The 121896-nt window shown below is 38.3% G+C and overlaps 12 protein-coding genes, 1 long non-coding RNA gene and 1 other non-coding gene across 19 annotated transcripts; 10 read left to right on the top strand and 4 right to left on the bottom strand.

Moving 5' to 3' along the window:
* The first annotated feature begins 573 nt into the window (after nucleotides 1-573).
* Nucleotides 574-23323, top strand: LOC135628974 (uncharacterized). 6 transcript variants are annotated; one of them, XR_010493119.1, is made up of 20 exons: nucleotides 574-714; nucleotides 912-1046; nucleotides 1134-1215; nucleotides 12317-12467; nucleotides 12575-12713; nucleotides 13105-13552; nucleotides 14359-14539; nucleotides 15384-15485; nucleotides 15563-15895; nucleotides 16187-16270; nucleotides 16355-16513; nucleotides 16926-17009; nucleotides 17147-17284; nucleotides 18431-18543; nucleotides 19060-19201; nucleotides 19287-19371; nucleotides 20818-20923; nucleotides 22493-22522; nucleotides 23044-23071; nucleotides 23194-23323. XR_010493119.1 is itself a non-coding variant. In XM_065136023.1 (19 exons), the coding sequence occupies exons 2-18, from the start codon at nucleotides 1013-1015 to the stop codon at nucleotides 22494-22496; spliced, it is 2385 nt and encodes a 794-aa protein (XP_064992095.1). In that variant the 5' UTR covers nucleotides 574-714; nucleotides 912-1012; the 3' UTR covers nucleotides 22497-22522; nucleotides 23044-23161. The 6 variants fall into 6 exon arrangements, 4 of the variants coding, with proteins under 4 accessions (XP_064992095.1, XP_064992094.1, XP_064992096.1 ...); XM_065136023.1 differs by lacking the exon at nucleotides 23194-23323 and having other exon boundaries at nucleotides 23044-23161; XM_065136022.1 differs by lacking the exon at nucleotides 23194-23323 and having other exon boundaries at nucleotides 22493-23055.
* A 572-nt stretch (nucleotides 23324-23895) lies between these two features.
* Nucleotides 23896-23967, bottom strand: TRNAQ-CUG (transfer RNA glutamine (anticodon CUG)). The gene has a single exon. It is a non-coding gene; the product is annotated as a tRNA-Gln (tRNA).
* A 364-nt stretch (nucleotides 23968-24331) lies between these two features.
* LOC103989198 (11 kDa late embryogenesis abundant protein-like) lies at nucleotides 24332-25003 on the top strand. The gene is made up of 2 exons (XM_009407993.3): nucleotides 24332-24449; nucleotides 24533-25003. Exons 1-2 carry the CDS (start codon nucleotides 24342-24344, stop codon nucleotides 24779-24781), a joined length of 357 nt encoding a protein of 118 aa, XP_009406268.2. The 5' UTR covers nucleotides 24332-24341; the 3' UTR covers nucleotides 24782-25003.
* A 2007-nt stretch (nucleotides 25004-27010) lies between these two features.
* On the bottom strand, nucleotides 27011-29512 carry LOC103983992 (FT-interacting protein 1). Its single transcript, XM_009401380.3, has one exon. It carries the CDS (start codon nucleotides 29510-29512, stop codon nucleotides 27125-27127), a length of 2388 nt encoding a protein of 795 aa, XP_009399655.2. The 3' UTR covers nucleotides 27011-27124.
* A 3354-nt stretch (nucleotides 29513-32866) lies between these two features.
* On the bottom strand, nucleotides 32867-36428 carry LOC135629128 (ras-related protein RGP1-like). The gene is made up of 2 exons (XM_065136305.1): nucleotides 35927-36428; nucleotides 32867-33641 (listed from the first exon to the last, which is right to left on the bottom strand). The coding sequence occupies exons 1-2, from the start codon at nucleotides 36163-36165 to the stop codon at nucleotides 33194-33196; spliced, it is 687 nt and encodes a 228-aa protein (XP_064992377.1). The 5' UTR covers nucleotides 36166-36428; the 3' UTR covers nucleotides 32867-33193.
* A 677-nt stretch (nucleotides 36429-37105) lies between these two features.
* On the top strand, nucleotides 37106-41316 carry LOC135629129 (uncharacterized). The gene is made up of 3 exons (XR_010493174.1): nucleotides 37106-40146; nucleotides 40272-40430; nucleotides 40512-41316. It is a non-coding gene; the product is annotated as an uncharacterized LOC135629129 (long non-coding RNA).
* Nucleotides 41317-41777: 461 nt separating this feature from the next.
* LOC135628571 (zinc finger protein WIP2-like) lies at nucleotides 41778-43237 on the top strand. Its single transcript, XM_065135318.1, has 2 exons — nucleotides 41778-42363; nucleotides 42550-43237. The coding sequence occupies exons 1-2, from the start codon at nucleotides 41830-41832 to the stop codon at nucleotides 43006-43008; spliced, it is 993 nt and encodes a 330-aa protein (XP_064991390.1). The 5' UTR covers nucleotides 41778-41829; the 3' UTR covers nucleotides 43009-43237.
* A 3999-nt stretch (nucleotides 43238-47236) lies between these two features.
* LOC135628631 (glycerophosphodiester phosphodiesterase GDPDL3-like) lies at nucleotides 47237-57796 on the bottom strand. Its single transcript, XM_065135421.1, has 10 exons — nucleotides 57555-57796; nucleotides 57309-57478; nucleotides 56168-56461; nucleotides 55729-55844; nucleotides 55134-55635; nucleotides 52863-52901; nucleotides 52496-52783; nucleotides 51120-51259; nucleotides 48993-49476; nucleotides 47237-47729 (listed from the first exon to the last, which is right to left on the bottom strand). Exons 2-10 carry the CDS (start codon nucleotides 57466-57468, stop codon nucleotides 47434-47436), a joined length of 2319 nt encoding a protein of 772 aa, XP_064991493.1. The 5' UTR covers nucleotides 57469-57478; nucleotides 57555-57796; the 3' UTR covers nucleotides 47237-47433.
* Nucleotides 57797-59377: 1581 nt separating this feature from the next.
* On the top strand, nucleotides 59378-60092 carry LOC103989214 (exopolygalacturonase-like). Its single transcript, XM_009408018.2, has 2 exons — nucleotides 59378-59779; nucleotides 59859-60092. The coding sequence occupies exons 1-2, from the start codon at nucleotides 59378-59380 to the stop codon at nucleotides 60090-60092; spliced, it is 636 nt and encodes a 211-aa protein (XP_009406293.2).
* A 13705-nt stretch (nucleotides 60093-73797) lies between these two features.
* Nucleotides 73798-75297, top strand: LOC135628369 (polygalacturonase-like). The gene is made up of 4 exons (XM_065134994.1): nucleotides 73798-73866; nucleotides 74279-74364; nucleotides 74480-74984; nucleotides 75064-75297. Exons 1-4 carry the CDS (start codon nucleotides 73798-73800, stop codon nucleotides 75295-75297), a joined length of 894 nt encoding a protein of 297 aa, XP_064991066.1.
* Nucleotides 75298-85162: 9865 nt separating this feature from the next.
* Nucleotides 85163-86662, top strand: LOC135628368 (polygalacturonase-like). The gene is made up of 4 exons (XM_065134993.1): nucleotides 85163-85231; nucleotides 85644-85729; nucleotides 85845-86349; nucleotides 86429-86662. The coding sequence occupies exons 1-4, from the start codon at nucleotides 85163-85165 to the stop codon at nucleotides 86660-86662; spliced, it is 894 nt and encodes a 297-aa protein (XP_064991065.1).
* Nucleotides 86663-96539: 9877 nt separating this feature from the next.
* On the top strand, nucleotides 96540-98039 carry LOC135628366 (polygalacturonase-like). Its single transcript, XM_065134988.1, has 4 exons — nucleotides 96540-96608; nucleotides 97021-97106; nucleotides 97222-97726; nucleotides 97806-98039. Exons 1-4 carry the CDS (start codon nucleotides 96540-96542, stop codon nucleotides 98037-98039), a joined length of 894 nt encoding a protein of 297 aa, XP_064991060.1.
* A 7746-nt stretch (nucleotides 98040-105785) lies between these two features.
* LOC135628365 (polygalacturonase-like) lies at nucleotides 105786-107285 on the top strand. Its single transcript, XM_065134987.1, has 4 exons — nucleotides 105786-105854; nucleotides 106267-106352; nucleotides 106468-106972; nucleotides 107052-107285. Exons 1-4 carry the CDS (start codon nucleotides 105786-105788, stop codon nucleotides 107283-107285), a joined length of 894 nt encoding a protein of 297 aa, XP_064991059.1.
* A 9886-nt stretch (nucleotides 107286-117171) lies between these two features.
* On the top strand, nucleotides 117172-118671 carry LOC135628363 (polygalacturonase-like). Its single transcript, XM_065134986.1, has 4 exons — nucleotides 117172-117240; nucleotides 117653-117738; nucleotides 117854-118358; nucleotides 118438-118671. The coding sequence occupies exons 1-4, from the start codon at nucleotides 117172-117174 to the stop codon at nucleotides 118669-118671; spliced, it is 894 nt and encodes a 297-aa protein (XP_064991058.1).
* Nucleotides 118672-121896: the final 3225 nt, after the last annotated feature.

The following is a 121896-nucleotide window of genomic DNA, read 5'->3' as shown; positions in this document are numbered from 1 at the left end:
CTTTTGCGTCCAAAATAAGAAGGGGTATATGTCAGTGTCAAAATTCTGTATCAGCTCTGCGTACTCTGTGGGTATCACGTACTTCTCACCTTCTTTTCAGTCTACGTTCCAGTAATACACTGCACCGGGATTTGAGCTCCATATTCCTTTCGTTGTATTTACTCCATTATCAGTACCAAAGTTGTATGGTAATAAATTAGATTTCCTTTTTATCATATTACTTAATTAGAATATAAATCGGATTCGATCTCACACGATTTGGTCATACCAAACTCACAGATACGGCTCGGCTCAATTTGACGTATTTTGTTACGGATGGACTTGTATCCACCGTATCGGACCCAATTTGGTCAACGCGACGTGACTCCTCCCACGCAACACGGGTGATGCTTCTCTTCCTCGATACGCCTCCGTTAAGGCCCTCGCCCATTGACGTCCGATCTCATCCGCCCAACGACGTGGGCCCACCGAGCCCTACGTCGTTTGGGCTGCGCGCACAAGCGACAAAGAATTGGAGGACGCCTTTAAATTTGAAACCATTTTCCACTCCCGACATCCCCACCGCCTCTCTTCGACTTCCCCCGTCTTCTCTTTTCTCTCCCTTTTCTCCTGCTTCCCCGTCTCCGGCGAAAAGAAGGGTTTCCCCCGCCTCCCTCCCTCTCTCGTCCTCTCGATATTTAGCTCCTACGGAGAAGCGTGTTCTCGGCCGGGAAGGTATCTTCGTGTGCGGTCTTCTCTTCGAAATTCCGGTTTTTACCCCTTCTTACTAGCTCATCTCTTCGGCGCTCTACACTTGGATTTTAGGGTTCAACTTTGTTGGACGAGACAATGTAGAAGGACCTAAGATTTAGTTCGAGTTTCGCTGCCGTTTCGAGTTACTTGCTAAGTTTTCTTTCCCCTTCCCGTTGCAGAATACTGTGTGGCTTCTTCGGTGGTCTTGTAGGGTTATTCCGTGGATTGCGCTTTCAGTACGTGACACTTGGTGGGGGACAGGGTAGCATCGGCGAAGCGGATGTTGAACTTGAACGAGCTACCTGGCAATGACGGTGAGTGGGTTTGTTATGATCCTACCCTAGTTTTTCTGATGGCATCTTAATTTGTTAAAGGTTAGTTTTCTTTTGTGATTCAAATAGAGGGGCCTATTCAGTACGTGATGCTGACAAAGGATAATAAGCCTATTTGCCGCACCAAATCTTCCAATCTTCCATTTGATACGTAAGTTTTGTTTTTTTTTCCTTGTCTGACTTCTAGTTGCCTGTTTGGTGTTCATATTCTTTTTTTGAAGGAAAATTAAGAACCGAGTCTTTAAATAATTACTTACAAAAAAATTAAAAATAGTCATTGTGTTATCAAGATCGTTAGAAGAGAAAAGGAGAAAAGTTTATAGTTTTATTGATCTAATTCTGGGTACATCATAACCCTATTTATAAGGCAAGAGAAAATCTAATCTATCTCATAAACTGAGAAATCAAGAGATGTCAAATCCCTTTTATTTGATAGGAATTAAGGAAAATATATGACGATCATATCAAGGGATATGAGATCCCTTTTAAATGGTAACTTTAACACGCCCCTGCAAACTTAAAGATGGTTTAGTAGAAACCAACTTAAGATTGGAAACTAAGAAGCTAAATTTGTCGTGAGTCGATTAGGCAAGATTTTGATTGTGCTCAGCAATGGAGGACTGTGCTTAACGACGGAGATAAAAGGCTGTACTTCCCGCTTCTTGGATGGAGATGTTATGATTCTATCCTAGTTTTTCTGATGTCACCTTAATTTGTTGAAAGTTAGTTTTCTTTTGCGATTCAAATAGAGGGGCCTATACAGTACGTGATGCTGACAAAGGATAATAAGCCTATTTGTCGCACCAATGTTCCAATCTTCCATTTGATACTTGAGTTTTTTTTTTTTCTTTCCTTGTCTCACTTCTAAGTTGCCTGCATGGTATTCATAATTCTTTTTTTGAAGGAAAATTAAGAACCGAGTCTTTAAATAATTACTTGAAAAAAAATAAAAAATAGTTATATAGTATTATCAAGATCATTAGAAGAAAAAAGGAGAAAAGTTTATAGTTTTATTGATCTAATTCTGGGTGCATCATAACCTATTCATAAGGTGAAAGAAAGTTTAATCAATCTCATAAACAAAGAAATCAAGGGATGTCAAATCCCTTTTATTTGATAGGAATTAGGGGAAATATATGATGATCATATTAAGGGATATGAGATCCCTTTTATATATTAACTTTAACATGCCCTTGCAAACATAAGATGGTTTAGTAGAAACTAACTTAAGATTGGAAAATAAGAAGCTAAATTTGTCGTGAGTTGATTAGGTAAGATTTTGATTATCCTCAGCGATGGAGGACTTGCCAAAGATAAAAGTCTATGCTTCTGCTTCTTGGATGGAGATGTTGTGATCAAGAGGAAACTAAGAGGAAGATACATGATCTGTAGTAGATGAGGCACGCTGTGTGAGGGAGGAACATCATGCAGGGCAGATTAGTGATGAGCGAAGGAAGATCGTGGGCCCATGGGAGAGGGTCTTAGGTGACGACACGCTTGAAGAGGGCCACGTGAGGAAGATTGTCCTGAGTTAGAGAGAGGACCTTCTGTCACGAACGATCGTCGTGCATCCGCAACAACTTCATTCAACGAACCGTTCGTCGCTTTTGCATGCTTGTACAGAGACATGTCAGCATGTTTTGCCTTGGTTTTGTGTGTTTTTGCTTGGAAAATATAAGCAACAAAAGTTCGTAGCGCTGCAATACGACCCCTCGTCGCGTCAGGCCAAACTGCTCCAAAATGGCTCCGTTTTCGCGTGCCACAATCTGTTTTCTGCAAACCGTAATTGTACGCAAAACGTCAGCCATATTAGCACCCTGGAACCCCCCGGGTGGCATAGGGCTCGATGAGGCTTCGGTATAGTGTTGGGCGTTGAACAATCTTCATAAGTTCGCACGTTAATTTGATGGGAACTGCCTTCGCGCCTGGCACCCGGTGAGCAGTTGTTTGTGGACTTGCAATCGTTCGTTCTACCTTCGAAAGTCCCTGATTTCTCCTTTCTCTCTCTTGCTCTCTTGCACTCAAGGTGCTCGTTGAATTGCTTGTAAAGCTTCCCTCTTCGCGAGACGTTGGGACTTGTCCGTCGCTCGTTTTCAATCCAATCAACTTTCTGTTCGTAGGTCCTTCGGGACCTGTACGAGGTTGTAATTAGGTTGACCTTTTGCGAACGCATATGTCACAAGGGCGCCTCATGACTTAGGCAATTCCAGCTAAGTCCGAGGAGTTGGCGTAATGGTGCTTCACGACTACTCCAGCTAAGTCCGTGACTTTGTAGCAAGGGTGCCTCATGACTTAGGCGATTTCAGCTAAGTCCATGACATTGTGGTATCAGAGCGGGCAAGCAATTTGAGCAAGCAGCGAAGAAACTTCGCAAACTCGCCATGGCAAAGCATCGCGGTGAATCGAGCAAGACGAAGCAAGCCGGACCTTTGCCCCAAGCAACCGCAAGCGGGCTGCAAGTGTAAACTCGCTCTCATGTTGGTGGAGCCGTTCTGGAGGATCGTGGCAGCGAACATGATGAGCGAGAAGTTGGCTATTCTCTGCAAGCGGAGGAGGCACAATCTGGAGCGCTAACCGGGAAAAAGAGCCATAAGGAGAGACTCATAACGGTGGAAACCCGCCTAGATGTTCTTGAAGCGAGCTTAGAGGAACTCTACCAAGGCCAACAAAGGCTTCTTAGTGTAGAGAGCTCACAAGAAGAAGCTGTTTCCCGAATCGATAAGGTTGAGGTCCTAGTCGATCGATTGACGGACGATACTAAAGACTCCGTGCAATATTTGCACAAAGTCATGGTAGAATTCACTTCCAGAGTGACAACGCTCATAAGGGCACTAAATGCGGGAGGGAGCAACACACGCGTTGCGTTGCCACAAAACTTGAGGGCACCTGAGCCTCATTGCTATGGTGGTGCTAGGGACGCAAAGGAGCTTGAGAATTTTTTGTTTGACATAGAACAATACTTTCGAGCTACAAGGCTCAATTCTGAAGATACCAAAGTTTCAATAGCAACCATATATTTGAATGAGGATGCAAAACTTTGGTGACGAACCTGTTGGGAGGAGATCCAACAAGGTTGATGTCGAGTGGACACATGGGAGGACTTGAAGCGGGAGTTGAGAACTCAGTTTTGTTAGAACCCTCCCTTGGAGATTCTAAACTGGGGGTTGATCTCTTTAGGGGATCAACCTCCTTGGAACTCTATAGGGGTTCCTCTCTCCAAATTGCTGCTTAAAGGCTGTAAAAAAGATTCATCTATTGCTTATCAAAAGAGGATGAATACATGACTATTTATAGGGTTTTTAAACTCTAACTCCTAATAGGACTCATACTCAAGACTCCTACTCAATTAAGACTCCTACTCAAGACTCTAGTAGGACTCCTACTCAAGACTCCTATTCCTTTACAACTCCTAATTCTTCTCTAAGAAATAACCTCCAAATCCTAGTTGGCCTCTTCACCTCTTTAATAGGGGTCGATTTAGGTAGGTTTTGTATGAATGCCCCTCTCACTTAGGACTCTCCTAGCTAGAGTCCTAACAGACCCGCCCTCTTCAAATCAGCTTTGTCCTCGAGGTTGACAATTCATGAATTCTGGGAATTTGATCTTCAAGTCGTCATAGTTCTCCCAAGTGGCACCTTCTGCTGGTAAGTTCGCCCACTGTATTAGCATTTCAGTAGTGGGTCGTCGTCATCGAGTCACGATCCGTCGATCAATAATGACACTCGACTGGGTATGGAGTTCTTCTTGGGTAGTCATATTTGGTGGGTGACTTTGGGCTGTCTCCAAGCACCTGTTTACCACTTCCGTTTGGCCGTCGGTTTGCGGGTTATACGTCGTACTCCTTTTCAATTTACTGCCCTTATGGCGTAATTCTTTCGAGTCCCAATTGTAATGAGCCACGGAGCTTGGTGCTTCTTCAATTTTTTATTTTTATTTTTTATGATCTTACTGGTCTCCGGATCTTCCTGTCATTCCCTCTTAATATTCTCAGGGATGTTGCTAGTCGAAAGTGAAATGATCGAAAATTCAGCTTGCTTGGGTAGCCGTGAAAGCACATCTGCAACAATATTTTCTTTCCCCTTTTTGTAACTTATTTCATAATCATATCCAAGAAGCTTTGTTACCCAGTTTTGCTGCTCGGGGGAAGATATCTTCTGCTCCAAGAAATATTTTAGGCTTTTATGGTCGGTCTTGATTTGAAAGCGATGCCCGATCAAGTACGATCTCTATTTGGCCATCGCATGCACAATCGTGAGCATCTCCTTGTCATAAATAGTCATTTTGAGATGGGAAGGAGATAATGCCTTACTGGTATAAGCGAGGGGGCGGCCATCTTGCATTAGTACAACACCAATTCCGACTCTGGTGGCATCGACTTTAATAACGAAAGTATTGCCGAAGTTGAGTAGCGCTAGTACAGGCGTTGTCGTCATTGCGGCTTTAAGTTTGTCGAAGGCGGTGGTGGCTTTGTCTAACCATTGGAAAGCATCTTTTTTCAGCAAGGAAATAAGTGGTGCACTGATCTTTCCATCATTTTTTACGAACTTGCGGTAGTAGCCTATTAAACCGAGAAAGCCACATAGCAATTTTATATTCCTCGAGGTCGGTCAGTTCTGCATTGCTCCGATTTTTTAGGGGTCTACTGTCACACCTTCCTCTGATATGATATGCCCAAGATATTCCACCTTTTGTTAAAGAAAGCAAAAATTCGTAGTGGTCGTTGTGTGTTCAAAAGGTGGTTTTCGATATGTCTTCTTCGCACACTTGTATTTGATGATACCCGGATCAAAGGTCCAGCTTTGTGAAGATTTGTGCTCCCTTTCATCTAGCAATTCATCTACTACTAGAATAGGGTATTTGTCCTTGACGGTTATGCCGTTGAGAGCTCGATAATCAACGCACAATCGCCATGTTCCGTCCTTCATTCGTACGAGGAGCACCGGTGAAGAGTAGGGGCTGCAACTTGGCCGAATAACTCTTGTTTCGAGCATCTCTTTTACAATCCTTTCTATTTCATCCTTCTGGAGATGTAGATACTGATATGACTGAGTATTTGCTGGAGATTTGCTTGGAAGAATCGTTATACAATAATCATGCCGACGGGTAAGAGGTAGGTTGTGCGGTTCGTCAAATATATCTGAAATTTTAGCAAGCAAAGGAAGTAGATTAGGATCTTCAAATTCTGTTGGCTCTCCCTTAGTTTGCTGCTCAAGTTGTACCAAAAAGCTGCTGCATGCTTTATGCAAAACCTTCTCCATTTGTTGTGTGCAAATCGTCGTTACATCGCCCTTACGTTTCCCGTGCAGTATCACCTGTTTCTCCTTAATGTAAAATTTCATAATTAGTTTCATAAAATTCCAAGAAACATCACCTAATGTCGTCAACCATTTAATTCTGAGCATGGCCTCATGATCATCAAGAAGGAGGAAGAAATATGCAATTATCTCTTGGTCCTGCAGCAACAATTTTGCTCGCGGGCATCTTTGGTCGCACTTTAGGGTTCTGCCGTTGGCGACCTTTACATCGGACTTGCTGTAACCTTCGATGTGGAGTGTCATCCGAGCTGCAACCTTACTATTTAGGAAGTTATTAGTGCTGCCCGTGTTGATGAGAACAGTGATCAGTTGTTGTTTGAGAAGGTCTCCAACTTTCATCGTTTGCGGGTTTGAGTAGCCAGCTAGTGCGTGTATTGTAACGTCGGTCGGTTGTGGCTCTTCTTCCGCATCTTCTTCTTCATGTTCAAGGCTCTCTTCTTCATGTTCAATGACCTCTTCTTCTACTGGTTCAATCATAAGAAGTCTCCCTTTACTACAACAATGCTCACGGCTCCTCGCAGTGCCAACATAACCCCTTCGCATATCGCTCCCGAAGCTCTTCTCTTGTCAACCTTTTTGGTGCAGGGACTCGGTCGATAGTAGGGGGGCTGAGGGCTTCAGTATTGCTGGTCAAGGAGCGACCCTAGTCCTCCGGGCTTCATGGTTCAATTGCTCCTCTTGAAATCGTGCGAAAGAGATGACTGTCATAAGCATGTACGATTGTCGCACATTAACTTCTCCCCGGATCTCCGGCTTCAAGCCCTCAATGAAGATCCCCAATAGCTGTTTTTCAGACCAATCGTGAGTTTGATTAGATAACCTTTCAAACCGGTGGAAGTTTGTCGGATCTTTGCTAGTTGTCCGTCAGTGTTCTCGTAATCGATTGGTCCGAAGCGGATTAGCAGTCATTTTTTGAATTATTGCCATGAGAGGACTCCATAAGTGTGTTCAAACTAGTCAAACCACTGTATGACATCCCCTTCAAGATGTATTGCCGCAATTTCCACCATAGATGCGTCTGCGGTTTTGTGGTACCGAAAATATCGCTCTGCGCGCGAGATCCAACCACTCAGGTCTTTTTCTTTCCATCTAGGGAAGTCCACCCTCATGCGTGGATAGTTGGGATCGATCATAGAACCTCCCCTCTCTTGGAAATCATCTCTTCGGGCTTGGTACGATTGGTTAGAGCTCTCCCCTTGATGTGATTTCTTCGGACTTGGTGGTCGGCCCAAACTGAGTTCGGTAAAGAGAGTCCGAATCTTATCTTCCATTCGCGCCTCGAAGGCTTCGAATTTAACATTGATTGCCTCCTTAGATGCCATAGTATATGCCTCCAAATTTGTGTTGTTAAGATCTCTCTTTTGTTGTCGGGTTAAAGGCATGTATAGGTTGAGAGAAGTGATGGTCGAAAGGGTTGGTGGATGTAGGCTGCGGTTTAGGCTTGTTTTGTGGCTGTTTTGGGTACAGTTTGAGGGTGTGGTTTGGTGGAGTTTTAGGGTTGTGGATGAAAGTTTTAGATCTGTGGTAGATGACAGTAAAGGTTTGATAGAAATCAATGGAAGTTGCTGCAGGTATGTGTTGTCTTATAAGAGCATAATTGTCGTCGAAAAGACATCGGTTTCTCGATGAAATTTCCACAAAAAACTTGAAAAATTTGAGGAGGGAATTGACAGCAAAATCTCAGTTTATATAACAGCAAGGATGTCTAATTTAATCAAGAAAATTTCGGCAGTATAACAACAAGGAAATTGGTGCAAGTTGCGATAGCAGAATTCTCGTCGAAAAATTTCAGCGGTTTATGACGAAAATTTGCAGCAACACAAAATCGTTTTTAGAGATGAATTCCTCAATAGATCAATCTTAGATGGAAGTTAAGATGATCTATGAAGTGTATAAGAAATTTCATTCAAAAAAGATTGCAAGTAGATGGGTTAAGGCACCAATATGCGATTGAAATTTTCTGCAGCACAGATTTTCAAGTGTAACAGATTGGACGTAAAAGATCAGTGGTTTATATTGATAATTTTTCGACGAAACCAAAGGAAAATCCACTATTAGGAAGTGTCAAAGCTATCATAAAAATTTCATAGAGATTTGGACAGAAAAAATGTAGTAGCAAGATCAAACAAATTGTGCTACACGGTTGGAATTTTACAGTGCAGATTTTCAAGTATACCAGTTTAGACGTAAAAGATCAATGGTTTATATTGAGAATTTTTTGACAAAACCAAAGGGAGGTTTGCTATTAGGAAGTGTTAAAACTGTCATAAAATTTCGTAGAGATTTGGATAGAAAAAACGTAGTAGCAAGATCGAACAAACTGTGCTATGCGGCTGGAATTTTACAGTGCAGATTTTCAAGTATAGCAGTTTAGACGTAAAAGATCAATGGCTTATATTAAGAATTTTTTGACAAAACCAAAGGGAAATTTGCTGTTATAAATTGTTAAAGCTGTCATAAAAATTTCGTAGAGATTTGGATAGAAAAAACGTAGTAGCAAGATCAAACAGACTGTGCTATGCGGTTGGAATTCTGCAATGTATCTTTCGTCGTAGAGATGAAAACTTTGCGACGAAAAGTTTATGCAGCAATATAGGAATAATTTTTTTTTGGATTTTCGAATAAGGATAACTAAATTGCAGCAGAGGTAGGAAACCAGAACCTGTTGCAATTCACGGGGAGATCAAAAGATGATCCGCGATAGTGGAGATGATGGTGGAATTTGGCGACGATCTTTTAAGCATTGTGGGAATTGCTTTGGGCGGCTGTGGAGGGCTGATGGATGACTGTGGAAGGGCAGCGAGATGCCAAGAACGTTGCTCTGATACCAGATGTTAGAACCCTCCCTTGGAGATTCTAAACTTAGGGTTGATCTCTTTAGGGGATCAACCTCCTTGGAACTCTATAGGGGTTCCTCACTCTAAGTTGCTGCTCAAAGGCTACAGAAAAGATTCATCTATTGCTTATCAAAAGAGGATGAATACATGGCTATTTATAGGGTTTCTAAACCCTAACTCCTAATAGGACTCCTACTCAAGACTCCTAATAGGACTCCTACTTAAGACTCCTTATTTCCTTTACAAATCCTAATTCTTCTCTAAGAAATAACCTCCAAACCCTAGCCGGCCTCTTCATCTCTTTAATAGGGGTCGGCTTAGGTAGGTTTTACATGAATGCCCCTCTCAATTAGGACTCTCATAGCTAGAGTCCTAACAAGTTCCTACCCGAGAACACAAAGTTCATCGCGAGGAGGAAGTTGAGACAACTCCGCCAAAGTGCTTTCATTCGAGACTACGCGAAGTAATTTTCTGCACTGATGTTGGACATACAGGACATGTCCGAGAAGAATAAACTGTTCAGCTTCCTTGATGGCCTGAAGCCACGAGCTCAATAGGAACTGTATCGAAGGAATGTCACCGATGTGATCGGGGCAATTACGGTCGCAGAAAGGCTCACCGATTTTGTTTCCTCGGAGGACTCGGGGAAAAGAAAACAATCTTCAGGAAATCGCCCACTAAAATATTCTTGAGGGAAGGAGCCCGGGGGCAAGCAAAAGAAGAAGAGTTCCTACAAAGGGCCAAGCTCAAAAGGAAAGGCCCCAAAAACTGGCGGATGCTTCTTGTGTGGAGGGCCGCACATGGTGAGAGAGTGCCCATAGAAACGAGCACTCAATGCCTTAACAATTTCAATCCATCCCCCCAAATCAGACAAGGGCAAGATCGTCGCCCTCAGTTCAAGTAGTTCGGAATCCAGTAACGACGATGTGGAGTCGTAAGGTCCCCGGATGGGAGCAATACGTTCGTTAAATGCATTGTGGGGTCAAGTGGGGGAGAACACGAAGACAAAGCCACATAAAGCAGGGAGTAGTGAGTTGATATACGTGGACATCAAGCTCAATAGCCAAACAACTCGTGCAATGGTGGACACGGGCGGTACCCACAACTTTATTGTCGATCGAGAAGCAAAGCGACTTGGGCTGATCTTGGAGAAGAATCCAAGTCGAATGAAGGCGGTAAACTCGGAGGCCAAGCGGATCTCCGGACTGGCAAAGGGAGTCCCCATCAAATTCGGAACATGGAGCTGGAGCACAAACATGATGGCGGTGCCACTGGACGACTTCCAAGTGATTATCAGAATGGAGTTGATGCACGTGGCGAAATTGGTGCCAATGCCATTCTTGAACTCTATGTCTAATGGGAGGCGACGACCCCTGTGTGGTTCCCGTCTCTCGGAGTGGAATCAAGGACCCCCAACAAATATTGGCATTACAATTGAAGAAAGGGGTACGAAAAGGAGAGTTATCCTTCGTGGTTGCTGTGAAGCTAGAGCCACTCGACGGGGAGGCTATTCCTGAACCTGCTGTGGTGGCGAATGTTCTGAAGGAGTTCACATAAGTTGTGCCACCTGAGTTGCCGAAAACTCTGCTACCTCGTAGAGGCGTGGATCATTATATTGAGTTAGAGCCGGGAGTGAAGCCTCCAGCGAGACCATTATATTGCATGTCCTCTCCAGAGTTGGCAGAGCTTAGAAGGCAGTTAGACGAACTGCTAAACAGTGGTCTCATCCGTTATTCCAAAACACCATTCGGAGCTCCAGTTCTCTTCCAAAAGAAACAAGATGGGAGCCTCCGACTATGCATCGATTATTGAGCCCTCTGACTATGCGTCGACAGCACAGGAGCCGGTGGTTGAGGATCCACCGTCATTAACAAGACAAGCTGAGCGGAAGGAAAGGAACGAGGGCTGGTCGAGGGCAGTGGTGAGGTTGGTGGCCACACGGATGTGGATGGGCAGAATCAATGATTGTTGCAGGCAGAGTTGCGATGGAGGGAAGGATCTGATCGCTGATTCATCGGACAGTGATGGGCACGCTTAGATATGGGGATCAGACGGAATCAGATTGTTGATATGTAAGGAAACGATTTAGTGGTGCTGCTTGATGATGAAATCAACGAAATAGGAACATGCGACATCGATTCAAAACTACAGGGGAGATGGAAGGATTCAAAGATTCGACTTATGAAAGAGTGTCGCATGAGGAAGACTGCGAATCGATTGTATCCTGGTAGTAGCTTCCTCACTGGCTAAAGAATATCAGAATAGAAGCTTTGATACCATGTTAGAATAGAAAAAGGAGAATAGTTTATAACTTTAGTGATCTAATTGTGGGTATATCAGAACCCTATTTATAAGATGATAGAGAATCTAATCAATCTCATAAACTTAGAAATCAAGAGATGTCAAATCCCTCTTATTTAATAGGAATTGGGGGAAATATATGACTATCATATCAAGGGATATGAGATCCCTTTTATATAGTAATTTTAACAAAGATGTCAGAGTGCAGAATGTGCAATAAAAAAAATGACCAAAAATCCATTGGGCCAATATCCGTGTTTCCTTCTTAAAATTGGTTGCAATTGGGAATCGTATCTTCGTATTCCTATCACCTCACTAAATATACCTTCGATCCACTTTGGTGGAGCAAAAAATGCTCGAACCAATCTTGTTGTGCAAAGACGCCTGTCCACTGTTCATTACTTGATATCCAAGTGGAATCATGAGTCTGATACCACTTATTGGGAAGTGCTCCTTAAAGAAAGCACATAACAGGCAACTGATTTAGTAAGTGAACAGTGTCACAATAAAGAAACTTAAACTACCAGGCTATTGATTAAAACTAATGTACTAAGATAATTTTTATTTTCTTATTTATGTGGTATAATCAATCTTATACATCACCAACTGAGGTGTTGGAGCTTGTGTTGATTGCTTGACCAAGGATTTAGCACCATTTTCAATTCTTGTTTACTAGAATATATTTTGTTTTTTTAATGGTGAGAGGACAGCAAATTGTTAAGCTACTTCTTTTATATTCTTCTTTCAGCTCCTTGTTTTAGGAGCATGAGCAATTTATTTTCTTTTATGCATTTGACAGGCCTAACCTATGGCCAATTACCAAGTTTAGACCAAGCAAACCATTTCGGCAGTCGGAAATGCCTCGATGTAGATTGTACCCAGAACCAGAAGATTCTCACCAGAGCAGAGAATGGAAAACCTTCTTGCAATTTCTTTGGAAGAATGAGAAGGTAAGTTTTTTGTCATTTGGAATGAAAATAATGTTGTTTTGTAAATCTACTTATGTTAGTTATTGTATAAATTAGTATCCAGTATTCACTAATTAATTCCTATGAAGGTTGCAGTTGTGAATAGTGAGTGTTGCGATTTTTATCTACTTCCTTCAGATGACTGGCCAGAATCTACACATGCTGTTGTTCCATACCAGATGCGAATTTCACGTCCAGCATGTTATGAACAAGAAATTGCAACATCAGGTAAGAGAACTTGACAATATCTGTTACCTCTTTGATGATAAGATTCTGTCATCTTACGCAAGTGCATACTTAAAACTGTTCTATGCTGGACCTGACTTAGCCCTGTTGACATTTTTACACTGCCTCCAGGTGCTCAAGATTTTGGACTTGTTTACTTTGTCAGTTCATTTTGCTAATTCTTTTTTATTAATTCTCTTCTTTTTATATGCTTTTCTGCATAGCATGCAATGCTGAAATGTTTTAAACTAATATTTGTTTTTTTAGTTATTGACTTAGTATTGACTGAGATATGCTGACCTCTGTATGGGCATCTGATTATCGATCTTTTATAAAAAGCAGTAGTTTGATCTTGGGCTTTACACAAGCAAATATTTTGGTTCTTCATATTCAGATAAAATCCATCCTGGAACCAACAGTACCATGAGAAATGTGGCTGAGAAATTCTGCAAAAGAGGATTTCTCGAGCAAGTACATCGAGTTCCGAAAATGCCTTCTTCTCCTGCAGAGAGAGTTGTGCACTCTGAAGAATTCAGTGATCATCTTGGAGAAGAGATAGCTGACAATGCATGTTCGAGTGTGAATGCAATTAATACTCTGCACCAAGAGAAGAGCTCTTTTCACATGAGTGATGATACTCACATAGCAAAGCTTCAAAGAGTGTCTGTTGAGCATGCTTTTACCAATTCACCAATGCCAAAAGTGCAAGATAATGCCGTTGCTAAAAATTTTGTGAGGACAGATCCAAGTTACTTGAGAACTCTTAGTCAGACTCATGCAGGATGGATTTTTGGAGCTATCGCTGAGCTTGTTGACAACTCTAGGGATGCCAAAGCGAGTAGGTAATTGGCTGCCCTTTTCTCAAAGCAATGGCAACTGCCGATTTTCATAATTCTTTATTACTTCTGTGGCTAAATGTATGCAAGCTACAGCTGTTAGATCTCAAATCACAAATTTGTTTTACTCTCTAGCATGGTTTGTCGGAAGGATTGGTACATAGCTATCAGGTATTTCGTGGTATGGACAATGACTGTTAACCATACATATAACTCAGTACCCCTTGGAGTTCTTTTTTTTAAATCATTTTTCAGTGATATCGAACACACATGTTGTAGCTTGTGTCTCTGTTCCTTACTTTTAGATATTAAAACTGGTTTTTAACTGATGTTTGATTCAACCTTGAATACTTTTCCATGGTCACTTTTAGCATTCTGATAACTAATCGAAGTATTATTTACATATATATTTGTACCCTGAATTTTAATAAGAATGCTTATTTAACATTTTGCTTCTTCCTTTTCTGACTATGGAGAAGTTTGCTACCATTGTCTGCCATTTTGCATTTGTTGTAATTTTGACAAAGTCTTCTATTAGCTTTGGGTCTAGTGTGACATTGTGGTGATTACCTAAACTTTGTTTTTAAAAATCTATAGAGCATGAGCTTTAATTTATATTTTTAAGAAAATTGACCTTAGATCTGGTGTGCATCTTATTTTTTATTAGTCTTGCCATATCAAATTTGTTCTTCCTTATGTTCATTTTTATGTGGAGTTCTTCCTTATGTTCATCCAGAACTATAATTGATTCTTCAGATTTTTTTTGAGATGTACCTTTTAGTTGGTAGATTAAGTTCTTTGAATTTCTACAGGTTGGACATATTCGTAGAGTATCTGTATTTTAAAAAATCAGGGGACAAAATTCCTGTTCTGTCAATTGTTGATGATGGACATGGTATGTCTCATACTGAAATAATGAGAATGCTTTCCTTTGGCCATAAACAGCCAGAAGAAGATCCAGATCAGATTGGCAGATTTGGCATTGGATTTAAGGTAGGTTATACTTTGTCAACTGCTTATTCCGTGAACTTCTTTACATAGTTTTCAAATTCGTCTACCCTGTCCACAGGTATTTTTCAGCTGCTATAGTTTGTCTTGATGGATAATGGGTTAGAACTTAGAAAGTATTCCAATAATTAGTAACCTAAGTTTGGGAATAAGCTCCGATTACCCTCATGGTCATGGTCATTTGTTATTTTCAAGTTTATGGAAACTTTTCTTATGGTTGGTTGATTGACTTGATTCATCTCCTTAAACCATATCTACAGGGCCGTAAGATGTTTGCATAAAACCTGCTGCAAACTGTTGTTTTATTCTTTAACTGGTAGAAGATTGTTGTTCTAGCTTTTTATAGCTGTTGATCATACTAATGTTGAATGTTATCAGAACAGAGATATAGAAGTCTCGACAAATATTTTTCCGATGATGCATGGAGAGAAAGTAAAACCATAATCTGTACTTTTTATGTTGTTTATTTCAAATTTCAACATGCTTCTTTTATAGAATAGCTCCATAAGTGGTACGATATGCTTGTTGCAACTTTGACATTTGTGCACCCTTTTTCCTGAGACTCTGCCTCCTAAGAATAAATATGTCTGCTTGTTTGTAATGGATCTGATGCTGCCTGGGAACTAGTAACTTGTTTATATCCTGAAGAAGGTGATGCACTCTCTTGTAGTCTCACCACTGCAATGAGACACCTAATTTTTTAATTCTGTGGGTTTGTTTTGGGGAAATGTAGAATTTCTTTGAGGGCTTTGCTTATGTTCCAATTTTAGTGATGCATCTGTTTTTCATATTTGACTTTACTTTTTTTTTTAATTTTATCACTATGCAGACTGGATCTATGAAACTTGGTAGAGATGTCCTTGTTCTCACGCAAACGTCCTCCTCCAGATCTGTCGCTTTGTTATCTCAATGTTACAATGAAAACAAAGAAGTAAGTTATTTTGATTGCTCTTCTGTGATTGTGATGGTCTCTTCATTATTTCAATTATTCATATGTGTTTTTTGTAGATCCTTGAGATTCCAATCATCACATATTCAAAACAAGGGCGCTATATGGAAGTTGATTTATGTATCCAGTCAGAAGAATGTGCAGCCTCCAACTTGAATGCTGTAAAGGAATTTTCTCCTTTTAATGAGTATTTTATTGGTGAGAAATTTGGTCCATTTGGTGAAACTGGGACAGGAACACAGATTTACATATGGAATTTAGATGAATGGGGTTCTAACTACATTTTGGAGTGGGATAATGCAAATAGTTCTGGTAATACACAGCAGAGCCGAGGGGATATATTAATTCGGTCTCGGAGAGTAAGATCACGTCCAGGACAAATTAGCCAGAAGGTTGTTCATTATACTCCTTAATATGCCATTGTTCTTTAACTAAGTTGATTTGTGTTATATATTTTAAACTGATTAATGTGAAGATTTAGGATTCTAGATATATATATTTTGTAATGTTTTATTTTACAAGTGCATATAGATAAGATTGCAGGGTGTTCCATTCGATTATATATGATCTTGCAGTGATGCACCTGCAAAAATTGTTTATGTATTGCTGGTAGTTTCTCTGTTCAATGAACATATTCTTTTGACTTATTCTCTTTCTTTACTGTTTATATTTTGGTTATATAGGTGCCATTGGATTATTCACTACAAGCTTATTTGGAGGTTATATTTTTTAATCCTCGAATGAAGATTTACGTCCAAGGCTCTCTGGTAATTGTTTGCATTGCTTGGTTTCTAGTGGTTTTATGCATACTTATCTATGGGCTATAGACCTTTTATTTTTTACTCTGCCAGGTTAAAAGCCAGCCATTGGCGAAATGCCTAAATAAGACTGTTCAGGTACTTGGCCAAATCATGGACAGAGAAGTTCTACTGACACTAGGTAGGAGTAAGGTAGAATGGGAAAGAATGAACTGTGGAATGTTTTTGTATTGGCATGGCAGACTAATTGAGGTTATCTCTAGCTCCTGCTTTATTCATTTTATCTTTATTTATTATGAAGGCTACTTTTCACTTTATATTTATTATGAAGCACGAAAAAACATTGTAGAAGCAAATTTTAGTACTCAAGTTGTGGAAAGAGATAGTGACAAAGTTCTTGATGTTAAAATTGCAATTAGGTTTTTTATAATAAACTGATTTTAGACCCTTGACTTAGAAATGATCTTTGTAGAGGTGGCAAGAAAAAGTTGCAGCACAAGATCTGAAGTTTTAGGCTATTATTTATCATTTCTTGTCCAATATTACCTGTGACTCTAGTTTCATAATGTCTTGTTGTTTCAAGGGATGTATGATATATAGCTTTGTGTCAATGTTATTATGTTTATGGTCATTGAATATGAATGCTTTTCATTTTCTGATCCAGGCTTATAAGCGAGTTGGTGGGCAAGTACATAATGCGGACATGGGGCGTGGTGTTATAGGAGTAATAGATGTTACAAATCTAATGGTATGATTCCTATGTGGAATACTTTCTCTGAATATTTCTATGAGAATTAGACAAGATGCTATTATATTCATTCATGCTACTTGGTGTTTATAATCTTATGAATATCTTGCATGTCGATCTCTGTGTGTGTTGTGCAGGATGGTGGTAATGGAGGTGCCTTAGTACTTAATAACAAACAAGGGTTTCAAGATTCTGAAGTATATGCTAAATTGGAGGAATGGCTGGGAGTAAAAGCAGATGAATATTGGGATAAGAATTTTGACATACTTGATGTGGTATTTTTTTTTTCAGAATTATGTTCCTCAATCCCTGAGTTTCTGGTAGTAGTACTTGTTCATATCAATTTCTAATTTCTGAACTGCTTGAGAAAATGATAAATATTCTTTTTCGAGGTTGTATGTTGTATGCACTCAAATGTGCTTTTTCAATAATTTTTTATGTTCACTTAAAAAATCTGTTGTTAGTTTTTCACTATAATTTATCAAGATATTCTTTTAGTGGAAATTAAGGCAGATATGAGAAATCAATCAATATGTCTATAATAGAGTGATACTGAGTTGGTCCCCATCTCAGGAATTCCATATTTAATTTGTGGGTTAATGGCTTCAGTGATACAGCGGATCCCAGGAACCAGGTCATGCTGCTGCAATTTTAGTTGATTTAAATGCAATTTAGGTTTGGAGTCATCTAGTATTCTAGAGCTTAATTCAACTCATGCGGGTTTTTTTTATTAGTTTCTTTAATGTAACAGTTGATCTTGTTATTCTTTTTTTGGTTTATTTTAAATAATCCTAGAAGTGACAGGTTCATTTCCTTTATTCAATTAGAAAGATTTTTTGTCATGTTGTGGAACAAGTTTTGTTAGTTTTAAACTTTTAATTACCTTCGAGATATATGCTGAGTAGTTTTTCAATAGTGTCCAGCAATGACTTCAAAGGCATTCTCTATTCGGGGTAATTTTAGGAGTAAAATTGTTAAACTTCAAGGTAAACTACTGTTTTGCAGTGAAGTTTAATTGTGTAAATTGGGAGTCAATGGGGTGCCGACCAACTTATGATTAACTATTGATAACATATGGATAGAATATTCTCTTGTATGGTGGGTCACATGCTACAAGCCTTTTGTTTCATTTTCTGCCATTAGGTGGATTCTGTAGGTCTTATTTTTTTGGTACCTTTTTTTTCCCTGTTTTGACTTCTATTTTTTACTCTCATACTTTCTATTATGTTTAAAAATTTATAGTTACATGTAACAGGGACATCATAATTTCATCTGTTATTTTTTTATTTGAATCAATAATTGAACTTTTATTTTTTTTTACGGGAATCTAGAAGAGAAAACCACAAGAGCATTAATGTTAATCTAAATTAAACAACTTCTTTCTTTCTTTCCTTTCTTCTGAAGAAGTTTTATTGCTCCAGAGAAAAGTGGATGAACGCTATAAGCCTGATCATGATTGGGTTCAATGCAACAAATGCCGCAAATGGAGGATTTTGAGCACTGACTTCGATTGTGAGAGCTTGCCCCCTGAGTGGTTTGTGTCTTGTTCCTTTTTCACCTTTTGTATTACGTGAGGATGATATTGTTCTGTGCAAAATGGTTATGCAATTATAAATAGTCATTACGAAGTATAAGTGAAAAAGGGCAGGCCCAGTGTGCTACGCTCCTGCCAATGTAGCGTTGGGTGAGAATTGATTTATGCAGCCGTGTCATATCTTTGCAAACAGAAAGATTATTTTCATGACTTGAACCCTGGTCACTCAAGTCATAAAGGAGCCTTGACACTGTAAAGGCTCACCCTGACTATAAAGTATAAGCGGATTTCCTGAAATCAATTTAGGGTGAATAGATTGTGCTTAGTATTTGTGTGCACATTATCATGATCAAGCTTCAAAAATGCCTTCTAGATGGACGATTGTGATGCCTTGCAATAAGGTGCAATTGTCATTTTCTTGTGATGCCTTTTATTATTTCGTGCATGGATGTCTCTGGCTCCTGACATGTTTCATTTTATGTGTTATATTTTATTAATAATCTTCTTTTCAAAAAGGTTCTGCTATATGCCACCATTCAATGGAAAATGTGAAATTCCTGAACAACAAGTTTCACGAGGAGTAATCACAATAGCTGCCAAGCGATCTCATCATGAAGTCAAGCAAAATGTCAAACAACATGAAGGAGAAACACCAAAGGTAAAAAAATAATATGAAGCAAATATATAAATTTTGGATGCTTCTCTCAGCTTTTTTTTTTCCCTCTGATAACAACATTATTCAGAAGAACAAAAATTCCTCTTTTACCAAAAATAACTCAAAGCAACACCCAGATGGTACTGCACTCAAGGTTAAGAGATCTTCTGAAGGTATGTATCTTCCTTCAGAATATAACAAATGCTGTATTTGTAAGCTTTCATTTTCTAACTAATTGTTCGTGCTTGAGTGAATTTGTGCTTCGGTACAAGCTGTAAGTTTCTAACTATTTGGTGTTAACTACATGAGTTTTTTCTCATAATTAGTCTTTGTTGAGGGCAATATTGCTAGTCAAACTAAGAACTATATTCTTCCTTTAATATAGAATTTTAGGTTTTTCTGTATTATTCTTGCATTGTAAATTATAATTGACTAATGCCATTTAACTGGTGCATCTGTTGGTCTCTTTTGAACAAGTTCGTGCCACCTTAATTGATTTTGCCCATTTCAGATCAATCAAAATGGCTAATTGTTCATGAATGTACATTTTTTTATAATTTACAGCAGGTGGTCTGATTTATATTTGAATAGTTGCTGATCTTTTGTCATGATTTTTATATGTTTCAGTCCAAAGTTCTTTTTCCTTTATTTAGTAAATATATTAAAGTTCGTCTGCACATGGTAGGTTGCATAAGCATGGCAATGCTGATCTCCTTTTGGGTATCCGCACTTTCCTGACTTGTTTATGCCAGCTTAAATTAAGGTGCTCATTGGTCTTGCATGGGTATAGGTAAGAAAATAGGTATTTGAGTTGGGTTTAAGAATGAGTAGGATGAAATTCACAAGTACCCATCTGTTTCCATTCTTAGATTTGATTAATCTACATTAGTGGACTTGTTAGTCAGGTTTGGAATGGGTATGAGTAGGAGAATATGTATCAAAGTCTAGTTTGGGTACTTGGTTGGATCTGAGAGTCAGTAGGGTGAAATTTGTATATACACTATTTGTTATTATCTCAACGCATGTGGCATTTTCCATGCAAGTGATGGAATGCCTTCCTAACAATAATTATTAATGTTCTCTGCTCTGGTTGCATATCTGTTCCCTCTTTAATTTTCTAAAATATATGCTAGATACTACTTTAATATAGTCGTACTGAATGCTGCTTCCTTTTAAGTGTAAAATTACAATGTCAGAACCTATTTGTTTTTCATTTTCCATTATCCTGTTAGACATGAAAATGGAACTTGATGTTGGGATTCACTTCATATATCTTAAGTTCTTATCTTTTCTTGCATGTCTAAGAGTCTAAAATGTGTGGTCACATTTGGTTATTTGTCATTTGGCAAGATGTGCAAGGCAGAGAGAATATTGAGGCAACACACTAAATTTCCCTACATACTATCAGGAGGCTTCTGCCCTATACACTAAGATATGATCTCCTACATTAGCAGTCAATTATTGGGTTGCTTCCATATTGAATAAGACATTTTCATAATTAGGGTTCATTTCAGATCTTCTACCATTAATAAGAGGCATTAAGATCTTTTATATGTTTTCGCTTTATTAATCTTGGTTAGTATGTTTCTTGTGAATATAATGCTAAATGTGATCTGCAGATGGCAGCGAATATTATTCTTCGCAAACTGAGGATGACGTGCCTCGACATAATTTGAAAAGATTACGAAGGGGTCCATCGAGGAGTAAGCGTCGTAACATATCTGGGTAAGGAGTTTTAACTTTCTTTAAGTAACAGAGTTCTCTTTTTACTCTTTCTTGTAAACTGAGATTTCCTTTTCTTGTAATTCGCTTTGTTTTCTTTTGCTGAGATTTTAATATAGTTAACTCAAAAATATTTGACTCCCAGTAGTTGAAAATTAGGACCTTATGATTGTTTTATTTAGTTTTTCTGCTGATGCCCGTCTTAATCTTTGCAAAAAGAATATTACTGTATCTGTTTTCATATATATGCTTATCTTTTTGGCTTTTTTTTTTCTTCTAATCAAGTCAGATTTTTTTACACTATTTTCTTCCTGTTTTCATTTTCATAAATATTTATTTGTTTTATGCAGCCTCCACATCAGTGGTGCCTCAGATCTTTAGAAAATAAAGATTTACCTATTTTGTTTCTGCAAATGGTTAATATAAGATGGTTTGTTGGTAAAAATGGAACAAATATTTGGAAATCCATGTTAGGGTACATTTTTAATTATTAAATAGACTAAATTTTTGGCTATTTTTTAAAAAAATCTCAGTTGGGCATTGTCAAAATCAAAACCAGCCACTTTCAATTGTTTGTTTTTTATTGCATTATTTGTCACTTCATCCCTAAATTATGAAAAGCTCTGCAACAATGACATTTGCTTGGCAATCCTTTCTAGTTTGGCCATGTCAGGTAATTCCTTGTTAGATGCTAAAGGACAGAAATGATTATCATATTGTGTTAAATGTTTTGCCTCATCATTTCACCCACCTTATTTTTTGATCCATCATTGATGAGTTGTTATCGTTGGTGGGCCATGGGGTGGGTGAATTTTTGAGTTTGGGTTTCATTTTTGTTTTCTCTTCTTGTGGGTTTTTACAACTTTTGATGGAAGTTATTCTCTTGTTTTATTAGGTTATATTCTGTTAATTTTTTTAATTAGTTTTCTTACATTTTATGTGCCTGCTCTCAGTATGGTTTTTGTGGTGTATTATTGGATTATCTTCTTCGTAATCTTTTGTTTCTTAGTCGGTGTTTCCCTGTTTTCTTCCCTTGCATGTTTACTCTTTCGTTTTGATCTGTAGTGAGTTTCTTTATTTTTTTAATGGGGTGTTCTCTTGATGGATTCCTATTATGGTGTTTTACTTTGTGGAATTACTTTTGGATTTTTTAGTATTAAGTTTGGCTGATGATGGATGAAGTATTATATGGAGATGGATGGAATGGTATTTTGGCCATAATAATTTAAAATAACTTAATATACTTGAAACCTTCCACATCCATCAAGGTCTGTTGATGAAGCATGCGTACATTTCCATTCTCTTGAGATTGGGATGCATCAAAATGCAAGTACTTATCTTGTAGGGGGTTTTCATAATTTACAGGAAGGCAAGGAAAAACATTACATTTGTCAACATTCTACTGAAAAATTCTGGGATTGTAATTTGTTGCTTCCAATTCCGATCAATCTCTTTTTCTGCTGATCAAATCCATTTATTTTCTTTTTCAATTTAAAATATTTATATTTTCATCAGTAAGACATGTTTCAAACTTTCAGGATCTTATCAATTATAGCTAATCTTTGTCTGCAGATGATGCTACTGCTGTTTGGACTAATGAAGGTAAATACTTGAGTCTGTACATGACTCGTCCAATTTCTGATTCCGAGATTTTTGTCAAGTCCCCTATGGTGAGACTGGAAAGTCTTCCTTTTTGAGAGCACCCAATCCTTCCTAAGGATGTCTTAGTTCACTGGTCTTGAGATCTCATATGGATTCTGGAGGGAAAAGTTTAGCTTGTTGGATAGCAGATAGCAGAATCATGACTCAAGGAATGTTGATCAAACAGCTAGATGGTCCTCATAGTGGACTCTGCTATTGAGAAATTAGTGTATTCTGGTTGGGTATTGGTGAATACTATGTTGGTCTATCGAGGCACATCTGATAGCTGGACAAGGCATGGGATGGCAAGATGGTTTGATCCTTGTGTATATGCTTTCTCTTTTTCTCCTTGGCGACATGGCATGCATGATGTTGTAGGAGTGTGGTAACATCTTTTATGGTTAGATATTGCTAGGTTATACTTTTCTTTATTTTGTGGAACTGCATTTACATCTCTTCTGATTTTTACTGATCGTTAGCAGGTTAAGCGGAATTGTGAAGGACCAAAAGGTGTCGTTACTCTATCGAGTCATTAGTTGTTTTTTTGTTTTCTATGTAACTATATGCTTGTTTGTATGCTTGCATGCAATGTGACATGTGTCTCTATTTATCTGCATGTACTACTTTCGAAGATTTAGAAGAATGATCACAATGCAAAAAGTAACAAGCTGCTGTTTCGGCCTCTTGTACAATCCTTTCATCGCTTCTGACTTCCTACAGTGGCTCATGCTTGCTGTGCATGTTTATTCTCTCCTTGCTGAAAGGAGTATAATGTGTATATGAAAAAATAAAGAAAATGTTGTTAGGTTGATATTGAAAGTGCAGACGGAATGGGTTTGACCGAGTGTTTCATCCAAGAATTTCTTATTATTCTATGAAATGATTTATAGTTTTCATTCTTTCCACAACAGTCTCGTCTCCATGTTTCCATTAATGTTGTATCAAAACTTGCAGTCTCCTACGGGGATGGAATGTCAATTGAGGCTTTTGGAGCTTTTAAAGTTCACTGCAATTACTTGGTTCTCTTCTCGTTGATCTGATTGATGGATGGATGGATAGATCATGTCGGCGAGTATAATCAAGACAAGGGTACCAGTCCTATTGCTTCATTTGAAGCTCCAGTCCATTAATGCATTCAACTAAGATTATTCCTTCAAGAAAAACAGATGCAAGACAAAGTACAGAATATGGAAGAACATACCGTTTATATAGATTAGAATATATTTATTGAACTGAATAATAGAATTATTTGATTTAATAATACAAGGGAGAAAAAAAAACCCACGACATTAAAAGTTCATCTAGACAACATAAAATGCAAAGAGAGAATAAAAAGGTCCCACCGAGATTTGAACTCGGGTTACTGGATTCAGAGTCCAATGTCCTAACCACTAGACCATGGGACCAACGTGTTATATAAGAAAGGCAAAATCATATCAAACTATTTCTCAGCCGAACCGACGTACCATTACAATTCCAGTTGCCTGTTCCTTGCAGATGACCAACGACCGAAGGTGCAGGTTTTCTCACAGAGAGAGAGAGAGAGAGTTTATTGCGCTTCCGCTTGGGGAAAAGCCGACACGACGGTGGCATGTCTCAGCTGAAGAGGTAGAAGATGAATCTGACGCTTTCTTCCCTTGGGCACCCGGCACGTCAAGAGCCCCCTGCGTCGCCATGCGTCCTCTGCTTCCCGTGCACCGCACGTAACCCCTTCCCCGCCTTTATATACGCCGGTCCTCCTCTTCCTCCTCGAGTAGCAGCAGCTGATCTGATCGCGACAATGCAAGCCGGGAAGAATGCCATGGCGTCCGTGAAGGAGACCGCCGAAAACGTCGCTGCCTCGGCCAAGGCTGGCATGGACAAGACCAAAGCCACCGTCCAGGAGAAGGTTGCCGCACGTCCCCGTCCCATCTCTTTAACTTTTCTAAAGGAATCCGTACCGCATCGCCATCGTTTCGCTGTCTGCCGCAGGTGGAAAAGATGACGGCACGCACGCCGGCGCAGAAGGAGATGGCGGAGGAGCGCAAGCAAGAGAAGATCCGGGAAGCCGAGGTCAACAAGCAGGAGACGATGCAGTCCAACGCGGTCGAGAACCAGCAGACCCTCGCCGGCGGCCAGGTCGCCGATCCGGGATTCTACCCTGTCGAGGGAGCGGCAAGCGGCGGGACCGGGGCGGCGAGGCCGTCCGCGGCCCACGACCCCTTCCTCGGCCCCCGGTAGGCGGCCGGGGAGATCGCACACCACGACCAACTTCGTTGTCTCTGTTTCAAGTTGTGGAAGTGTTTGCGCCTTGTCGAGTCCTACTTCACGTCTTCATCGTGCAAGTGTGCGTCGCGTGAAGCAAGTCCTTGAATTCGACATTTGCTTGCTTCGTGGTGTCGATGGGATGATGAGCTAGCTCGTCATTTGGATTAAGCACCGCCGTGTGTCGCGGCTTAACGACGACGACACCTTCGGGTGCCCTTATCGTGCTCTAATCGCTGTGTCCTCCGACCAAAAACGCAACCCTCGCTGTTGGATTCCGATCCATTAATGGCGATCGATGATGATTTAGATGGTGACTTAATCTATTTTTTTTTATAAAAATAAAAATTTTATCGGTGACTTAATACATGAGTACCGAATTCTTTGAGTTAGCAATTCCCCTCACCACTGTGAGCTTTGCACAACTTTTTCGATCGCTGAATAACTCATTCCACCTTGCATGGTCTCATTCTTTATCAAGCGCCTCGTTTGCCCTGAGCACCATCAAGTATAGTTGTCAACATTGAGCCGTAGCTTAAACTCAATCATCCCAACCTTTGTGCATTTCGCATTCTTCCAAGTTTGTCTGTTCTCGTGGTGCCTCTTGCGCGAAGGGTTGGCCATTCCTCTGAATGCCAACGTCAGATGCCCGCTCCTCCGAGCGACTCCTTTTCTATATATCTCCATGCTTGTTTTCCCCCAAACGATCGCACGTGTGATGATTGCTCTCAACGTAGCCCCGCTAGGTGCCCCACGTTTGCATGCTAAGTGTTTCTATGAGTGCTTGTTCTGCTCTGATACCATATATCATGGACTTAGCTGGTTTTGCCTAAGACATGCGGTACCATTACGTGTCCGTCCGCAAAGGTCAGTCTCTCTGAAGCCTCCCATTGTCCCTTAGGACCAACAAAAAAGAGAACGGGTTAGAGAGAATGCCTCAATTAGGATCCACAAACAAACATCTCCGAAAACACTTCATAGATAATGCAAATTATAAACAGACTTTACAAGCTCTGAACAATTGCACAACAAAGGGTAAAATGGTCCATTATAGACCAAAAATCTCTCACACGCGTCCACATGACATAACCTTTATTTACAAGCCTAAAGCGATCACCAACTTAACTAAAATAGAACTATTAAGCCTTCGGTCGTCTCTCTACATGATGTACAAAGCATGAACATATCAAAAGACACAGACATACATAAACATTACATCAAACATCCTGTTTCGAAGTTTGTCCGTGACAGTGTGTCGTGGCTTAACGACGACGACACCTTCGAGTGCCCTTATCGTGCTCTGTCCTCTGACCAAAAACGCAACCCTCGCTGTTGGATTCCGATCCATTAATGGTGATCGATGATGATTTAGATGGTAACTTAATCTTTTTTGTTTTGTAAAAATAAAAATTTTATCCGTGAAATCGAGCGTCTTTCATCAGTACAATAAATAGGCATTAGGAAAAAAAGAGATAAATTATCTTAATTTTATAATGATAGACAAATCCAATATAATGTTAATTAAGTTTATATTTACAATAAATTATTTGTCCTGTTATATATACAAATACATATACATAATTAGCCCCGTTATATATACAGAGAAATAAATTTATGTCCGCCGATGATTCATTTGTCCGATCTGTCGCTCGGCTGACCATCCCGAACCCCTTCGACGGGAAAAAGAAGGCGAATCTTACGGTTCTTCTTCCTCGGCCTCTTCCGTCGATCTTTCTCGCCATGGCTCCTCCGGGTCTGCTTCCCGTCACCGGTAAGCCATTTTTATTCAAGCTTTCTACATCAGTTATATCGCTCATGTTATTTGAATGTCTGGTGGTGGATTTTTGTGGCTAGGGCCTTCGAGTTTCGCCTTTCTCCTGTTCTTGGATTCGCACCCTTTGTGTTCCGCTTGGATACTCGAATTGTCTCTTCTTTCCTGGATCCTCGTAGGCGACAATCGGTAGACACGGTAATCGTTGTCATGGCGAAATGCCTTCTTGAGAGACAGATCGGGATGATCGGGTTGCAATCACGTATATCTAGGCAGTTTGAAGCGAAAGAGTAGGGTTACATGGAAATCAACAGAACAAGTTAAAATCTTTAGCAAGGGTATTAGCGAAGGCCACACCATGATGCTCATCGGTTGACAAATTAGGAGAAGGTTGGTAACCTTTTTTATTTCTGGTTTACAACGTGGAAATGAGATTGAAGATAAAAGGCATCGTCTTACTGAAATCAAGTGGACGTAATGCAACACAACATGTTACGAAAATTCAAATCACAAATCACAAATTGGTGAGCTCCAGATACCATACCCTCTTAGAGCATACTGTCAATCCGAGATGGCAATCTCCTGAAGAAGTTGATGGGCACTGAGGGCAGTTTGCTGCGGAATCTGGGATGGCGGAGCATGTAGAGGCCAGCAACGAGAGCCACCAACCTGAAGGGCGCAATGTACAGCGCCACAGCTGCGCATAGACAGAACACCACAAACATGCAAGTAGCTCTTGGATCCCTCCAGCTCAACAGTGACTGGAGTCTCTCCCCTTGTGTTGCCATGTCTCCTGCCACAGTTTGTATCCTCCCAGCCACACTGCGTAACCGGTCATACCTCATGTGGACTACGTCGTGGGGCTTCGATGTTGGGAAGGTGTCGAATTCCTCATCGAGCTCATCCGGATGCACAGCCTCCGCCCATGATAGCTTGGTGTCCATATGAGGTGGGTGCCTTGGCCTGAATCTATAGTTCCAAAGCCCGATCATGAACATGTACAGAAATATAGTTGGTAGAATCAGCTCCGGGTACCAGACCAGTATCAGGAGTAGCACATGAACTAGCACGGTTGTGATTGGGTTCTTCCAGTGGCGCACATCGCCGAACCACTTGAACATGCTGATCAGACCTGAGAGCAGCGACATGATCCTGAAGAAGTTGGCCTTGCTCCTCCTCATGCTCCACATGTGAGACTCCACATCCAGCATATACTCCACCACCTCTTTCCGCAGTGGTGGCTCTGCCCTTCCGAGCCTCGCAGCGACAATGTTCATTGACTGGTACCTGAGGCTGTCCAGTTGGTTCACTGTGAACGGGTGCAGGTAATGCATCTTGGGAAGCACTGGATGGCCATAGAGATAAATCATGTTGGCAAGTGACAGGCAGGTGAAGCGTATGGCCAGCTGAAGCTCTCCCATTTTCTTCACTCCTGAAGATTGGAGGACGATCAGGGGGTATGTATGTCTATACAGTCTGTCGGTTTCAAGTGTTGAGAGTCTGATTCTGACCTTCCCTATCTTTGAATCTCTTGGAGCAGGTCCACCTCCACCGTGCCGGTCACTGCTACCAAGGTGGCAATTGTCAAAGACACCAATGGTGATCACTGTGCTTGGGTCGAACACCTCCCAGGTGTACTGCTCATTCCAGGTTGGAGCGAATGTGCCGACCATGGTTCTTGTCCGGATCCACTTCTGCCCATACTTTGCAACACAGTAAGCATCAGTGGCTCCTCTGCCTTCCCTCATCTTCATTGGAAGCAGCTCATTTGCACCCAAGATTCCAACCTCCAAGATGCCGACCGGTGGCTTCCAGAGCTGGCGAGCTGTGGGTTGTTGATCACTAATGTACATTGTTGATTCATCCATCACATGATAAGCTCCCTCGAGGCAAACTCGGAGGTGGATCCTGCTGGAGAATCTGAGCTCTCTTCTTGTTTCACCTTCCAAGATTCCTATTCCGAACTTCTCCAGGTCAAACCACCGTGAATGAACCACCGGACGGTGATCCAACCTCTTCTCAAACAGTGTCAATGGCAGTGATGCCCTTCCCAGCACATCGTCCTTTCTTGGGCTCACACGGTCTTCGACGGTGAGGGCTAGTTGTTCTTCAAATGGCTCTGCCGCCACAAATATGAGATCTTCATTCCAAAGTGGATTAAGTGTCGCCGTTTGGCATATCTTCGTTTTGAGCATCTGGTTACCAACTTGGGCCTTCACAAAGACCTCAGGTGCCCGGCCCCTGACATTTGGTTGAACATCTTGGGCTTCAATGACATTAACTCTGAGGTACCAGAGTTTAGGGGAGACATAGACCTTTGAGCGGATGTTGACTACTCCTTCCCCATGGACGGAAGCTGCATCAGAGTGCCATGCCTCTGGGAAGGCTTCATCTGCCTGTGTCCCAACCCAAACTGCGAGCATGACCTCCCCCCTAACCTTCCCTTCCCCTCTGCGATCCTCCAGCCGATACCACTGGGGGGCTAAGGGACTGTCAGGGGGAACTCTGGTGGGCACTTCATTGAGATCAAACACCACCTTCCCCAGGTAGTCATCTCTTCCAACCATCTCCTTATCCTTTACAAAGATTTCCAGTAGTGATGATTGGATGCGCTCCTTGGAGAATGCAAACACCTGGTTCCACTCTGGGTTGGTCTTCTTATCAAAGTGCCTGGTGGTGCCTCTGTAGTTGCCCAGCTTCACCTCAATGTAAGGATCACAATTCATGGTGATGGGGTTGCTTAGAAGGTCTTTGGCTTTGACGACTCGCACATAGAGGTAGTACATCTGCTCCACCAAATCGTAAGTGCTTGTGAGCTTGTCGGTGCTGCCGCTGAGCCAACCAGGGACTCCACTGCGGGTGGTCCCTCCGGTTGGCCATCGGTCGCCAAGCAATGGATTGGTGTTCTTCAGTTCATTGTGCTGGCGGTGGCTCATTGTTGTTGTTGCCGTTGCTGCTGAGTTCTTTGCCCTTTTCCTGCTTCCTAGTGCTTGTTTTTTTGGCAGAGGAAAGAGCTGGAATGTAAGTAGAAAATAGAAAAAACTATGTTTCTGGTGAAGATCTCTGGAGAATTCTGTCTACGTACAACTACATTGGAATCATATGAGTCTTACCTTATAGAAGATGTTGGAATCAGTGGACAATCTCTCGTTTTGCTAAAATGCTTCTGAGGCAAATTGGTAGCATCAGATTCAAATGTAGTGGTTTCGGGTTGCTGAAGTTGAACTCGATGGAAGTGGGTCGATTTCTGTCTCTGTCTTCGAGTATAAGTATTTTTGGCATCCAGTACTACCACATGTTGGCTTCATGTTTTCAACTTTCAGGCCACTAAATTCTGATTGAACTTTGCCTTCAGTGGCTGCAAGGAAGCAACTCATTGCAAGCAATTGTAACCCTGATTCTGAAGCAAAGTTGTTCCTGATAGCATTCCTGGGTAGCCTGATATGAAGGAAGGAATAGAAACTATCCTGGATACCTTTCCTGATGTCTTTCTGGAAGGAAGCTTTGCCTATAGGCAAGTCACTTCTTTCACAGAGAAGCAAGGGTTGTTTTTTCTGGGGCTGTGGCTCTAGTAGGGTTCATCGATAGATCTCATGTTACTCTTGGAATATATTGAAGGAAGAAGAATGAGTTATTGAATCGTGGGCTTTCTATTCATCTTGCCTTTTCCCGTAATCAGATGAGTTGCTGGAAGACTTCCAGGCTGGTTATGGCAATTTGAACATGCCTTGCTATCTGTCATAAACTTTCTAGACTAACTCTGAGACAGCCCTAAGATGGGTATAAAGGGGTACCCATGTTCTTCTAACCAACATCCTTCACTGGACTGCAAAAGCAAAACAGTCTACCAGAAATAAAAAGAGTAAGTAGATATAAATATTGAAAGAAAAATAGAAAGATTTTTGCAGCTTTTCTCTCATGTTGACCTTGGTATTGCATGATTGTGTATCAGGCTTGTTCATTATAACCTTGATGGTAAATCTTGTAGTTTCAATCAGTTTTTCATTATCAAGTTATTACTTTCTTCAGCTTCCCACTGGCTTTCTTTGCTCATGCAACTAGCTATTTCTTACCATGACTTTGTGTGCGTCACTTAAAATTTCAGCACAATGTACTGTTTTATTCTAAAATCACAATGTGATTGATTGGAGCTTCTCTTGCAAGCCTTTTTTTGTTGCTTTTTCTTTTTGCAGTATGACATTTGGTGATTCCCTGTCTTTCTCGCTTTTAGTGAACATTCTGTCAGGTTAAACTCAAGGAGCTTTCAATCCCATAACAGTAGGCATCAGATAATGATTTTCATTATTCCATCTAAAGCATCTCCAAATAATGAATGGTTTACCATACTCATGCATTATGTCAAATCTTGGATCTTATGATATTCAAATAACAATTGAAACATACCTTATTATTGTTTTGTGTGTTTGAGACAGTGAAGGTGTTTCTTTTGTGATTTTGCTTGGGAAACCTCCATGGTCAAGCATTTTACTGGTTCTTTTCTTCTTGTTTGTGGTTTCGTACTCATTAGAACGGTCATATGGTTATGGTTTAGAATTTTCTGATACCTTTGTTGTTACCCTCCTGATGACAAAAGGAGTTATCAGACATATCATGTTGTACTTGATTGTGTTTATGGTTACCTTTATTCCTTGAAGTAGGATCACTCGTGCTAAGCCTTTTTCTTCTTGTTCCCTCTTGATGACTGCGGGAATGATCTGATGTAATACTTGGCCAATCCACTGACTTTGTTGCCTTTATTCCTTGCTGCAGGAATATATTCTTCTGAGGACCACTACAAACTCTAGAAAAAGGTCTCAGTTTCCATCCGTTGTCAGATGTGATCTTAGCCATGATACTTTCTGAGATACTGAGGGCATAGTTGATGAGGAACGAATGCATGCCAAGAACAGTGATTTTTGGAGAGGCAAATGGGTGATTAAAACAACTATATCGCTATCTAAATTTGTTGGTCTACCAGTATCTGTTGTCGGTGATACGGCCGTCTGTTGTTGGTTGCCCAATTGTTGATAGTCTTAATTTGATTGCACAATTGAACAAAATTTACTCATAGTGGAAACCGAGAAGCAGGGATTAGACGATGTATTTTGATCATTTCTAAATCATGCCGTGGGAGTTTTGTGCGTTGAGCCACCCTTTAATAAGAGTTTTATTGTTTAGTCAGATCTAATCTAATGATCCTTTTCATGGAATCCCAAACTTACACTTGAATTGGAAGATGTATGGTAATTTGATATTTGATGTTGTGCTATAAAATTTTGAAATCTAGGAAGGTAATGGTAGTGAAATTGCTTTTGCCAGCGAGCTTAGAATTTCTGTGGCCCATCAGACTAATTTGACCGTGTAAAGAAAGCCATAAAATATCATAGGTGGTAGTTTTGGTAAACAAATTTCTGATCCATATGCCTTGTTCATTTGGAAGTTTTTTTTTTTTTTATATGTTCTTGAGAATATCAATTGTCTCTGTCAAATCCAAATTGGGTAATTTAATTGGCCTATTAATTTATTTGATCTAAGCCAATCGTTTAAAATGATTAAGTTTAAGTTAATAATATTATACTCATGGAGGTTTTATAAATTAATTTTAAATTTTTTTTTTATCAACTTGGGATGTAATGAAAGTGTCACAATCCTCCCGGACTTGGTATATTATCAAGAATTAATATAATCTAAAATAAAAAAAATCTATTGTACCGATAGCTCTACACTATGACATGCATATGCTCTCTTAAGTTGATGATAATACATTCATCAAATTCTGTTCTTACAAAGTAATTCAAATATTTATTAGTTTCTAAGATGAGATTAAATGAGCGTGTTGCCGTTTTCTTTGATAAAAGGAAAGTAGGATTTAGATAGGTGAATATAATGATCGAATAAAATATAAAAAGCAGCTTCAGTGCATCAAATAATTATTTGTGTGGAATATCTGCAAGGGGAAGTAAGAAGGGTAATCTAATCCGACTCTGTCAACAGGTCATTCTAGCTCAGTTATCTAGTTTAATCTACTTTTAAGCCGGTTAAGATAACCAAAGTCAAAATCTAAAGAACACCAAGCAAGAGGAACTAAAAATAGCTAGAGTTCAAAGCTACCTTTGGTTTGTCAAATTTACAATTACTGCTGCTGCTAGATGATCCAATATGATCTTAGAGCAAAATAGAAGGACTTCATGCAAGAAAAGTTTCAATCGAGTCATAGTTCAGATTGACCACTGCACGACAGAATAGAGCTGTGAAACTGAGGGAGAATCTATTGCTACTCAAACCACAGAGGTCAATCCATGATAAAACTCTGGCGCTGAGACTCGTGAGACCGCAAAACGACACAAATTAACAGAGAATTAAAACAATTTCGTTTCAAGAATCTTGAAATTAATAAGGAGAATCAAAAAAATCCAAAGCTTCATGCTCTATAAAATCTTTTGCCGTGTCTACAAAAAAAAAACTAGAGAGGCAAAAAAAATCAAAATCAAAATCTTTTTATCATTGCAAGAACATGAACTTTAAAGACAGTAGTAGAGAGGAGAACATGAAGCACCTACCCAGAATCCAATCGACAAGCAAATAACAAAAGATGCACAAACATGCAAGTAGACGATTCAGGAGGAGGAACAGCATGTGGCTTTGTTGGCACTTGGAGGATCCTGCCCGGGGACTACTATACTGGTTCCCTTGAGCAGGCTGGAGTTGCCAGCAGACTGTGCCTCATCATTGGCAGCGAGGGACTTCTTGCTGACGATCCGATGGATCTCAGTGAGCACGGTCTGGAAAGCACTCTCCACGTTGGTGGATTCAAGAGCGGAGGTCTCCATGAAGAAGAGACTCTCACGCTGGGCGAACTCCTTGGCGTCCTCGGTGGGGACTGCGCGAAGGCTTCCCAGGTCGGACTTGTTTCCGATGAGCATTATTACGATGTTCCTGTCGGCATGGCCACGCAGTTCCTCCAGCCACCTCGCCACATGATCGAACGACTGGCGTTTAGTGATGTCGTACACCAGCATTGCGCCCACTGCACCTCTGTAGTATGCACTTGTTACCGCTCGGTACCTGATGCAGATCACCATCCCACATTCCTAGCGTTAGAACCCAGGAGAGTATAACCATAAGCAAAGACAACCCAGTTTGTCAGTGGAGATGCAATAACAACAAAGTCACAGTTACATGGATTTTTTTACTGTCAATGAGTTCCATAAAAATCATATTTAAATCCTTATTTATAATTTCTGATAAAATCCTTTTAGTCCTTTCTTCTTTTATCTCTCCGATTATCACTAATATTAATTGTTTCATATCTCTTACCTAAATATAGATCTTGGCAAACATGATACTCAAGACAAATGTCAAGAATCTATTTTGTTTGAGCATCCATTAAATCAGTATAAATTTGTTATACAAAGTATCAAAATCTAGCATGGATATATATATATAATGCGATTGCAAAATGGCAGAATTGAAGAGAAATAAGCCCCATAAAGATCAAGCACAGAAAACCAGTACATTTCATCAATATGAAGAACGTAAACTTCACTACACCTCCTGCAAAAACAGTAAAGAATGTGATATTCTGGTTTTGACGATTTGATAGAAGACAGGTTGATCCTGCTATTATCCAACCATTTTATAGATGGTCTTAACTGCCACTAATGTTATATATTAAGAAAAACAAGGTCAGAAGCAAATGCTCAGATTTTGACAGATAATATCAGGAAAGCATGTCATTGTCTCCCTTCTACTATTTGATACACAAGTTTAAACTTTACCATTTCATAAAAGCATGAAACAATTTAAGACCAAAAAAAAGAACTAGGGTCATCTGCAAATCTTATGGAACCATCTTGGGATCTTGATTTCCAGTAGATCTTTGTGTCATTTGAGCCATAATTGAGGTGATATCTCAAGACAAGGACAAGACTCGTATACACCACAACTTAATCCAGAGAAGTCTTAACATCTACTAAAACACCATTTAGGAGCCTTTTTCACACGGATGATCCTGTGAATTGTTGTATTTGAGTGAAGCATTTTTCATCAAAGATTCACCGCAAAAAAACATTCTTCACTTTCAGATTAACTAAGTAGACAAGCGTGTGATCATTAGAATGTTGACATAGAGTCCGTAAAGCATGAACACCAGCATGGGATGGAGCGTGGAAATGACATGATATGCACATTGAAATGTCAAAACTTGCAGATGTAGGAAATGGCACGGGTGAACACAACAATTAACACATGTATATGACATGATATGCACATAGGAATGCCAAAACTTGCAGGTGTAGGGAATGGCACGGATGAACACAACAATTAACACACAATGTCAAGCTTATTATGCTAAAAGTTCACAAAATACTTATTCTTCTTAATCCTGGAGCTGTCAACTACGTCTTGCATCCAATTAGCACCACTCTTTGCCCTGAATTACCATGGAAAATGATCCAAATTGCAAAAATTGGAGATCCAGTATCATAAACATTATAGGTTATGTAACTAGAAACTAAGTGAAACAAATCCAATCAGACAATTCTGCCTCATGTCATAGAGTTCTAAGCTTTCAGAACCACCATGGTTTTAATTTCAATTGAATTTACGACTTAGCAGCAAGAGCAAAAGGTTCTACCAAATACAACAGCTTTAGTAAGGGGTTCAATTAACGCATACTATAACTCCAAACAATCAAAATAATTCTATTTCCATGTTATTAAACCTAACAAGAAAATAAGCGGTATGCATCTGGATTTATAGATTTCATTGTGGATCCTCAAATGCCCTGTTATGGCTCATTTAGGGTTGACTTTCTTCGGTCTCAAAAAATCTAGATCTCTAGTTTATTCCTTTGTTCCTCTTTACACTGCATTATTCTCGTCAGATCTCATAAAAAACCTACAACATGTAACTATGAGAGGCTGGAACGTCTTCTAGTTTCGATAACCAACAATGGGCCAAGCACCCAAACCAGGGTGACGAAAAAAAGAAAGAGAATTGCATTAGATGCTTGATACATTGTACTAGAAGAACAATGCGAAGGCACAGCATAGCCAAGAAAGATCCAAATGCAGCGTCAGAACCAGATTCGAGGTTGGCACAACATGGCGGAACCAAACATCATCGATCAGCAGTTCGCATCCGACGTAAATCAATGCGTAAAAGATGCCCAACCAAAGGATCGAACAATTATTGATGAATTGATTGGTTGATCAATAATATCGATCAAGAAAACATAGTTGCTGTCATACGATGATCAAATAGCGTCATTTTGATCGATAAAATCAGGGTTGGATGACCCATATAACGAAAAGAAGGGAAGAGAAGGGGAAATTGATTGAAGAGGGCACCTTTCTTGGCCGGCGGTATCCCAGATCTGGGCCTTGATGGTCTTGCTGTCAATGGTGAGGGTACGGGTCTGGAACTCGACGCCGATGGTGGCCTTGGAATCGACGCTGAACTCGTTACGGGAGAAGCGGGCGAGCAGCTGCGACTTGCCCACCGCCGAGTCCCCGATCAGCACCACCTTGAACACGTAGTCGATCTTCTGGTTGAACTCCCCGTAGTAGTTCCGACTCCCCGACGACATCCTCTATCTCTCTGACTCGATCCTACTCGACCGACCGATCGCTCGCTCAGGCGAACGAATCACCACGGCGATTATCGCCACCAGGAATAATAAGAAGAAGAAAATGACGAGATCGATCCGAGGGAAGAAGACGACGATGACGCCTTCGTCGGTCACACGAATGAATCTATGCCGAACTCTATCTCTTTCTCTCTCTCCCTCTCTCTCTCTATATCAGACTTCCTTCGGGCGCCAAAGAAACCAGAGAACAGAATTGGCTGAGGGACAAGAGAGAGATGGAGCGCGTTTAGAGAGAAAGAGAGAGCGTCGTGATTCGCGAATGATGTGATCGCCGCGTGATTGAACGATGATGGAGGAATGCCACGCACGCGACTGCTTTCTTTTTTATGCTATTTACTATTTTATAAAAATAATTTTATCATATGCTAATTTTAATACTATATATACTGTGACAATAGAGTTACATTTGAAAGATTTTGTGCTTTATTTTCTTTATTTGTATTTGATTCTGTTTTATATTTGGTGATCTTATAGTTTAGGTTTCATAAAATGATTTAAAGAAGTAGATTTATAGTTAATCTTAACTATAGATATATATATATCTTAGAAAATATCATAATATTATATTATTTATTATAATGATATTAAAGAGCGATATAAGACTTTTCTCAGCACAAATCTCAAAGCAGCTACATGGGTTAGGCTCCTCTACTCAATCAAACATCGATTAAAACAGTAGTGGGATGGTAATGAAAGCAGATTGCTAACTATCCTTATATTGGGCTCATGGCCCATCAGTGTCGTCTAAGATGAGCTCAACCATCTCATAGATCTTGGGTTCGGACCGGTCCGTCCAAATTAAGGCCTCGACCGGAATCGAATCGCCGGTTTATTTCGGTTCTCCATCTTCGGCCGACCCACCCTTGTCAGGGAATCGGCTCGGAGCTCCGCAACACCCTAACGGTGGCGACGGTCGCAAGGAACGGTGACGTCATATGGATCCGCTCCCTCCCTTCTTCTCCGTCCATCTCTGCGGAGCCTGTGATCGGCTCCGTCGGTTAGTTTCCCTTGTCCCCGGTCGATCGTCATTGCCGTCACATTCGTCCAAGCCTGGGCTTGATGATGTGGGCGAACACATAGTTAAGCAGAACATGGATTTCCTTTGAAAGCAACTACTAGCTTGAAAAAATTTAATGTCGTTATTTTTCTGAATTTTCATGCTAACTCGATTGAAATTAGATAATGCCAGACAACCATGATGGAATTCATTCTGTTGAGACCTATAAGTTAGATGGAATTGCGAAAATATTCGTGTATTATATTCATAGATATCTTTTTCTTTTCCTGTTGTAACTTTGTCGCATATTTATTTTTATTATGTTAATTCTAGTATGAATCATTAAAAATATTTGCTGTTTGTGGACTATGGAAGTGATTCTGGCTCTGGCTCTACTGTGTCTGTTTGCCAAACAAATCTTAAGCCCTTTGTGACGTTTAATCATACTTCTTTAGTAGAAGGACAGGAGTGATTCCTTTATCGACCTTATAAAGTACACCAAGGCTTGTCTAGGTTATTTAGTTAAAAGATCACTAGCAATTTTGATGTTGAATTTAGCCAATGGTTTGTGTTCTTGCTTCGAGTTAGCTTATAAGATCATGTTGTTAAATAAAAAAATTCCCAACATCAGCAATATTTGATGTCATTGGATCGTGTTAGACTGTTGGGTAGTGTTTATGTCAGATTAAGATGCATTTATTAGACCAAAACTTCCACCCAAACTGCTAAACTTGAACCTAACCCACCTAATACATGTGTAACCTAACCTAACCTTTGGGCTTAGATCAAATTATATTATAGATGATAGATTTAAACCAATTTAAATAAAAACCCTTCACTGACAATTTAATCAATCCAGTAGTAGAATTTGACCTATTTATAACCAATAAGCATGATATGATCGACACTCATTTGAAAATGATACATTGATGTGCTTAATCCGATTATTACTGATTCAAGTGGGTTAGTCATGACAGTTTCCTAAATTCATTCAATAAGAGTCTCTCTGCTTGGGACATGCACAAAATGCTAATAGTTTTGATTTTGAAGTTAGTTATCATGACCAACTTGTGATCTGCACTCAGCCATTAGATCTGCCACATTGTGGTTGTTAATTCAGTAACTTAGGTTTGTCAACTTGTTGTAAATTGATCAAGTCATAATAAAATTTATCTTTTCCTTTCTATTTTCTTTTTCTGTATTCAGCTGATGTTATGCGGATAATTTTTAATCATCTCCACCTGACATCATCGGAGAATGAGGCTTCTAACTCTAAGAATTTTGCGTATATAGGGCCATATATTAAAGCTCATAATTGCATTTTTGTTTGATAACTGGAGAGAAGCATATAAGTTTCTACTGCTCTCAAAAAAAATTCCAAACAAACTTTGGTCATATTCGATATAGACTTGGTTGTGTTTGCCATCTCTCTGTTGGATGTTAGGCCTGAAAAGTTGATGATCTATCCAACTGTAGCTGTTAAGATGTACTGGTATACTTGGTACATAAAGTAAGATATGCTTGCTGTCACCCTGTTAGGTGTCGGGCCTGAAAAGGTGATGGTCTAATCCAACTGTGTCCTTTAACAAGTACTGGTATATTTAGTACCCTGAATTTTTCCTTCAGTTGCTTCCCTGTTAATCAACACATTGACTGGTTACCATTCTTGTTGGAAGGAATGATACATCATCCTAAATTTGTATAATGTTTGTACATATGGGGCCTTCATTTTTAAGTTTCAAGTTCCTTTTGTCTTGTTCTATGTGTTATTTGAAGAACAAAAACTTTCAACTCAGGGCAGAAAAGGGTAGTGAATGAGATTCTTGGCAGTAAAATTGTCCAATTGTTTTATAGAGATTAAACAAGTTCTTCCATGTGCAACTATGTATAGCATCATCCAGTTACGGGCCAATCTATTTCGTAACAAGGGACTATTTTTTCGTTTTCCATCTGATGGTCATAATTACTCAAGGAAACAGTAGGTAATGCTTTAGATAATGGTGGAACACTTTTGGAATAATTTTTCTAATGGATTTCAGCCATCTCTTCTTCGTTTTTGATATGTATATGTATATATATTTATTTACATATTCTTTTTCTTGTGATTTACATTAGCCATGAATTTTTACCAGTGTATGTTATGACATATGCCTCGTGGTTGTAATCATCCTTTTTCTGTTATTGTTATTTTATGCACATATGTTTACTTGCCCAACCTCAGTAGCTTTTAGGTTGGGTTGTCGGTGCAATGACTTTCAAGGCATCAGCATATCTGGTATAGATGGCATATTTATCACAGATCACTTTCTGCTTACACTTCAGCTAGGCCTCTACCTATTGCAGCTCAGAGGTATAACAACCTTGCTTGCAACCCAATGCTCTTAGCCGTGTGCTAGGCAGTTTGTTAGACCCCTTGGTGCTTCTCCTTTGGTTTCTGATGATCGTGATGGTTACGCAAATGAAGAAGAATGCTGCGATCTCCAATAATGACTCTTCAGCTTCATGGTCTCTCAAACAGGTGGTTCATTTAATCTGATAGTGAAAGCTCATCCAATTACACATGCTCTTATGAGGCACCATTAAAATACAAGGAGGGCTTATTTGATAATTCATTTTCTTAGTTGTGTTCCCTTGCTTGCTGTCCCTGATTTAATGATAATGGCAGATTATTGATTAACAAGAGAAAATATGTGCCAATCGGAATACGGTGTATTTGATTTTCTGGAGGAATTTATCATAAACTGGCGTCTTGCTTAATACAGCTAAAGTTGACAGTCAAATGAATAGTGTTTGTCAGTCCATCATCGCACAATTTCTCAAGGTTCTCAGTTTGGTGATAGCCCACGTGTGATTCATTGGATGTGTGAATTCAGTCTTCAGATGTATTCCTTTTTCATTCCTCATGTCTTTACATTGTCATTCCAGTAAGTGACTCTTATAATTTGTTTCTCATGTATTTACGTTGTTATTCCAGTAAGTGATTCTTATAATTTGTGGTAACTCCGTAAACTAGCTCTCTTCTTACACCTCCTCTATTATTGAAACCAAGGGACCACTCTGCAACATGGAACCTGTTGGATCTAAGACATGACGTTGGTTGGTGGCTATCATGAAGCAACCGGCTGGTTGCATAATCAAAGCCTCTTACTTTCTAGGTCTTCGGTGCATTCAATTAGCAATATGGAACAAGAAGGGTCTACATATGAATGTAAGTATGAGAACAATTTACTTATCACTTCCGACACCTTGTTGCTGTTTATTCATCCTTTTGTTGCTGCAATTCTTGCAGGGATAACATATTGTGCTCCATGTCAATAATTTCCACCTTTTTTGTTTCAAAACAAAGAACAAAGAATTACATATGGTGGACCTCAGGAACTTGTTGCCTAGACTTGGCCTGTGGGTTGTGTTCAAACGTGTACAGAATGCTTTGAGTTAAAAAAATGCTTCGAGTTAAAAGAATATGAATGTTAATATCATTCATGCCTTTAATTGTGGGCAGATTTCCTGTGGGATTTTTATCTTTTTCCCCTCTAATCCAAATGTCCAACTTCCAGTTTTGGCTGAAGCTCTGTAGTGATCAATGTAGACGTCAGGTTTTTAAGCACTACAAGAAGGTTTTATTCTTCCCCAAGTACCAGAATAAACAAGCAAGCAGGCAGCAATATGATGTTTTAGCTGTTTCTTTACCTTGCTTTTCCAAGACTAATTGAGACTTCATTTAAATTATATTATGCAGGAAGTCAGCTCGTTCCACTCTCAGCTACTCAACAAAAGGGATGATCAAGAATAAGGACCTTGCTTATGAGCAGATTAAAGCTGGATTAGCTAGTACAACAACTGCAGTCATTCAAATGGCCATCCACACTTCAATGGAATTGAAGGAGACGGCATGCCACCTTGCTTCAACACCACTATTCCACCGACATTGGTTTACCTACCCATCGTAGGTCAAAGGTGGCAGCTCTGTGTTCCCTAGTATGTGTTCTTATGACTCCAACCACCCCATGCATTTGCTTTATCTCCTTCATTTACTACTAAGATGTAGGGTACCTTATCATAGCTTTGATCCCCCTCAAGCATCACATGACTCTCTCTCAGCTTTTATTGTAGTGAAACTACTATATGACAAGCTCCCCATCCCTTCTTCACTTCTGGACTAATTTAATGTCGTTGCTGCTTGTTTATACCTCGAACACCAATTGTCGGTTGTGCATGGTGCCCTACAAGTTTAAAATGCTTCTCTGGATCCTGTAGCCCTAGAAAACATTGGAAGTATTTGCATTTATTAGTGGCCGTCTAAAAAAGCACTAGAATCTAGGGCATGTTTGGCAGGCCGCCACTGTTCATGGACCTCTCTAATTCATGGTGAGGGACCTGTTCCTTGTCCACATATGCCTTTGACATGTCACTACTACTACTGCTCGTGCTATAATAATTTGTTGGCATTGGAAGGATGCATGCACATGCATGGATCCATTGCCAGGCAAGTTCATTTTCCTCTTTGCTGTGATGATCTGTTCATTTCATCTCTGTCACTCAGGCCTCGTTCTCTCTTATCCATACCTATCAGGCTTTCAATTGTTTCTCTGTGTGTGTATGTATAAATGCATGTAATTCCTTCACAGGTCCAGGCTCCATCAATGGCAGACGCCTTCAAAGGAAACTCGTTTGCCTTCACCAGCTATACCACTCAGTTCCAATCATCACCACTCACTCCTCTCAGAGAAGCCCTTCCCCTTCTCAGCCTCAGTCCTAAGAAGCACCACCACCACCGCTACCATCTGCAGCAGCAGCAGCAGCCTTCCTGCAGTGCCTTCGAGGAAGGCGATTACAAGAGCAAGCGGTCAAATGGCGGAGAGAATGTGGAGGAAGCTGTGAGTGTGGCACTCCGCATAGGTCTCCCGAGCCTCAGCGAAGCCGATCTCATCTCCAGGGTCTCTTCTACTTCAGTGAGTGAAGACAAGGAGTGCCAAAAAGGAGGTGGTGGTGGTGATGGTAATCCTTTTGCTCTCTCTAGCGTAGGCAAGCTCACCAGAGGCCAGTATTGGATTCCCACCCCCTCTCAGATCCTCATTGGCCCTACCCACTTCTCTTGTCCTGTTTGCTGCAAGACCTTCAACAGATACAACAACATGCAGGTAGAGAGCCTCTCCTCCATCCGTCTTTTCTGCTTCAAACATGCTTCTTCTCGTCGAGTTCCAAGGTTTACTTGTGCCTGCTTCAAACATTGTTGGGATACGGATGCTATTGTGAGGCTGAGTTCAGCAGTACTTCTTATCCTTTGTACCTGTGGTGCATGCTTGCTTGTACGTACGTTCGTGCAGATGCATATGTGGGGGCACGGGTCGCAGTACCGGAAGGGACCGGAGTCGCTGAGGGGGGCGCAGCCCACGGCGATGCTGCGGCTGCCGTGCTACTGCTGCGCGCCGGGGTGCAGGAACAACGTCGACCACCCGCGAGCCAAGCCGCTCAAGGACTTCCGGACTCTACAGACTCACTACAAGCGGAAGCACGGGATCAAGCCATTCGTGTGCCGCATGTGCGGCAAGGCCTTGGCGGTCCGCGGCGACTGGCGCACCCACGAGAAGAACTGTGGCAAGCTGTGGCGCTGCACCTGCGGCTCCGACTTCAAGCACAAGCGATCTCTCAAGGACCATGTCAAGGCGTTCGGGCGCGGGCACGCGGCCCACGGTCTCCACCGCTTAGACGAGGAGGAGGACGAGCCGTCATCTGAGATCGAGCAACATAGTCATCAGGTTCAGCAGCAGCAGCAGCAGCAGTAGGGAAGGAGATGATAAGAGTCCCAAATCCATCCCTTCTTATGTTCTTGTTCTTCTGCAGAGCTGAGATCATAGTCTGATAGTATTAATCCTCAGCTAACTGCATCACGTTCCCATCCTCTGCACTCACTCAGCTTTTTGTTCGGTGGATGTGATGCTTTCGTGCTTTTGCATGGTGGATATGTACGTCGGTTCATGGATGGAACATAAACCATGAATTATTCAGATCGAATGATTAGTTTGCTGTTAGGAAGAGAGAGAGAGATAGAGAGAGAGAGTTATTCTTGACATTGAAGGTCTTCACACAGAGAGAGAGAGAGAGAGAGCGACCAGTCCAAAAGAGGCTTCCTGAGAGAGCATATCAAACACAAAGTATCCATGGAATGTACAGCGGTGCCAGTATGCACCTAAGAAACCCATTAAAAAATGACTTGACGCAAACCTCGCACCCGCTCTTTCTCTTCTTTGTGTCCTCACTTTGATCTCGACAATTAATTAGCCATTATTGCTCCGTACTTCACAGAATAAAGCAAGTTGTGTGACTTTGCTCAGGATGTTATTTCTGTAGCTGTAAAACACTATACTTGGATCAGATAGCTAAGGAAGAATGGTTTATTTTTTTGTTGGAAGATCCCCTTCCCTCGAATCTCTTCAAATATCTAACAAAAACATAAAAGTATACTTTAATTAATTAGTTTGATGAATATATTATTATCAATCTTAATTTAAATATTTTAATCAATAATTTAGACTAAGTAAAACTATGAATATATTATTATCAACCTTAACTTAAATATTTTGATACATAAGTCATCTTATCATATCGTCGATTTTGTATTGAGTATAATGAAAGGACTATAATAGAATAAGATTATTGAGTTAAAAGATCGACCCATAACGACGTGAAGTCATCACTGAATTAAGATTTGATTTTGATTATACTAGATATTGATAACAACATTAAATAAGAAGTGAAAAATTTTATAACATCTCAATTAGTCTGACGAGTGTATTAGTATCAATTAATTTAAATATTTTGATCAATGATTAAGATTAAATAAAAATAATAAATTAATTACCGTATCAAATTGGATCAAGATAAAATCATAATTTATCATCACACCTCTTAAGTCCGTTTTAACCCATAGAATCAAGAGGGAGCTGGAGAGCGCCATGCTCGCATTTCGTTGACCATTCTAGTACACCAAAACGTTGCAATTGATTGAAGTACTCGACGAAGGTGATGATGTATTCTTGTCAATGTGATCTGTCAATTGCCGCAATTATGTAGACTGTGGGGCAGATTGGTACAAGAGATTAAAGTGTTCGTCCTTCTGAGGTAGTAAAGAAGAAGAAAAGAAAAAAAGCTGTCACAAGATCTCCATCCCTCTTGCTTCCTGTACTTTTCCATCAGTATACAAATTTATACCTTACTGGTTAGATTTCTTGAGAAGCGCAGATCAGATCCTTGGGACCAATTTAGAGTTGTCTGGACTGAAGACAAATTGTGAAGGTTAATAGATTATCATGCGATAGTGACGGCTAAAAATCCAGAGAAATTACATCACAACTCAATCTAGTTTCAGCTTCAAAGAAATGGGAAAAGAAAAAGAAACAAGTTTCAGACTTGGTTTAGATCTGAGGATGTATTTTCACTTGTAATTTGACAAAGAAAGACGAGATGCTTTTTGAGAGACTCTTCGTTTGAAGCTATTCTTAAGAGAGAAGACTGGAGGAACACATGCACATATGATCAAAGATAATTATATATACATATATACTTATCTAATTATATATTATTCTCGAAAATAAACTAAACTACACATGTTTACAAGACTTATCTAATTGAGGATTCTGCGATCAAATGTATTTCAATTTAAAATCGAGTATATTTAATGAATTTTGTCTAAAATATTTCAAACTTGTATATCTATACCCACACATGTGATTGTGATACTGATTCATGCATATTTTCCTTTCTTGGATTTTAAAAGAATTATAATGTAAATTTTATAAATATCTTTTGAGGAGAAGGAAGAGGAGATTGAGGGGGAGGAGGATCAGGAGGAAGAGAAGAATAAGGAGGGGGAGGCAAAAGGATAGGAGGAGGAGAAAGTGAGCGAGGAGATGGGGGTGGAAAAGGAGGAAGAAGTAAGGCATTGGAGGTGGAAGAGGAGTAGGGGGAGAAAGGAAGACAGGTTGCGAAGAAGGTAGTAAACAAAACTATCTTTCTAGATTTTAGCTACTATATTTTGGAGTGGACTTGTTGTTTCATTTGCTGGGAAAACTTGCATGTTTTCCTTTTTTTTTTTTTTTCTTATATGGTGTTATACATCGGAAAGTAAGAGAAGGAAAGAGTGAGAAAGAAGAAAGAAGAAAATAATAGAAATTTCTATTCATCATTTTTGCCTCACAATTCAATAACTTACAATCAAATATAGGAGTTGGTTTTCACATTACCATTAGAGCTGCCATGGACATGAATGTTAGTAGACGTCATAGTTTTGTCTTGCTTGTTATTGTCATTGTGCTCTAAGTTCAAATCATTGAGCTCCACGACGTCACATGGCACCGTTTCACTACACATTACCTTCTTAGCTTTAGGCAAGTAGACATCTTAACAAGGGAAAGATCCTATATGTATACGAGAATGAACAAAATTTAAGATTATGAGTCCCCTAAGAATCATCATGATATGTATAACAGTAGTGACAGCAACGATGTATATTTTTAACATAGGAAACATAAGGGTAATAGTTCTGGTCTATGATGATGGGTAGTAGATATTGTTCATGATGATACTCTCGAAGATGAAACTGATGGTCTTCCTTCGAGGAAGACGAAAAAGATTTTCATGTCTTGATCCTTATTACATTTATTGTGCCGATAAAAATGAAGCTTCTCATTGTCAGCTTGAGGACATCTTTCTCTCCATGTTTTTGTAGAGGTTATTGATGCTAATGTCATGGGTGGGATTGTATAACATATTGAAGATGGTCATATTAGTACAATCTAGAATGATGGAGGCACTATCATTGTCGAGGCTAATAACCAAGTTGGTAATATAGATATTAGTCGAATCGATGATGTGGATGCCATTAGTATTGGGGTTGCGAATCAAAGGTAATGTTGTTCTTTGATTACAGACATGCAAGTGGAAGAACTTGCTATACATGGAAAAATGGTTGCATTCATCACAAAATTGAACAACCAATGGTTGTACAATAGTATTTCAGCAATTGTGAGTGCAAAGCAAATTGAGAAAGAATCAATGTTAATTTGTGCGTGGTAGAGCAAGGAAGGAAGACAAGGAAGGGAGGACTTTGTAGTTGCTTTTCATGGGACATTAGTTGCAAGGCCACACAAAAGCTCCTTGTCCGTTGAATCTTCCACCACTTGAGATTACCAATCAGTTCATCAATGTATTAGAAATCAATCCAATTTTGTGTAAGCTTCGAGATGATTGCGAAGGTTACAAGACCAAGGAGGTATGCTCCCTTTGGGATCACTATCATCGTCTTTTCTTTCATTGTGCATGCATTCTACGTCGTTTCGAAGGCCTATCATGTCTATATTAGTTACAACCATATAAGTACGGAGCAATCATGATTACAATCATAAAATATAATAACTGATCATGTCAAACTTTTAACAATTTTTTCCCAAGTTCATGAAGATGTTTACATTGACAGAAAATAAGGAAGACGAGAAAACTATTTGATATTACATTACTAATCCTCCACATTATAAACACCTGCAGCCATGTTTGCACTTGCATGACTTAGATGAAAAACAAAAAACCAATCAAGCATATGCTTGATTCTAAATTTATGATCAATGTCTTCTTAGAATCCATAGCTCGTGCCTGTGCATGTCAATCAATCTTCTGAATTAAGTAGTTATTTATAGTGAGGGCATGCAAAAGGTTAACTTCTAAACATGTTTTACGCAAATTTTAGTTACCAAGTTAACATTCACTTGCTGTGTGCTTGCGGTTAAGAGAGACTTACAATTGTTGGGTTGTCATTATTCTTAGCTACATTCAACATGAAAACAACCTCTAATTAAAATTTTTGTGTTGAGATATATCCCTCAATCTAATTTATCCATACTTTTTTCTTTAATTGATATGCACTGTGCACTTGTTTAATTTCATGTAAATTTTGAATTATATGAACCAGCATTCATTAAAAAAAATATTGACTGATTAACTCAAACACAGATACTTTAGAAAAAAAATCCAACATGATATCAGAATTGGATTAAAGATCACATTGACTGCATCAACTCAAACTCTCCTACCTAATGGTTGCAAAATCCAAATGACTTCCATGTTTTTGGGGGAAATATATACACGCATCGATTTTCAAGAGAAACACCGAGTCTCAGCAGCTAAAATTGTGTGCCCAACAAAAATATGGTGACATATCATACCAGTAGTGATCCACAGAGCATCACCAACGATAGAAAGATCGAGGCAACAAGGTGTCGCCCGTATGAAGGCTGTGAGGGTGGTAGCCCAGATTCTTCTCCAGCGCCAAAGGATGATGGTTTGGGTGAAACAGCAGGGAGTGGTGGCTCCACCACATCCACAGCGTGCAGGGAGGGCATTGGAGCTAAGGTAGGGGGCAGAGCCTGAGGATCCATGATCTGCAATAAGCCACCGACTGGGACAGGACTCATGTAGCTAGGAGCTTGATCACCCAACTTTGAACAAGTATTTCCTGCATAATGTGAAGAACACTAAGATTGTAGCAACATATGGTGAATATTAGATTGAGATGTTGGTTCAATGTTGAGTGGCATTTCTTTTAAATGGCATAATGACCATGAACTTCTACTTGTGCTGGTTAAGAAAAGAGGTACATTACGATCATAAATAAAAGACAACAGCATAATTTGTATTATGATACAGCGGCAAGGTTGCATCTGCGACAAGAATAAACTTGAAGCGTGACACCCAAAAGACAGTGAACTTTTTATCCCTATGACATAACTCCAACGCACTTTGCGGAATGGAGCCATCTATTTAGTGTAAGGTTGCATTTGTAATGAGAATATAACTTTAAGAGCGACATTCAAAAGGCAATGCATTTTTGATCCCTATGAGGTAACTCCAACACACTCACTTTGCACGATGGAGGCATCTATTTACTGTAATAATGCATATATAATAGCAAATCAATGCATGCAAATTACTTACGCTTGCTAACTGTTAGGACCCTTACGTTTAGCTTATGCAAGCACAGAAAGTAGTTTCTTTGGCAGCTACACCTGTTTCAAGTGAACAAATTGCCTCTGGGAGTCATTAGCTACAAACTCAACTCTAAAGAAGGGCTTAGGAAGAACCCCTCATATAATATAGTACATTAACTAGCATATTGCTATGCTTTGCGGCTAAAACCTATGAAATGCCCTGGCAAAAGTAAGCCTGTAATTCAGCAGGTTCTTGGCCACATGAATGATCGGGTGTGAGAAACAATGAGGCTGCCAAAAATTAACATTACCAGCTGATATTCATATTAGTAATATCTTGCAGGTCTGCAAATTTTTTTTTCTTCTTGTTTCGACATATTTTGATCTATTAGAATCTTTACATCACCTATCTTCACTTAAAAAAAAAAAAAGAGATCAAGGCACTCTAGTTAAAATTGTGTGGTATGTGTTCGACCACGCAGGTACAAGAAGGGTCTTATGTCTTACCGCATTAGTTTCTGAAAGGATACAAGTACTCGTATCCATGTCACCGGATTTGACTGTAAAATGAGGACTGGTCTTGACATTCAGAAGACTTGTGACCATTACAATTAAAGAGCAAAATCGAAGCATTTAATCCAAGTATTCTTATATCAAAATATTACTAATAAACTATATAAATGAAAATTGAGCAGATTCTGCATGAATTCACAACTATACTATTATTTTCATAAGCTACATTAACCATGCACAACCGTAAACGTTCCAAGGGAAGAATGGACAGTACTTACTTCTATATGCTGCAGCTGTCCCAGGGTACTCAGTGATGATGCCATCCACAGCAGCTCCTTGGACATACATATTTATCTCCACTGTTGGATCTGACAAGAAATCCCATGGTTGAGAAACAAACTCATTCCTAAACAAATATACATATACAGCAAAACCAGCAGACTGCAACTTCTGGACAAGTTTGGTTTGACCAGTAATGAACTGCTGGCTTACGGGATATACAGATTGTTTGCTAATAGCAATCATATGAGCAAACTGTTTGATATCCATAATTGAGGAATTGACCATGTCACTTATGGATTCATCAACCATGTAAACCAGCTCATACTTAGTTTGTTGCCTAAATTTAATCAAAACAGAGCTATTCTTTGACAGTATCATGACTTCCTGACCAGTCTGGTTGCTGTAACCTGAGTCTTGTAGTGCTCTCATCACACCATCAGTCACACTATATCCCAATTTTTCTGCCAGAAATGCAGCATTCTGTGACAATGAAAAGAAATTAATGCAGATGTTGCTGCATGTGGAGTTCATGAATGAAAACACTTGGTAATTTCAAGATTTTTCATGTAGATAACTATGCTTGGTTCAACACATCAGCTGGAGCTGGAGATGTGTGACAAAAATTGCTTCGGATAGAATGAATGTGAATAATCCATGCATGCAATTATTATTTCAGTCCATGAAACACCAGATGAAAATCAGGTTAAAAAAAAAACTGATCTAGTGACTGGTACTACCTGTTGAAGTTTTCATAACTAGGCAAACTTTGAGAATAAATGAAGTCTGTCACACAATTTTTGGGAAAGAATTAATTAAGTTTGTCACAGAATATTCTTTTGATGATAAGTTCATAGCACATTATGTCTTAGTACATGAAACATGTCAGACAGCCTCCTGGACATCTTATGTTCTCTACGTTTATTATGCCTGACCTAGTATCAACTTCAACATGTGAAATTTTAACTTTTCAAAGAAAGTCAGATCATTTTCACACCAAGACTACAAATTTCAGAGCTATAACGTGTTAACTACATATCTGTATAGGAAAAGGCCTCATACTATTTCTTCCATAACTGATAGCTAGCTACTTCTTCCATCTGTATTAGGTCTAGAACCTAGGATGCTTCCTTTGTGCATGACATATTTGCCAAAATAAAAGCATTTTTTTTGCACATGGACAGGCAGCAGTATGCACTAAGCAATCTTATTTCTGGGTCAAAAGGTATAATGTTACTTCACAGACAGAGCATGAACTTCAATGGTTAGTACTCAGACATCCAGTCAAGTACCTGATTTGCATCTCATTCAGGACACACATGCTTCTAGAGAACCTCAAGTAAGATAAATCATGATTGTTTACACAAAGGAGACACTTTTTCTGTGAGATCAATAAAACAAAGATGCTTTTTATATCCCTCAATACAAATACATCCTTATCCAAAGGTGTGGGCAATCCTGTAGGATGCAGAAACTTACATCCAGTACAAAAAAGCTGCCTGCCACCAGATGATCCGGTGCACCTGATATAACTTTTTTTTTGTCTGGATGAGAAACTAGAGCAAGCTTCGCTTCATAAGTTCCTCAGTTTTATCATGAACTTATACAACAATGACCGCTTATATCTTACATGTACATATTTATGTATATTTTACCTGAGATTTTAATAAACATATGTATACCTTGCATATGAATACAGTGTTGTTGGTGCCTCCGGTGAAATGTAACTATCACATGTATGCCAATGCATCAACTGCATGAGGTTCCCTTTGCAGTGTCACATGTTGCCACAAGGAGAGGATTTCCTAAACATGTATTTGATAAAGACCTATATTCATAATCATTCAAACAAAATTATGATTTAGTACATTTATTTAAAGAATTGTTCTCCTTTCTCCAGGCTCTGGACTGGAGGTAAGGAGGACATTGAATTATGACTTCCATGTTCATAGATGTACAACAAAAGGAGGACATAAAGCTAACTTACACATACAAGATCAGCATTTTCTTTGGTTTTATCATATGAAATACAAGCATAAGCAGTGACATCATTACTGGGCACCACCAGGCATAGTGAACCACCATTCATCATCTCTTTATGTAAAATGTCACTCAATCATACATACCTCAATGCTGATCAGTATGCCAGATAAGTCCTTGTCCCTTCCAAAAGCCAAAAAATCACCTAAACTCATGAAATTTCCATCATTTTTGTATAGAGGATTTCGGTATATATTGTATTGTATCTCAGGATTTGATATTGCCGCTGCAATAGAATGAGAGAAATGTCACCATAAAAGATTCTTATCAAACAGAATTAATAGTTGCTCTGCATGTTAAAATCAATCTCTAAAACAAATTATCATTATAATAGTCAAGTACAAATAAAAAACTTACACAATGAAGAGTTTTACAATCAGAAAATATTAATTAACATAAACAAAAGAAGTTACATACTAGTAGGTGATACATTGAAAGAAAAAGGCTCCAAAGTGATGACAATGTTTGTCGAGTAGTGGTAACTTCCAGATTAAAAGAAGGAACATGATTATAATTTAGATTTATAATAGAGAAGTGAAACAGGCCAACAATTTTAAGTTTCTAATATGAGATTTTTTATTTTTCCTTTTCTGATGCAAAAACACATGATTAGCTTGAAAGTTTAAAATATTACAATACTTATAGCTGAAGTTTCCGAGACACATGTAGCACTCCTGGTGAACAGAAGACTGTGGCCCAACAACTTAATTTTCATATATGACATGTCTGTTTCAAGTGAAACATATTGCTTCAGTGAGAAAATGTTTCACTGAGTGATCCCTTTGGACTATTTTTCTGCAGGCACATTTGTAAGCTGGACTGGTCATAAAAATCACTGAATTGGTCCAGTTCAAACATTAAAAGAACTCCAGCTCAAGTTTTAGTTTTCTGGTTTGCTCTTTGCTGCCTACGTGACTTTTGGCAGAGATCCCTCAAAAGGGAGAATAGTTTCATGTTAGTTTGGATTTCCTTTGGAAATTTTCTTTTTCGAGTTCCTGTCACAGGCCAGAAGTACAGCACACCATAAATAACAAGCTGCCTGATCTCGCCATGGCCTATGGGCATGTTAAGAAATGTCAAAATGTATTATCCATTTTTCTAATCACTAAGTATGGAAATAATTCATATATACTATATAGCATAAAATAACAATTGTGAGTTCAGATACTTCCATCTTTCTAAACTTGCATTTGCAAGAGAACCATTTCACAGAAGGAAGACATAATTTGATATGCCTGAACTTCAATATGTTTATGAGGCACATTCTCATGAATTATTATGTCTTGAACTTGTTAAAAGAAAAAACAACACAGTAAACACAATAGATACATGGAGAAAATAACAGTGCAGCATCGTATACTAGCAAAGAAATTAAAATCTTGGAGATATTGTGATTTAGAATTTTTTATATACTTCATGTTTTCACAAAAATGGCAGTATGCATATGGCTGTGTCAACATACGCTTTAAATTCTTCTGAATTTCTTCCCAGGTTAAGTTAAAAGTAAAAATTCCAGGACCATCATGAATTTCAGGTATAACAGACAAAAGGGAGCTGAAGGGCGAGGTTGTGACTGTAGTAACTTCCATGAGGTTGATGGAACTCATGCATATGAGAATGCCATCTTTTGTTACTTGAACAGGACAGTCAATATAATCAGCACCATCTGTAACAGCTTGCTGATAAGAAAGATCAGTACAGTCAGGATAGACTCCACTAGCTCCATTGTGTGAGATTATTAAAGGTTTTCCTGCAGCAAAAGCATCAAATGATAATATGCACTTTGAAAAATAGGAAACAGACAAGGAAGAAAAGCAATAATTACCCACCATGGTCAGAGTTGCTCATGTTTATATGAGAATAGCAACCTGCAAGAACAATTAAGAATTCAGTAAAACACTCCAGGTGATTCCGAAAAGGCATTTAAGATCTCATTAATCATCATCAACCACGCTTTGCTAAATTTCCAAGAAAAGAATTATTCTGGAACAACTGAGGGTGTAACCTGAGACATGTAAGATCGTTAAGAAAAAGAAAAGTAGCATACAAGAAATGGATGATGAAAGAACATACGAGTGTTACAACCTTCTTTACCAACTTCTATTTTAACAGGATTTGACACGTTGACATCTGAATGCCATGTCACCTCCAACTCGGCACCTATTCAAACACCCTCTTAGGCTGGCACATAGGATGAGTGGCCCATGTGGTCAACAAGATGATGCCATCCGCAATACCTAATGGGTCAACTGACTCTTTATGTCTGAGTCAAGCCTGATAATCCCAACTTAATAATCCCATGAAATCATTCTTGTGGATTAATTCTCACTTAATCCCAATGGTTACCAAGGCCATCTACAAAAGGTCTCAGGTATGCTAAACCCACCCAGATTGCTCAGATTTATGTGAATTCTACATCGTCTTTCTTCCAAATGACTTAGGCATGGGAGGGACTCCTGTCGACCAATGCCATGATGCAGTTTTTTTTTGCAGGTGCTCCGCTGAATCGACTCAATTGCTAAATTCAAAATCAAGAAATCAAGCTAATGATAGGCTCTGACAAAAACCAAGGTTGGCTTTGAAATTCCTGACACCTAGCACCAAGGATTGAAATATCGTACCATACCAGAGTTTCGAGATACGCTCGATATGATACGATATTATATACCGAGCAGTATATTTCGGTATACCGCTCGGTATATATATATATATACCGCCCGGTAGCGAGCGGTCTGTGTACCGATCTACTGGCGGACCGATACGTACCGCCCGTACCGAGCGGTATTATTCGAAATTGAAGACCTTGCCTAGCACCACCTATAACATACAGTTTGTCATAACGTGAAACCATAGAATTGGATATATGGTAGGTTTCCTTCAACATAACTTCACAGCATTTTTTTTCCTTTAATCAATTAACAATGTTTCTCATTGTACTTCCTTTTAGAGATAAAAATGTCCATCAACATGTATTTGGATCTTATGTTCACGACACTTCTATATGCATATACATAAACAATAGCTTTCACTAATTACCCATAGAAGGACCAATCTTTACTAGTACAATCATTATGTTCATAACAAGAGAAACCTTACCAGAATGGAGTGTGATACTAAATAAAAAAGTGAAGATATATATGGGAAATAATTATCTCACTCAATTAAAAAAAAACGAACGGAAATGGAATGCTAATTTAGAAAAGAGGCTTCATCAGCCCTTATTCTTTTCTTTTCTGTTTTTAAGACAACATCTCTTTTATTAGCTTCAAGGTTTGTCGTACCGGACTGTACCGCCCGGTACAGGCGGTACGTACCGATCCGACAGGCTAGCGGTACGCGGACCGCCCTGTACCGGTCCGCCCGTACCGAGCACTGTAGCACTGCTACAGTGCTCGGTACACCTGGGTGTACCGAGCGGTATACCGTACCGTACTGGTACCGAGCCCGGATCGAAACGTCGGTACGGTATGGTACGGCGAACCTTGATTAGCTTAACTATTTCAAATGGGCCCTGAATTAACCAGAACAAAATAGGACAAAACAAAACTCGACCTTATTTTTTAAATGTTCTGTTGGGAAGAAATTGCTAAATATCTTAGTAACTAATGATTTGCATTTGAACTTACAGCACATTGCAACACTATGATCTTATATTATTTTCTCATACACATTTGTTTGATAATTTTAATATATCTCCACCATGTCAATACACTTAATGCACCATTAATTAAGTAGCAACATGCACAACTAGTTGAACAGAGACAAAGTGTGGATTTCATATAACTGTCTACGAATTAAGAACCAAAGAATACATAGCACATACTATTTTGTAGTTATTTATGGCATTTGAGCAGCTCAAGTTAAAACACATGAAGTAGCATACTAAAACTAGAAGAGATCTGACAAAGTGCAAATTTATAGTGAGAGCCACTAGAAAATGATGAAAGCATATGCCCTTGTACCAACCCTCTTGCTGCGTAGTAGCAGCCATCCAGAAGGTCAATAAAGCCCATACAAAGTAAACTAGCCCAATAAACACAATGAAGAGACATTGAACTAAATAAGATAATGCATATCAAGTGTCCATTTTTTAACATCACCTATGGCCTCTGATGCGGTTATGGGGAAGTCCGTCACAACACCATCAACAGAGAAGATTCCATTGTCTATGAAAGAAAGAACTTCAGCTAATGGGTCATAACTATAATTGTAGCTAAACAATGCATCATTAGCAAATTCTGATGCAAAAACTTCCAGTCCTTCCCTATGAGCATCCATGACAACAGAGGTGTAAGATTCTAGATAGCCACTGGATGTTACTGGCCAAATGTAATATTTCGGAATGAGAATTCCAGATGCAAATGTCTTGACAAAAGTGAGATTTTTTAACAATGAGCCATATGTCACATTTGTAGAAGGTTCGATAGTATCTTCTCCAAGAAAACGGAAAATCAGCTTGGTCTTGCTCGTTCTAAATCTTCCCACTATACTGCTGAGGAAACCTACTTCCGGAGATGAAACATAACTTGGAATATCATGTTTCGATAAATAAAGCAAATATCTCCTCATATCCAAATTGAGCTGCCTGTAGAATATATCATGCTGCATCACAGAAAGCAATTGAACAGCAAAATCAGAAGAAACAAAAGAAAGAGTGTCAATGCATGTCCACTACAAAAATACCCATTTCAATACCTGTATATTCAACCAAAGTTTTGCTGGCTTAACTTGTGCCACCAAATCTTCAACAGTAAGGATAGGAAACAAGCTTGCATCGAATTTATTACTTCGAGAAAGAATTGCTTGTGCCACTGCTCAGATTTTTAAGAATTTGTTAGAAGGTTATAGCGTATAAACATCACCTAGTTACCAACAAAGAGATCTGAAAAGCTTACATGTAATGGAAACAATTTGACAGGCAGCAATATTCTAATATTAAAAATGGCAGCTGAATTGCTAGACAGAAGGAAAACTTATAAAAGCTTTAGCAAATTTTTTAAAAATTTTAATCTGCTTCTTCCAGCATGCGTCCAAAAAATGACTACAGTATATTAACTACATAATAAATGTCTACTGTACTGGCATGTCAGATAAGTTAAAAAGAGGAAATATCTCATCAGCAATTTCAACTTACGTGAGACCTGTGACAAATTTTGGATATCATAGTCAACAGAAAACCACCCTGATGTAGGCACCCCATTCACAATATAATTCATCTTTCCTTCAGGATATACCAATTTAATGTTTGTGCAATTATCTAACACAATATCAGGCAGACAGACGCCATTGCCATCTTTTGTCAACCGCACATCACACCATGAAATGGTATCAGGTGAACCAGCCACATATGAAAATTTGTAAGAAAATGAACTGGAATCAGGAAATAACCCTGAAAACCCACCCTTGGCTATAACCAAAGGGGTGCCACCTGAGTAGAAAAAAGATAGTCAGATGGACACTGATAAAAAATTATATGGTGCAAGTACTCAAAAAAGTGAAACTACAAAAATTTGTTTAAGCCTTCTGCAATGCATTAGGGACTGTCAACATTGATTACATTCAGGAATCTGGACACTAGAACTTGTTGATGTGACCAACATACTGGAGCATGGTTGCATGAAGATATATAGCTAGCCTCCATCTTGCATATGATATGTTAATATCCAGTTACTAATAGCAACATCCTTTAATCTATAATCATACATGGCCAAATATTTATCCATTATCTCAAGTGAATTTTTTCTTGGGTGTGTTTTTGCATTCTAACAAATAAATTAACATACTTCCAAAATTTGTACTGCATTGTTTTTTATCAAAGTTATGACATACGAACTAAAGCTTAAGACATGTGACCAACAAATACCTCTGTCATTTGGAGTTGTCATATGTACGAAGCTTTCAGATGTCCCACTAATCAACCAATTTTAAGGTCAGGGAGATTGGCATCTCCAATAAGACATGAGCATGTCAATCAAACACAATAATTTGTGGATGTCAAAATAACTAATGATTCCAGAATCAGGCAAATAACCCTCTGAGTCCGTGGTTGCTCAACCCAAGACACTCTGAAAGCCTACGATTTTGTACATACCCACTGGACACGTTCATCCCTATGTTAAGAAACCCAACCCAAGAATAGCAAACGTTTAAAAACCCTTTCTTCTTCCGTTCATCATGCCTCGGCAAACACTAAAAGATCTACTAAAAGAAAGCACAAACCAAAAGAGGATCTAATTTTGAAGAAAGCTCAAAAAGAAGAAGAGGAAGAGAAGCACCACTCAAGGTTAGCCACGGGGAGGTGGCGGTGAGGTTGGAGTTCTTGAGGCTTTGTGAGGAAACGACACCCGGAAGAACCACCGCAACGTGCAAGAGAAGCAATGCAGCACAAAAGGAGGCGGAGGAGGAGAGCTCCCACCCACCTCTCCTCGTCAGCATAGCGTCACTACTGCAAGCACCAAGATCCGGCCTTCACTGTCGAAACCCAATACCTTGGGCAAAATTTGGGGGATTGAGCAGCTTACCACAAGTAGAGCAAGAAATCAGAGATCTCTGTGCCGTTCCCAGTGACTGCGAGCTCGGATTCAAGAGAATGGAGGGACAGGGGGAAGAAGAGGAACAGGGAGAAAGTGACGAAGCGGGAGGGGGTGGAGGCCTTGGTTTCTAGCTGGCTGGGAATTCGCCCCGACTTCCACAGTAGGTAGTACCACTTTAAGGTGCAGGCTTGGCTGGTCTCCACTGGCGAGGGGAACGGAGGGGAGCGCGGTATTGATGATTACCGCGGAGGACGGAATCCGACAAAAGGGCCTATAAAGAGTGAGATTGACTTGAGACACTAACAAATGGCGAAGTTTCGTATCACTGCCACAGCCACTGCACGCATGTGAAGGTCTCCTGGCATGTTGGCTCTATATGTCTTGGTTTTGCTTGTGGATATATAATCTTATCAATTTTCCTCATCAGTACTTACAAAAAAAAAAACTTTATTAAAAAATATTATAGATAATTTATAAAAAAAAAACCTAGTAATGATGTCCTCATATTTAATTTTTATTTTTATAATATTTTTATAAAATAAAATAAATGTAACGAATATCTATTTGACTTTGGGGTTTTTTAGTCAAACAGATTTATTTGACTTGAACATTCAATAAAAATTAAATTATTTAATTTAATTTATAATCAGTTGATTGTGGTAATTTTCTCTTAATTCATCCTTGCGTCTCACGTACATAAATAATTTGAATGCAATGATATTATACATGATTTATTTTTTCTTTGTATATAGCATAAAAGTTAAAGACTTCAATTCATCAACATTACTCATAAAGTTTACAAATTATGAAGATAACATCTTACGAAAGAAAAAATTATTTTCAATTGAATATAGGCAAAAAAAATAAAACAGTAAAATAGCCGATAAGTAATCATACATATCTTTCTCAACTACAATTACCTTGGTGGTCAACAATTGCTTAATTTAAGCTATTGACATGCACACTAAGTGCTGATTTAGAGAATGCATGGATAGAAGAGAAAACTTTTGATAATGAGTTTAGAATTAAATATTATTATGATTGGCTTGTTGTTTTTTATATGGTTATAAGTGTTTATAATATGAAGGAATGCGGAACAAGAGATGGCCAAACTGATAATACAAAAGTAGCTTTTCATATTTAGTATAGGTTATTACTACAATCAATAGTTTTTATTTTCATTCATATGAATTTAAACATCTTCGTGAAATTGAATTACAAAAGTTTGAGTGAAATAGAGGACAAACATAAGAAACTCAATACTTATAGTTATAATAATTATGGATATAGTAGACATTCAAAGTAGCATAAAGTGTGGCATGCATGGTGGAAGGGAAGGCGACGATAGTGATCTTAAAGGGAGCATACCTGTTCAGTCCAACAAACTCCAAAGGGCCAAAGACATAATGATGATGCAAATGAAAGAGCAACTATTAGCATCCACCCATATCGAAGCTTACAAACAATATTAGCTCCATTTTCAATACATTAATGGATTGGTTATCTCGGGAGGTGAAAGACTTAATGGGCAAGGAGCTTTTACATCCTTATAACTAATGCAAAAAGATATCCAATTGCAAACCCCTACCCATGGTATGGTAGCATTGTCTTCCTTGCTCTAACAATGTAAAAATTAACACTACTTCATTCTCACTTTGAATTGTACAGACAATCGCAACAATACTATTGTTTAGAACTTAGTATTCAATTCCATTGTGAACGCAACCATCAAAAGTATTTCTTCTATCAACATCAAGTTCTTCCACATTCATATCTTTGAATTAAAAAACATTACCTTTGATTCTATCAAGATGAATGCTCCTGGAGATAGCCCCAACATTGATGGCATTTACATCGTCGACTCGACCAATATCCAGGTTGCCAATTCAGTCATCGGCACCGATGATGACTACATCTCCATCGGCCTGAGCTGCACCAATTTGACCATCTTTAATGTGTTATGCGGCCTAGGCCATGGCATTAGCATAGGTAGTCTCGGCAAAAATGCTGGTGAGAAAGATGTAATCGGGCTGAACGTGAGTAATTACAATTTTACCGGTACAACAAATGGATTGAGGATTCAGACATTGCAATCTTCTCCATCTAGGTTGAAGGCCACTAATTTCGTCTTTGAACACATCATCATGAATAATGCCTATAACCTCATCATCACAAATCAGAATTATTGCCCATCTGCTAACTGTCCCAAAAAGGTATGCCTCATTGCTTCTACTACAGCTAAATATATCATCATAATCTTGAAATTTGTGCATCCTTCCTCTCTCCATGTAGGATCATTCTCTAGTTAAGATCAAGAATATCAAGTGCAGAAATATCGTGGGGACCTTTCTCTCGCCAGTAGCTTATAATCTAGTGTGCAGCGAGGTTGCTCCATGTGAGGGCGTGGAGCTCAGTGACATCAGCTTGAAGTACAACGACAACGAAAAGCAACCCAAAAATGCTTCTATTTGTGTTCATGTCTATGGTAGCTCCAATGGCAACGTGAAACCTGACCCGTGCATCTGATTTTGCATTATGGGGTTGTGAGGCAAAAGTGATGAACTATTCCACACAAGAGTTCCTGTTCCTACTTTTTTCTGCTTTCTCTTTGTTACATTGAGTATATGCTTTGTATCAGAAACAAAAAAAGAAATAAAGAAATTGTCCACATGCAAAAGGACATCCCATGTTTATAACATGGATATCTCGTGTTAGTTTCATATTTTTCTGAAAAATATACATTAAATTTTAGTGACATTGTAATTACAAAGTATAGTTATTAATATTACTGAGTTGTTATTCGATTAAGCCCTAGGTCAGGATTCTTTTTCTGAGCTTTTGAATAATGTTTATTGAGTTTGTTTAGTCCAGTTGTTTATTGAGTCGATTTGATTCAGTTAGAGTTAAGTATAGATTTATTTAATATTTATTTATTATTAGAGTTCAAGTCCTGATGGACTCTAGGTGGAACTCTATAAATAGGGATGTAACTATTTCTTTTCAGTAATCTATGAAAAATACTATTTTTGTCTTTTGACAAACCCTAGGAGGTCGATCCCCTCAAAACGATCAAGAGAGTCAATCCCCTCGAAGCGATCAATGAGGCTGTGATCATCCCTTTCACTTCTTCTTTTTTTACGATAAAACTTTAGGGACTTATCAATTGGTATTAGAGCGTCTTATCATTTGGTATTAGAGCGACAATAAAATCTTTAGGGTCTTATCATTTGGTATCAGAGCGGAGATCCTTAACGTTGTAGCTGCCGTAACTATAAAAAAAAAAAAAGAAAGAAAAAAAAGAAAGAAAGAAAGAAAGAAAGAGAGAAAGAGAGAAGAAGAAGCAGCAACCGCAACCACGCACCCCTGCTTCCCCTACTTCCGGCCAGCCCACCCGCCGCCCGTCGCTGCTCTCAGGCCAGCAACCGACTCTGCCCCACTTCCGGCCTGAGTCCACCTCCGCCTCCCACCCGAGCCACCACCGCTGCCAGGAGACGACTCTGCCAGCGTCCCACTCCGCCGCAGCCCTGCTCCTCTTCTCAACCGCCGCTGCAGGGCAACTCCTTCTCCACCGCCGCCGCTGCTGCCCGGCCGATCGATCACCGCCGCCCGCCTCCCAGCCGAAACCCCGTGCCACCCCCTTGGGTCGCAGCCGCAGCCGCCGGTTGCCGCAGCCCCTCGTTGCAACGGTTGCAGAAACAGAGTTCCTCTGTTGCCGCAGCCCCTCGTCGATCGCAGCCGCGCCTCCACCAGCCGCGCCGCCTCCAGCACTCCTCTTCCCTTCCAGCGCCGTCGCCGCCCAGCCGACCCATCACCGCTGCGGGCCACAGTGCGACGACCGCCGCACGCCTCCCAGCAGCCGATCCTCCTTGCTCTGCATCCGTAGTACCAGAAACAGGGCAACTCACCGGTTGCCCTTGTTCCCAACCGTGACACCGCCGACTCCTCCTTCTCCACCGCTGCCGCTGCTTCTCGGCCGCACGATCACCGCCGCACCGCCGTTGCCAGCATCGCCAGCGGCTCCGGCTGTGGTGCGATAGAAACAGAGCACCCTGTTTCCCATCTCCAGCATCGCAACTTCCCGGCCAGCGACGACGCTCGCTGCCTTTTTCTCCACCGCCAACGCTGCGCTCCGGCCAGCGACCACCGCTGCTGCCAGCCACCGCAGCCTTCTCCTCAACCGCTCGTGATCCTTCCGGCCAACTCCTTCGGTGGTGCGACAAAAACAGAGTACGCAGCAACCACCGCGCAGCAACAAAAACAGTGGCACCCTCTGCTGCCGTAGCCGCCGATTGTAACCACCGTCATCGCTCCCGGCCAACGACCAACCCCTCGTTCTGCAGCAGTCGCCCTCCAACAGCAAACGCAGCAACCGCAGCAAGTACTCTGCCTTGCCTCAACCCCAGTTGCAGCCACATCAACGTAGTCGCCTTCCAACCCCGACGCTCTCACCCCACGCAGTGATAGAAACAGGGCAGCTACTCTTCCTCCAACACAGCGACTGCAGCACTGCCCTTGGCGTCCACCTCCTCGGCAACTTTGCATCGACAGTGTTGATGCCCTTAACCGATACCAAAAACAGAAGTTGAGATTACAGATTTGCAGTCTTACGCAATGGCCACTGATAACTCGGTGAAAGCACAAATGGAAGCATTGGAAATCAGAATTGAGAACCGACTGCAAGAAACACTTAATGATTTAAAAAAGAGCATACTAGAGAGCCTTAGCAAATTTTAACAAAATGGGAGCTCAAGTTCTATGTTGTACAGATTTGAAAATACAGAAAAAGGGCCTCAAGATTGTGACACAAATTACTCACACATGAAGATGAAATTTCCAAGATGAAAAGATGGAGATCCGACCAATTGGATCTCTAAGGCAAAATTTTTTTTCCGTTTTCACAGAACCCTAGAAGACTCCAAGGTAGAAGTGGCCTCAATCCAGCTCGAGGGAGATGCACTCCAATGGTATGATTGATATGAAACTTTCCACGGAGTTCCTTCGTGGGAGTAGTTCAAAAGAGGGCTTCTTGTTCGCTTTGGCCCATCCGAATATGAGAATGTTGATTGCCAGCTCGCCAAAATTCATCAAACCTCTACAATGTTAGAATATCAGAGTAGGTTTGAAAGATTGTCAAATCAAGCTAGAGATTGGTCGAACCGACAACTTCTGGATACATTTATTGAAGGGCTTATTCCAGAGATCCGGTATGAAGTTAAGGCTCGTCAACCCCGTACTATGATAGCTGCGATCTCATTTGCAAATCTACATGAGAAAAAAATTAGCAAGGAAAGATCAGCAAGGGGTTTGTATTATGATGAAAAATGGAGTATGGAGCATCGATGTAAACAATGGCAACTTCTGATGATTGAACCAATTGGAGAGGAACCGAAAGCTAAGAATGTTGACTCCAATCATGAAGGTATAAATTCTAATGAAGATGTTGGACCTACCATATATACAATACATGAATTAGCTGACTACTCTAACCCGCAAACTATGGAAGTTGGCGAAACTCTGGAACATTAGCACTAACAATTTTATGGACAGTGAGACTGTTGACCGATTGGCCCACCACATTGAAGACTATGACAGATTCGAAGTAAAAATCATTGATGGACGGATTTTCACTTGTGATAGCAAAGGTTCAAAGATAAAATTGATTATACAGAGCCAGAAGTTTCATGCAACGATTACTACACTAAAAGACCGACCCGTTGCTTACACTATCAAAAAGTGGAGACCATACTTACTTGATCAACGGGTTGTGATGCGTTGCAGATAGTCTATGGCTAGTGTTGAAAGAGAAGCTCCCCAAGATTGATACTCCTCAGCCTCAAGACTAATTTGAAGAGGGAGGAACTATTAGGACCCTTTTTGTGCTTTTGAATAATGTTTATTGGGTTTGTTTAGTCCAGTTATTTATTGAGTCAGTTTGGTTCAGTTAGAGTCAAGTAGAGGTTTATTTAATATTTATTTATTATTAGAGTTCAAGTCCTGATGGACTCTGGGTGGAACTCTATAAATAGGGATGTAACTACTTCTTTTCAGTAATCTATGAAAAATACTATTTTTGTCTTTTAACAAACCCTAGGAGGCCGATCCCCTCGAAGCGATCAAGGAGGGTCGATCCCCTCGAAGCGATCAAGGAGGCCGATCCCCTCGAAATGATCATCCCTTTCTCTTCTTCTTTTTTTACGATAAGACTTTGGGGACTTATCAATTGGTATCAAAGCGACGATAAAACCTTTAGGGTCTTATCAGTCACTAGCTAAAACGTTGTGTCAATAAGTCAGACTTCATGTTTAATTATGAAAATACTTTAAAACAAGTAAATAATTTAAAATTTATTAAAAAAAATTAAAATATCACAATTAATAAAAAATAAAAAACTTTAACAAATAGAAATAAAACTTTAATCACATAAATTTTGATAAAAATGTTGAATCTCGTATTTTGATGATGAAACTACTTGATATATGTTTATGATTTAATCTGCGTTTTGAATGACGCAGGATGCTTCGATCAGGATGAGACAATTAAAGCAGGAACATCATGTTGTGCCGGAGGAACATGTCAGAAGATTGGACGTCGGGCCGGTGGATCGGTCGACGTATCGACAGAAGGCTTCGGGTCATGGACTCGGGCATCGGGCCAAGAAGAGCGGGTATTGTGCCAAGGATATTGGAGTTGCGGAGTCAACTGGCCGATTGGGCAATAGGCTACAGGAAAGGACGATGCGTCGAAGAATCGGACGAAGCGTCGAGGGACCAATGACATGCCGGACAACTTGGTTAATTGCTTAGGATTAATTGTCTTGATCGAAGTTTTTGTTTTACATGTGCAGGATTGACTACGATGAAAGTAAGACATGCAGCAGGAGTTGCGCCGGAGTCATGACAATGATCACGTTGGGAGTTCGAGAGCTCGACGGAAGTTCGGACAATCGTCGGAGGTTCTGCGGGAATAAATCCGAGAAGTCCAGAAGCTTGCCAAAGGAGCTCATCGGAACTTACCAAGTGGATCGTCGCAAGTCCAGGAGTTTGCCGGAAGTCTGCAGGAGCATCACCGAGGGTTCGTCGGATGATCGACGGAAGTTCGCCGGAAACTCGCCGGAAGAAGCGATTGACGCACCGGAGCAAGCTGCAGAATTTGTCTTAGGAAATAATCGTAGTTGGCACATTGATTAAGTTAGAAATGGGAGGTGATCCCATTAGCTTAATCTTGGGGCAATTGGGCCCCTGAAGAACTCAAATTGGGCCGAATGGATCAACCCATTCGGACCCAGGTTGCTGTGGGAGGTGCAATCGCCCAGGCAGGGAGTTAGCACCGCCCAGGCTATGTCTCCCAGCGAGATTGGGCGGTGCAACCACCCCAGCCAAGAGGTGGCACCGCCCCGGGCTTAGTCTCCGAGCGAGACTGGGCGGTGCAACCTCTTCTGTCGAGGGGTAGCACCGCTAGAGCTCAAGTTTCGAGCTCTGCCAGGTGGTGCAACCTCTCCAGTCAGGCGGTGCAACCGCCTGAGCTCGGTCTTCGAGCTCTGGCAGAGAGGTGCAACCGCCCCTGACAGAGGTGGCACTGCCTAGAGGCTCAGTCTTCGAGCTCTGCCAGGCGGTGCAACCGCCCCAGTCAGGAGGTGCAACCGCCTGATCCCGGAATTCCGGGAATTGACAGAATTGAGCTCCAAATTTGAACTGGGTTGGGGCCTATAAATACCCCACCCATTCAGCACTGAAAGCACAGATCACACACACGAAATCTTGCTATCTTTCTGTGATTCTTAGAGCTCAAAACTGTTAGTTCTCCTCTTTCTGTTCTTCAAAGTTTGACTTGTAAAGAGAGGAGAGAAAACTTCTGTAAGGGTTGTCTCCTAAGACCACTAAAAGGAGTGAATCTGTAAGAGGGTGGTTGGCCTTCGCCTATTGAAGGAAGGCCTCTAGTTGACGTCGGTGGAGGAAGCCAAAAGTGGAGTAGGTCAAGATTGACCGAACCACTCTAAATCTCGGTTTGCATTTCCTTTGAGTATTTTACCTTCACTGCAAACTTCTTAATAGCTTACTGCCCTCTGCAATTTTACAAACGAGTTTCAAGGTTTAGACGAAAATCTGCATTTAGACGTAAATCGGCTTTCCTCGTACAATCATCAGATTTCAGTTTACGTTTACGTCTTGATTTCAACTGCATACTGCCTTCTGCGATTTTACAAACGGGTTTCAAAGTTCAGACGTAAATCTGCGTTTAGACGTAAATCTGCGTTTAGACGTAAATCTGCTTTTTGCAGATTACTTTTTGAGCTGTACAATAGCAGCACACTGTCTTTATACTTCTGCTTAAACTGCGTTTTATCTAAACAAGTGATTTACGAATCGACACTTAGACGTAAATCTGTTTCTTCGTACGAACGACGGATTTCAGTTTGCGCCGATATTCTGGTTTTCATCATTGCTGCAAACTGCCTATATAGATTGACTGTAACCTTGCTTAGTATCAACTCTCATACAGAGTTGTCTTTATCGCTCAAACGCAGCTTTCGGTTTTAATCGCAGAAAGTTTTTCGTTGCACTAATTCACCCCCCCCCTCTTAGTGCTCTCGATCCTAACAATTGGTATCAGAGCGGGGTATTTCTCATTTCGGATTTACACCCGAGAGAAATGACTCTTCAAGAGGGCTTTTCGGTCTTTCGTCCACCGTTCTTTAACGGATTGGACTACACTTATTGGAAATCTCGAATGAGAGTTTTCTTGATTTCTCTAAATCTGGATTTATAGAATATCGTTGAAAACGGTTTTCAACTTCCCTCTAAACCGATGAACGAATGGTCGGATTTAGAGAAGAAGTATTTTTCTTTAAACGCAAAGGCTATGAATGCCTTATTTTGTGCTTTGGACAAAAATGAGTTCAATCGGGTTTCTTTGTGCGAAACGGCTTTCAATATTTGGCGCACTCTTGAAATCATTCACGAGGGAACTAGTAGAGTCAAAGACTCGAAAGTTAATATTTTACTGCATGATTTCGAGCTTTTTCATATGAAACCAAGCGAAACCGTTGTTGACATATACACCCGTTTTACGGATGTCGTCAATGGTTTAAAATCACTTGGTAAAAGCTTTTCGGATTTTGAACTCGTTAACAAAGTTTTGCGCTCACTTTCTAAAACTTGGGATTCAAAAGTAATTGCTATTCAAGAATCGAAAAACTTGAACCAATTTCCACTTGAAGAACTAATTGGTTCATTGATCACACATGAAATGACGTGCAATGCACGTGAAGAACTTGAGAACCACCTTCCAAAGAACAGGAAGGATTTGGGACATAGAACATTTGAAGACCACTCGAGCATAAGCTCAAGTGATGGTGAACTTAAACTACAAATGAAACAAAAATTTAAAAGTAAAAAGAACGGAACTACTTGCTTTGAACGCAAGAAGAAGAACAAAAATTGGGATGAATCGGGCTCCTCCGAAGACGAGGAGAAAATCAACAAAGGCGAGGTGGCAAACTACGCCTTTACGCCTTTCGACGCTGAGGTAATCAAAATGCCTTTAATTTACTTTGAAATTACGTAATGCTTTTCATAATGTATTTTTCTTTTTTATTTAATTTTCTTGAAAATTGCATGTTTAATAATTTTATAATGAAAATACAAAAAATTAGGAATCATGGTTATCATTCTAGTAATTTTGAAAATAATCATGAAAATTGCATGTTTATGATAAACAAAATGATTTTGATTAAAAATACCTTATGAAATCATGCTATATGTGGTTGAGAAGTAATAATGTGTATCATGTTGATTTTCATTGTTATTTCTCGATTTTGAGTATATGAAATCATGTTTAATTTGAAGTTATGATTAATGAGTATATATTTTTGAAGTTATGTATGATGATTCTTGATTATCGATTTTCATGATAATAACAGTGGCTTTAAAAAAAAAATTGATGCATGTTTTCATAAATGAAAAGGCATGCTAACATGAAATCGACCACTTAAAATGAAACACTTAAAAAGGGGGAAAATATATTATCAATGAAATCATGAATCTATTTACGTTATAAATTTTGTGAGCTATAAAAATGATTTTGATGATTTAAATTTGAAATGAGTTTTATCAAAATCATGATCTTGATTTATCAAATTGAATGAATTGAAAATGAATAATGATTTTTCTCTTGAATGATTGTGACTTGTATTCCTTGTATTCATGATATGATTTTTATGCAATTCTTTGTATTCATGAAATATTTATCTCATCACCCAATTATTTCTTTTCAATATTCCTCAAGTGATGATATGAATGCATGAGATATTCATGAATTTATTTTGATGTATGCAAATGAGAAGTTTCAATCATGCATGGTAGGATGCAATGTGACAAATTAATACCATGATGATTTGAAATATTTATGATTTGGAATGATGCATATGCTTTTTATTATGATAATGTATGATGTGTATCATGAATGCTTAAAACAAAATTAAATAAATAAATGTTTATATCATGTTAGATGGTTTTACATATTATGCATGATAAGCTATAGTGATGAGTGAAACAATGATTGAAATAATATGAATGATGATTTGGAATCATGCATATAATAATGAGTTTATATGTTTTGAAAATGTGCATGTTTTAATTTAAAAATATAATGATGCACAAATGAGATTGATACTAACCTTTGTCATGATTTAAAAATTGATGTAAAGAGTTTTTCCCTTCTTTTTGACAATGACAAAAGGGGAGATAGCTAGCTTGCACAATTCAAGAAGAAAGCAAAAATTGCACTTCTCAAAAGAGAAGAAATTGCTATCTTGAACATCACCAAGAAGTGCTATCTTACAAATCTCAAGACACACAAATGCAATCATGCAAAATTTGTAATTTTGCACATCATTAAAATTTATGATGCTTTGGTGATTATGCATGTTCTAAAATGTTATAAAATTCACTAGCTTGCATGATGTAGAACTTAGCTATATTGAACATCACCAAGGAATGCTGTCTTGCCTATCTCAAGAAGTAAAAAGTTAACTTGCACATCTAGCAAAACTTATATTTCAAGAAGCAAAAGTTGCTTTCTTGAACATCTCAAAATTGCTAGCTTGCGGGCTTAAAATGTAGAAATTTTTTGCTAGCTTGTATATGGTAAACTTGCTATCATACTACCATGATGATGAGCATGCCTTATCTTCATGATTATATTTGAAAAACTATGGCAAAAATCTGTCCGAATGATTAAACCTGTTAAAATTATTTTTCGTACTTTTTTGATTAAATGATCAAATCACTTGATTGCCATAATGATTTTACACAATTACTTGCCATGATTACATGTTGGAAATTATGTGCTTGAATACAAAAATTTCCATGATAATAAGCATGTTTTACCTTCATGAGTGTAATTGAATATCTCTAGTAAAACCCTGTCCGAATGTATGAAAGTGTCAAATTTCATTTTCGGATTTTCTTGATCCTAACAATTGGATTTTCTTGATACATTATCCTCTTCCGAACTTAACAAGCATATGTCATATCTAGTTTAATTCACATCATTGATTTTTGACATATGGAATCATCTAGCAAATGCACTTATCATGTGAAAAATATTTTTCGAGAAACATATTTGATGATTCCCTCTTATAAAAGGAAGATATTTTTACATACAAGGATTTGACTCACTTACATATCTTAATCCTTGCAAAAATGAAGTGTGCTTTAATATCTTATCGATTTGAACTTCACATATGGCTTTCCTCCTTCATGTAAAAAGATAACAAATAAAAAGGAAGAAGCAATAAAAGCTATCTCCATGTCATGTTTTCCTCGAGATGTTTGCATTACTGGTATCCTATCACTCACTGTTGGAAAATGACATGAACCAACTTATGGCATCGTACTTATATTTAAAATTTGCTTATATCGTTCTCCTTGTTGTTAATGACAAAGGGGGAGAAATATATGAATTGATATGTTTGCTATCACTAATGGTTGCTATCACTGATGCTGATATGTTTGCTATCACTAATGATGATATGGTTGCTATTTCTGATGTTGATATGTTTGCTATCACTGATATTGATATGGTTGCTATCACTGATGCTATGATTAGGCCATACTAAGTAATATATGATTGCCATCATTGCTATATGCCCTGTATCAAGATATCAAACAAAAATTTGCATCGTACGAGCTGATATCTTACCATGTGATGCAATGCTACACTTGCTAAAATATTCGAAATGTGTACATCATGAAATGATATCAAAATCTTGCTTCACAGCTTTACATGTCGATATCATGCCATATGATGAAATGCTACAATTGATAAACACTTGAAATAGTTGCGTTACGATATCAAAAACTAACACTGCAAAGGAAGCAAATATTTGCTAGCTTGCAACTTGCATATTTCAAGAAGCAAGAGTTGCCTTCTTGAATATCTCTAAACTGCTAGCTTGCAAGTTCTAAAATGTTGTAACATTGCTAGCTTGCATGTGCTATCTTGTATGCCGTAAAACTTGCATATCTAAAACTTGATAGCTTGAATGTTCTAAGCATGATGTAACATTTGCTAAATTTTCTGGCTTCAAACTAGCATGATGATAACAAAAGATATTATGTTTTTCATGCAATGAGTTAAACTTATATTACAAACACTTGATTGTGGTATTTCTCCTTTTTGTTGATGACAAAGGGGGAGAAGTATGTTGATGACATGACATGTTATGCATAAGTTTATGATGACATGTTGCTTGGATTTTTGAATCCAAGAGTTTCTATCAATATGGCATATTGATAGAGGGAGTTTGTTTAAACTCTGGGAGTTAAGGTTAACTCCGATTATGATGACATGTTGCTTAGATTTTTTAATCTAAAAGTTTCTATCAATATGGCATATTGATAGGGGGAGTTTGTTTAAACTCCGGGAGTTAAGTTTAACTTCGTCATCAAGTAGTTGTCATCATAAAAAAGGGGGAGATTGTTGAATCTCGTATTTTGATGATGAAACTACTTGATATATGTTTATGATTTAATCTGCATTTTGAGTGACGCAGGGTGCTTCGATCAGGATGAGACAATTAAAGCAGGAACATCATGTTGTGCTGGAGGAACATGTCAAAAGATTGGACGTCGGGCCGGTGGATCGGTCGACGTATCGACAGAAAGCTTCGGGTCATGGACTCGGGCATCGGGCCAAGAAGAGCGGGTATTGTGCCAAGGATATCAGAGTTGCGGAGTCAACTGGCCGATTGGGCAATAGGCTGCAGGAAAGGACGATGCGCCGAAGAATCGGACGAAGCGTCGAGGGACCAATGACATGCCGGACAACTTGGTTAATTGCTTAGGATTAATTGTCTCGATCGAAGTTTTTGTTTTACATGTGCAGGATTGACTACGATGAAAGTAAGACATGCAGCAGGAGTTGCGCCGGAGTCATGACAATGATCACGTTGGGAGTTCGAGAGCTCGACGGAAGTTCGGACAGTCGTCGGAGGTTCTGCGGGAACAAATCCGAGAAGTCCAGAAGCTTGCCAAAGGAGCTCATCGAAACTTGCCAAGTGGATCGTCGCAAGTCCAGGAGTTTGCCGGAAGTCCGCAGGAGCATCACCGAGGGTTCGTCGGATGATCGACGGAAGTTCGCCGGAAACTCGCCGGAAGAAGCGATTGACGCACCGGAGCAAGCTGCAGAATTTGTCTTAGGAAATAATCGTAGTTAGCACATTGATTAAGTTAGAAATGGGAGGTGATCCCATTAGCTTAATCTTGGGGCAATTGGGCCCTTGAAGAACTCAAATTGGGCCGAATGGATCAACCCATTCGGACCCAGGTTGCTGTGGGAGGTGCAACCGCCCAGGCAGGGAGGTAGCACCGCCCAGGCTATGTCTCCCAGCGAGATTGGGCGGTGCAACCGCCCCAGCCAAGAGGTGGCACCGCCCCGGGCTCAGTCTCCGAGCGAGACTGGGCGGTGCAACCTCTTCTGTCAAGAGGTAGCACCGCCAGAGCTCAAGTTTCGAGCTCTGCCAGGCGGTGCAACCTATCCAGTCAAGCGGTGCAACCGCCTGAGCTCGGTCTTCGAGCTCTGGCAGAGAGGTGCAACCGCCCAGAGGCTCAGTCTTCGAGCTTTGCCAAGCGGTGCAACCGCCCCAGTCAGGAGGTGCAACCGCCTGATCCCGGAATTCCAGGAATTGACAGAATTGAGCTCCAAATTTGAACTGGGTTGGGGCCTATAAATACCCCACCCATTCAGCACTTAAAGCACAGATCACACACACGAAATCTTGCTGTCTTTCTGTGATTCTTAGAGCTCAAAACTGTTAGTTCTCCTCTTTCTGTTCTTCAAAGTTTGAGTTGTAAAGAGAGGAGAGAAAACTTCTGTAAGGGTTGTCTCCTAAGCCCACTAAAAGGAATGAATATGTAAGAGGGTGGTTGGCCTTCGCCTATTGAAGGAAGGCCTCTAGTTGACGTCGATGACCTCGTCGGTAGAGGAAGCCAAAAGTGTAGTAGGTCAAGATTGACCGAACCACTCTAAATCTCGGTTTGCATTTCCTTTGAGTATTTTACCTTCACTGCAAACTTCTTAATAGCTTACTGCCCTCTGCAATTTTACAAACGAGTTTCAAGGTTTAGACGAAAATATGCATTTAGACGTAAAACTGCATTTAGACGTAAATCGGCTTTCCTTGTACAATCATCAGATTTCAGTTTACGTTTACGTCTTGATTTCAACTGCATACTACCTTCTGCGATTTTACAAACGAGTTTCAAAGTTCAGACGTAAATCTGCGTTTAGACGTAAATCTGCTTTTTGCAGATTACTTTTTGAGCTGTACAATAGTAGCACACTGTCTTTATACTTCTACTTAAACTGCGTTTTATCTAAACAAGTGATTTACGAATCGGCACTTAGACGTAAATCTGTTTCTTCGTACGAACGTCGGATTTCAGTTTGCGCCGATATTCTGGTTTTCATCATTGCTGCAAACTGCCTGCATAGATTGACTGTAACCTTGCTTAGTATCAACTCTCATACAGAGTTGTCTTTATCGTTCAAACGTAGCTTTCAGTTTTAATCGCAGAAAGTTTTCCGCTGCACTAATTCACCCCCCCCCCCCCCCCCCCCCTCTTAGTGCTCTCGATCCTAACAAAAAATAATCTTGTCAACTTATACTATAAACATAAACCTTTATGCGCATTCAGTAACACATGATAATATATAAAATATTTTAAATTAAATTTAAAATTCCAATGATTGAGCATGAATATCGACATAGATATAAATTACCTACATGACGGTAGTTGGAATAATACTTCAATAAGAAGGATACAATAATAAGAAGAGACGATAACAAGAAAATTACCTTAAAAAAGAGATGACCTTACAAATATGATAATACTTAGTAATGAAGATATATTCTATTAGAGAATCATTTTTATGTAAGAAATCAACTCAAATGTAAAAAAACTCTTGATTTAGGATATTTTTTAAAATTCTGAGTTCTTTCACAAAAAAAGAATTCTATATTGTACTAAAGATTAATTAATTTTGATATTTTATCATGTTGATATAGTTACATAATTGTTGAATTACCTTATTAGCTAAATTCTCTTTTTTTATACTTTAAATGTATTCAAATTAAATTTCATCATCTGATGTCTAAATGTATATCATACAAAAATTCGAAACACAAACCAAAAACTTAATAAGTAGATTGTGGTGCTCTTCTCTTAATTCATCATTTCATATACATAAATATTTCGAACACACTGACATCATACATAGTTCATTTTCAATTTGCATATAGCATAAAAATTAAAGTCTTCGGTTATTCAGCACCCCAACATCGCTCGCAAAGTTCACAAATTGTGGAGTTAACACCTTCCAATGGAAGAGGTTGTTTCCAAATGAATATAGGCCACGAATAGACTTCCGAAATGGCAAACCAGTAATCATACGTATCCTTCTCAACCACAAACATATATAAATAGCAAGTGATTGTTACCTTGGTTGTCAAAAATTGCTTAAACCATATGTACTTGTTGATTACATGGGAAGAATCCTCTTGCATGCCCTCACTATAAATGATTTCTTAATTCAAACTATTGACATGCACACACAAGCGCTGATTCAGAGAACACATCGATCGAGGAGAAGACTTTTGATAATGGGATTAGAATTAAGTATTATTGTGATTGGCTTGCTATTCTTCATCTTAAGTGGTGCGAGGGTAGCCATGGCTGACGGTGTTTACAATGTGAAGGATTATGGAGCAGCAGGAGATGGCAAAACCGATAACACAAAGGTAGCTTTTCATGTTTAGTATAGGTTTTCACTACAACCAATAGTTTTTGTCGTAGTTCCTATGAATTTAAAAATCTTCATGAACTTGAATTACAAAAAGTTTTAGCGGGACGGAGGAGAAACATAAGAAACTTCTTGTATTTTCTTCATGACATCTCCATACTTACGGTTGTAACAATTATGGACATGGTAGGCTTTTGAAACGGCATGGAGTGCGGCATGCGCGGTACAAGGGAAGGCAACGATAGTGATCCCAGAGGGAGCATACCTGCTCGGTCCAACAATCTTCAAAGGGCCATGCAAAGGCATAATGGTGATGCAAGTGAAAGGGCAGCTACTGGCATCCACCCATCTCGAAGCTTACAATCAATATTGGCTCCATTTCCAGTACATTAATGGATTGGTTATCTCAGGTGGTGGAAGATTCAACGGACAAGGAGCTTCTGCATGGCCTTACAACCAATGCAAAAAGACAAATGATTGCAAACCCTTACCCATGGTATGGTAGCCATGTCTTCCTTGCTCTAACCATGCAGATATTAACACTACTTCGTTCTTACTTTGAATTGCACTGACAATCGTTACAATGCTACCGTATAGAACTTGGTGTTCAGTTTCGTCACGAACGCAACCATCAAAAGCATTTCTTCTATCGACAGCAAGTTCTTCCACATTCATGTCTTTGAATCAAGAAACATTATCTTTGATTCCATCAAGATCAGTGCTCCTCAAGATAGCCCCAACACTGATGGCATTCACATCGCCGAGTCGACCAATATCCAGGTTGCCAATTCAGTCATCGGCACCGGTGATGACTGCATCTCCATCGGCCCGGGCTGCACCAATCTGACCATCTTTAAGGTGTTATGCGGCCCAGGCCATGGCATCAGCGTCGGTAGTCTCGGCAGAAATGCTGGTGAGAAAGATGTAATCGGGCTGAACGTGAGTAATTGCAATCTTACCGGTACAACAAATGGATTGAGGATCAAGACATTGCAATCTTCTCCATCTAGGTTGAAGGCCACTGATTTCGTCTTTGAACACATCATCATGAATAATGTCTATAACCCCATCATCATAAATCAGAATTATTGCCCATCAGATAACTGTCCCAAAAAGGTATGCCTCATTGCTTCTACTACAGCTAAATATATCATCATAGTCTTGAAATTTGAGCATCCTTCCTCTCTCCATGTAGGATCCTTCTCTAGTTAAGATCAAGAATATCAAGTACAGAAATATCGTGGGGACCTTTCTCTCGCCAATAGCTTATAATCTAGTGTGCAGCGAGGTTGCTCCATGTGAGGGCGTGGAGCTCAGTGACATCAGCTTGAAGTACAACGGCAACGAAAAGCAACCCAAAAATGCTTCTATTTGTGTTCATGTCTATGGTAGCTCCAATGGCAACGTGAAACCTGACCCGTGCATCTGATTTCGCATTATGGGGTTGTGAGGCAAAAGTGATGAACTGTTCCACACAAGAGTTCCTATCCCTACTTTTTTCTGCTTTCTCTTTGTTACATTGAGTATATGCCTTGTATCATAAACAAAAAAAGAAATAAAGAAATTGTCCACATGCAAAATGACATCCCATGTTTATAACATGGATGTCTCATGTTAGTTTCATATTTTTCTGAAAAATATACATTAAATTTTAGTGACATTGTAATAACAAAGTATAGTTATTAATATTACCGAGTTGTTATTCGATTAAGCCCTAGGTCACTAGTTGAAACGTTGTGTCAGCAAGTCAGACTTCATGTTTAATTATGAAAATACTTTAAAACATGTAAATAATTTAAAATTTATTTAAAAATCTAAAATATCACAATTAATAAAAAAATAAAAAACTTTAACAAATAGAAACAAAACTTCAATCACATAAATTTTGATAAAAATAATCTTATCTACTTATACTATAAACATAAACCTTTATGCGCATTTAGTAACACATGATAATATATAAAATATTTTAAATTAAATTTAAAATTCCAATGATTGAGCATGAATATCGACATAGATATAACTTACCTACATGATGGTAGTTGGAATAATACATCAATAAGAAGGATACAATAATAAGAAGAGATGATAACAAGAAAATTACCTTAAAAAAGAGATGACCTTACAAATATGATAATACTTAGAATAATACTTAGTATTGAAGATATATTCTATTAGAGAATCATTTTTATGTAAGAAATCAACTCAAATGTAAAAAACTCTTGATTTAGGATATTTTTTAAAATTCTGAGTTCTTTCACAAAAAAAGAATTCTATATTGTACTAAAGATTAATTAATTTTGATATTTTATCATGTTGATATAGTTACATAATTGTTGAATTACCATTATATGAAAGGAATAAAAATATGGGAAATATGACAAGAAAACTTGTCGTGATAAAGAGAATGACTGGATTAAAGAAAAACAAAAGTAAACATGAATTATTTGAAGAAGGAGATTAGATAGAGCACATAAGATTTTTGGTTAATTAATTTTGACATTCCGTATTTAATTTGATCTTACATGATATTATGTAATTAATTTAATTATAGATTAAAAAAATGGTCTTACATTGAAGGTGACATAGGAAAAGTAAAACAATAAAAAGAGAGACAAATATAGAATATACGAAGGATCTTTGGTTTTGTATTTAATTATAATTAGAATTTTAAATTTTCATATGGGTTTGTGCTATCTGAAAGTTCTACGAAAAAAGGTACGAGAACTATATATTTTTATCGAATATTTGTAATAAAAAATAAGTATATATGATTTCGTTAGGTTGATTTATAAAAGTAACAACATATCTATTTTCAATCACTGTATATGCGTGCAATTTGTAGTTGTATATATATATACACAATTATTTGTTAGTTTATAAAATATTTTATTATTTAAAAAATATAAAATTATATATAATTTTGTAACCATAAATAAATAATTATTCACATCTAGCGAATGAAAATATTTTAATTTTGTAGTATTATTCGGTTTTAGTATTTATTTTAACATTGCATTCGTTCAAATATAATAACAAATCTATATTATTAGTTTTAATTGTTATATGATTTAGTTAGATTTAATATGATAATAAACAATCGTTCCTATTGAATCTCGGATTTTGATGATGAAACTAATTGATTGTGTTTAGATGTTTAACTGCATTTTGAGTGATGCAGGTCTACTCGATCAGGATTAGACAGTTGACGCAGGAGGAATTGACGTTGCGCCGGAGGAGATCACGTCAGGTTATTGGACGGCAGAAGGCTTCGAACGTCGGGCATCAGGCCAAGGAGAGCGGAATTACGCCAAGGATATCAGGGTTGCGGAGGTCAACCACCGATTGGGCAACAAGCCGCAAGAGAGGACGATGCACCGATGAATCGGACGAAGCGCCAACCAATGACGTGCCGGGCAACAGAATGTCAATTCGTGTTGTAACAATTGTCTAGATCGGAGTAGAGTTTTGGATTGTGTGTGCAGGATTAACTACGATAACGATGAAGACATAAAGCGAAACAAAGTGCTGGAGTCAAGCGCGAAGGATTCGTTGGGAGTTCGAGAGTTCGATAGAAGTCCGAAGGTTCATCGGGAATGCTGCCGGAACTAGCCGAGAATGAGTAGGGAGCTTGCCGAAGGGTTTTTCGGAAGCTCGCCGGAAGGTTCGTTGGAAGTTCGCGGAGCTCACCGAGAAAGATCGGAGCTTACCGAAGAAGCTTGTTGGAACTCGCCAAGATCAAATCGTGAAGTCTAGGAGCTTGCCGAGAGTCCGCAGAATGGTTTCCGAGAGTTTATCGGAAGACCGTCGGAAGTTCGCCGAAAGAAGTCTTGACTTACGGACTTTGTAATAGCTTAGAAAATGTCTTTAAATTTGTAATTCGTAGTTAGCATGTTAATTAGGGTTAATATTAGGTGTTAATCCTATAACCCAAGTAGGAGCCAATTGGGCCCAAGTTCGGACTAGTTTGGGGCAAGATTGAAGCCCAACTAGTGGGCTGAAAACACTGTAGTTGGGCTGAAAACACTGTAGGCGGTAGCACCGCCTGGGCTGGGCGGTGGCACTGCCCAGTGCCTGAGAGCTGGGCGGTGGCACCGCCCAACACTATCAACGTCTGACAGTAGCAGGCGGTGGCACCGCCACTGACAGGCGGTGGCACCGCCAGCATTGGGAACTCCACGAGAATTCAAATTTGGAGCCCAAATTTGAATCCTCTTGAGGCCTATAAATACCTCTCAAATCTCAGCTGAGATTACAACTTTTTGAGCAGCAAGTGTTTGAGAGAAAGGCCCTAGAAAAGTCTTAGATAGTCTTGCTTTCAATTTGCTAGTGTTCACCTCATTCCTTCTCGAAAATCTGTAAGAGAGTGAACCGCTTGTAAAGAGTTGTAAGAGGGGTATTTACCCTTCCATTTCAAGAGATTTGCTAGTGGAAGGTGGGAGCCTCAACTAAGAGGGGTCTCGCAAGTGGATGTAGGTCATTTGACCGAACCACTGTAAAATCGGCGTAATCTCTGGTTTGCATTTACTTATTGTCATTTATATTACTGCAAACCATTTGCACTTTAATGCTATACTGCTTTGTCTCCATCTTACGTATCTCTTCAAGTTAAAACGCAATCGAAACGGTTTTAAACGAAAACGTTGCTTTTATCGAACGAAGTTTCCGAAAAGTGTTTAAATCGTGAAAAGTTTATCGCACTTCACCGCTGCACTAATTCACCCCCCCCTCTTAGTGCCGCTCCGATCCTAACAATTGGTATCAGAGCCTGGTATTTCTCATTTCGGATTTACACCCGAGAGAAATGGCTCTTTATGGCTTTCAAGAGGGCTTATCGGTTTTTTGTCCACCGTTGTTTAACGGATTGGACTACACTTATTGGAAAACTCGAATGAGAGTTTTTTTGATTTCTATGAATTTGGATTTATGGAATATCGTTGAAAATGGTTTTCAACTTCCCTCTAAACCGATGAACGAATGGTCGGATTTGGAGAAGAAGTATTTTTCTTTAAACGCAAAGGCTATGAATGCCTTATTTTGCGCTTTAGACAAAAATGAGTTCAATCGGATTTCTATGTGCGAAACGGCTTTTGATATTTGGCGAACACTTGAAATCATGCACGAGGGAACTAGTAGAGTCAAAGACTCGAAAGTTAACATTTTATTGCATGATTTTGAGCTTTTTCAAATGCAACCAAGTGAGACTATAGGCGACATGTACACCCATTTCACGGATGTCGTCAATAATCTAAGAGTTCTTGGTAATTCTTTTTCGAATTTTGATCTCGTAAGCAAGATCTTAAGATCCCTTCCAAAAAGGTGGGATTCTAAAATAACCACAATACAAGAAACAAAAGATTTAAATATTTTTCCACTTGAAGAACTTATCGGCTCATTGATGACATATGAAATGGTGCGTAATGCACACGATGAACACAATGAACACTTGAACCATCTTCCAAAGAATAGGAAGGATTTGGAACTCCGGACAAATGAATACCACTTGAGCGATGACTCAAGTGATGAGGACAATGATGAACTTGAACTTCGAACACTAAATCTTAATAAGTTTATTAAACAAAAATATAAAATAAACAATGAACTTGAACGGAGGAAGAGGCCAAAGAAGAGGAAGGCAACCAAGGATGAATCAAGAACTTCCAAAGGTGAAACGACGAATTGGGCTTTTACGAGCTTCGACTACAAGTTTAGTAACTCAACTCTCTTGAATTATTTTGAAATTACATGAGTGCTTAACTTAGTTAGTAGGATTTTTTTTATGCTTTTCTTTCTAGTATTTTTGAAAAATTAAAAATTATGAATGATGATTGCTTAATTTGTGATAATACAAAATTCCATGAATGTTTATGATTTTCGTATTGGATTTTGATGTATGGTTTTGACATAAAATTAATTTGCATGATTATGTTTAATAGGATTAATCTATGATTGTGTATTTTGATATTATGCATGAGAATTTAAAATGATGATACCCTATGTTTTGGAATGATGCCTTGATGGTGATGATGCTTTCGGTTCTAAACATGATGCTCAACACTTTCATAAACATTTTCTTTTACTCAATCCAAAATGAAACACAAACAAAAATAAATATATATGTATGATCGTGATAAATTCATGTTGATTTTAGTTTCAAAACAAGATGCATTGTTTGCTACAAATTAAACATCATGATAATGGAATGTTTTATGATAATGCTTACACACCAAATGTGATTAATAGATAGAAGCAAACATAATGATGATTTTGCTCTCAACATGATGCATAGTTTTTACATGAAAATTTTAAATATGCTCATATGAAATCAATTGCATGACATGAAAATGGATTCTCTATCCTATCGAAATTAATGAACTCATTTCATGAATTATGTGAATATCTTGAATCAAATCTTTTGGAAAATGCCACATGCTTAATGCGATTCGACTTAATAAATCTTTATTTGCCTTTCTATCTTGAATGTTGACATTTCTTTTTAAAGCAAAGGCATGCTTATAAGAAGCAAAACACATGAATAGAAATTTATAAAAATGAAATACAATCCTCTATGTTATTGATTTTTCAATAAATCTATGCTTGTCATATATAAATTTATTGAATGTAATTTTGAGGATGATTTCAAATTTGACAAATGCTTGATTCGTATTTACGACATTAGATACATTTTAAATATGAATCATGCTTCAATCTTGTTAAATGCTTCAATCATTTTCTATCTCTAAAGTTCTCGATTTTTGATGAAATACAAGTGATAAATTCATTTATGATATCTTGTAAATCACTTGAATTATGAATGAGATTTTGATGATGTGTTAAAGAATCACTTAAAAAGAAAATGTTTTTCCCATCTTAGCGAGATTAATGATTTCATGATATTGTGTGAATCTCGAAATTGATTTTGATGAAATGGTAATAACATTATTCATGTTATGAATCTCAAAAATGATAATTTGATTATGATTTTTTTTGAGTTAATGAATTAACTTGAATGAAACTTTGTTTCAACCGAATCATGAACTTGTTAAGAACAATTTTAATGAATCGTGAATCATATCTTTGGTATTCATGAATTGATCCTCATTGATATCTTTCATGAATTCTTTGTATATTTGGCTTGTGGAACGGTTGAAATATTTAGCCATTGAGTCCTCCCTTTCTTTTTTACTTTGATAAAGGGGGAGAAGGTTTTGCTAGCTTGTGCATTGAAAATGAAAGTAAACTTCCTAGCATGCTAAGTAAAACTTGCAAGCTTGCACTTCTCAAAAAGAGAAGAAAGATCTTGCCTAACAATATAATTGCTCTAGCCATGCTTTGTATCGAAAATAGGTTGATATCCTTAGAAGCATCGCATTAAATTTTTTAGTGTATCGCAATGTATCACATGTATCGCAAATTGAAAATTTTGAGACTATTATCATTTCATGTTTCACGATTGATATCTTTCATTGATATGATAAATTATCATTTCATCATATATCACACAATGATATCATGCTTTGCGATTGTATCATGTGATTCTTGCTGAATTTTCATATTGAATTCCTTTAAGATATGATTTCTTTGTATTTATGGCTTGCTTGGCTTGAAATGTTTTTGGCATGATGCATGCAATGATGAAATATTCATAAAGTTAAAATGATGTATGTAATACTTATGATAATGATGTACATGATGTATTTATTGCATATGATGTGTATCATAAATGCTTTAAATGATGAATGATTGGTATCATGATCAACGTGTTGATAAATGCTTAAAAATTTTAATGTTTGAGTATCATGTATGATATGCCTATTAATGATGATTGATTTATTTTTCGGTATCGTGCATAAAAAATAAGGTTTTTGAAATTGTGTATGTTTTAATTTGAATATATAATGATGCACAAATAAGAATAATACTTACCTTTGTCATAATATGAAAATTAATATAAGGGTCTTCCCATCTTTTTGACAATGACAAAGGGGGAGCAAGAATTTCTACGTGGACATCATGAAAAGAGGCAAACTAACTAGCTTGCACAATTCAAGATGAAAGCAAAAATTGCACTTCTCAAAAGAGAAGATGCAAATGTAACATTTGCCAAATTGTTTGCTTGCCTCATGTAAAATATTATCTCTTGTTAGTTTGGTATTTTTGCTAGCTTGTATATTGTGAAACTTACATATCGTAAAAATTGCTAGCTTGTAGTCTAAAGAGAGCAAAAAGTTGCTATCTCAAAAAGAGCAAATGTGCTATCTTGCCTATCTTAAGAGGCAAAAATGCTAACTTGCACATCTAGCAAAACTTGACAAATTTGCATATTTCAAGAAGCAAGAGTTGCTTTCTTGAACATCTCAAAACTGCTAACTTGCATGTTCTAAAATGTTATAATATTGCTAGAACTTGCTATCTAGAACATTACCAAAAGTGCTATCTTGTATGCTGTAAAACTTGCATATCTAAAACTTGATAGCTTGAATGTTCTAAGCATGATATAATAATTGCTAAAGTTTTCTAGCTTCAAAACTGCATGATGATAAAACTTGATATTATGTTTTTCATGTAATGAGTTGAACCCATATAACAAACACTTGATTGTGATACTTCTCCTTTTTGTTGATGACAAAGGGGGAGAAGTATGTTGATGACATGATATGCATAAGTTTATGCATATGTTCATGATGATGTATTGCAAGTATTCATGATGAATATTGCAATGACTTGAATTCAGTTTGAATTCAAGATTCTATCAATATGGCATATTGATAGGGGGAGTTTGGTTAAACTCTGGGGAGTTTAGGTTAACTCTGTTAGTCATCAATTAGTTGTCATCATCAAAAAGGCGGAGATTGTTGAATCTCGGATTTTGATGATGAAACTAATTGATTGTGTTTAGATGTTTAACTGCATTTTGAGTGATGCAGGTCTACTCGATCAGGATTAGACAGTTGACGCAGGAGGAATTGACGTTGCGCCGGAGGAGATCACGTCAGGTTATTGGACGGCAGAAGGCTTCGAACATTGGGCATCATGCCAAGGAGAGCGGAATTGCGCCAAGGATATCAGGGTTGCGGAGGTCAACCACCGATTGGGCAACAGGCCGCAAGAGAGGACGATGCACCGAAGAATCGGACGAAGCGCCAACCAATGACGTGCCGGGCAACAGAATGTCAATTCGCGTTGTAACAATTGTCTAGATCGGAGTAGAGTTTTGGATTGTGTGTGCAGGATTAACTACGATAACGATGAAGACATAAAGCGAAACAAAGTGCTGGAGTCAAGCGCGAAGGATTCGTTGGGAGTTCGAGAGTTCGATAGAAGTCCGAAGGTTCATCGGGAATGCTGCCGGAACTAGCCGAGAATGAGTAGGGAGCTTGCCGAAGGGTTTTTCGGAAGCTCGCCGGAAGGTTCGTTGGAAGTTCGCGGAGCTCACCGAGAAAGATCGGAGCTTACCGAAGAAGCTCATTGGAACTCGCCAAGATCAAATCGTGAAGTCTAGGAGCTTGCCGGGAGTCCGCAAAATGGTTTCCGAGAGTTTATCGGAAGACCGTCGGAAGTTCGCCGGAAGAAGTCTTGACTTACGGACTTTGTAATAGCTTAGAAAATGTCTTTAAATTCGTAGTTAGCATGTTAATTAGGGTTAGGATTAGGTGTTAATCCTATAACCCAAGTAGGGGCCAATTGGGCCCAAGTTCGGACTAGTTTGAGGCAAGATTGAAGCCCAACTAGTGGGCAGAAAACACTGTAGTTGGGCTGAAAACACTGTAGGCGGTGGCACTGCCCAGTGCCCGGGAGCTGGGCGGTGGCACCGCCCAGCACTGTCAACGTCTGACAGTAGCAGGTGGTGGCACCGCCACTGACAGGCGGTGGCACCGCCAGCATCGGGAACTCCACGAGAATTCAAATTTGGAGCCCAAATTTGAATCCTCTTGAGGCCTATAAATACCCCTCAAATCTCAGCTGAGATTACAACTTTTTGAGCAGCAAGTGTTTGAGAGAAAGGCCCTAGAAAAGTCTTAGATAGTCTTGCTTTCGATTTGCTAGTGTTCACCTCATTCCTTCTCGAAAATCTGTAAGAGAGTGAACCGCTTGTAAAGAGTTGTAAGAGGGGTATTTACCCTTCCATTTCAAGAGATTTGCTAGTGGAAGGTGAGAGCCTCAACTAAGAGGGGCCTCGCAAGTGGATGTAGGTCATTTGACCGAACCACTGTAAAATCGGCGTAATCTCTGGTTTGCATTTACTTATTGTCATTTATATTACTGCAAACCATTTGCACTTTAATGCTATACTGCTTTGTCTCCATCTTACGTATCTCTTCAAGTTAAAACGCAATCGAAACGGTTTTAAACGAAAACGTTGCTTTTATCGAACGAAGTTTCCGAAAAGTGTTTAAATCGTGAAAAGTTTATCGCACTTCACCGCTGCACTAATTCACCCCCCCTCTTAGTGCCGCTCCGATCCTAACAGTTCCAACTTTATGTTCTCTGGAATGTGAGCTTCTAAGATAACATATAAAACATATCAAATTAGACATCAATTCAATCCACTATTCCATTTGTCCCTACTGGTTTAAATTTTAACCTAACGGACATTTCATCGCTGTCTACCGGTTGTTGCTATTTATCTAAATTCAATCAAACCCATAACCTTATTAGCTAAATTCTCTTTTTTTATACTTTAAATGTATTCAAATTAAATTTCATCATCTGATGTCTAAATGTATATCATACAAAAATTCGAAACACAAACCAAAAACTTAATAAGTAGATTGTGGTGCTCTTCTCTTAATTCATCATTTCATATACATAAATATTTCGAACACACTGACATCATACATAGTTCATTTTCAATTTGCATATAGCATAAAAATTAAAGTCTTCGGTTATTCAGCACCCCAACATCGCTCGCAAAGTTCACAAATTGTGGAGTTAACACCTTCCAATGGAAGAGGTTGTTTCCAAATGAATATAGGCCACGAATAGACTTCCGAAATGGCAAACCAGTAATCATACGTATCCTTCTCAACCACAAACATATATAAATAGCAAGTGATTGTTACCTTGGTTGTCAAAAATTGCTTAAACCATATGTACTTGTTGATTACATGGGAAGAATCCTCTTGCATGCCCTCACTATAAATGATTTCTTAATTCAAACTATTGACATGCACACACAAGCGCTGATTCAGAGAACACATCGATCGAGGAGAAGACTTTTGATAATGGGATTAGAATTAAGTATTATTGTGATTGGCTTGCTATTCTTCATCTTAAGTGGTGCGAGGGTAGCCATGGCTGACGGTGTTTACAATGTGAAGGATTATGGAGCAGCAGGAGATGGCAAAACCGATAACACAAAGGTAGCTTTTCATGTTTAGTATAGGTTTTCACTACAACCAATAGTTTTTGTCGTAGTTCCTATGAATTTAAAAATCTTCATGAACTTGAATTACAAAAAGTTTTAGCGGGACGGAGGAGAAACATAAGAAACTTCTTGTATTTTCTTCATGACATCTCCATACTTACGGTTGTAACAATTATGGACATGGTAGGCTTTTGAAACGGCATGGAGTGCGGCATGCGCGGTACAAGGGAAGGCAACGATAGTGATCCCAGAGGGAGCATACCTGCTCGGTCCAACAATCTTCAAAGGGCCATGCAAAGGCATAATGGTGATGCAAGTGAAAGGGCAGCTACTGGCATCCACCCATCTCGAAGCTTACAATCAATATTGGCTCCATTTCCAGTACATTAATGGATTGGTTATCTCAGGTGGTGGAAGATTCAACGGACAAGGAGCTTCTGCATGGCCTTACAACCAATGCAAAAAGACAAATGATTGCAAACCCTTACCCATGGTATGGTAGCCATGTCTTCCTTGCTCTAACCATGCAGATATTAACACTACTTCGTTCTTACTTTGAATTGCACTGACAATCGTTACAATGCTACCGTATAGAACTTGGTGTTCAGTTTCGTCACGAACGCAACCATCAAAAGCATTTCTTCTATCGACAGCAAGTTCTTCCACATTCATGTCTTTGAATCAAGAAACATTATCTTTGATTCCATCAAGATCAGTGCTCCTCAAGATAGCCCCAACACTGATGGCATTCACATCGCCGAGTCGACCAATATCCAGGTTGCCAATTCAGTCATCGGCACCGGTGATGACTGCATCTCCATCGGCCCGGGCTGCACCAATCTGACCATCTTTAAGGTGTTATGCGGCCCAGGCCATGGCATCAGCGTCGGTAGTCTCGGCAGAAATGCTGGTGAGAAAGATGTAATCGGGCTGAACGTGAGTAATTGCAATCTTACCGGTACAACAAATGGATTGAGGATCAAGACATTGCAATCTTCTCCATCTAGGTTGAAGGCCACTGATTTCGTCTTTGAACACATCATCATGAATAATGTCTATAACCCCATCATCATAAATCAGAATTATTGCCCATCAGATAACTGTCCCAAAAAGGTATGCCTCATTGCTTCTACTACAGCTAAATATATCATCATAGTCTTGAAATTTGAGCATCCTTCCTCTCTCCATGTAGGATCCTTCTCTAGTTAAGATCAAGAATATCAAGTACAGAAATATCGTGGGGACCTTTCTCTCGCCAATAGCTTATAATCTAGTGTGCAGCGAGGTTGCTCCATGTGAGGGCGTGGAGCTCAGTGACATCAGCTTGAAGTACAACGGCAACGAAAAGCAACCCAAAAATGCTTCTATTTGTGTTCATGTCTATGGTAGCTCCAATGGCAACGTGAAACCTGACCCGTGCATCTGATTTCGCATTATGGGGTTGTGAGGCAAAAGTGATGAACTGTTCCACACAAGAGTTCCTATCCCTACTTTTTTCTGCTTTCTCTTTGTTACATTGAGTATATGCCTTGTATCATAAACAAAAAAAGAAATAAAGAAATTGTCCACATGCAAAATGACATCCCATGTTTATAACATGGATGTCTCATGTTAGTTTCATATTTTTCTGAAAAATATACATTAAATTTTAGTGACATTGTAATAACAAAGTATAGTTATTAATATTACCGAGTTGTTATTCGATTAAGCCCTAGGTCACTAGTTGAAACGTTGTGTCAGCAAGTCAGACTTCATGTTTAATTATGAAAATACTTTAAAACATGTAAATAATTTAAAATTTATTTAAAAATCTAAAATATCACAATTAATAAAAAAATAAAAAACTTTAACAAATAGAAACAAAACTTCAATCACATAAATTTTGATAAAAATAATCTTGTCAACTTATACAATAAACATAAACCTTTATGCGCATTTAGTAACACATGATAATATATAAAATATTTTAAATTAAATTTAAAATTCCAATGATTGAGCATGAATATCGACATAGATATAACTTACCTACATGATGGTAGTTGGAATAATACATCAATAAGAAGAATACAATAATAAGAAGAGATGATAACAAGAAAATTACCTTAAAAAAGAGATGACCTTACAAATATGATAATACTTAGAATAATACTTAGTATTGAAGATATATTCTATTAGAGAATCATTTTTATGTAAGAAATCAACTCAAATGTAAAAAACTCTTGATTTAGGATATTTTTTAAAATTCTGAGTTCTTTCACAAAAAAAGAATTCTATATTGTACTAAAGATTAATTAATTTTGATATTTTATCATGTTGATATAGTTACATAATTGTTGAATTACCATTATATGAAAGGAATAAAAATATGGGAAATATGACAAGAAAACTTGTCGTGATAAAGAGAATGACTGGATTAAAGAAAAACAAAAGTAAACATGAATTATTTGAAGAAGGAGATTAGATAGAGCACATAAGATTTTTGGTTAATTAATTTTGACATTCCGTATTTAATTTGATCTTACATGATATTATGTAATTAATTTAATTATAGATTAAAAAAATGGTCTTACATTGAAGGTGACATAGGAAAAGTAAAACAATAAAAAGAGAGACAAATATAGAATATACGAAGGATATTTGGTTTTGTATTTAATTATAATTAGAATTTTAAATTTTCATATGGATTTGTGCTATCTGAAAGTTCTACGAAAAAAGGTACGAGAACTATATATTTTTATCGAATATTTGTAATAAAAAATAAGTATATATGATTTCGTTAGGTTGATTTATAAAAGTAACAACATATCTATTTTCAATCAATGTATATGCGTGCAATTTGTAGTTGTATATATATATACACAATTATTTGTTAGTTTATAAAATATTTTATTATTTAAAAATATAAAATTATATATAATTTTGTAACCATAAATAAATAATTATTCACATCTAGCGAATGAAAATATTTTAATTTTGTAGTATTATTCGGTTTTAGTATTTATTTTAACATTGCATTCGTTCAAATATAATAACAAATCTATATCATTAGTTTTAATTGTTATATGATTTAGTTAGATTTAATATGATAATAAACAATCGTTCCTATTGAATCTCGGATTTTGATGATGAAACTAATTGATTGTGTTTAGATGTTTAACTGCATTTTGAGTGATGCAGGTCTACTCGATCAGGATTAGACAGTTGATGCAGGAGGAATTGACGTTGCGCCGGAAGAGATTACGTCAGGTTATTGGACGGCAGAAGGCTTCAAACGTCGGGCATCAGGCCAAGGAGAGCGGAATTGCGCCAAGGATATCAGGGTTGCGGAGGTCAACCACCGATTGGGCAACAAGCCGCAAGAGAGGACGATGCACCGAAGAATCGGATGAAGCGCCAACCAATGACGTGCCGGGCAACAGAATGTCAATTCGCGTTGTAACAATTGTCTAGATCGGAGTAGAGTTTTGGATTGTGTGTGCAGGATTAACTATGATAACGATGAAGACATAAAGCGAAACAAAGTGCTGGAGTCAAGCGCGAAGGATTCGTTGGGAGTTCGAGAGTTCGATAGAAGTCCGAAGGTTCATCGGGAATGCTGCCGGAACTAGCCGAGAATGAGTAGGGAGCTTGCCGAAGGGTTTTTCGGAAGCTCCCCGGAAGGTTCGTTGGAAGTTCGCGGAGCTCACCGAGAAAGATCGGAGCTTACCGAAGAAGCTCGTTGGAACTCGCCAAGATCAAATCGTGAAGTCTAGGAGCTTGCCGAGAGTCCGCAGAATGGTTTCCGAGAGTTTATCGGAAGACCGTCGGAAGTTCGCTGGAAGAAGTCTTGACTTACGGACTTTGTAATAGCTTAGAAAATGCCTTTAAATTCGTAATTCGTAGTTAGCATGTTAATTAGGGTTAAGATTAGGTGTTAATCCTATAACCCAAGTAGGGGCCAATTGGGCCCAAGTTCGGACTAGTTTGGGGCAAGATTGAAGCCCAACTAGTGGGCTGAAAACACTGTAGTTGGGCTGAAAACACTGTAGGCGGTAGCACCGCCTGGGCTGGGCGGTGGCACTGCCCAGTGCCCAAGAGCTGGGCGGTGGCACCGCTTGGGCTGGGCGATGCCACCGCCCAACACTGTCAACGTCTGACAGTAGCAGGCGGTGGCACCGCCACTGATAGGCGGTGGCACCGCTAACATTGGGAACTCCACGAGAATTCAAATTTGGAGCCCAAATTTGAATCTTCTTGAGGCCTAGAAATACCTCTCAAATCTCAGCTGAGATTACAACTTTTTGAGCAGCAAGTGTTTGAGAGAAAGGCCCTAGAAAAGTCTTAGATAGTCTTGCTTTCAATTTGCTAGTGTTCACCTCATTCCTTCTCGAAAATCTGTTAGAGAGTGAACCGCTTGTAAAGAGTTGTAAGAGGGGTATTTACCCTTCCATTTCAAGAGATTTGCTAGTGGAAGGTGGGAGCCTCAACTAAGAGGGGCCTCGCAAGTGAATGTAGGTCATTTGACCGAACCACTGTAAAATCGGCGTAATCTCTGGTTTGCATTTACTTATTGTCATTTATATTACTGCAAACCATTTGCACTTTAATGCTATACTGCTTTGTCTCCATCTTACGTATCTCTTCAAGTTAAAACGCAATCGAAACGGTTTTAAACGAAAACGTTGCTTTTATCGAACGAAGTTTCCGAAAAGTGTTTAAATCGTGAAAAGTTTATCGCACTTCACCGCTGCACTAATTCACCCCCCCCTCTTAGTGACGCTCCGATCCTAACAATTGGTATCAGAGCCTGGTATTTCTCATTTCGGATTTACACCCGAGAGAAATGGCTCTTTATGGCTTTCAAGAGGGCTTATCGGTTTTTCGTCCACCGTTGTTTAACGGATTGGACTACACTTATTGGAAAACTCGAATGAGAGTTTTTTTGATTTCTATGAATTTGGATTTATGGAATATCGTTGAAAATGGTTTTCAACTTCCCTCTAAACCGATGAACGAATGGTCGGATTTGGAGAAGAAGTATTTTTCTTTAAACGCAAAGGCTATGAATGCCTTATTTTGCGCTTTAGACAAAAATGAGTTCAATCGGATTTCTACGTGCGAAACGGCTTTTGATATTTGGCGAACACTTGAAATCACGCACGAGGGAACTAGTAGAGTCAAAGACTCGAAAGTTAACATTTTATTGCATGATTTTGAGCTTTTTCAAATGCAACCAAGTGAGACTATAGGCGACATGTACACCCATTTCACGGATGTCGTCAATAATCTAAGAGTTCTTGGTAAATCTTTTTCGAATTTTGATCTCGTAAGCAAGATCTTAAGATCCCTTCCAAAAAGGTGGGATTCTAAAATAACCACAATACAAGAAACAAAAGATTTAAATATTTTTCCACTTGAAGAACTTATCGGCTCATTGATGACATATGAAATGGTGCGTAATGCACACGATGAACACAATGAACACTTGAACCACCTTCCAAAGAACAGGAAGGATTTGGAACTCCGGACAAATGAATACCACTTGAGCGATGACTCAAGTGATGAGGACAATGATGAACTTGAACTTCGAACACTAAATCTTAGTAAGTTTATTAAACAAAAATATAAAATAAACAATGAACTTGAACGGAGGAAGAGGCCAAAGAAGAGGAAGGCAACCAAGGATGAATCAAGAACTTCCAAAGGTGAAACGGCGAATTGGGCTTTGACGAGCTTCGACTACAAGGTAAGTAACTCAACTCTCTTGAATTATTTTGAAATTACATGAGTGCTTAACTTAGTTAGTAGGATTTTTTTATGCTTTTCTTTCTAGTATTTTTGAAAAATTAAAAATTATTAATGATGATTGCTTAATTTGTGATAATACAAAATTCCATGAATGTTTATGATTTTCGTATTGGATTTTGATGTATGGTTTTGACATAAAATTAATTTGCATGATTATGTTTAATAGGATTAATCTATGATTGTGTATTTTGATATTATGCATGAGAATTTAAAATGATGATACCCTATGTTTTGGAATGATGCCTTGATGGTGATGATGCTTTCGGTTCTAAACATGATGCTCAACACTTTCATAAACATTTTCTTTTACTCAATCCAAAATGAAACACAAACAAAAATAAATATATATGTATGATCGTGATAAATTCATGTTGATTTTAGTTTCAAAACAAGATGCATTGTTTGCTACAAATTAAACATCATGATAATGGAATGTTTTATGATAATGCTTACACACCAAATGTGATTAATAGATAGAAGCAAACATAACGATGATTTTGCTCTCAACATGATGCATAGTTTTTACATGAAAATTTTAAATATGCTCATATGAAATCAATTGCATGACATGAAAATGGATTCTCTATCCTATCGAAATTAATGAACTCATTTCATGAATTATGTGAATATCTTGAATCAAATCTTTTGGAAAATGCCACATGCTTAATGCGATTCGACTTAATAAATCTTTATTTGCCTTTCTATCTTGAATGTTGACATTTCTTTTTAAAGCAAAGGCATGCTTATAAGAAGCAAAACACATGAATAGAAATTTATAAAAATGAAATACAATCCTCTATGTTATTGATTTTTCAATAAATCTATGCTTGTCATATATAAATTTATTGAATGTAATTTTGAGGATGATTTCAAATTTGACAAATGCTTGATTCGTATTTACGACATTAGATACATTTTAAATATGAATCATGCTTCAATCTTGTTAAATGCTTCAATCATTTTCTATCTCTAAAGTTCTCGATTTTTGATGAAATACAAGTGATAAATTCATTTATGATATCTTGTAAATCACTTGAATTATGAATGAGATTTTGATGATGTGTTAAAGAATCACTTAAAAAGAAAATGTTTTTCCCATCTTAGCGAGATTAATGATTTCATGATATTGTGTGAATCTCGAAATTGATTTTGATGAAATGGTAATAACGTTATTCATGTTATGAATCTCAAAAATGATAATTTGATTATGATTTTTTTTGAGTTAATGAATTAACTTGAATGAAACTTTGTTTCAACCGAATCATGAACTTGTTAAGAACAATTTTAATGAATCGTGAATCATATCTTTGGTATTCATGAATTGATCCTCATTGATATCTTTCATGAATTCTTTGTATATTTGGCTTGTCGAACGGTTGAAATATTTAGCCATTGAGTCCTCCCTTTCTTTTTTACTTTGATAAAGGGGGAGAAGGTTTTGCTAGCTTGTGCATTGAAAATGAAAGTAAACTTCCTAGCATGCTAAGTAAAACTTGCAAGCTTGCACTTCTCAAAAAGAGAAGAAAGATCTTGCCTAACAATATAATTGCTCTAGCCATGCTTTGTATCGAAAATAGGTTGATATCCTTAGAAGCATCGCATTAAATTTTTTAGTGTATCGCAATGTATCACATGTATCGCAAATTGAAAATTTTGAGACTATTATCATTTCATGTTTCACGATTGATATCTTTCATTGATATGATAAATTATCATTTCATCATATATCACACAATGATATCATGCTTTGCGATTGTATCATGTGATTCTTGCTGAATTTTCATATTGAATTCCTTTAAGATATGATTTCTTTGTATTTATGGCTTGCTTGGCTTGAAATGTTTTTGGCATGATGCATGCAATGATGAAATATTCATAAAGTTAAAATGATGTATGTAATACTTATGATAATGATGTACATGATGTATTTATTGCATATGATGTGTATCATAAATGCTTTAAATGATGAATGATTGGTATCATGATCAACGTGTTGATAAATGCTTAAAAATTTTAATGTTTGAGTATCATGTATGATATGCCTATTAATGATGATTGATTTGTTTTTCGGTATCGTGCATAAAAAATAAGGTTTTTGAAATTGTGTATGTTTTAATTTAAATATATAATGATGCACAAATAAGAATAATACTTACCTTTGTCATAATATGAAAATTAATATAAGGGTCTTCCCATCTTTTTGACAATGACAAAGGGGGAGCAAGAATTTCTACGTGGACATCATGAAAAGAGGCAAACTAACTAGCTTGCACAATTCAAGATGAAAGCAAAAATTGCACTTCTCAAAAGAGAAGATGCAAATGTAACATTTGCCAAATTGTTTGCTTGCCTCATGTAAAATATTATCTCTTGTTAGTTTGGCATTTTTGCTAGCTTGTATATTGTGAAACTTACATATCGTAAAAATTGCTAGCTTGTAGTCTAAAGAGAGCAAAAAGTTGCTATCTCAAAAAGAGCAAATGTGCTATCTTGCCTATCTTAAGAGGTAAAAATGCTAACTTGCACATCTAGCAAAACTTGACAAATTTGCATATTTCAAGAAGCAAGAGTTGCTTTCTTGAACATCTCAAAACTGCTAACTTGCATGTTCTAAAATGTTATAATATTGCTAGAACTTGCTATCTTGAACATTACCAAAAGTGCTATCTTGTATGCTGTAAAACTTGCATATCTAAAACTTGATAGCTTGAATGTTCTAAGCATGATGTAATAATTGCTAAAGTTTTCTAGCTTCAAAACTGCATGATGATAAAACTTGATATTATGTTTTTCATGTAATGAGTTGAACCCATATAACAAACACTTGATTGTGGTACTTCTCCTTTTTGTTAATGACAAAGGGGGAGAAGTATGTTGATGACATGATATGCATAAGTTTATGCATATGTTCATGATGATGTGTTGCAAGTATTCATGATGAATATTGCAATAACTTGAATTCAGTTTGAATTCAAGATTCTATCAATATGGCATATTGATAGGGGGAGTTTGGTTAAACTCTGGGAAGTTTAGGTTAACTCTGTTAGTCATCAATTAGTTGTCATCATCAAAAAGGGGGATATTGTTGAATCTCGGATTTTGATGATGAAACTAATTGATTGTGTTTAGATGTTTAACTGCATTTTGAGTTATGCAGGTCTACTCGATCAGGATTAGACAGTTGACGCAGGAGGAATTGACGTTGCGCCGGAGGAGATCACGTCAGGTTATTGGACGGCAGAAGGCTTCGAACGTCGGGCATCATGCCAAGGAGAGCGGAATTGCGCCAAGGATATCAGGGTTGCGGAGGTCAACCACCAATTGGGCAACAGGCCGCAAGAGAGGACGATGCACCGAAGAATCGGACGAAGCGCCAACCAATGACGTGCCGGGCAACAGAATGTCAATTCGCGTTGTAACAATTGTCTAGATCGGAGTAGAGTTTTGGATTGTGTGTGTAGGATTAACTACGATAACGATGAAGACATAAAGCGAAACAAAGTGCTGGAGTCAAGCGCGAAGGATTCGTTGGGAGTTCGAGAGTTCGATAGAAGTCCGAAGGTTCATCGGGAATGCTGCCGGAACTAGCCGAGAATGAGTAGGGAGCTTGCCGAAGGGTTTTTCGGAAGCTCGCCGGAAGGTTCGTTGGAAGTTCGCGGAGCTCACCGAGAAAGATCGGAGCTTACCGAAGAAGCTCGTTGGAACTCGCCAAGATCAAATCGTGAAGTCTAGGAGCTTGCCGGGAGTCCGCAAAATGGTTTCCGAGAGTTTATCGGAAGACCGTCGGAAGTTCGCCGGAAGAAGTCTTGACTTACGGACTTTGTAATAGCTTAGAAAATGTCTTTAAATTCGTAGTTAGCATGTTAATTAGGGTTAGGATTAGGTGTTAATCCTATAACCCAAGTAGGGGCCAATTGGGCCCAAGTTCGGACTAGTTTGAGGCAAGATTGAAGCCCAACTAGTGGGCTGAAAACACTGTAGTTGGGCTGAAAACACTGTAGGCGGTGGCACTGCCCAGTGCCGGCGGTGGCACCGCCCAGCACTGTCAACGTCTGACAGTAGCAGGTGGTGGCACCGCCACTGACAGGCGGTGGCACCGCCAGCATCGGGAACTCCACGAGAATTCAAATTTTGGAGCCCAAATTTGAATCCTCTTGAGGCCTATAAATACCCCTCAAATCTCAGCTGAGATTACAACTTTTTGAGCAGCAAGTGTTTGAGAGAAAGGCCCTAGAAAAGTCTTAGATAGTCTTGCTTTCGATTTGCTAGTGTTCACCTCATTCCTTCTCGAAAATCTGTAAGAGAGTGAACCGCTTGTAAAGAGTTGTAAGAGGGGTATTTACCCTTCCATTTCAAGAGATTTGCTAGTGGAAGGTGGGAGCCTCAACTAAGAGGAGCCTCGCAAGTGGATGTAGGTCATTTGACCGAACCACTGTAAAATCGGCGTAATCTCTGGTTTGCATTTACTTATTGTCATTTATATTACTGCAAACCATTTGCACTTTAATGCTATACTGCTTTGTCTCCATCTTACGTATCTCTTCAAGTTAAAACGCAATCGAAACGGTTTTAAACGAAAACGTTGCTTTTATCGAACGAAGTTTCCGAAAAGTGTTTAAATCGTGAAAAGTTTATCGCACTTCACCGTTGCACTAATTCACCCCCCCTCTTAGTGCCGCTCCGATCCTAACAGTTCCAACTTTATGTTCTCTGGAATGTGAGCTTCTAAGATAACATATAAAACATATCAAATTAGACATCAATTCAATCCACTATTCCATTTGTCCCTACTGGTTTAAATTTTAACCTAACGGACATTTCATCGCTGTCTACCGGTTGTTGCTATTTATCTAAATTCAATCAAACCCATAACCTTATTAGCTAAATTCTCTTTTTTTATACTTTAAATGTATTCAAATTAAATTTCATCATCTGATGTCTAAATGTATATCATACAAAAATTCGAAACACAAACCAAAAACTTAATAAGTAGATTGTGGTGCTCTTCTCTTAATTCATCATTTCATATACATAAATATTTCGAACACACTGACATCATACATAGTTCATTTTCAATTTGCATATAGCATAAAAATTAAAGTCTTCGGTTATTCAGCACCCCAACATCGCTCGCAAAGTTCACAAATTGTGGAGTTAACACCTTCCAATGGAAGAGGTTGTTTCCAAATGAATATAGGCCACGAATAGACTTCCGAAATGGCAAACCAGTAATCATACGTATCCTTCTCAACCACAAACATATATAAATAGCAAGTGATTGTTACCTTGGTTGTCAAAAATTGCTTAAACCATATGTACTTGTTGATTACATGGGAAGAATCCTCTTGCATGCCCTCACTATAAATGATTTCTTAATTCAAACTATTGACATGCACACACAAGCGCTGATTCAGAGAACACATCGATCGAGGAGAAGACTTTTGATAATGGGATTAGAATTAAGTATTATTGTGATTGGCTTGCTATTCTTCATCTTAAGTGGTGCGAGGGTAGCCATGGCTGACGGTGTTTACAATGTGAAGGATTATGGAGCAGCAGGAGATGGCAAAACCGATAACACAAAGGTAGCTTTTCATGTTTAGTATAGGTTTTCACTACAACCAATAGTTTTTGTCGTAGTTCCTATGAATTTAAAAATCTTCATGAACTTGAATTACAAAAAGTTTTAGCGGGACGGAGGAGAAACATAAGAAACTTCTTGTATTTTCTTCATGACATCTCCATACTTACGGTTGTAACAATTATGGACATGGTAGGCTTTTGAAACGGCATGGAGTGCGGCATGCGCGGTACAAGGGAAGGCAACGATAGTGATCCCAGAGGGAGCATACCTGCTCGGTCCAACAATCTTCAAAGGGCCATGCAAAGGCATAATGGTGATGCAAGTGAAAGGGCAGCTACTGGCATCCACCCATCTCGAAGCTTACAATCAATATTGGCTCCATTTCCAGTACATTAATGGATTGGTTATCTCAGGTGGTGGAAGATTCAACGGACAAGGAGCTTCTGCATGGCCTTACAACCAATGCAAAAAGACAAATGATTGCAAACCCTTACCCATGGTATGGTAGCCATGTCTTCCTTGCTCTAACCATGCAGATATTAACACTACTTCGTTCTTACTTTGAATTGCACTGACAATCGTTACAATGCTACCGTATAGAACTTGGTGTTCAGTTTCGTCACGAACGCAACCATCAAAAGCATTTCTTCTATCGACAGCAAGTTCTTCCACATTCATGTCTTTGAATCAAGAAACATTATCTTTGATTCCATCAAGATCAGTGCTCCTCAAGATAGCCCCAACACTGATGGCATTCACATCGCCGAGTCGACCAATATCCAGGTTGCCAATTCAGTCATCGGCACCGGTGATGACTGCATCTCCATCGGCCCGGGCTGCACCAATCTGACCATCTTTAAGGTGTTATGCGGCCCAGGCCATGGCATCAGCGTCGGTAGTCTCGGCAGAAATGCTGGTGAGAAAGATGTAATCGGGCTGAACGTGAGTAATTGCAATCTTACCGGTACAACAAATGGATTGAGGATCAAGACATTGCAATCTTCTCCATCTAGGTTGAAGGCCACTGATTTCGTCTTTGAACACATCATCATGAATAATGTCTATAACCCCATCATCATAAATCAGAATTATTGCCCATCAGATAACTGTCCCAAAAAGGTATGCCTCATTGCTTCTACTACAGCTAAATATATCATCATAGTCTTGAAATTTGAGCATCCTTCCTCTCTCCATGTAGGATCCTTCTCTAGTTAAGATCAAGAATATCAAGTACAGAAATATCGTGGGGACCTTTCTCTCGCCAATAGCTTATAATCTAGTGTGCAGCGAGGTTGCTCCATGTGAGGGCGTGGAGCTCAGTGACATCAGCTTGAAGTACAACGGCAACGAAAAGCAACCCAAAAATGCTTCTATTTGTGTTCATGTCTATGGTAGCTCCAATGGCAACGTGAAACCTGACCCGTGCATCTGATTTCGCATTATGGGGTTGTGAGGCAAAAGTGATGAACTGTTCCACACAAGAGTTCCTATCCCTACTTTTTTCTGCTTTCTCTTTGTTACATTGAGTATATGCCTTGTATCATAAACAAAAAAAGAAATAAAGAAATTGTCCACATGCAAAATGACATCCCATGTTTATAACATGGATGTCTCATGTTAGTTTCATATTTTTCTGAAAAATATACATTAAATTTTAGTGACATTGTAATAACAAAGTATAGTTATTAATATTACCGAGTTGTTATTCGATTAAGCCCTAGGTCACTAGTTGAAACGTTGTGTCAGCAAGTCAGACTTCATGTTTAATTATGAAAATACTTTAAAACATGTAAATAATTTAAAATTTATTTAAAAATCTAAAATATCACAATTAATAAAAAAATAAAAAACTTTAACAAATAGAAACAAAACTTCAATCACATAAATTTTGATAAAAATAATCTTGTCAACTTATACAATAAACATAAACCTTTATGCGCATTTAGTAACACATGATAATATATAAAATATTTTAAATTAAATTTAAAATTCCAATGATTGAGCATGAATATCGACATAGATATAACTTACCTACATGATGGTAGTTGGAATAATACATCAATAAGAAGAATACAATAATAAGAAGAGATGATAACAAGAAAATTACCTTAAAAAAGAGATGACCTTACAAATATGATAATACTTAGAATAATACTTAGTATTGAAGATATATTCTATTAGAGAATCATTTTTATGTAAGAAATCAACTCAAATGTAAAAAACTCTTGATTTAGGATATTTTTTAAAATTCTGAGTTCTTTCACAAAAAAAGAATTCTATATTGTACTAAAGATTAATTAATTTTGATATTTTATCATGTTGATATAGTTACATAATTGTTGAATTACCATTATATGAAAGGAATAAAAATATGGGAAATATGACAAGAAAACTTGTCGTGATAAAGAGAATGACTGGATTAAAGAAAAACAAAAGTAAACATGAATTATTTGAAGAAGGAGATTAGATAGAGCACATAAGATTTTTGGTTAATTAATTTTGACATTCCGTATTTAATTTGATCTTACATGATATTATGTAATTAATTTAATTATAGATTAAAAAAATGGTCTTACATTGAAGGTGACATAGGAAAAGTAAAACAATAAAAAGAGAGACAAATATAGAATATACGAAGGATATTTGGTTTTGTATTTAATTATAATTAGAATTTTAAATTTTCATATGGATTTGTGCTATCTGAAAGTTCTACGAAAAAAGGTACGAGAACTATATATTTTTATCGAATATTTGTAATAAAAAATAAGTATATATGATTTCGTTAGGTTGATTTATAAAAGTAACAACATATCTATTTTCAATCAATGTATATGCGTGCAATTTGTAGTTGTATATATATATACACAATTATTTGTTAGTTTATAAAATATTTTATTATTTAAAAATATAAAATTATATATAATTTTGTAACCATAAATAAATAATTATTCACATCTAGCGAATGAAAATATTTTAATTTTGTAGTATTATTCGGTTTTAGTATTTATTTTAACATTGCATTCGTTCAAATATAATAACAAATCTATATCATTAGTTTTAATTGTTATATGATTTAGTTAGATTTAATATGATAATAAACAATCGTTCCTATTGAATCTCGGATTTTGATGATGAAACTAATTGATTGTGTTTAGATGTTTAACTGCATTTTGAGTGATGCAGGTCTACTCGATCAGGATTAGACAGTTGATGCAGGAGGAATTGACGTTGCGCCGGAAGAGATTACGTCAGGTTATTGGACGGCAGAAGGCTTCAAACGTCGGGCATCAGGCCAAGGAGAGCGGAATTGCGCCAAGGATATCAGGGTTGCGGAGGTCAACCACCGATTGGGCAACAAGCCGCAAGAGAGGACGATGCACCGAAGAATCGGATGAAGCGCCAACCAATGACGTGCCGGGCAACAGAATGTCAATTCGCGTTGTAACAATTGTCTAGATCGGAGTAGAGTTTTGGATTGTGTGTGCAGGATTAACTATGATAACGATGAAGACATAAAGCGAAACAAAGTGCTGGAGTCAAGCGCGAAGGATTCGTTGGGAGTTCGAGAGTTCGATAGAAGTCCGAAGGTTCATCGGGAATGCTGCCGGAACTAGCCGAGAATGAGTAGGGAGCTTGCCGAAGGGTTTTTCGGAAGCTCCCCGGAAGGTTCGTTGGAAGTTCGCGGAGCTCACCGAGAAAGATCGGAGCTTACCGAAGAAGCTCGTTGGAACTCGCCAAGATCAAATCGTGAAGTCTAGGAGCTTGCCGAGAGTCCGCAGAATGGTTTCCGAGAGTTTATCGGAAGACCGTCGGAAGTTCGCTGGAAGAAGTCTTGACTTACGGACTTTGTAATAGCTTAGAAAATGCCTTTAAATTCGTAATTCGTAGTTAGCATGTTAATTAGGGTTAAGATTAGGTGTTAATCCTATAACCCAAGTAGGGGCCAATTGGGCCCAAGTTCGGACTAGTTTGGGGCAAGATTGAAGCCCAACTAGTGGGCTGAAAACACTGTAGTTGGGCTGAAAACACTGTAGGCGGTAGCACCGCCTGGGCTGGGCGGTGGCACTGCCCAGTGCTCGAGAGCTGGGCGGTGGCACCGCTTGGGCTGGGCGATGGCACCGCCCAACACTGTCAACGTCTGACAGTAGCAGGCGGTGGCACCGCCACTGACAGGCGGTGGCACCGCCAGCATCGGGAACTCCACGAGAATTCAAATTTGGAGCCCAAATTTGAATCCTCTTGAGGCCTATAAATACCCCTCAAATCTCAGCTGAGATTACAACTTTTTGAGCAGCAAGTGTTTGAGAGAAAGGCCCTAGAAAAGTCTTAGATAGTCTTGCTTTCGATTTGCTAGTGTTCACCTCATTCCTTCTCGAAAATCTGTAAGAGAGTGAACCGCTTGTAAAGAGTTGTAAGAGGGGTGTTTACCCTTCCATTTCAAGAGATTTGCTAGTGGAAGGTGGGAGCCTCAACTAAGAGGGGCCTCGCAAGTGGATGTAGGTCATTTGACCGAACCACTGTAAAATCGGCGTAATCTCTGGTTTGCATTTACTTATTGTCATTTATATTACTGCAAACCATTTGCACTTTAATGCTATACTGCTTTGTCTCGATCTTACGTATCTCTTCAAGTTAAAACGCAATCGAAAGAATCACTATACTGCTTTGTCTCGATCTTGTAAATCACTTGAATTATGAATGAGATTTTGATGATGTGTTAAAGAATCACTTAAAAAGAAAATGTTTTTCCCATCTTAGCGAGATTAATGATTTCATGATATTGTGTGAATCTCGAAATTGATTTTGATGAAATGGTAATAACGTTATTCATGTTATGAATCTCAAAAATGATAATTTGATTATGATTTTTTTTGAGTTAATGAATTAACTTGAATGAAACTTTGTTTCAACCGAATCATGAACTTGTTAAGAACAATTTTAATGAATCGTGAATCATATCTTTGGTATTCATGAATTGATCCTCATTGATATCTTTCATGAATTCTTTGTATATTTGGCTTGTGGAACGGTTGAAATATTTAGCCATTGAGTCCTCCCTTTCTTTTTTACTTTTATAAAGGGGGAGAAGGTTTTGCTAGCTTGTGCATTGAAAATGAAAGTAAACTTCCTAGCATGCTAAGTAAAACTTGCAAGCTTGCACTTCTCAAAAAGAGAAGAAAGATCTTGCCTAACAATATAATTGCTCTAGCCATGCTTTGTATCGAAAATAGGTTGATATCCTTAGAAGCATCGCATTAAATTTTTTAGTGTATCGCAATGTATCACATGTATCGCAAATTGAAAATTTTGAGACTATTATCATTTCATGTTTCACGATTGATATCTTTCATTGATATGATAAATTATCATTTCATCATATATCACACAATGATATCATGCTTTGCGATTGTATCATGTGATTCTTGCTGAATTTTCATATTGAATTCCTTTAAGATATGATTTCTTTGTATTTATGGCTTGCTTGGCTTGAAATGTTTTTGGCATGATGCATGCAATGATGAAATATTCATAAAGTTAAAATGATGTATGTAATACTTATGATAATGATGTACATGATGTATTTATTGCATATGATGTGTATCATAAATGCTTTAAATGATGAATGATTGGTATCATGATCAACGTGTTGATAAATGCTTAAAAATTTTAATGTTTGAGTATTATGTATGATATGCCTATTAATGATGATTGATTTATTTTTCGGTATCGTGCATAAAAAATAAGGTTTTTGAAATTGTGTATGTTTTAATTTGAATATATAATGATGCACAAATAAGAATAATACTTACCTTTGTCATAATATGAAAATTAATATAAGGGTCTTCCCATCTTTTTGACAATGACAAAGGGGGAGCAAGAATTTCTACGTGGACATCATGAAAAGAGGCAAACTAACTAGCTTGCACAATTCAAGATGAAAGCAAAAATTGCACTTCTCAAAAGAGAAGATGCAAATGTAACATTTGCCAAATTGTTTGCTTGCCTCATGTAAAATATTATCTCTTGTTAGTTTGGTATTTTTGCTAGCTTGTATATTGTGAAACTTACATATCGTAAAAATTGCTAGCTTGTAGTCTAAAGAGAGCAAAAAGTTGCTATCTCAAAAAGAGCAAATGTGCTATCTTGCCTATCTTAAGAGGCAAAAATGCTAACTTGCACATCTAGCAAAACTTGACAAATTTACATATTTCAAGAAGCAAGAGTTGCTTTCTTGAACATCTCAAAACTGCTAACTTGCATGTTCTAAAATGTTATAATATTGCTAGAACTTGCTATCTTGAACATTACCAAAAGTGCTATCTTGTATGCTGTAAAACTTGCATATCTAAAACTTGATAGCTTGAATGTTCTAAGCATGATGTAATAATTGCTAAAGTTTTCTAGCTTCAAAACTGCATGATGATAAAACTTGATATTATGTTTTTCATGTAATGAGTTGAACCCATATAACAAACACTTGATTGTGGTACTTCTCCTTTTTGTTGATGACAAAGGGGGAGAAGTATGTTGATGACATGATATGCATAAGTTTATGCATATGTTCATGATGATGTGTTGCAAGTATTCATGATGAATATTGCAATGACTTGAATTCAGTTTGAATTCAAGATTCTATCAATATGGCATATTGATAGGGGGAGTTTGGTTAAACTCTGGGGAGTTTAGGTTAACTCTGTTAGTCATCAATTAGTTGTCATCATCAAAAAGGCGGAGATTGTTGAATCTCGGATTTTGATGATGAAACTAATTGATTGTGTTTAGATGTTTAACTGCATTTTGAGTGATGCAGGTCTACTCGATCAGGATTAGACAGTTGACGCAGGAGGAATTGACGTTGCGCCGGAGGAGATCACGTCAGGTTATTGGACGGCAGAAGGCTTCGAACGTTGGGCATCATGCCAAGGAGAGCGGAATTGCGCCAAGGATATCAGGGTTGCGGAGGTCAACCACCGATTGGGCAACAGGCCGCAAGAGAGGACGATGCACCGAAGAATCGGACGAAGCGCCAACCAATGACGTGCCGGGCAACAGAATGTCAATTCGCGTTGTAACAATTGTCTAGATCGGAGTAGAGTTTTGGATTGTGTGTGCAGGATTAACTACGATAACGATGAAGACATAAAGCGAAACAAAGTGCTGGAGTCAAGCGCGAAGGATTCGTTGGGAGTTCGAGAGTTCGATAGAAGTCCGAAGGTTCATCGGGAATGCTGCCGGAACTAGCCGAGAATGAGTAGGGAGCTTGCCGAAGGGTTTTTCGGAAGCTCGCCGGAAGGTTCGTTGGAAGTTCGCGGAGCTCACCGAGAAAGATCGGAGCTTACCGAAGAAGCTCATTGGAACTCGCCAAGATCAAATCGTGAAGTCTAGGAGCTTGCCGGGAGTCCGCAAAATGGTTTCCGAGAGTTTATCGGAAGACCGTCGGAAGTTCGCCGGAAGAAGTCTTGACTTACGGACTTTGTAATAGCTTAGAAAATGTCTTTAAATTCGTAGTTAGCATGTTAATTAGGGTTAGGATTAGGTGTTAATCCTATAACCCAAGTAGGGGCCAATTGGGCCCAAGTTCGGACTAGTTTGAGGCAAGATTGAAGCCCAACTAGTGGGCAGAAAACACTGTAGTTGGGCTGAAAACACTGTAGGCGGTGGCACTGCCCAGTGCCCGAGAGCTGGGCGGTGGCACCGCCCAGCACTGTCAACGTCTGACAGTAGCAGGTGGTGGCACCGCCACTGACAGGCGGTGGCACCGCCAGCATCGGGAACTCCACGAGAATTCAAATTTGGAGCCCAAATTTGAATCCTCTTGAGGCCTATAAATACCCCTCAAATCTCAGCTGAGATTACAACTTTTTGAGCAGCAAGTGTTTGAGAGAAAGGCCCTAGAAAAGTCTTAGATAGTCTTGCTTTCGATTTGCTAGTGTTCACCTCATTCCTTCTCGAAAATCTGTAAGAGAGTGAACCGCTTGTAAAGAGTTGTAAGAGGGGTATTTACCCTTCCATTTCAAGAGATTTGCTAGTGGAAGGTGGGAGCCTCAACTAAGAGGAGCCTCGCAAGTGGATGTAGGTCATTTGACCGAACCACTGTAAAATCGGCGTAATCTCTGGTTTGCATTTACTTATTGTCATTTATATTACTGCAAACCATTTGCACTTTAATGCTATACTGCTTTGTCTCCATCTTACGTATCTCTTCAAGTTAAAACGCAATCGAAACGGTTTTAAACGAAAACGTTGCTTTTATCGAACGAAGTTTCCGAAAAGTGTTTAAATCGTGAAAAGTTTATCGCACTTCACCGTTGCACTAATTCACCCCCCCTCTTAGTGCCGCTCCGATCCTAACAGTTCCAACTTTATGTTCTCTGGAATGTGAGCTTCTAAGATAACATATAAAACATATCAAATTAGACATCAATTCAATCCACTATTCCATTTGTCCCTACTGGTTTAAATTTTAACCTAACGGACATTTCATCGCTGTCTACCGGTTGTTGCTATTTATCTAAATTCAATCAAACCCATAACCTTATTAGCTAAATTCTCTTTTTTTATACTTTAAATGTATTCAAATTAAATTTCATCATCTGATGTCTAAATGTATATCATACAAAAATTCGAAACACAAACCAAAAACTTAATAAGTAGATTGTGGTGCTCTTCTCTTAATTCATCATTTCATATACATAAATATTTCGAACACACTGACATCATACATAGTTCATTTTCAATTTGCATATAGCATAAAAATTAAAGTCTTCGGTTATTCAGCACCCCAACATCGCTCGCAAAGTTCACAAATTGTGGAGTTAACACCTTCCAATGGAAGAGGTTGTTTCCAAATGAATATAGGCCACGAATAGACTTCCGAAATGGCAAACCAGTAATCATACGTATCCTTCTCAACCACAAACATATATAAATAGCAAGTGATTGTTACCTTGGTTGTCAAAAATTGCTTAAACCATATGTACTTGTTGATTACATGGGAAGAATCCTCTTGCATGCCCTCACTATAAATGATTTCTTAATTCAAACTATTGACATGCACACACAAGCGCTGATTCAGAGAACACATCGATCGAGGAGAAGACTTTTGATAATGGGATTAGAATTAAGTATTATTGTGATTGGCTTGCTATTCTTCATCTTAAGTGGTGCGAGGGTAGCCATGGCTGACGGTGTTTACAATGTGAAGGATTATGGAGCAGCAGGAGATGGCAAAACCGATAACACAAAGGTAGCTTTTCATGTTTAGTATAGGTTTTCACTACAACCAATAGTTTTTGTCGTAGTTCCTATGAATTTAAAAATCTTCATGAACTTGAATTACAAAAAGTTTTAGCGGGACGGAGGAGAAACATAAGAAACTTCTTGTATTTTCTTCATGACATCTCCATACTTACGGTTGTAACAATTATGGACATGGTAGGCTTTTGAAACGGCATGGAGTGCGGCATGCGCGGTACAAGGGAAGGCAACGATAGTGATCCCAGAGGGAGCATACCTGCTCGGTCCAACAATCTTCAAAGGGCCATGCAAAGGCATAATGGTGATGCAAGTGAAAGGGCAGCTACTGGCATCCACCCATCTCGAAGCTTACAATCAATATTGGCTCCATTTCCAGTACATTAATGGATTGGTTATCTCAGGTGGTGGAAGATTCAACGGACAAGGAGCTTCTGCATGGCCTTACAACCAATGCAAAAAGACAAATGATTGCAAACCCTTACCCATGGTATGGTAGCCATGTCTTCCTTGCTCTAACCATGCAGATATTAACACTACTTCGTTCTTACTTTGAATTGCACTGACAATCGTTACAATGCTACCGTATAGAACTTGGTGTTCAGTTTCGTCACGAACGCAACCATCAAAAGCATTTCTTCTATCGACAGCAAGTTCTTCCACATTCATGTCTTTGAATCAAGAAACATTATCTTTGATTCCATCAAGATCAGTGCTCCTCAAGATAGCCCCAACACTGATGGCATTCACATCGCCGAGTCGACCAATATCCAGGTTGCCAATTCAGTCATCGGCACCGGTGATGACTGCATCTCCATCGGCCCGGGCTGCACCAATCTGACCATCTTTAAGGTGTTATGCGGCCCAGGCCATGGCATCAGCGTCGGTAGTCTCGGCAGAAATGCTGGTGAGAAAGATGTAATCGGGCTGAACGTGAGTAATTGCAATCTTACCGGTACAACAAATGGATTGAGGATCAAGACATTGCAATCTTCTCCATCTAGGTTGAAGGCCACTGATTTCGTCTTTGAACACATCATCATGAATAATGTCTATAACCCCATCATCATAAATCAGAATTATTGCCCATCAGATAACTGTCCCAAAAAGGTATGCCTCATTGCTTCTACTACAGCTAAATATATCATCATAGTCTTGAAATTTGAGCATCCTTCCTCTCTCCATGTAGGATCCTTCTCTAGTTAAGATCAAGAATATCAAGTACAGAAATATCGTGGGGACCTTTCTCTCGCCAATAGCTTATAATCTAGTGTGCAGCGAGGTTGCTCCATGTGAGGGCGTGGAGCTCAGTGACATCAGCTTGAAGTACAACGGCAACGAAAAGCAACCCAAAAATGCTTCTATTTGTGTTCATGTCTATGGTAGCTCCAATGGCAACGTGAAACCTGACCCGTGCATCTGATTTCGCATTATGGGGTTGTGAGGCAAAAGTGATGAACTGTTCCACACAAGAGTTCCTATCCCTACTTTTTTCTGCTTTCTCTTTGTTACATTGAGTATATGCCTTGTATCATAAACAAAAAAAGAAATAAAGAAATTGTCCACATGCAAAATGACATCCCATGTTTATAACATGGATGTCTCATGTTAGTTTCATATTTTTCTGAAAAATATACATTAAATTTTAGTGACATTGTAATAACAAAGTATAGTTATTAATATTACCGAGTTGTTATTCGATTAAGCCCTAGGTCACTAGTTGAAACGTTGTGTCAGCAAGTCAGACTTCATGTTTAATTATGAAAATACTTTAAAACATGTAAATAATTTAAAATTTATTTAAAAATCTAAAATATCACAATTAATAAAAAAATAAAAAACTTTAACAAATAGAAACAAAACTTCAATCACATAAATTTTGATAAAAATAATCTTGTCAACTTATACAATAAACATAAACCTTTATGCGCATTTAGTAACACATGATAATATATAAAATATTTTAAATTAAATTTAAAATTCCAATGATTGAGCATGAATATCGACATAGATATAACTTACCTACATGATGGTAGTTGGAATAATACATCAATAAGAAGTATACAATAATAAGAAGAGATGATAACAAGAAAATTACCTTAAAAAAGAGATGACCTTACAAATATGATAATACTTAGAATAATACTTAGTATTGAAGATATATTCTATTAGAGAATCATTTTTATGTAAGAAATCAACTCAAATGTAAAAAACTCTTGATTTAGGATATTTTTTAAAATTCTGAGTTCTTTCACAAAAAAAGAATTCTATATTGTACTAAAGATTAATTAATTTTGATATTTTATCATGTTGATATAGTTACATAATTGTTGAATTACCATTATATGAAAGGAATAAAAATATGGGAAATATGACAAGAAAACTTGTCGTGATAAAGAGAATGACTGGATTAAAGAAAAACAAAAGTAAACATGAATTATTTGAAGAAGGAGATTAGATAGAGCACATAAGATTTTTGGTTAATTAATTTTGACATTCCGTATTTAATTTGATCTTACATGATATTATGTAATTAATTTAATTATAGATTAAAAAAATGGTCTTACATTGAAGGTGACATAGGAAAAGTAAAACAATAAAAAGAGAGACAAATATAGAATATACGAAGGATATTTGGTTTTGTATTTAATTATAATTAGAATTTTAAATTTTCATATGGATTTGTGCTATCTGAAAGTTCTACGAAAAAAGGTACGAGAACTATATATTTTTATCGAATATTTGTAATAAAAAATAAGTATATATGATTTCGTTAGGTTGATTTATAAAAGTAACAACATATCTATTTTCAATCAATGTATATGCGTGCAATTTGTAGTTGTATATATATATACACAATTATTTGTTAGTTTATAAAATATTTTATTATTTAAAAATATAAAATTATATATAATTTTGTAACCATAAATAAATAATTATTCACATCTAGCGAATGAAAATATTTTAATTTTGTAGTATTATTCGGTTTTAGTATTTATTTTAACATTGCATTCGTTCAAATATAATAACAAATCTATATCATTAGTTTTAATTGTTATATGATTTAGTTAGATTTAATATGATAATAAACAATCGTTCCTATTGAATCTCGGATTTTGATGATGAAACTAATTGATTGTGTTTAGATGTTTAACTGCATTTTGAGTGATGCAGGTCTACTCGATCAGGATTAGACAGTTGATGCAGGAGGAATTGACGTTGCGCCGGAGGAGATTACGTCAGGTTATTGGACGGCAGAAGGCTTCAAACGTCGGGCATCAGGCCAAGGAGAGCGGAATTGCGCCAAGGATATCAGGGTTGCGGAGGTCAACCACCGATTGGGCAACAAGCCGCAAGAGAGGACGATGCACCGAAGAATCGGATGAAGCGCCAACCAATGACGTGCCGGGCAACAGAATGTCAATTCGCGTTGTAACAATTGTCTAGATCGGAGTAGAGTTTTGGATTGTGTGTGCAGGATTAACTATGATAACGATGAAGACATAAAGCGAAACAAAGTGCTGGAGTCAAGCGCGAAGGATTCGTTGGGAGTTCGAGAGTTCGATAGAAGTCCGAAGGTTCATCGGGAATGCTGCCGGAACTAGCCGAGAATGAGTAGGGAGCTTGCCGAAGGGTTTTTCGGAAGCTCCCCGGAAGGTTCGTTGGAAGTTCGCGGAGCTCACCGAGAAAGATCGGAGCTTACCGAAGAAGCTCGTTGGAACTCGCCAAGATCAAATCGTGAAGTCTAGGAGCTTGCCGAGAGTCCGCAGAATGGTTTCCGAGAGTTTATCGGAAGACCGTCGGAAGTTCGCTGGAAGAAGTCTTGACTTACGGACTTTGTAATAGCTTAGAAAATGCCTTTAAATTCGTAATTCGTAGTTAGCATGTTAATTAGGGTTAAGATTAGGTGTTAATCCTATAACCCAAGTAGGGGCCAATTGGGCCCAAGTTCGGACTAGTTTGGGGCAAGATTGAAGCCCAACTAGTGGGCTGAAAACACTGTAGTTGGGCTGAAAACACTGTAGGCGGTAGCACCGCCTGGGCTGGGCGGTGGCACTGCCCAGTGCCCGAGAGCTGGGCGGTGGCACCGCTAGGGCTGGGCGATGGCACCGCCCAACACTGTCAACGTCTGACAGTAGCAGGCGGTGGCACCGCCACTGACAGGCGGTGGCACCGCCAGCATTGGGAACTCCACGAGAATTCAAATTTGGAGCCCAAATTTGAATCTTCTTGAGGCCTAGAAATACCTCTCAAATCTCAGCTGAGATTACAACTTTTTGAGCAGCAAGTGTTTGAGAGAAAGGCCCTAGAAAAGTCTTAGATAGTCTTGCTTTCAATTTGCTAGTGTTCACCTCATTCCTTCTCGAAAATCTGTAAGAGATTGAACCGCTTGTAAAGAGTTGTAAGAGGGGTATTTACCCTTCCATTTCAAAAGATTTGCTAGTGGAAGGTGGGAGCCTCAACTAAGAGGGGCCTCGCAAGTGGATGTAGGCCATTTGACCGAACCACAGTAAAATCGGCGTAATCTCTAGTTTGCATTTACTTATTGTCATTATATTACTGCAAACCATTTGCACTTTAATGCTATACTGCTTTGTCTCCATCTTACGTATCTCTTCAAGTTAAAACGCAATCGAAACGGTTTTAAACGAAAACGTTGCTTTTATCGAACGAAGTTTCCGAAAAGTGTTTAAATCGTGAAAAATTTATCGCACTTCACCGCTGCACTAATTCACCCCCCCCTCTTAGTGCCGCTCCGATCCTAACAATTGGTATCAGAGCCTGGTATTTCTCATTTCGGATTTACACCCGAGAGAAATGGCTCTTTATGGCTTTCAAGAGGGCTTATCGGTTTTTCGTCCACCGTTGTTTAACGGATTGGACTACACTTATTGGAAAACTCGAATGAGAGTTTTTTTGATTTCTATGAATTTGGATTTATGGAATATCGTTGAAAATGGTTTTCAACTTCCCTCTAAACCGATGAACGAATGGTCGGATTTGGAGAAGAAGTATTTTTCTTTAAACGCAAAGGCTATGAATGCCTTATTTTGCGCTTTAGACAAAAATGAGTTCAATCGGATTTCTACGTGCGAAACGGCTTTTGATATTTGGCGAACACTTGAAATCACGCACGAGGGAACTAGTAGAGTCAAAGACTCGAAAGTTAACATTTTATTGCATGATTTTGAGCTTTTTCAAATGCAACCAAGTGAGACTATAGGCGACATGTACACCCATTTCACGGATGTCGTCAATAATCTAAGAGTTCTTGGTAAATCTTTTTCGAATTTTGATCTCGTAAGCAAGATCTTAAGATCCCTTCCAAAAAGGTGGGATTCTAAAATAACCACAATACAAGAAACAAAAGATTTAAATATTTTTCCACTTGAAGAACTTATCGGCTCATTGATGACATATGAAATGGTGCGTAATGCACACGATGAACACAATGAACACTTGAACCACCTTCCAAAGAACAGGAAGGATTTGGAACTCCGGACAAATGAATACCACTTGAGCGATGACTCAAGTGATGAGGACAATGATGAACTTGAACTTCGAAAACTAAATCTTAATAAGTTTATTAAACAAAAATATAAAATAAACAATGAACTTGAACGGAGGAAGAGGCCAAAGAAGAGAAAGGCAACCAAGGATGAATCAAGAACTTCCAAAGGTGAAACGACGAATTGGGCTTTTACGAGCTTCGACTACAAGGTAAGTAACTCAACTCTCTTGAATTATTTTGAAATTACATGAGTGCTTAACTTAGTTAGTAGGATTTTTTTTATGCTTTTCTTTCTAGTATTTTTGAAAAATTAAAAATTATGAATGATGATTGCTTAATTTGTGATAATACAAAATTCCATGAATGTTTATGATTTTCGTATTGGATTTTGATGTATGGTTTTGACATAAAATTAATTTGCATGATTATGTTTAATAGGATTAATCTATGATTGTGTATTTTGATATTATGCATGAGAATTTAAAATGATGATACCCTATGTTTTGGAATGATGCCTTGATGGTGATGATGCTTTCGGTTCTAAACATGATGCTCAACACTTTCATAAACATTTTCTTTTACTCAATCCAAAATGAAACACAAACAAAAATAAATATATATGTATGATCGTGATAAATTCATGTTGATTTTAGTTTCAAAACAAGATGCATTGTTTGCTACAAATTAAACATCATGATAATGGAATGTTTTATGATAATGCTTACACACCAAATGTGATTAATAGATAGAAGCAAACATAACGATGATTTTGCTCTCAACATGATGCATAGTTTTTACATGAAAATTTTAAATATGCTCATATGAAATCAATTGCATGACATGAAAATGGATTCTCTATCCTATCGAAATTAATGAACTCATTTCATGAATTATGTGAATATCTTGAATCAAATCTTTTGGAAAATGCCACATGCTTAATGTGATTCGACTTAATAAATCTTTATTTGCCTTTCTATCTTGAATGTTGACATTTCTTTTTAAAGCAAAGGCATGCTTATAAGAAGCAAAACACATGAATAGAAATTTATAAAAATGAAATACAATCCTCTATGTTATTGATTTTTCAATAAATCTATGCTTGTCATATATAAATTTATTGAATGTAATTTTGAGGATGATTTCAAATTTGACAAATGCTTGATTCGTATTTACGACATTAGATACATTTTAAATATGAATCATGCTTCAATCTTGTTAAATGCTTCAATCATTTTCTATCTCTAAAGTTCTCGATTTTTGATGAAATACAAGTGATAAATTCATTTATGATATCTTGTAAATCACTTGAATTATGAATGAGATTTTGATGATGTGTTAAAGAATCACTTAAAAAGAAAATGTTTTTCCCATCTTAGCGAGATTAATGATTTCATGATATTGTGTGAATCTCGAAATTGATTTTGATGAAATGGTAATAACGTTATTCATGTTATGAATCTCAAAAATGATAATTTGATTATGATTTTTTTTGAGTTAATGAATTAACTTGAATGAAACTTTGTTTCAACCGAATCATGAACTTGTTAAGAACAATTTTAATGAATCGTGAATCATATCTTTGGTATTCATGAATTGATCCTCATTGATATCTTTCATGAATTCTTTGTATATTTGGCTTGTCGAACGGTTGAAATATTTAGCCATTGAGTCCTCCCTTTCTTTTTTACTTTGATAAAGGGGGAGAAGGTTTTGCTAGCTTGTGCATTGAAAATGAAAGTAAACTTCCTAGCATGCTAAGTAAAACTTGCAAGCTTGCACTTCTCAAAAAGAGAAGAAAGATCTTGCCTAACAATATAATTGCTCTAGCCATGCTTTGTATCGAAAATAGGTTGATATCCTTAGAAGCATCGCATTAAATTTTTTAGTGTATCGCAATGTATCACATGTATCGCAAATTGAAAATTTTGAGACTATTATCATTTCATGTTTCACGATTGATATCTTTCATTGATATGATAAATTATCATTTCATCATATATCACACAATGATATCATGCTTTGCGATTGTATCATGTGATTCTTGCTGAATTTTCATATTGAATTCCTTTAAGATATGATTTCTTTGTATTTATGGCTTGCTTGGCTTGAAATGTTTTTGGCATGATGCATGCAATGATGAAATATTCATAAAGTTAAAATGATGTATGTAATACTTATGATAATGATGTACATGATGTATTTATTGCATATGATGTGTATCATAAATGCTTTAAATGATGAATGATTGGTATCATGATCAACGTGTTGATAAATGCTTAAAAATTTTAATGTTTGAGTATCATGTATGATATGCCTATTAATGATGATTGATTTGTTTTTCGGTATCGTGCATAAAAAATAAGGTTTTTGAAATTGTGTATGTTTTAATTTAAATATATAATGATGCACAAATAAGAATAATACTTACCTTTGTCATAATATGAAAATTAATATAAGGGTCTTCCCATCTTTTTGACAATGACAAAGGGGGAGCAAGAATTTCTACGTGGACATCATGAAAAGAGGCAAACTAACTAGCTTGCACAATTCAAGATGAAAGCAAAAATTGCACTTCTCAAAAGAGAAGATGCAAATGTAACATTTGCCAAATTGTTTGCTTGCCTCATGTAAAATATTATCTCTTGTTAGTTTGGCATTTTTGCTAGCTTGTATATTGTGAAACTTACATATCGTAAAAATTGCTAGCTTGTAGTCTAAAGAGAGCAAAAAGTTGCTATCTCAAAAAGAGCAAATGTGCTATCTTGCCTATCTTAAGAGGCAAAAATGCTAACTTGCACATCTAGCAAAACTTGACAAATTTGCATATTTCAAGAAGCAAGAGTTGCTTTCTTGAACATCTCAAAACTGCTAACTTGCATGTTCTAAAATGTTATAATATTGCTAGAACTTGCTATCTTGAACATTACCAAAAGTGCTATCTTGTATGCTGTAAAACTTGCATATCTAAAACTTGATAGCTTGAATGTTCTAAGCATGATGTAATAATTGCTAAAGTTTTCTAGCTTCAAAACTGCATGATGATAAAACTTGATATTATGTTTTTCATGTAATGAGTTGAACCCATATAACAAACACTTGATTGTGGTACTTCTCCTTTTTGTTAATGACAAAGGGGGAGAAGTATGTTGATGACATGATATGCATAAGTTTATGCATATGTTCATGATGATGTGTTGCAAGTATTCATGATGAATATTGCAATGACTTGAATTCAGTTTGAATTCAAGATTCTATCAATATGGCATATTGATAGGGGGAGTTTGGTTAAACTCTGGGGAGTTTAGGTTAACTCTGTTAGTCATTAATTAGTTGTCATCATCAAAAAGGCGGAGATTGTTGAATCTCGGATTTTGATGATGAAACTAATTGATTGTGTTTAGATGTTTAACTGCATTTTGAGTGATGCAGGTCTACTCGATCAGGATTAGACAGTTGACGCAGGAGGAATTGATGTTGCGCCGGAGGAGATCACGTCAGGTTATTGGACGGCAGAAGGCTTCGAACGTTGGGCATCATGCCAAGGAGAGCGGAATTGCGCCAAGGATATCAGGGTTGCGGAGGTCAACCACCGATTGGGCAACAGGCCGCAAGAGAGGACGATGCACCGAAGAATCGGACGAAGCGCCAACCAATGACGTGCCGGGCAACAGAATGTCAATTCGCGTTGTAACAATTGTCTAGATCGGAGTAGAGTTTTGGATTGTGTGTGCAGGATTAACTACGATAACGATGAAGACATAAAGCGAAACAAAGTGCTGGAGTCAAGCGCGAAGGATTCGTTGGGAGTTCGAGAGTTCGATAGAAGTCCGAAGGTTCATCGGGAATGCTGCCGGAACTAGCCGAGAATGAGTAGGGAGCTTGCCGAAGGGTTTTTCGGAAGCTCGCCGGAAGGTTCGTTGGAAGTTCGCGGAGCTCACCGAGAAAGATCGGAGCTTACCGAAGAAGCTCATTGGAACTCGCCAAGATCAAATCGTGAAGTCTAGGAGCTTGCCGGGAGTCCGCAAAATGGTTTCCGAGAGTTTATCGGAAGACCGTCGGAAGTTCGCCGGAAGAAGTCTTGACTTACGGACTTTGTAATAGCTTAGAAAATGTCTTTAAATTCGTAGTTAGCATGTTAATTAGGGTTAGGATTAGGTGTTAATCCTATAACCCAAGTAGGGGCCAATTGGGCCCAAGTTCGGACTAGTTTGAGGCAAGATTGAAGCCCAACTAGTGGGCAGAAAACACTGTAGTTGGGCTGAAAACACTGTAGGCGGTGGCACTGCCCAGTGCCCGAGAGCTGGGCGGTGGCACCGCCCAGCACTGTCAACGTCTGACAGTAGCAGGTGGTGGCACCGCCACTGACAGGCGGTGGCACCGCCAGCATCGGGAACTCCACGAGAATTCAAATTTGGAGCCCAAATTTGAATCCTCTTGAGGCTTATAAATACCCCTCAAATCTCAGCTGAGATTACAACTTTTTGAGCAGCAAGTGTTTGAGAGAAAGGCCCTAGAAAAGTCTTAGATAGTCTTGCTTTCGATTTGCTAGTGTTCACCTCATTCCTTCTCGAAAATCTGTAAGAGAGTGAACCGCTTGTAAAGAGTTGTAAGAGGGGTATTTACCCTTCCATTTCAAGAGATTTGCTAGTGGAAGGTGGGAGCCTCAACTAAGAGGGGCCTCGCAAGTGGATGTAGGTCATTTGACCGAACCACTGTAAAATCGGCGTAATCTCTGGTTTGCATTTACTTATTGTCATTTATATTACTGCAAACCATTTGCACTTTAATGCTATACTGCTTTGTCTCCATCTTACGTATCTCTTCAAGTTAAAACGCAATCGAAACGGTTTTAAACGAAAACGTTGCTTTTATCGAACGAAGTTTCCGAAAAGTGTTTAAATCGTGAAAAGTTTATCGCACTTCACCGCTGCACTAATTCACCCCCCTCTCTTAGTGCCGCTCCGATCCTAACAGTTCCAACTTTATGTTCTCTGGAATGTGAGCTTCTAAGATAACATATAAAACATATCAAATTAGACATCAATTCAATCCACTATTCCATTTGTCCCTACTGGTTTAAATTTTAACCTAACGGACATTTCATCGCTGTCTACCGGTTGTTGCTATTTATCTAAATTCAATCAAACCCATAACCTTATTAGCTAAATTCTCTTTTTTTATACTTTAAATGTATTCAAATTAAATTTCATCATCTGATGTCTAAATGTATATCATACAAAAATTCGAAACACAAACCAAAAACTTAATAAGTAGATTGTGGTGCTCTTCTCTTAATTCATCATTTCATATACATAAATATTTCGGACACACTGACATCATACATAGTTCATTTTCAATTTGCATATAGCATAAAAATTAAAGTCTTCGGTTATTCAGCACCCCAACATCGCTCGCAAAGTTCACAAATTGTGGAGTTAACACCTTCCAATGGAAGAGGTTGTTTCCAAATGAATATAGGCCACGAATAGACTTCCGAAATGGCAAACCAGTAATCATACGTATCCTTCTCAACCACAAACATATATAAATAGCAAGTGATTGTTACCTTGGTTGTCAAAAATTGCTTAAACCATATGTACTTGTTGATTACATGGGAAGAATCCTCTTGCATGCCCTCACTATAAATGATTTCTTAATTCAAACTATTGACATGCACACACAAGCGCTGATTCAGAGAACACATCGATCGAGGAGAAGACTTTTGATAATGGGATTAGAATTAAGTATTATTGTGATTGGCTTGCTATTCTTCATCTTAAGTGGTGCGAGGGTAGCCATGGCTGACGGTGTTTACAATGTGAAGGATTATGGAGCAGCAGGAGATGGCAAAACCGATAACACAAAGGTAGCTTTTCATGTTTAGTATAGGTTTTCACTACAACCAATAGTTTTTGTCGTAGTTCCTATGAATTTAAAAATCTTCATGAACTTGAATTACAAAAAGTTTTAGCGGGACGGAGGAGAAACATAAGAAACTTCTTGTATTTTCTTCATGACATCTCCATACTTACGGTTGTAACAATTATGGACATGGTAGGCTTTTGAAACGGCATGGAGTGCGGCATGCGCGGTACAAGGGAAGGCAACGATAGTGATCCCAGAGGGAGCATACCTGCTCGGTCCAACAATCTTCAAAGGGCCATGCAAAGGCATAATGGTGATGCAAGTGAAAGGGCAGCTACTGGCATCCACCCATCTCGAAGCTTACAATCAATATTGGCTCCATTTCCAGTACATTAATGGATTGGTTATCTCAGGTGGTGGAAGATTCAACGGACAAGGAGCTTCTGCATGGCCTTACAACCAATGCAAAAAGACAAATGATTGCAAACCCTTACCCATGGTATGGTAGCCATGTCTTCCTTGCTCTAACCATGCAGATATTAACACTACTTCGTTCTTACTTTGAATTGCACTGACAATCGTTACAATGCTACCGTATAGAACTTGGTGTTCAGTTTCGTCACGAACGCAACCATCAAAAGCATTTCTTCTATCGACAGCAAGTTCTTCCACATTCATGTCTTTGAATCAAGAAACATTATCTTTGATTCCATCAAGATCAGTGCTCCTCAAGATAGCCCCAACACTGATGGCATTCACATCGCCGAGTCGACCAATATCCAGGTTGCCAATTCAGTCATCGGCACCGGTGATGACTGCATCTCCATCGGCCCGGGCTGCACCAATCTGACCATCTTTAAGGTGTTATGCGGCCCAGGCCATGGCATCAGCGTCGGTAGTCTCGGCAGAAATGCTGGTGAGAAAGATGTAATCGGGCTGAACGTGAGTAATTGCAATCTTACCGGTACAACAAATGGATTGAGGATCAAGACATTGCAATCTTCTCCATCTAGGTTGAAGGCCACTGATTTCGTCTTTGAACACATCATCATGAATAATGTCTATAACCCCATCATCATAAATCAGAATTATTGCCCATCAGATAACTGTCCCAAAAAGGTATGCCTCATTGCTTCTACTACAGCTAAATATATCATCATAGTCTTGAAATTTGAGCATCCTTCCTCTCTCCATGTAGGATCCTTCTCTAGTTAAGATCAAGAATATCAAGTACAGAAATATCGTGGGGACCTTTCTCTCGCCAATAGCTTATAATCTAGTGTGCAGCGAGGTTGCTCCATGTGAGGGCGTGGAGCTCAGTGACATCAGCTTGAAGTACAACGGCAACGAAAAGCAACCCAAAAATGCTTCTATTTGTGTTCATGTCTATGGTAGCTCCAATGGCAACGTGAAACCTGACCCGTGCATCTGATTTCGCATTATGGGGTTGTGAGGCAAAAGTGATGAACTGTTCCACACAAGAGTTCCTATCCCTACTTTTTTCTGCTTTCTCTTTGTTACATTGAGTATATGCCTTGTATCATAAACAAAAAAAGAAATAAAGAAATTGTCCACATGCAAAATGACATCCCATGTTTATAACATGGATGTCTCATGTTAGTTTCATATTTTTCTGAAAAATATACATTAAATTTTAGTGACATTGTAATAACAAAGTATAGTTATTAATATTACCGAGTTGTTATTCGATTAAGCCCTAGGTCACTAGTTGAAACGTTGTGTCAGCAAGTCAGACTTCATGTTTAATTATGAAAATACTTTAAAACATGTAAATAATTTAAAATTTATTTAAAAATCTAAAATATCACAATTAATAAAAAAATAAAAAACTTTAACAAATAGAAACAAAACTTCAATCACATAAATTTTGATAAAAATAATCTTGTCAACTTATACAATAAACATAAACCTTTATGCGCATTTAGTAACACATGATAATATATAAAATATTTTAAATTAAATTTAAAATTCCAATGATTGAGCATGAATATCGACATAGATATAACTTACCTACATGATGGTAGTTGGAATAATACATCAATAAGAAGTATACAATAATAAGAAGAGATGATAACAAGAAAATTACCTTAAAAAAGAGATGACCTTACAAATATGATAATACTTAGAATAATACTTAGTATTGAAGATATATTCTATTAGAGAATCATTTTTATGTAAGAAATCAACTCAAATGTAAAAAACTCTTGATTTAGGATATTTTTTAAAATTCTGAGTTCTTTCACAAAAAAAGAATTCTATATTGTACTAAAGATTAATTAATTTTGATATTTTATCATGTTGATATAGTTACATAATTGTTGAATTACCATTATATGAAAGGAATAAAAATATGGGAAATATGACAAGAAAACTTGTCGTGATAAAGAGAATGACTGGATTAAAGAAAAACAAAAGTAAACATGAATTATTTGAAGAAGGAGATTAGATAGAGCACATAAGATTTTTGGTTAATTAATTTTGACATTCCGTATTTAATTTGATCTTACATGATATTATGTAATTAATTTAATTATAGATTAAAAAAATGGTCTTACATTGAAGGTGACATAGGAAAAGTAAAACAATAAAAAGAGAGACAAATATAGAATATACGAAGGATATTTGGTTTTGTATTTAATTATAATTAGAATTTTAAATTTTCATATGGATTTGTGCTATCTGAAAGTTCTACGAAAAAAGGTACGAGAACTATATATTTTTATCGAATATTTGTAATAAAAAATAAGTATATATGATTTCGTTAGGTTGATTTATAAAAGTAACAACATATCTATTTTCAATCAATGTATATGCGTGCAATTTGTAGTTGTATATATATATACACAATTATTTGTTAGTTTATAAAATATTTTATTATTTAAAAATATAAAATTATATATAATTTTGTAACCATAAATAAATAATTATTCACATCTAGCGAATGAAAATATTTTAATTTTGTAGTATTATTCGGTTTTAGTATTTATTTTAACATTGCATTCGTTCAAATATAATAACAAATCTATATCATTAGTTTTAATTGTTATATGATTTAGTTAGATTTAATATGATAATAAACAATCGTTCCTATTGAATCTCGGATTTTGATGATGAAACTAATTGATTGTGTTTAGATGTTTAACTGCATTTTGAGTGATGCAGGTCTACTCGATCAGGATTAGACAGTTGACGCAGGAGGAATTGACGTTGCGCCGGAGGAGATTACGTCAGGTTATTGGACGGCAGAAGGCTTCAAACGTCGGGCATCAGGCCAAGGAGAGCGGAATTGCGCCAAGGATATCAGGGTTGCGGAGGTCAACCACCGATTGGGCAACAAGCCGCAAGAGAGGACGATGCACCGAAGAATCGGATGAAGCGCCAACCAATGACGTGCCGGGCAACAGAATGTCAATTCGCGTTGTAACAATTGTCTAGATCGGAGTAGAGTTTTGGATTGTGTGTGCAGGATTAACTACGATAACGATGAAGACATAAAGCGAAACAAAGTGCTGGAGTCAAGCGCGAAGGATTCGTTGGGAGTTCGAGAGTTCGATAGAAGTCCGAAGGTTCATCGGGAATGCTGCCGGAACTAGCCGAGAATGAGTAGAGAGCTTGCCGAAGGGTTTTTCGGAAGCTCCCCGGAAGGTTCGTTGGAAGTTCGCGGAGCTCACCGAGAAAGATCGGAGCTTACCGAAGAAGCTCGTTGGAACTCGCCAAGATCAAATCGTGAAGTCTAGGAGCTTGCCGAGAGTCCGCAGAATGGTTTCCGAGAGTTTATCGGAAGACCGTCGGAAGTTCGCTGGAAGAAGTCTTGACTTACGGACTTTGTAATAGCTTAGAAAATGCCTTTAAATTCGTAATTCGTAGTCAGCATGTTAATTAGGGTTAAGATTAGGTGTTAATCCTATAACCCAAGTAGGGGCCAATTGGGGCCAAGTTCGGACTAGTTTGGGGCAAGATTGAAGCCCAACTAGTGGGCTGAAAACACTGTAGTTGGGCTGAAAACACTGTAGGCGGTAGCACCGCCTGGGCTGGGCGGTGGCACTGCCCAGTGCCCGAGAGCTGGGTGGTGGCACCGCTTGGGCTGGGCGATGGCACCGCCCAACACTGTCAACGTCTGACAGTAGCAGGCGGTGGCACCGCCACTGACAGGCGGTGGCACCGCCAGCATTGGGAACTCCACGAGAATTCAAATTTGGAGCCCAAATTTGAATCTTCTTGAGGCCTATAAATACCTCTCAAATCTCAGCTGAGATTACAACTTTTTGAGCAGCAAGTGTTTGAGAGAAAGGCCCTAGAAAAGTCTTAGATAGTCTTGCTTTCAATTTGCTAGTGTTCACCTCATTCCTTCTCGAAAATCTGTAAGAGAGTGAACCGCTTGTAAAGAGTTGTAAGAGGGGTATTTACCCTTCCATTTCAAGAGATTTGCTAGTGGAAGGTGGGAGCCTCAACTAAGAGGGGCCTCGCAAGTGGATGTAGGTCATTTGACCGAACCACTGTAAAATCGGCGTAATCTCTGGTTTGCATTTACTTATTGTCATTTATATTACTGCAAACCATTTGCACTTTAATGCTAGCATGCTAAGTAAAACTTGCAAGCTTGCACTTCTCAAAAAGAGAAGAAAGATCTTGCCTA

This window comes from Musa acuminata, chromosome BXJ3-1, assembly GCF_036884655.1.
Source record: "Musa acuminata AAA Group cultivar baxijiao chromosome BXJ3-1, Cavendish_Baxijiao_AAA, whole genome shotgun sequence".
Classification (NCBI taxonomy): domain Eukaryota; kingdom Viridiplantae; phylum Streptophyta; class Magnoliopsida; order Zingiberales; family Musaceae; genus Musa; species Musa acuminata.
The sequence above is the reverse complement of the archived record's forward strand: the minus strand, read 5'-3'. Positions and strand labels throughout refer to the sequence as shown.

Excerpts from the sequence above, each read along its gene's own strand:
- LOC135628974 (XM_065136023.1), top strand. The coding sequence starts at position 1,013 with ATGTTGAACTTGAACGAGCTACCTGGCAATGACG. Across the intron at positions 1,216-12,316 it reads TCCAATCTTCCATTTGATAC|GCCTAACCTATGGCCAATTA; the intron begins GTAAGTTTTGTT and ends TGCATTTGACAG. Across the intron at positions 16,514-16,925 it reads GGCATGGCAGACTAATTGAG|GCTTATAAGCGAGTTGGTGG; the intron begins GTTATCTCTAGC and ends TTTCTGATCCAG.
- LOC103989198 (XM_009407993.3), top strand. The coding sequence starts at position 24,342 with ATGCAAGCCGGGAAGAATGCCATGGCGTCCGTGAAGGAGACCGCCGAA. Across the intron at positions 24,450-24,532 it reads AAGCCACCGTCCAGGAGAAG|GTGGAAAAGATGACGGCACG; the intron begins GTTGCCGCACGT and ends TGTCTGCCGCAG.
- LOC103983992 (XM_009401380.3), bottom strand. The coding sequence starts at position 29,512 with ATGAGCCACCGCCAGCACAATGAACTGAAGAACACCAATCCATTGCTT.
- LOC135629128 (XM_065136305.1), bottom strand. The coding sequence starts at position 36,165 with ATGTCGTCGGGGAGTCGGAACTACTACGGGGAGTTCAACCAGAAGATC. Across the intron at positions 33,642-35,926 it reads GATACCGCCGGCCAAGAAAG|GTACCGAGCGGTAACAAGTG; the intron begins GTGCCCTCTTCA and ends GATCTGCATCAG.
- LOC135628571 (XM_065135318.1), top strand. The coding sequence starts at position 41,830 with ATGCATGTAATTCCTTCACAGGTCCAGGCTCCATCAATGGCAGACGCC. Across the intron at positions 42,364-42,549 it reads ACAGATACAACAACATGCAG|ATGCATATGTGGGGGCACGG; the intron begins GTAGAGAGCCTC and ends ACGTTCGTGCAG.
- LOC135628631 (XM_065135421.1), bottom strand. The coding sequence starts at position 57,468 with ATGCTGACGAGGAGAGGTGGGTGGGAGCTCTCCTCCTCCGCCTCCTTT. Across the intron at positions 55,845-56,167 it reads AAATTTGTCACAGGTCTCAC|TGGCACAAGCAATTCTTTCT; the intron begins GTAAGTTGAAAT and ends AAATCTGAGCAG. Across the intron at positions 47,730-48,992 it reads GACAGCTGCAGCATATAGAA|GAAATACTTGTTCAAAGTTG; the intron begins GTAAGTACTGTC and ends CACATTATGCAG.
- LOC103989214 (XM_009408018.2), top strand. The coding sequence starts at position 59,378 with ATGAATGCTCCTGGAGATAGCCCCAACATTGATGGCATTTACATCGTC. Across the intron at positions 59,780-59,858 it reads CTGCTAACTGTCCCAAAAAG|GATCATTCTCTAGTTAAGAT; the intron begins GTATGCCTCATT and ends CTCTCCATGTAG.
- LOC135628369 (XM_065134994.1), top strand. The coding sequence starts at position 73,798 with ATGGCTGACGGTGTTTACAATGTGAAGGATTATGGAGCAGCAGGAGAT. Across the intron at positions 73,867-74,278 it reads GCAAAACCGATAACACAAAG|GTGGTGGAAGATTCAACGGA; the intron begins GTAGCTTTTCAT and ends TGGTTATCTCAG. Across the intron at positions 74,985-75,063 it reads CAGATAACTGTCCCAAAAAG|GATCCTTCTCTAGTTAAGAT; the intron begins GTATGCCTCATT and ends CTCTCCATGTAG.
- LOC135628368 (XM_065134993.1), top strand. The coding sequence starts at position 85,163 with ATGGCTGACGGTGTTTACAATGTGAAGGATTATGGAGCAGCAGGAGAT. Across the intron at positions 85,232-85,643 it reads GCAAAACCGATAACACAAAG|GTGGTGGAAGATTCAACGGA; the intron begins GTAGCTTTTCAT and ends TGGTTATCTCAG. Across the intron at positions 85,730-85,844 it reads ATTGCAAACCCTTACCCATG|TTTCGTCACGAACGCAACCA; the intron begins GTATGGTAGCCA and ends CTTGGTGTTCAG.
- LOC135628366 (XM_065134988.1), top strand. The coding sequence starts at position 96,540 with ATGGCTGACGGTGTTTACAATGTGAAGGATTATGGAGCAGCAGGAGAT. Across the intron at positions 97,107-97,221 it reads ATTGCAAACCCTTACCCATG|TTTCGTCACGAACGCAACCA; the intron begins GTATGGTAGCCA and ends CTTGGTGTTCAG. Across the intron at positions 97,727-97,805 it reads CAGATAACTGTCCCAAAAAG|GATCCTTCTCTAGTTAAGAT; the intron begins GTATGCCTCATT and ends CTCTCCATGTAG.
- LOC135628365 (XM_065134987.1), top strand. The coding sequence starts at position 105,786 with ATGGCTGACGGTGTTTACAATGTGAAGGATTATGGAGCAGCAGGAGAT. Across the intron at positions 106,353-106,467 it reads ATTGCAAACCCTTACCCATG|TTTCGTCACGAACGCAACCA; the intron begins GTATGGTAGCCA and ends CTTGGTGTTCAG. Across the intron at positions 106,973-107,051 it reads CAGATAACTGTCCCAAAAAG|GATCCTTCTCTAGTTAAGAT; the intron begins GTATGCCTCATT and ends CTCTCCATGTAG.
- LOC135628363 (XM_065134986.1), top strand. The coding sequence starts at position 117,172 with ATGGCTGACGGTGTTTACAATGTGAAGGATTATGGAGCAGCAGGAGAT. Across the intron at positions 117,739-117,853 it reads ATTGCAAACCCTTACCCATG|TTTCGTCACGAACGCAACCA; the intron begins GTATGGTAGCCA and ends CTTGGTGTTCAG. Across the intron at positions 118,359-118,437 it reads CAGATAACTGTCCCAAAAAG|GATCCTTCTCTAGTTAAGAT; the intron begins GTATGCCTCATT and ends CTCTCCATGTAG.